General features: G+C 43.7%; 3 protein-coding genes across 10 annotated transcripts; 1 reads left to right on the forward strand and 2 right to left on the reverse strand.

Annotated features, from left to right (window-relative positions):
- The first annotated feature begins 8,663 nt into the window (after positions 1-8,663).
- LOC123492390 (piggyBac transposable element-derived protein 4-like) lies at positions 8,664-10,145 on the forward strand. Its single transcript, XM_045224916.1, has one exon. The coding sequence runs from the start codon at positions 8,664-8,666 to the stop codon at positions 10,143-10,145; it is 1,482 nt and encodes a 493-aa protein (XP_045080851.1).
- Positions 10,146-32,958: 22,813 nt separating this feature from the next.
- On the reverse strand, positions 32,959-40,716 carry LOC121580636. 6 transcript variants are annotated; one of them, XM_045224650.1, is made up of 11 exons: positions 40,507-40,716; positions 39,480-39,566; positions 38,994-39,134; positions 38,723-38,856; positions 38,167-38,303; positions 37,977-38,070; positions 37,761-37,860; positions 36,744-37,003; positions 36,413-36,599; positions 36,004-36,131; positions 32,959-35,846 (listed from the first exon to the last, which is right to left on the reverse strand). In XM_045224650.1, exons 1-11 carry the CDS (start codon positions 40,520-40,522, stop codon positions 35,529-35,531), a joined length of 1,602 nt encoding a protein of 533 aa, XP_045080585.1. In that variant the 5' UTR covers positions 40,523-40,716; the 3' UTR covers positions 32,959-35,528. The 6 variants fall into 6 exon arrangements, with proteins under 6 accessions (XP_045080585.1, XP_045080587.1, XP_045080586.1 ...); XM_045224652.1 differs by having other exon boundaries at positions 39,099-39,134; positions 40,507-40,715; XM_045224651.1 differs by lacking the exon at positions 39,480-39,566 and having other exon boundaries at positions 40,507-40,715.
- A 3,006-nt stretch (positions 40,717-43,722) lies between these two features.
- Positions 43,723-117,929, reverse strand: LOC121581419 (RNA-binding Raly-like protein). Of its 3 annotated transcripts, none has more exons than XM_041896918.2 (9): positions 117,844-117,929; positions 101,070-101,344; positions 50,915-50,993; positions 50,117-50,161; positions 49,774-49,997; positions 49,327-49,440; positions 49,102-49,238; positions 48,823-48,860; positions 43,723-44,088 (listed from the first exon to the last, which is right to left on the reverse strand). In XM_041896918.2, exons 2-8 carry the CDS (start codon positions 101,323-101,325, stop codon positions 48,828-48,830), a joined length of 888 nt encoding a protein of 295 aa, XP_041752852.2. In that variant the 5' UTR covers positions 101,326-101,344; positions 117,844-117,929; the 3' UTR covers positions 43,723-44,088; positions 48,823-48,827. The 3 variants fall into 3 exon arrangements, with proteins under 3 accessions (XP_041752852.2, XP_041752851.2, XP_041752853.2); XM_041896917.2 differs by having other exon boundaries at positions 101,070-101,341; positions 117,844-117,927; XM_041896919.2 differs by having other exon boundaries at positions 48,807-48,860; positions 101,070-101,341; positions 117,844-117,927.
- Between the last annotated feature and the right edge of the window lie 13,354 nt (positions 117,930-131,283).

The following is a 131,283-nucleotide window of genomic DNA, read 5'->3' on the forward strand; positions in this document are numbered from 1 at the left end:
GGCCACTTATTAGATATGTGGTGTATGAGGTTTGAGGCCAAACACAAGCTGTTTAAAGATTGTTTTAAACATTTCAAAAACATAACCAAATCACTTGCTAAAAAAGCATCAGATGGCCATTGCTTATCACTGGGAAACCTTCACCCTCAAACAAAATGAGTATGGGCCAATTAAAATATTTTCTCTTCAGAGATGAGAACGTCGTCAACAATGAAATGCTTGAAACGATCTTGTCAAAATATGTTTTCTCAACTAGTTGGGTTAAAGTAGATGGTGTAGATAATAAAGCTGGACTAGTTATTTGCAGTGTAATGGAAGAAGACATGCAAGTCTACTTTTGGTTGAAGATCAATTTTTTTTTTTGACAAACAAGCTATTTACAGAGAATTATGATGACCATCATCATGCATTCAGAGTATTACGAAGTGCGTAAAGACGTCTACTAAAAATGTGAGCTTAAATTTCATAAACCGTTTGATATTCAAAGCTCATACAATGTTTCAGATGAAAGTACGTACGTTATACCTTCATTCACAATGTTTTAATTCAACTGACTGCAAGGGAGAAAAGGCACAAATAAATGTTTGACAACGATTGTTTGTGATTAATTCTTATTAATATAAGTATATATTAAATTAATTAATTTTAAAATGTTTTCAGTGTTGATAACTGACACTTTAGGGAGTAAAATTTACACTACACAAATTGTTTTTAAAAATTAACTCTGAACAGTGTTAGTTGTCTAATCCCTTAGTGTTACTTTAACTATTTTGCAAGTTAAAAGAGGAACTCTGCAGTGTTAAATGTTTAACTATTTTGAAAGTGTTAATTTAACTCTGGAGAGTGTGGACCTATATAAACCCACAAAGTGTTGAAATCAACTCTGTGGGAGTTACTTCAATACTGGACTTTTTGCTGTGTAGTCTCGGTGAAGATAAATATCTCTGGAGGCAGATTGAGGGGAGGCATCCCCTCTTACAGGGACACCTGTACTCCTATTGGCTGCAGGTGTGTGCATCATTTTGTCTCAGGCTGATGCTGCCTTAGGGCAGTGGGTAAACCAATTGGAACGTAGCTCCCCTATGGGGCTCCGCTCCACTCATAGAACTGGACTTACACTCCGGTAACTATCGTTATAAGGCTTTGCCTTTTGAGTATGTTTTTGAGTTGTCATGTTTTTTTACATCACTAAGTTTGGCATTGAAATCAGCCTTACAATACAGGCAGTATGCCCGTGTATCATCTCCAATAAATGGCTTCAACCAGCCTTTGAATTCAGGTTTTGATGCCAACTTTCTGTATTTGAGTGTACAGTTTAGTCAGAGCGACTTAGTTAGTTCTATATCGTGGAGCTCCGCCCCATAGGGGAGCTATGCTCCTAGTGGTTTACCCTCTGCCCTAGGGCAGAACAGCCTGAAGCAAATTTATGCACACACCTACAGCCAATAGGAGTACAGGTGTCCCTATATAAGGAACCCCGTTCCCTCAATCTGCCTCCCATTATCTTCAGCGACTGGACTAGAGAAGAAGCCTAGAAGACTCAGGAAGATCTCGACGTTGATATCCAGCCATCAACGTCTTCCTAAATGAGCGCACCAACTTATCCACCCCCAAAGGCCCTTTTCAGGGCCCTCTGTCGATGTACTTCCATGGCCGCTGCGGACCCCCACGACCTATGTTTCGTGTGCTTGGGACCGCAGCACGCCAAGGACGGTCTCGACAACCCTCCTAATTGCGCCTCCTGCGCCCTCCTTCCTGTGAAGGAGAGGAAGCAGCGCTGGGCGTTTTTTAGAGAGGACGTCCCTCTGGATGATGCCCTGTCCACACTCGCCTCCGCTTCGGAGATATCTGAGGACAGTGCAGAATCAGAGGATGACAAGGAGGGCGCCGAGAGGGATGTTCCAGTGGGACAATCCCATACTCTGGCACCTGCCTTCAAGACCCCCTTTCTATCAGAGAGCGTGAGGTCTGAGGGATCCTTGTGCGATGATGACATGGGCTCTGTTAGGTCAGAAGCCCTGTCCTTCGCAGCAGCCTCTCTGCGTTCCGACTTTCCGGAACTCATTGAGAAGGCGACCAACCGACTGGAGATTGCGCTGCCCCCAGCTCCCCTCCCTATGGAGGTGGATCTGATGGAGGGCGGCCCTTACTCTAAACCAAGGAGAGCAGCTGAGCCAATGGCTCCAGCCTTGCCCTCCCTTGGTAAATATGTCGAGGGCTCGTGGGGGACACCCCTGGCGGCGCGTTCGCCGGCCAGGGCGTACACCCCATTCACCAGAGTGAACGGATATGAGTGGGCAGCTAGGGGAATCCCCAGGCTCGAAGGCGCCATGACGGCGTTCTTAGTGCCGGGTTCGAGTCCCTGGGCCGCCTCCAAGAAGGCCACTCTGCCGGCGCAGAAGGATAGGTTCACAGCCACTTTGGCTGAGAAATCCTTCACGCTGGGAGCCCAGAGCGTATCGGCGGCGAACAACATCGCCATCCTCGCGGCCTCCCTATCCCGTCTTACGACAGGAAGGTCTGAGCTGACCAGCGAGGAGGTGGAGGAGGCCTCCAAGATTTCTGGAGCCATCCTCCACCTGACACAGGCGGTAGCCATTTGTGCGGGCAGGACCATGGCCACTTCGGTGGTCACGGAAAGGCACCTCTGGCTGTCTATGACAGCTATGAAGGAGACTGATAGAGCTTCATTGCTCAACGCCCCCGTCTCCAGCGAAGGCCTATTTGGCCTCGCTGTGAAAGACGCCACAGAACGAATCGCCAAGCTGGACGAGGAGAGGAGGCATCTGGCTAAGCATCTGCCGCTGGCGATGAAGGCCAGCAGAGCCCCGACAGTTCCGTCCACCTCAAACGCCCCCAGCAGAGCAGGGAGGCGACGGGCCAGGCGACAGGCGCCCACCACAGGCGGCAAGAGAGCGGGTTCGGCCCCTCCAGCAGCGACGGTGGCAGCAGCGGTTCCGCCGACCAGAGAGGTTGTCACAAAGCCGGCCTGGCAGCACCGAAAGGCCTCCCAGAAGAGACGGCACTTGTGACGAGGCGAGGGGGCGAGAACGGGAGATGGCCCGGCGTACGACGCTCAAGAGCCTACTGTTCCCCCCCACCCCACTGTTCAGGGCGTGGAGGGCGTTTTATTTTATGTGAATAAAGAGCGGAGTCTCACTGACATTGTCAATGAAAGACATTTATTCCATAAAGTACAGAACACTTCACGTTCTATGGTATCCCCCCACCATCCTGAGTGTAGCTCAACCCACCTAGAGTGCGTTGCTGAGCGCGCTCAGGAGAGGAAAAGGGAAGAGGTAGCAAGGCGCAGCCTTAGCTCACCTAATAAAGATCTCTTACTACAGACTCCTAGGAGCTCTGTAGTAAAGGTCTCACATAGCAGGCAGCTGTCTATGTCCCAATGTGACATGAAGGCGCAGCCGCTAGCCGGGAAGAACGCCTTGCTGCAGGCTAATGCCTCAGCCGGCGCAGTTCAGACCCGTGCGACGTTCACGGAGAGCGGGAATACCAGAGTTACAAGTGTAACCAAGGTATGGACGCCTCCGGTCTATCATGAACGTATCAATGCCCATGGCTCTGAGCGCAGCCCACCACTCACTGAGTGTGTTGTGGAGCAGACGCATGAGACCAGTAAAGAGGTATTATGGCACCACCGTGTGGTACCAGTCAGAGATCACACCTTTCAGACTCAGATGAGTGCTGTAATGGATGGGTCTCAAGGCAAGCGGCAGTCTCAGTCAGACAATGACGTGATGATGCAATCGCTATTCGGGGAGAGCGCGCCGTCTCAGGTTAATGCCTCAGCCAGCGCAGTTCAGAACCGTGCTGCGTTCACGGAGGGCCGGATTACTGGAGTTACAGGCGTAACTAACGTATCAAGGCCTCCGACTCACACAGAACCAGCTGATGTTTCCTCTCCCTTTCGAGGGGGGCCCACCCTGGGCTATTCCACCAACTCGGTGCTGGGGAATAGCGGCGGCGAGGGCCATAGAGGAATACAGGTCCTTCCTACTGGATGTACCACAGCTTCGTGCACGCCCGCTCTCTCTGCATTGCTGGCAGTGGCGACGAAGCTGTACCCTCTCACGCTGGCTAGAACAGACGTTAGAGAAGGGTTATGCCCTCCAATTCCACCGAACCCCACCCCCGTTTTGGGGAGTGGTGGAAACGGTGATGAAAACGCCGGACAAAGTAGCCGCTCTGATGTCAGAGATCACGGAACTTTTGGCGAAGGAGGCGGTCACAGTAGTTCCCCGAGAGCAGAGGAACAAAGGGCTCTATTCGCCTTATTTCCTAGTGCCCAAAAAGACGGGGGAGTGAGGCCGATTTTGGATTTACGCATTCTAAACGAAAGCATAACCAAACGGCCCTTCCGAATGCTGACGACAAAACGTCTACTGGAATGTGTCCAGAAGGGAGACTTTTGTACAAGCATAGACCTAAAGGACGCGTACTTTCATGTGCCGATTCAATCTCGCCACAGAAAGTTTCTGCGGTTCGCCTTTCAAGGGGTGGCGTACGAGTTCACGAGGATGCCGTTTGGGTACGCCCTGGCACCTCGAACTTTTTCCAAATGTGTGGAGGCGGCATTGGAACCGCCTGCGTCGTCAAGGGATAAGGATATTAGCCTACCTAGACGACCTGCTGGTTCTCGCCCCGTCAGCAGAGCTGGCGTTCATGCACACGACACAGACAGTGATTCATCTCATGCGTCTGGGGTTCGCTGTGAATTGGAAAAAGAGCGCACCCTGGCCCAGTCATCAGATAGTCTACCTGGGACTACAGCTAGACACTGTAATGATGAGGGCGCGAATTTCGGACCCTCGAAGGGCAGCATTGGTACTAGCCCTGAGGAAGTGTCGTCCGAATCACACAGTAACGGGCGCTATCGATCATGTCACTTTTGGGTCTCATGTCGGCAGCCCACTCTGTGGTACCGCTGGGGCTTCTGCACATGCGCAGAACACAGCGGTGGTTCGCCCAACTAAGACTAGACCCAGTGCGTCAACGTCATCGGTTGGTGGTGGTTCCTCTCTCGCTAAGAGCAGACCTGGACTATTGGAGGAACCCGTGCGTTCTCACGCACGGAGTCCCGATGGGCAAGGTGTCATCCTACATTCCAGTGTATACAGATGCCTGTCTAACTGGATGGGGAGGGACATGTCAGTCTCAAGCGATAGGTGGTGCATGGCCTCAATCAGGTCGGCACATAAACCTCTTGGAGTTGGAAACGGTTCGACTGGTCCTGAACCACTTCGCGTCTACCCTTCGGGGTCGCGATGTGTTGGTTTGGTCAGACAACCGGACCACAGTAGCTCACATAAATCGCCAGGGAGGGGTCAGGTCTCCTGCCCTCCACAGGGCGGCAGAGGAATTGTGGCTGTGGGCTCACAAGCACCTTCGCTCGTTGAGAGCAGCGCACATTCCGGGCTACTTGAACGTAGGGGGCAGATCTCATGTCAAGAGGGGGTCCTCGAGACGACGAGTGGTGTCTGCACCCAGACATTGTTCTCCAAATTTGGAAACAATTCGGGAGAGCCGAGGTGGATCTGTTCGCGTCACGTGTGAACGCGCAGTGTCCCCTATGGTTCTCCCTGAGACAACAGGACGAGCCGCCATTGGGAAGAGACGCGTTCGCGCACTGCCCGTGGCCGAAAGTTCTCCTGTATGCATTCCCTCCGCTGTCTTGCATTCTCCCACTGCTAGCCAGGGTGAGATCAGAGGAGCTAACAGTGATACTGATAGCGCCCGATCGCCCGGGGGCTCCGTGGTTTGCAGAGATGAGTCAGATGTTGATTGTGCCACCTTGGACAATTCCACATCGACGAGACGCGTTGAGCCAGGCGGGAGGCTCGATAGGGCAGTGGCCCATAATCGGTCAACCACTGAAGGCTTGGCTCCTGAACGGGACAGGTTGAGGCGCCGTGGGTTATCTGATGCAGTGATCAGAACCATACAGAGCGCTAGGGCCAGTTCCACTTCCAGGATGTACACGAGCAGATGGAATGTTTTCTCACAGTGGTGTAACACACAGGACGTAGACCCCATGAGCTGTCAGGTAGAGAGTGTGCTCTCATTCCTGCAGTCTATGTTTGATAAGCAGAAATCGCCCTCCACCATTCGAGTGTTTGCAGCGGCAATTTCAGCTGGTCATGAAGGGTTTAACGGGAAAAGCGTGTTCAGTCATCCATTAGTGAAACGTTTCTTATTGGGAACGCGACGGCTTAGGCCAATGCCTAGAGCTACGCTGCCCCGATGGGATTTGACTCTGGTTCTCGAAGCGCTATGTAAGTCGCCGTTCGAGCCATTGAATCAAATACCCCTCAAAATGCTGTCTATCAAGACGGCGCTGTTGCTCGCCTTGACTACCGCTAAGCGGGTCAGTGATTTGAGTGCACTGTCGACGAGACCCGACTGCCTTGCCATTAATGGCGATCTGAGCAGAGCGGTGTTACGTCCCAACCCGGCATTTGTGCCGAAGGTTATTAACAGTGCATATAGATCACAGATCGTGGAATTGTGGGCTTTTCATCCCCCTCCCCATGGGGAGAGGAGTGAGGAAAAGCTTCATTGTCTGTGCCCAGTACGCGCTTTGGCGTGTTACGTTAGGCGCACAGCGGCGGTTAGGTCATCGCCTCAACTGTTTGTGTGTCACGGTGCGGCTGCATTAGGTAGACCACTTTCAAAACAGCGATTGTCTCATTGGCTTTGTGAAGGCATTGAGACGGCGTACGAGGCGGCGGGGCAACAACCACCTCAGGGTATTAGAGCGCACTCCACTCGTGGAGTAGCAGCTTCTACTGCCCTCTTCAGGGGAACAGAGGTAGAGGATATTTGTAGAGCGGCGTCATGGTCGACACAGTCTCCTTTTATCCGTTTCTATCTGTTGGATATGTCTTCTAACTCTTTGGCTCGGTCTGTACTCAGTGTGGCTGAAGGGAGACCTTGAGCAAGACAGAGAAGGAAAGCAGGATTGTGACCATGTTCATAAATCCACTTTTGTTAGAAGTAACATATTTGGATGGACATGTTTTCCAACTCTTTAACTCGGTCGGCTTTCAGCAGAGCTGAAAGGCGATTTTGAGATGAAGGGAGTAGACAAAGCAGGACCTTGGACAGGTTCCAATCAGGTCCGCTTTGGTGAAGAAAACTTGTTATGGCAAGAATAAGCTTTTTGAACTCTCAACTCGATTGTACTCAGCGCAGCTGAAAGAGAATCTTGAGATGGAGGGAAGCAGGACCTTGGACAGGTTCCAATCAGGTCCGCTTTGGGTGAAAGCATATTTTGCGGCATGTCTCCTGACTGGCTGTGTCAGTATGGTAGAGACATGTATTGAGGGGACAGAATGTGAGGTCATATATCTGAGGTTCAGTTTAGTATGACTGATATTTTTTGTCCCTGCCTACTATTCTATGAAATTCATTGAATTGGTAAGGCGGTCTATCAAGAATATTGAGGCACGGCTATCTGCTAGTACAGATTAGCATGGCTTCTATTCTGATGATCTGCCCAATAGCCATTGCCATTGTCATTGAGCTAGATGGGACGGGTCCATAACCGATGACGCGGTATATTGTGACGCCCTAATGGGTTTCTTAGTCGCAGTACTGCGGGAATTGGTTGCAGCCATTGCTGGGCTTGACCTTTTTTCATTTTTTAACTCTTCCGAGTCGGCGAACGCTTCGGCGCGTTCAAATCGCGGGCCGGCTTTAGGACCGCGCAGCATCCAAACCAAGTGACGCAGAGGGCTGCCGTCGATTTCATGCAGAAATGGAGACCCGAAGCTACGTTTTGAGTGTTTGTTTCATGTAAATACACCAACTAAAACCAAAGTTATGATAATTTCAATTCCATGAAAAAAGTGCGTCAAAATATGCGCTCTTTTATGAGCGCTTTGCATTTATTATAATAACTTTGTCGTCTTTTGTGATAAAAAGGAACGGAAAAAAACGTGTGCTTGTGCTAACCCGGTTCTTCAGGATGCACACGAGTATATAAACATTCATTCCCATGACAACTAGCCATTGCGAAAGAACGAACGAGAGGAATTAGTTCAGTTCATGAGTAGTTTTGGAGAGTTTTTCACGAGTTAGTATTTCAATTGTTAGTATTTCAAGAGTTTTATTGTCAGCAGTATCGTTTTTGTGAAGCAATATGAGGCGCACACTTCACGTTGAACAAGCCGTCGACTTGTTATTCCAAATGAGCGATGAAGAAACTTTGGAAAGTTCGTCGTCAGACAATGAGAGTGGCCAGGATGACTTGAGGACCCTGATTTTGTTGCTGAAAACGTGAGGTAAGAAGACAAACATTTTTCTAAAATGAATTTGTTTTACTGCTTTCGTTTATCTTACTATAGTATTCTATTCTACTTCACTGTAGTGCAAATGCCAATGAACATCTTGAACTTTGAATAATCTTGAATCCGTTTACCTGTTTTGTATAGTGACGACGACTGACGACGAGCAGCCTGGGCCATCAACAGCCCCCCACCCCCACAACAAGCCGACGGAGGCCATCACAGAGGGGGCGTGGAAGGAAGGATCAGGCCAAGACCAGGTCAAGATCTCCAGCCCAGTCAGCAGCACAGCCAGAACAGAGCTCTGAGCCATGGAAAACAGAGACTGATCCTGACACTGCCCCACAAGCCAGTAGGTTCATGCCCCGCAGACCACCAGGAGCCCAGGTGGATTTGCATTCAGGGCACACACCAAAGGACCTCTTCCTGCTCTACTTCGCCGCAGAGACAATGAGGACAATCTGCAGAAACACCAACAAACAGGCAGCAAGAAATCAGCAGAAGGGGAGCAAATATCAGTGGACTGACGTTGATGTGGAGGAACTGCACAGATTTCTGGGTCTCCTCATCTACACCTCATTGGTGACTCTGCCTAGTATCCAGGACTACTGGAAACAAAGCCACATATTGTCTGTTTCATTGCCAGCGAAGGTCATGCCAAGAGACAGATTCCGGTCCATCTCATGGAACATCCACCTAAGTGATCCAGAGGAGGATGTCATAAATGACCAGCGCAAAGGTACACCCCAGCATGACAAACTGTTCAGGGTCAAACCTCTGATGGACGACATTCGCACTGCCTGCCAGGCTCATTACCATCCTAAGAAGGAACTGTCAGTCGACGAGAGGATGGTGGCTACAAAAGCCAAAACTGGCATGACCCAGTACATGAAGGACAAGCCTAACAAATGGGGGATCAAGCTCTTTGTGTTGGCAGAGTCTAACAATGGCTACACTCTAAACTTCAACGTGTATGTTGGGAAAGCACACACACCCAGCGTGCATGGACTTTCATATGATGCTGTTATGGACCTCATTCAGCCATCACATCTTGGTACAGGATACCATATTTATATGGACAATTTCTACACCAGCCCAAAACTGTTCCTGAGTTTGGGAAGTATGAAGTTTGGAGCCTGTGGGACCTACAGAAGCAACAGAAAAGGGTGTCCTAGTGGCAGAGAAAATGCCCTCACCAGCAAATCGAAGAGGGGGTCTGTGAGATGGATCAGAGAGGATCGCCTGGTCTTTGTGAAGTGGATGGATACGCGGGAGGTGTCGGTGTGCTCCACAATCCACCCAGCGTTTTCGGGCGAGACAATCAAGAGGAAGGTGAAGGAAGGACCTGGACGCTGGGTAGCAAAAGACATTCCCTGCCCTACCCCCATCATGGCCTACAATAAGTACATGGGAGGGGTTGACCTGTCAGACCAGCTTCTCCAGTATTACTCAACCCATCGCAGAACTGCTCGCTGGTACCGTACCCTCTTCCTGCATTTTTTTTTTTTTTTTACAACAAATGCATACATCCTGCACTGTGACATCAGTGCGACCCAACAGGTCACACCCATGACGCACAAGAACTTTGTGGCAGAACTTGTGGCCCAGCTGTGCGGAGTGACCCAGACAGGGGTTCCACTTCAAAAAAGCACCAGCCATGTTTCTGTGGCCATTGCCAATGTTGCAGAGGCCAAAGACAAAGCCACAGCAGGCCGCAGGGTTTGTCAACGCTGTAAACAAGTTGACAAGAAGAGGTTTGTCACACCATGGAAGTGCAAGGCCTGTGATGTGGCTCTCTGTGTCATTGTGGACAGGAACTGTTTTGAAGAGTGGCACAAATAGGGTAAAGGCCAGTGGCTATACCTACTTTTTTTGTAAATAGTTGTGTATTGCTTGTATATATCTCAAGAATACTTTTATATGTTCATATTTGCACTTTGTGGTTCAATTTGAAGCTTTTTTTTTCATTTTGGACAGAAACTGTTTTGAGGAGTGGCACAAAAAGGTTTAGGGTTAGAATAGAAGAAAAACGCCAGTGGTTATACCTACTTTTTATTGTAAATAGTTATTTATTGCTTGTATATATCACCAAAATACTTTTATATGTTCATATTTGCACCTTGTGGTTCAATTTGAAGCTTTTTAAATGCTTGGTTCACCATGTTTGAGGGTTTTACAATAAAAAAACCATCTTTTTTCTAAACGGACTTTGTGTTTTCTGTGTGTGTTTGGGTCCAGTGTGTTGAAATAGTATGTCAAAGTGAAAAACTTACTAACAGATCATATAGGTGAGGTTGTGCTGAAAAAAAAGATACCCAACATTGGTCTGGTAAACATTTCTTTATGTAGTATATCAGGGCAAAATTGAAGGTACCCAAAAACGGCCAAAAAAGCTCCAGACTCCGAAGAGTTAATGGAAAGTGTTAGGCTCGGCAGGGAGTACATTTTGGAGCGTTTCGCTCCGCCTTAAACCACTAGGAGCATAGCTCCCCTATGGGGCGGAGCTCCACGATATAGAACGATTAGTTACCGGAGTGTAACTCCAGTTCTATGAGTGGAGCGGAGCCCCATAGGACTTAAGGCCCTACCGACCCTCTCTAGTCTCGCTGAAGATAATATCTCGGGAGGCAGATTGAGGGAACGGGGTTCCTTATATAGGGACACCTGTACTCCTATTGGCTGTAGGTGTGTGCATAAATTTGCTTCAGGCTGTTCTGCCCTAGGGCAGAGGGTAAACCACTAGGAGCATAGCTCCCCTATGGGGCTCCGCTCCACTCATAGAACTGGAGTTACACTCCGGTAACTAATCGTTTAGACTGAGACAGGATGAACTAGCCAGCTAGATGTTTAGCTTATGTCACAGAGAGGCACACACACACAGTGGACGAGGTGAGTAAGTGACTGAGGCTGTGTGAGTCAAATGCAGTGATTTATTTTAGACCACATTTTACATTTACATCCTGCTCTGAATGTAAGCCAGGGCGGGATCAGCCAGCAGCAGTTTCCCGCATGTACAATTAATTTGCAGTCTGGACGCGGAGGGGTGAACATCTCCTGCGCCGACTGCAGCGCGAGGACTGGGCCGCCTGTGAGTGCTTTGGGACGGGGGTGGGGCCCACGGCAGCACCGGCTGCTCGTTGAGAAGAGTAAGAACGATACGTGTTTTCACGTCACAGTCTCCAAAAGTCTCCTATAAACACCAGAAAAAGTTATGGTGCTAGTCGATTTTTTGAAAAATGTGTCACTAGAGGGGTCTGAATACTCGCTAAATATAGCGACAAAGTCGCTAAATTGGCAACACTGGAGGGGAATCATCCCCTCTTATAGGGACACCTGTACTCCTATTGGCTGCAGGTGTGTGCATAGTGTGGTCTCAGGCTGTTCACTGCCTAGGCAGCGGGGTAAACCAATAGGAGCAGACCTACACTCATAGAACTGGAGTTACAACTCCGGTAACTATCATTATGTTTGGTTGGGGTTTCTTTTGTGGGGTTTCTTTTGTTGTAGGTGGTCTGACTGTTGAAATGTAACTCCAGGCCTGTCAAGCCCATTTGCAGCCTAACTCTATATCTTTGTTTTCACATTTCTTAGAGAAATGCATCTGGTAGTTTAATTTATAATATGACCAATGTATTCTCATACCGTCAGTCTGTTTTTTTGTTATTTGATGAGTGACAATTGGTAGCCTACATAGCTACAGTAGGTCTTTGTTTCTGCAACTTCTACAGACAATGTTAACAATTATATTGACGACAAAGGAATTGACACAAAACGGTGTTTATCATCAGTGGCATTAAGACAAAGCCTTACTCTGCAGCTTTTCCTGATAGGAAATGGCAGTTTCAATTACCATAATGGTGTCAAGTCATTGACTCTTGATTAATCTAATGTATTGAAGACTGTGCTAAATGTCTTAGGTATGTTAGGATAACAGCTATACTATCCTGACTGTAGTAGTCTGTCATCTTACCATTTTTTATCAGTCGGACAATCCTCACACCCTGTCACGCCCTGACCTTGGAGATCCCTGTTATTCTCTAGTTGGTTAGGTCAGGGTGTGATTTGGGGTGTCCATTCTAGGTTTTGTGTTTCTATGTTGGCCGGGTGTGGTTCCCAATCAGAGGCAGCTGTCGATCATTGTCTCTGATTGGGATCATACTTAGGCAGCCATTTTCCTACCTTAGTTTGTGGGATCTTGTTTCTGGTTAGCAGCTGTGTAGCGTGCAGAACTTTACGTTCGTTTGTTTTGATCTGTATTCAGTTATATTAAAATGTTCGCATACCATGCTGCACCTTGGTCTAAAAACGAGCGTGACACACCCACAGCCCTGCATACATTTCACTGTTTACCTTTTTCCCACCCTGATGATAACTTTACTTTAATTGACGTCTAGGCTAATTGTTATTGGCTTCTGTAAATGTACTATGTAATTTGAGTTATTTTCCATTCAGTTTAGTTCAAGCATGTTCACGGTTTAAAGCCTATGGGTGAATGCCTCCTTGACACAAATTCCATGTGCTTACGCTGGTTTTTAGTATCGAATAACGTGCTAAACTTGTAAGGAAACTACAGTATTAGGCAGGCTATCAATGAGTATCGCTATGCTATTCTTCCTGGCGCCAGTGAAGTTTAACGTCGCCAAATATGTCAGTTTAATTAGCCCTAAACGTGCAAGAAAAAGTATTGTGCCCATCTATAAGCTTATTTAATAAAACCCTGGCTGGCTGTTGATGTCCTAGGTCAGGGCTCTCCAACCCTGTACTTAGTTACCTTCCTGTAGGTTCTCTCCAACCCCAGCTGTACCTAACCGGATTTGCTTATCAACCAGCTAATTATTAAAACAGATGCACTAGATTAGGGTTGGAGTGAACCTATAGGATCTAAGCAATAAATGGCAAAGCAGCATCCCCACTAAACTTTCTGGAAGTGGCAAGTTCACCTTCTCATCCATAAACAGTCAAGTGCAAATACAGTTCAGCAGATCAAAATCTGCAGGGTGGGGGGGGGGGCATTGTTATTAGGAAGGACATCTACCACGGATTGCTAAAATAATGATTATCGCACATCAATTTAAATATTATGGGGAGACCTGTACATTTGGCAGCCTAGCACGAGTTATCAGTGTAGCCTATTATCGTCTGGACATGACGTTGAAATATCTTCACGCCTAGAATAAAAACCTCCAGGCTTCCGTCATAAGGGTCAATTCAATTCGAAAAAAATGAATGACAGGGGGCAGTTTGGAAAGACAGCCTGTGTGAATCATCCTCTATAATAATTCCAGAACCAATGTCTCTAGTAATACCCGTCTGAATAGGGCTACATGGCAAAGAATAGGCTTATCAGCGTAGATTGCGCCCGCATCATGCCATGGGATCCTTTTAAGATATTGTAGTTCCTACAAATCACCTAGGATTAAATTGATGAGCAAATGGGCAGCGTCATGTTCATGTCAGTCCTCTAGAATGATGTAGTCTTCCTAGTTGTCACACCCTGGCTATGGGACTCTAGTTGTTGAGCCAGGGTGTGTTTGTTCTATGTGGTGTGTTTCTATGTTGGGGGTTCTGGTTTGTTGTTTTCTATGTTTGCCTTAGTGACTCCCAATCAGAGGCAACGAGTGTCAGCTGTTCGTTGGTTGTCTCTGATTGGGAGCCATATTTAAACTGTCTGTTTTTCATTCGGGTTTGTGGGATTTTGTTCGTGTTTGGTTTGTTTATTGACCATTGACTGTCACGTCATCGTTTTGTTGTTTTGGTCGTGTGATCATTTATTAAATAAATATGTTCACGTTCAACGCTGCGCCTTGGTCCGCTTCATCATGTGTCAACGATCGTGACAGAAAATCCCACCAAGATGTGACCAAGCAGCGTGTCCAGGAGCCATCGCCAGGGAGATCCCTAACAGATCTCATTCGCCTCCTCGACTGGGTCAAGCCGAGTGAGGAGGAGAAGGGCTTGACCTTGTGGCGGAAGGGCGAAAGGCTGGCGAGGCCGTTTCAGCGTGTTTTGGGAGTCGAGCAAGAGTAAAATTCCTTTCAACTCCAACCACGAGTCTGAGACGACTCCAAAGATCCAAGAGTCGTACACCACTACCACAAGTGTCTTTTGAGCACTCATCTGGGCACAGCAGAGCTTCAGAGTAGGTGATTAGAGCGACTAACATACTCATGTTAAACAAGCCCCCATTTTGTTACGTTCCCCAGCAAGAAACCAGAAGGGGGAACAAAGGGGTTCTAGAAGGAGTTCTGAAAGACACTCATGGGGGTGTCCACTGATAGTTGACTACCAACAACTGGGACCTGAAAGACACCCACCATGAGAGCCCACTAAATTTCCCCAAGAGGGAAATAAAATAAAAACCCACAAACTTAAAAATAGGACGCAAACCAAAAAGTTTAGTAAAACAAAGTCAAGGAAGGTCAGATAAAGGACTGTTTAAAATAGGGAGAGCCAACTAAAGGTGTTAACCCTCCACATCTCTCAAGTCAACTGGAGCACTGGGCCAGCCGCTCTTAAATATCCTCAGTGCCAGCACAGGTGAAAACACCTTCTGACTAACGAGATGACAAGGCAGCACAGGTGTAACACCAACCAAAGCCTGTAACACCTCCCATAGAATTTCCAAACCCTGGTCTGGTCTGTTGAGTCTGTTTCGCTATGCGTTCCTGGAAGTATCGGCCTGTTGGGCCTCTGGGTTTAAAAACTCTGTGCAAAAATAAATTATATCAGATAGGGATATGCAACATAACGTTCACTTCATAGGATGACACATAGTTTACACCTATTTTTCATTAGTCTATCTTTCCCACCCAAGGGAACACTTGACAGCTATTATACCCTTGGAAAATAATTCCCCTGTTCCAAATAATCCATGCAGCTATAGAAATGTGATTTATGGTCCCTATCTAATTTGTGATTGGGACACGCATAATATCCTTTCAATGTGAAATGTGTTATTCAAATTTACTAACAAGATTCCTCCAGCGAGCAAACAGGACTGTCAATGTGATAATGCAATTTCAGACAATAGAAAAGTCATGTAATATAAATTATACTTATAAAATGCGTCAGATTTTGACATTGCAAGAATGGGTGAATCGGCGTCGAAGAGCCACATGAAAGGGAAAAGACAACGCTGCATCCTGCGCTGGCGCCAGTTCTACATTGTGACCTTTTTCTCTGCAACAACCTCTAGAGCTTTTTTGCCAATCGCCTCATTCACTGGGCAGCCGTGATATTCTGCTTTATCAAGCGCCGTTCTAGTGGACGTTTTTCTCACACAGCCAACCCGCCCTTCTCCAAACCGAAAGGCGACATTAAAGCTGCTGGTCAGAAGACATTAAAGCTGCTGGTCAGAAGACATTAAAGCTGCTGGTCAGAAGACATTAAAGCTGCTGGTCAGAAGACATTAAAGCTGCTGGTCAGAAGCAAGACGCTTTTTCGTAGCTATTAAGTAGCAGATTCCCAAATGCCCTTCTAAAAACAGTAATTACATTTCACTGCTGGGTCAGGCTAGTTTGGCACATTGTCTTACTAGCCCAGTCTGAAAAGTACTAGCCTCGGGCTAGCTTCATTTCCATCCCTGCTGACATTTCTAACTTACTTTACAGGTCATTTGATGAGTCATGTACAAAAGATGCACTCGTGGAACAAAACCGTTTCTGTGTTTTGTATGAGGAAAACATTGAACTCTCAAGTCCTTTGTGAGCTAACCAGCCAACGTTAGCTCACCGTTCGTGTAATTTATACGTGGTGACATTCTAGCTAATGTTAGCCCACCAGGGCAGGGATATTTAACATTCGCTAGTTAGTGCTAATCGCTAACGTTAGGCATATTCGCTAGCATGTCACTGCCTGTTGGGAAAGTCTGACTATTACACGGTGAGCTACGGTGCAACGTTAGCTAATGTAGCCAACCAAGGGGCCTAACTAGAGCCGACCAGGTGAGATGTAGCTAGCTAATTTCCTGCCCTGGTGGGCTAACGTTAGCTAGCTAGCATGTCATCGCGTGAAAAAGTATGACTACTCAAACCATGAGCTAACGTCAACTAGGTGGCTAGCTCACGAAGGACTTGTCAATAATACAGTCACAACAGGCATAATGCTAGCCTATGCTAGTGTTCTTTTTACTTGTAACCCTAGTCATAGACTGTTCTCTCTGCTACCGCACGGTAAGCGGTACCGGAGCGCCAAGTCTAGGTCCAAAAGGCTTCTTAACAGCTTCTACCCCCAAGCCATAAGACTAAGATTTGCATTGTCACCCCACTCCCTCTTTTACGCTGCTGCTACTCTCTGTTTATTATCTATGCATACAGTGTTGCCAACTTAGCGACTTTGTCGCTATATATACAGTGGGGGGAAAAAGTATTTAGTCAGCCACCAATTGTGCAAGTTCTCCCACTTAAAAGATGAGAAAGGCCTGTAATTTTCATCATAGGTACACGTCAACTATGACAGACAAATTGAGGGGAAAAAATTCAGAAAATCACATTGTAGGATTTTTAATGAATTTATTTGCAAATTATGGTGGAAAATAAGTATTTGGTCAACTACAAACAAGCAAGATTTCTGGCTCTCACAGACCTGTAACTTCTTCTTTAAGAGGCTCTTGTGTCCTCCACTCGTTATCAGTATAAAAGACACCTGTCCACAACCTCAAACAGTCACACTCCAAACTCCACTATGGCCAAGACCAAAGAGCTGTCAATGGACACCAGAAACAAAATTGTAGACCTGCACCAGGCTGGGAAGACTGAATCTGCAATAGGTAAGCAGCTTGGTTTGAAGAAATCAACTGTGGGAGCAATTATTAGGAAATGGAAGACATACAAGACCACTGATAATCTCCCTCGATCTGGGGCTCCACGCAAGATCTCACCCCGTGCGGTCAACATGATTACAAGAACGGTGAGCAAAAATCCCAGAACCACACGTGGGGACCTAGTGAATGACCTGCAGAGAGCTGGGACCAAAGTAACAAAGCCTACCATCAGTAACACACTACGCCGCCAGGGACTCAAATCATGCAGTGCCAGACGTGTCCCCCTGTTTAAGCCAGTACATGTCCAGGCCCGTCTGAAGTTTGCTAGAGTGCATTTGGATGATCCAGAAGAGGATTGGGAGAATGTCATATGGTCAGATGAAACCAAAATAGAACTTTTTGGTTCAAACTAAACTCGTCGTGTTTGGAGGACAAAGAATGCTGAGTTGCATCCAAAGAACACCATACCTACTGTGAAGCATGGGGGTGGAAACATCATGCTTTGGGGCTGTTTTTCTGCAAAGGGACCTGGACAACTGATCCGTGTAAAGGAAAGAATGAATGGGGCCATGTATCGTGAGATTTTGAGTGAAAACCTCCTTCCATCAGCAAGGGCATTGAAGATGAAACGTGGCTGGGTCTTTCAGCATGACAATGATCCCAAACACACCGCCCGGGCAACGAAGGAGTGGCTTCGTAAGAAGCATTTCAAGGTTCTGGAGTGGCCTAGCCAGTCTCCAGATCTCAACCCCATAGAAAATCTTTGGAGGGAGTTGAAAGTCCGTGTTGCCCAGCGTCAGCCCCAAAACATCACTGCTCTAGAGGAGATCTGCATTGAGGAATGGGCCAAAATACCAGCAACAGTGTGTGAAAACCTTGTGAAGACTTACAGAAAACGTTTGACCTGTCTCATTGCCAACAAAGGGTATATAACAAAGTATTGAGAAACTTTTGTTATTGACCAAATACTTATTTTCCACCATAATTTGCAAATAAATTCATAAAAAATCCTACAATGTGATTTTCTGGATTTTTTTCTCTCATTTTGTCTGTCATAGTTGACGTGTACCTATGATGAAAATTAGAGGCCTCTCCCATCTTTTTAAGTGGGAGAACTTGCACAATTGGCGGCTGACTAAATACTTTTTTTCCCCACTGTAGCGAGTATTCAGACTCCTCTGGCAACACATTTTCAAAAAAGCGACTAGCGACAAATCTATCAACTTTTTCTGGTGTTATTGGAGACTTTTGGAGACAGACGTGTGGGGATCTATTTTCTTATAACTAGATGTGATGCCTAGCTTAGAAAGAATACATTAATGATTAAACGTTTGTGCTGTACTGATATAGATTGTTTAACATAACAAGCTGTGATTAATGTGAGGAACCGTTAGGGGGTAGGCTGAGACAGACTTGTGACTCACACACACTGCCTCTTTGTTAAACTGCTCAAGGACATGTGTACTGCTACAATGAAGAAGAACAAACTATGTCTGAGGTTGCTGACTCGAAAGACAAGTTGTAAAGATAACAACTAATGCCCGGCAACAGTGAAGCGCCAAGGGGCTGGGACCAACCTGAGCGCCAACGATAGGTTGGGTAAGTTTAAACCACACCCAATCTCTATTCTGACAGGCCCAGCAGGGAGCGGGAACTATCTCTGTCAGAGTATTTAAAGAAGAACTTATAACAATAGCTCAGTTCTCTGTCTGCCCTGCGTGGTTTTTCAGTGGGCCCGTATATACGAACATCATATTTACCATTCAAGTGTTTGCATTAATTAAAATACTAGTATATCTTAAAAGACGTGTGTTCACCTCTTTTTGTGCCTATACCAAATTTGAATTGACGCAACTTAACAGACGTGAAAGCACGTATCGTTCTTACTCTTCTCAACGAACAGGCGGCCCAGTCCTCGCACAGCAGTCCTCGCAGGAGATGTTCACCCCTCCGCGTCCAGACTGCAAATGAATCGCGCATGCGGGGGGCGGGATGTAAATGTTTTTATTTTTACTAATCGACAAAAGAAAGTTCATTTGTAGTTCTAAACATATTTAGGGTGTTTTTTACTCACTTTGTCTCTCCCACGACGTTATTCCTCTCTCCTACAGCGTCCATCACAATTACATGCACATGGCCAATTATGCAAATTCGGTGATGACGTCATTTAGCGACTTCTAGCAACTTTTAGGACAGCCAATAGCTACTTTCCTTACTGAGGAGTTGGCAACACTGTGCATAGTCACTTTAACTCTACCCACATGTACATATTACTTTGGCTAACCTGTACCCCCGCACATTGACTCTGTACTGGTACCCCCTGTATATATCCTCCCTACTGTTATTTTATTTTACTGCTGCTCTTTAATTATTTGTATTTGAGTCAATGTGCGGGGGTACAGGTTAGTCGAGGTAATTTGTACATGTATGTTGGTAGGGAAAAAGTGACTATTCATAGATAATAAACAGCAAGTAGCAGCAGTGTAAAAACAAAGGGGGGTCAATGTCAAAGGGGGTCAATGTAAATAGTCTGGGTGGCCATGTTGATTAATTGTTCAGCAGTCTTATGGCTTGGGGGTATGCGGTAGCAGAGAGAACAGTCTATGACTTGGGTGACTGAAGTCTTTGACAATTTTTGGGGCCACAGTGATGTATTCCACCATGGGCAACAAGTTATTTTTCACCAAAATGTGTTCCAACTCGTAGGTAGTTTATCCAGTGACCACCGCATTAAGAAGGATAGCTACTGAGTACAGAATTAAATGTAGCTAGCTAGCATGCTGGCTCACACTGGCCAAACTCCGGAGGTCATGTGGGCACACGGTCTACAATAGCCAACTGGTTAGACATGTTAACACCATGGGCAACAAAAACTGGTGACTAGTTTGTTTTCAGACAAATATGTTCGAATCAGTTAGTTTATCCACTGACCACTGCATTTAGGAGGATTGCTAAATGACTGAAGTGTAGCTATATAGCTCACTGGCTACATTGGGTTAACGTGCTCATATCAAGCAAGTTTTATGAATGATTAGACAGTGAAACTAAGGCTTTCAATTATTTCACAATTAATTAAGCCGAGGTGCCGTCGTTGATGACCAATCACAGTAGAAAACGTAGCCTGTGTGGTGATACGTCGGGCTAACGTGCCCACTCTATCTGGCTAACACTATCAAGTTGTATTAGTCGTATGTACATGGTATACACAAAATGCTTATTTGCAAGTAAATTCTCAACAATGCAACAACAATAAAAAATAAGAATACTAACAAAGTAGTAAGTAGGCTTTCTCTCACACAGAGGGATTACTGTTTCTGCTGTACACTATGGGTACAGATAGAACAAGGAGCTAGTTATACAAATCTTTGCTACAGTGCATCAAAAATAAACGTTACTCTCTTCGAAACTAAGCTAGAGCTGTTTTCTACATAGCCCAGCTAGCTAGCTTCAAGTGTAGGCAAATGTTTGCATAGCTAGATAGCTAAATATTACAGGAAAAAAATCTTCGCTTGCTACCAGAGAGCTTGCTAAGACCAATCAATGATATATGTTATTTCAAAAGAACAGTAAATATAATAACTTTAGATAGCTAATGAGAAGCTGATCTCTGCTGGATGCTTTCACGTTTAGCTCGTCTGGGTTTGTTGCTATTAGCTAGCACATGGACAAGCTAGACATGACACAAAGTACCAACATAGTTGAATCCTTCATTTTATTTTTGCAGAACAGAATGCTATCTAACTAACTTTCGCTTGCAAATCAGAGTTTAAACAAGCTAACTAGCTACATTCTATCAAACCTGTCATCTGGTGTGTTGGGTTAGCCTGCTAACTTGTAGCCAATGCCAGGGCAAGCAAAGTTAGGAATTAAGCTAGCTAGCCTGTCATCGGGAGTATGGGGTAACATTAGTTAAAGCGTGGTGAGGATTAATTAACTTATTTCTTCAACCTTTTGCTCGCTAACTGACTTTCTACAAATGACTTTTTACAATTTCTAGCTAGCATGCAACATTAGCGAAGCTAGCGGCAAAGTCACATTTGCTAGCTAGCAACTTGACATCATTAATATTCTGGAGGCAGTGGAAATTCAATTTGAGCTAGCCCAACCCGGGTTGAGTTCAAAAGTACGAGGCTTTAGATACGGCTGGTTTTTTCTCGAATTCGAACAGAGGTACGCTACAACAGGACTTGCTCTTGGTTTGCGCCATTTCTGTTGAGAAAAAACCTAGGACCGGATATAGCATTCCCCAGATTTTCCCAAATCGGATATCCGGAAACGAGAGAAAGACCTATGGCTCAGTAGAATAGACAGGTTAACTGACAACGATGTGTGCGCTTCAATGAGGCAGAAGGCCGTGTGTTGTTGTCATTCTGGATGGCCAGATAGTTAGAAACAATGACAGGAAGCTGTGGGGAATCGTTTGTATCAAGTTTTATCTTGGTCTTGATACCATGTGTTGTTTAGAGGTGTTTTGACTGTGTCTATGTTAATATGGCAAAAAGTCGCTAGCTAGCAAACCAACAACCGCAACGATATATTTGAGACAACAAGTGCTCATTGTGCAAATGTATGTTAATTTTGTTTTAAAAATTACCCCCTTTTTTCTCCCCTCTGAATACTTTCTGAATGCACTGTAACCAGACTACGCTTAATATAAGCCTACCAAATCGGCGTAATAATAAATACAAATGTATTTGACTGCACTCCAGTCAAATTGGGCACGCTCCTCTCTGCGCTTGCATACTCTTGATTGTGTGGCATTTTGCTAGCTATGTATGGTACCCTAAGAGTGGCATCAGTAGACCAGTAATCTATCAGAGAAGGTAAACGTTGCACGAATATTGATGCCTATGAAGCATTTAAACGACTAGTTACCGGAGTGTAACTCCAGTTCTATGAGTGGAGCGGAGCCCCATAGGGGAGCTATGCTCCTAGTGGTTTACCCTCTGCCCTAGGGCAGAACAGCCTGAAGCAAAATTATGCACACACCTGTCAGCCAATGGGAGCACAGGTGCCCCTATATAAAGGGACCCGTTCCCTCAATCTGCCTCCCGAGATATTATCTTCAGCGAGACTAGAGAGGGTCGGCAGGGCCTTAAGTCCTATGGGGCTCCGCTCCACTCATAGAACTGGAGTTACACTCCGGTAACTAGTCGTTCTATATCGTGGAGCTCCGCCCCATAGGGGAGCTATGCTCCTAGTGGTTTAAGGCGGAGCGAAACGCTCCAAAATGTACTCCCTGCCGAGCCTAACACTTCTCATTAAAAAATGAAAAAGGTCAAGCCCAGCAATGGCTGCAACCAATTCCCGCAGTACTGCGACTAAAAAACCCATCAGGGCGTCACAATATACCGCGTCATCGGTTATAGACCCGCCCCATCTAGCTCAATGACAATGTCAATGGCTATTGAGCAGATCAATAGAATAGACGCCATGCTAATCTGTACTAGCAGATAGCTGTGCCTCAATATTCTATGACAACACTATTATCCACTAATGGAATGACATAAAATGTCACTCTACATTATGTGTCCAATAGCCCGCCTTACTCACTCAATGGAACCCAGAGATTAGTAGGCAGGGACAAAATATACCAGTCATACTAAACTGAACCATCAGATAAATGACCTCACATTCTGTCCACTCAATACATGTCTCTACATGCTGACACTGTCAGCCAGAAGAGATGCCACAGAATATGCTCTTTATCCAAAGCGGACCTGATAGAGACCTGTCTATCGTCCTGCTTCTCTCTCCTCTATCTCAAGATTCTCCTTCAGCTGCGCTGAGTGCAATCGAGATTGGAGTTAAAAGGCTTATCCTTGACATAAGTCTTCCTAACCAAAGCGGACCTGATTGGAACCTGTCCAAGGTCCTGCTTTGTCCTCTCTTTCTAGCTCAAGAACGCCTTTCAGCTCTGCTGAAAGTCGACCGAACAAAAGAGTTAGAAAACATGTCCATAATATGTTACTTCTAATAAAAGCGGACTTATGAACATGGTCACAATCCTGCTTTCTTTCTCTGTCCTGCTCATGATCTCCCTTCAGCCACGCTGAGTACAGACCGAGCCAAAGAGTTAGAAGACATATCCAACAGATAGAAACGGATAAAAGGAGACGGTGTCGACCATGACGCTGCTCTACAAATATCCTCTACCTCTGTTCCTCTAAAGAGAGGGCAGTAGAAGCTGCCACTCCACGAGTGGAGTGCGCTCTAATACCCTGAGGCGGTTGTTGCCCCGCCGCCTCGTACGCCGTCTCAATGCCTTCACAAAGCCAATGAGACAATCGCTGTTTTGAAAGTGGTCTACCCAATGCAGCCGCACCGTGACACACAAACAGCTGAGGCGATGACCTAACCGCCGCTGTGCGCCTAACGTAACACGCCAAAGCGCGTACTGGGCACAGACAGTGAAGCTTTTCCTCACTCCTCTCCCCATGGGGAGGGGGATGAAAAGCCCACAATTCCACGATCTGTGATCTATATGCACTGTTAATAACCTTCGGCACAAATGCCGGGTTAGGACGTAACACCGCTCTGCTCAGATCGCCATTAATGGCAAGGCAGTCGGGTCTCGTCGACAGTGCACACAAATCACTGACTCGTTTAGCGGTAGTCAAGGCGAGCAACAGCGCCGTCTTGATAGACAGCATCTTGAGGGGTATTTGATTCAATGGCTCGAACGGCGACTTACATAGCGCTTCGAGAACCAGTGCCAAATCCCATTTGGGCAGCGTAGCTCTAGGCCTTGGCCTAAGCCGTTGCGTTCCCAATAGGAAACGTTTCACTAATGGGTGACTGAACACACCTTTTCCGTTAAACCCTTCATGACCAGCTGAAATTGCCGCTGCAAACACTCGAATGGTGGAGGGCGATTTCTGCTTATCAAACATAGACTGTAGGAATGAGAGCACACTCTCTACCTGACAGCTCATGGGGTCCACGTCCTGTGTATCACACCATCGTGAGAAAACGTTCCATCTGCTGGTACACACCCTAGAAGTGGAACCGGCTCTTGCGCCCTGTATTGTTCTGATCACTGCATCAGACAACCCACGGCGCTTCAACCTGTCCCATTCAGGAACCAAGCCTTCAGTGGTTGGCCGATTATGGGCCATTGCCCTATCGAGCCTCCCGCCTGAGTCAACGCGTCTCGTCGATGTGGAATTGGCCAGGGTGGCGCAATCAACATCTGACTCATCTCTGCAAACCACGGAGCCCCCGGGCGATCGGGCGCTATCAGTATCACTGACAGCTCCTCTGACCTCACCCTGGCTAACAGTGGGAGAATGCAAGACAGCGGAGGGAATGCGTACAGGAGAACTTTCGGCCACGGGTAGTGCGCGAATGCGTCTCTTCCCAATGGCGGTTCGTCCTGGTTTCTCAGAGAGAACCATAGGAGACACTGCACGTTCACACGTGACGCGAACAGGTCCACCTCGGCTCTCCCGAATTGTTCCCAAATTTGTAGAACAATGTCTGGGTGCAGACACCACTCGTCGTCTCGAGGACCCCCTCTTGACATGAGGTCTGCCCCTACGTTCAAGTAGCACGGAATGTGTGCTGCTCTCAACGAGCGAAGGTGCTTGTGAGCCCACAGCCACAATTCCACTGCCGCCCGATGAAGGGCAGGAGACCTGACCCCTCCCTGGCGGTTTATGTGAGCCACTGTGGTTCGGTTGTCTGACCAGACCAACACATCGCGACCCCGAAGGGTAGACGCGAAGTGGGTCATGACCAGTCGCACCGTTTCCAACTCTAGGAGGTTGATGTGACGACCTGATTGAGGCCATGCACCTCCTATCGCTTGAGACTGACATGTCCCTCCCCATCCAGTCAGAGAGGCATCTGTAAACACTGGAATGTAGGATGACACCTTGCCCATCGGGACGCACGGATTCCGCCAATAGTCCAGGTCTGCTCTTAGCGAGAGAGGAACCACCACCAACCGATGACGTTGACGCACTGGGTCTAGTCTTAGTTGGGCGAACCACCGCTGTGTTCTGCGCATATGCAGAAGCCCTAGCGGGACCACAGAGTGGGCTGCCGACATGAGACCCAAAAGTGACATGATCGATAGCGCCGTTACTGTGTGATTCGGACGACACTTCCTCAGGGCTAGTAACAATGCTGCCCTTCGAGGGTCCGAAATTCGCGCCCTCATCATTACAGTGTCTAGCTGTAGTCCCAGGTAGACAATCTGATGACTGGGCCAGGGTGCGCTCTTTTTCCAATTCACAGCGAACCCCAGACGCGTGAGATGAGTCACTGTCTGTGTCGTGTGTGTGAACGCCAGCTCTGCTGACGGGGCGAGAACCAGCAGGTCGTCTAGGTAGGCTAATATCCTTATCCCTTGACGACGCAGCGGTTCCAATGCCGGAAAATGTTCGAGGTGCCAGGGCGTACCCAAACGGCATCCTCGTGAACTCGTACGCCACCCCTTGAAAGGCGAACCGCAGAAACTTTCTGTGGCGTGATTGTATCGGCACATGAAAGTACGCGTCCTTTAGGTCTATGCTTGTACAAAAGTCTCCCTTCTGGACACATTCCAGTAGGCGTTTTGTCGTCAGCATTCGGAAGGGCCGTTTGGTTATGCTCTCGTTGAGAATGCGTAAATCCAAAATCGGCCTCACTCCCCCCGTCTTTTTGGGCACTAGGAAATAGGGCGAGTACAGCCCCTTGTTCCTTTGCTCTCGGGGAACTACTGTGACCGCCTCCTTCGCCAAAAGTTCCGTAATCTCTGACCTCAGAGCGGCTACTTTGTCTGGCGTTTTCATCACCGTTTCCACCACTCCCCTGAACGGGGGTGGGGTCCGATGGAATTGGAGGGCATAACCCTTCTCTAACGTCTGTTCTAGCCAGCGTGAGAGGGTACAGCTTCGTTGCCACTGCCAGCAATGCAGAGAAAGCGGGTGCGCACGAAGCTGTGGTGCGTCCAGTAGGAAGGACCTGTATTCCTCTATGGCCCTCGCCGCCGCTATTCCCCAGCACTGGGTTGGTGGAATAGCCCAAGGCGGGCCCCCCTCGAAAGGGAGAGGACACATCAGCTCGTTCTGGGTGAGTCGGGGGCTTTGATACGTTAGTTACGACCGTAACTCCAGTAATCTTGCCCTCCGTGAACGCAGCACGGTTCTGAACTGCACTGGCTGAGGCATTGGCCTGAGATAGAGCGCTCTCCCCGGAAAGCGATTGCGTCATCATGTCATTGTCTGACTGAGACTGCCGCTTGGAATGAGACTCATCCCTTACAGAACTCAACAGAATCTGAAAGGTGTGATCTCTGACTGATACCACACGGTGGTGCCACAATGCCTCTTCACTGGTCTTAAGCGGCTGTTCAACGACACACTCAATGTGTGGTGAGCTGCGCTCAGAGCCATGGGCATTGATACGTTCAGAATTAGCCGGAGGCGTCCGTACCTTGGTTATACCTGTAACCCTGGTATTCCCGCTCTCCGTGAACGTCGCACGGGTCTGATCTGCGCTGACTGAGGCATTAGCCTGCAGCAAGGCGTCGTTCCCGGCTAGCGGCTGCGCCTTCATGTCGCATTGGGACAGAGACGACTGCCTGCTATGTGAGACCTTTACTACAGAGCTCCTAGGAGTCTGTAGTAAGAGATCTTTATTAGGTGAGCTAAGGCTGCGCCTTGCTACCTTTACCCTTTTCCTCTCCTGAGCGCGCTCAGCTACGCACTCTTGGTGGGTTGAGCTACACTCAGGATGGTGAGGGAGAAACATAGAACGTGAAGTGTTCTGTACCTTATGGAATAAATGTCCTTCTTTGACAATGTCAGTGAGAACCAGCTCTTTATTCACATAATCAAAAACACCCTCCACGCCCTGAACAGTGGGGTGGGGGGGAACAGTAGGCTCATCTGCGTCACGCGCCGGGCCATCTTCCGTTCTCTCCCCCTCGCCTCGTCATAGGTGCCGCCTTTTGTGGGAGACCTTCTGGTGCTGCCAGGCTGGCTTGGTGACGACCTCTCTTGCCGGCGGGACCGTCGCTGCCACTGTCGCTGCTGGAGGGGCCGAGCCCGCTCTCCTGCCGCCTGTGGTGGGCGTCTGTCGCCTGGCCCGTCGCCTCCCTGTAGCCTTACTGGGGGCGTTCGAGGTGGATGGATTGGCTGGGGCTCTGCTGGCCTTCATCGCCAGAGGCAGATGTTTTGCCAGGTGCCTCCTCTCCTCGTCCAACTTGGCGATTCGCTCGGTTGCGTCCTTCACAGCGAGGCCAAATAGGCCCTCGCTGGAGACGGGGGCGTTGAGCAGTGATGCCCTATCGGTCTCCTTCATGGCTGTCATTGACAGCCAGAGGTGCCGTTCCGTGACCACCGAGGTGGCCATGGTCCTGCCCGCGCATATGGCTACCGCCTGCGTCAGGTGGAGGATGGCTCCGGAAATCCTAGAGGCCTCCTCCACTTCCTCGCTGGTCATCTCAGACCTACCCGTTGTGAGACGGGATAGGGAGGCCGCGAGGAGGGCGATGTTGTTTGCCGCTGCTACGCTCTGGGCTCCCAGCGTGAAGGATTTCTCAGCCAATTGTGCTGTGAACCTGTCCTTCTGCGCCGGCAGGGTGGCCTTCTTGGAGGCTGCCCAGGGACTCGAACCTGGCACTAAGAACGCCGTCATGGCGCCTTCGAGCCTAGTGATTCCTTTAGCTGCCCACTCGTATCCGGTCACTCTGGTGAATGGGGTGTACGCTCTGGCCGGCGAACGCGCCGCCAGAGGTGCCCCCCACGAGCCCTCGACATACTTGCCAAGAGAGGGCAAGGCTGGAGCCATTGGCTCAGCTGCTCTCCTCGGCTTGGAGTAGGGGCCGCCTTCCATCAGGTCCACCTCCATTGGGAGGGGAGCTGGGGGCAGCGCAATCTCCAGTCGGGTGGCCGCCTTCTCAATGAGTTCGGGAAAGTCCGAACGCAGAGAGGCTGCCGCGAAGGACAGGGCTTCTGACCTAACAGAGCCCATGTCGTCTTCGCACAAAGAACCCTCGGACCTCGCGCTTTCCGATGGAAAGGGGGTCTTAAAGGCTGGCGCCAGAGCTCTGGATTGTCCCACTGGGATATCCATCTCGGCGCCCTCTTTGTCACCCTCCGATTCCGCACTGTCCGACGATGCCTCTGAAGCAGAGGCGAGTGTGGACAGTACGTTGTCAAGAGGGACGTCCTCCTTAAAAAACGCCCATCGCTGCTTCCTCTCCTTCATAGGAAGGAGGGCGCAGGAGGCGCAGTTAGGAGGGTTGTCGAGACCTTCCTTGGCATGCTGCGGCCCCAAACACACGAAACAAAGGTCGTGGGGGTCCGTGGTTGCCATGGTGGTGCACCGACACAGGGCCCTTAAAAGGGCCTTTGGGGGTGGGAAATTCCCTGGTGTGCTCATTCTGGGAAGACGTTGACGGCTGGATGTCAACGACGAAATTCTTCCTGAGTCTTCGTAGGCTTCTTCACCCTAGTCCAGTCGCTGAAGATAATGGGAGGCAGATTGAGGGAACGGGTCCCTTTATATAGGGGCACCTGTGCTCCCATTGGCTGACAGGTGTGTGCATAATTTTGCTTCAGGCTGTTCTGCCCTAGGGCAGAGGGTAAACCACTAGGAGCATAGCTCCCCTATGGGGCGGAGCTCCACGATATAGAACTCTTCTTCAAATGTGCCGAACCATGATGGGGAGGCATTGGACGTGGTGGCGGAAAAGTTAGTGTTAAACACCAGATCTGGGAAAAAAAAAAAAAAAAACTTTTAAAAGCAACTCCAAATACCCTGCCACTGTTATTTTAGACCCAGGCTGTGTGGTGCATGGTGGGACTTGGGGCAGACGTAGGCTGGGCTGTTAACACCGTAGGTACCCTTCTCGGGTCTTCCTCCTCTCCTTCTGTCTCTCTTTCACACACAAAACAACAACTGTTTATCTTTAGGTTTTGTAAATATTTTCAGTGGATCACATGCCACTTCAAATCCAGCTGGCTAGCTAGTTAAAGTTATGTCGGTCTTACCTTTGGCATGCTACATCGATCTGGTATTTGGAGCACAGGTCCACTCCATTCTTCTGCTGAATCTTAATGTCATGAGGGAAAGCTGCACAGTTTCTCCCGTTTGATGAAAAGGTACACATGCGGTGGCTATTAGTTCTTCCACTTGAAAATTTGAATTAGCCCCCAGATGTTGATTGGACCAGCCGTGGGGATGTCAGCTAGTCTTTTAGACACGACACAGGCTACATGGTGCCAGGACTTAGGGTGGCTGTCCAGTGCATACTTTCTGTAGTTCTTTGTTCCTATATAGGCGGTTTTGTAAATTTTTGTCGGGAAGGTGTGACAGAGCACACAGTGCATCTGTCCTTTTGCTGGGTCATTTTCGACCCATTTGTATTGCTGACTCCAATGACCTGAAGGAACGCTCTCGTTCGCTCTGGGGTTCGCAGCCATTTCAAAAGCGTGCGCTCTACAAGGCGGCAGAATGGTGACAACACACAAATCTGCATACGCAAGTATGATTGGTCAAAATAATGACAAGCCTCTAAACACGCCTCTTGATCTTGTGACACACACATAGGCAGCGGTACAGAGGGCAGATGGTACATTTCAATATCAGATCATGAACCGAAATGCGAAAATGGAGGACTGGCCCTAGTGACTATACATTTACATTTTAGTCATTTAGCAGACGCTCTTATCCAGAGCGACTTACAGTTAGTGAATACATCTTTTTTTTTATACTGCCCCCCCGTGGGAATCAAACCCACAACCCTGGCATTGCAAACACCATGCTCTATCAACTGAGCTACATCCCTGCCGGCCATTCCCTCTCCTACCCTGGACGACGCTGGGCCAATTGTGCGCCGCCCATGAGTCTCCCGGTCGCGGCCGGCTGCGACAGAGCCTGGATTCGAACCACGATCTCTAGTGGCACAGTTAGCACTGCGATGCAGTGCCTTAGACCACTGCGCCACTCAGGAGAGTTGGCTTATTACTATCTTGGCTTATTAGCCCAGCGTTACTTTTCACTGGCCCCTGGCCAGCGGGCAATCTTTTAATGTCGGACCTTTTCTGTAAATATTCTTATGTGGCATCTGCGAGCCACCAACACAACGGATCATGTAAAAAATAAAACTAAGGTAGCAGCCAAGAGTCTGGAGCAAATAAATAATATCAAATAATATCAAGGTTTAAAAATAGTGGCATTCTCTCACCCTGCAGAGGGGTATACTATGATGCAAGCTAGATCTACTCAGGGTTTTATAACGCTAGCCAGCTTCAGTTAGCTTCACATTCCAGCTCATCCGTGTTATGAAGGTCGATGTTTATCGTGCACCCGCCGCCTACTTGAGCTGGGCTTGTAACTGCGGCCGCTCTGAGCTCTAATCCATGGGCGAATCAGTGCCATTTTTTTTATTTGTGCTGAAATCAAAATGAAAGAAAAGTTTCCTTGAAAATTCATCAGGCTATGGTGTGAAATAGGCTTTTAGAAGTGCTGTCTTTATTTTATTGCGTATCGTTAATGCCATCTTTGGTTTGCTTATCAATGCACAAGGACCTTTTTTACCACTCCTATCGATAAAATACTTGAGTATTAAGTCCTACAAAAGGTTTTACTGTGCGTGAAGTTTGAAATGCATTCTCTAATGTGATGTAGGTATTAAAAAAAAAAAATTAACACACAAAAAAACATGAACTCTGGCTTGGATTCAATCACATCGAGCGTTAACCAACATTGTCTGACATCCAAATAGCAGATGTTTTGGAGGTGTAACTGCGGTATGAGCTGACATATCAGTGAGCGGCTGCTCGTGTTTCAAAAACCACTCCCTTCCTTATTATTCCTACTGTGTTAGAAGTTCAAAATGGCGCTAGAAAGTGTAGGCTCTATCGATAATAGGAATGACTCCCAAATGTCAAACCATTGATGTTAGGCTAATGTATGTTTTCATGTTAATTTGAATTGGGGGATTTATGTCTGTCAGTCTATTTAGAGTGTTTGAACTTGTAACGAGATGCTGCATGACTTTGTAACGCGGCTGCATGGGATTTGTCGGATTATAGTCAGGTGTGGTTTCGTTGCATCGAATGGCAGTGTCTGCGATAAGGTAACGCAACGAGCCGCTTGTGGATTTGACAGCTGTAAAGAGTGGCGACCCGTCATTCAAACTGATATGTTTTTTTGGGGGGTGGTTGCCTGTTTTGCATGTTATTTTGGCATTAATATGTGTCACATATCAGTTTGCAAACAATGTAAAAAAACAAATAAGTAATAATTGAGTCAATAAAGCCTCCATACAAACATGGTCTCTTTTTTGCTTTCTTGAGTAAGGCAGCTCCAAAATGCAGATGTTTCAGCCTAGCTTAGTGCTTTGTGTGGTGGTGTTGGGGCAGCCAGCGGAAAATACAGAGTGTTGGTAATATCCTCTAGTTGCGCTGTGATTGGCTCAGTGTTCTGTCACTCATGGGGACACTACGTCACTGCCAAATCTCAGGGTAGAACTTGAATATTCAAGCCCCTTGGGTGCTGCCATAGAGTTACAGTACATTAGAAGTGCCCATCCAAGAAGGCTCAAGGTCATTGGCCACAGATAAAATGACGTCAAATCACGTTATATCTACAGTAGTTTTGATTGGACTGATCATGTCAACATCATACTTTCAAAATCTTAGCTAGCAGTCGTCATCATCATGAATCAAGTCGACAATCTACTGGCAAATCCTTTTTAATCCTTGTCATATGAAGAGAAATTATAGATAAAATGTATCGGTGCTCATCGGCTACTGGACATAAACATTACACAAAAAGTTGGAAATTGCAAATTCAACAATGAGTGGTTTGGAAGGGATCCGTGGCTAACTGCACTAGCCTGCTATTCAGTGGAGTGGGTGTGTGGTCCAAGTGTGGGTTTAAGGGTCTCTTTTCCAATCTTAAAATGATAAACATTCAACATTGGCCATGCTATCAATCCAGCATGATTTATGCCGCGCTCAAAACAACTGTTTACTCAGAACTGGGAAAATCTGACTTCAGTGAATTCAAGACAACTGGGAACTCTGGAAAAAACTAGCTCTGCCTGGGAAAATATGTTTTACACGGAATTGTAAGTCGGGAACTCTGGCCTCTTTCTAGAGCTACGACCTGAAGATCACTGACGTCATCATGATTCGACCTTGATTTTTTCAGAGTTCCCAGTTGTCTTGAAAGCACCATAAATCCAGAGAATGACAGACTTTGATGACAAAGTTTCATGACAAAATTTGCCCACGAAAGACCGCTGCGCCACCTTCCTGTTCAAGTGAGCACAACATATCAAGGTGAGTCCAAAAATTTATTGTATGCTGCTGCATAAATTATGTAATATGCCAGGAAGATATGTACACAGTAAATTTTGAAGTGTTAAAGTAACACTTAAAGAGTTAAATTTAACACTATTTCTGAGTGTATATGGTCCCACCCTGAAATAGTGTTAATTTGACTCTTTTCATAGTGTTAACATTTTAGAGTTAAATTAACTCTAAATAGAGTAAAAATTTAACACTCGCTTACACTGAATAGTGTTATTTTAATTTTACACTAAAGGTTAAATAACACTGGAGAGTGTAAATATTACCCTTGGAAGAGTTAATCATTTACTCTTCTAAAATAACAAATCAACTCTGATTGAGTTTGATTCCAGTCCAGTTTAACACTGCATGGAGTTGACACTCAAGGTTAAAATAACTCTGATAAGTGTTGATGTTACACACTATTGTGTTGATAATTGACTATCTTGCAGTGAAAAACAAGCTCAAATAGAGTCAAATTCTAACACCGTATAGTGTCACGGAAATAAATCTCAGCAGTATTCATTTTACACTTTTTTAGTGTCAAATTACACCAAATACTCCATTAAGTGAGTAAAAATCACAACTTACCACAAAATAATGCATTTCAAATTTTTATTAACAGCTCAACTATGTCAGGCTAAAATATATTAAGAATACAAATCCCTTTTTAAAACATTGACCTTAGGTTTCCATAAAATGGCAATAGGGAACAACATACAAGGAGGAATCTGTCGTTCCATACTTCATTTGAACATCAAAAGGTTTAAAGTAACACAGTTCAGTAATGTTGATCACCTTTTGAACCCTGTCTGGATGCATCCTGACCTTAAAGGCATAGTAATGGTAATCAAAACACACTGTTTCCATCAGTTTTCCACAGAGCAATACACAGTCATCTTTCACAGCAATAATTTTGATTTTACAAAATACAGGCATCTCAAATGCTACCTCAGTACAGATAATGAAGTCACGGCGGTACTCTGTACCATGATGTTTGATCCACTTGGCAGAAAACACACTGGTAGACAATACAGACCCACATTTTAAAGCAATCTCGGGACCTTCTTTGAGCTCACTAAGTGTTACCATCTTCCCCGAACCTAAAGTTAATCTTTCCTTGCTAAAGGACTCTCGATACATTGCCATACAACTTTGGTGCTTTTGGCTAATGTTTTTGTTACATTTTTAAAGCTTTTTAATTGCTTCTTAAAAAAATTATGTTTAGCTTCATAACGCATGCACCACATGTGCAGAACTGGGCCGATGTTTTTATATTACGAGGGTAATGAATCATGAAGTGATGCTTTGGTAAGAGATTGATTGCAGGAAACAACTGCTTGAAGAGCTGATGATGATCAATGATTAAATGTTTGAGGTAAATGGTCATGCCTTCTGTAAGGACTGGGGAAAATACAATGTTAACAATGTGTAGAAGCAAAAGTAGAAGATGCCAGTGCTGGTCATCTGACTGTATTAAATCACCAAATAGCAAAGGCATATTACGTAATAAGCACCAAGACTGTATAGCATTCAACCCCAAATCATTACTTCCATCAAACAACTTTACTCTAGGTGGACGGTTTCGCTGCTGATTGTATCCATAGTCAAAAGCATGTATTCTACCAGCCAGTTGTTCAGCATTTAGGAAGTTTTCCTTAATGTACTGCAGGACAAGTTTGACTTCAAACTGAGCAACTCCTTCTAAAATATCGTGCATTATATCTACAGAAAAATTGTTGGCTGTATTAAAATACTGTAGTGAATTCAGCAGACAAATGCGTTTGACACCATAGATATGAGGTAGTGTAGGATCTGTTTGTAAAGTTTGACAGTGCAGTTTGTGCATCTCGATAGTTCGTAGTACAACTTTTGGATCATCTTCACAGAACACAGTTTGAAAACAATCTTTCTCAAGGAGACAGAAACGACAACAATACCTTGCCCCAAATGACTCCACAAAGCCAAATAAACCATGCAACCCAAGATTATCACCAGTGACCTGAACTATGGTACCGTGAATCACATCTTTCAATCTGGGAACTTTAAGTCCCTCTGTCTCGAGTACTTTAAGATCACTGACAAGTGGCTCAAGTATCAAATTAAAACCATAACGCTTGATGTCCTGCGCATGGAAAAGAGCACCCAAATGAATATTTATCAATGATGAATTAAAGATTGGGGGAAAATTCCTTAATGTAAAGTATATAGCACCTAATTTGTGTATACCCTTTTTAGACCCCAAGGGGTTTGCTGTTTCAAAGTCGTCATAAAATAGCTGGATCTGTATGGCATCTTTTTCTATAGAGAATAAGGGACTTTTTTTTAAAATAGGCGGCATCTCTCAAGTCTGCATACACACCTTCCTTGGGCATGTGCCTGGGCTTGAACATGTCTGCAAGTTCTGGGTTTTGAAAAATGGCCTTTAGTGTTTCTAAAATAGGAATATATGCAAACTTGTCAGTTACAACGACCTGATCGTATGTCCCAGTTGTTTTGTTTCTTCTGCTGTCAAATCTTGTGCCAAGCACCTTTTCAACAGGTTCTACGATTCCCCATTTCTCTTTGAAGTGTTTATTTCGTTTAGCTTCTGAATTTAAGGGTGTGAAAGGGTTTTCCAACTTTTGCAAAGATTGTTCTATTCTGTTCTTATTTTCAGTTTCCTGTGGAGATAAGCACTGCAAAGCTGCATCTGTAGCTTGACTTTGAATCTCAAAAAACACTTCTTCCATGGAGGAAACAAAACTATTTACAGTAGATTGACTTAATCCAGCTGCTTTTAGTTGTGCAACAGCAGAGGCACACATATCTAGAGTGCTCCTGTTGGACTTTTTCAACAGAGTAGATGTGGCTACCTCGTGTTCATTAACTGTCCGTGACGTTGTAGCTGTCTCCTCTACATTAGTGGTCACTGCCTCTCCAATGCTGCTTAAATAAACATCAGGGTCAACCTGTTGGTCAATATACTCAGTGTGTTTTGTGTTTAAATGTTTCCTAAAACCAGAAAACGTACCAAACGCACAGCCACATCCAGTCTGAGCACATTTAAGCCGGAGATTTTTTCCAGGCAAGTAACCGTGAACTAATCGTAAATGCCTAACAAGCATATTTGAACTCGATAACTCAGCCTGACAAACAAAACACTTCATGTTCGAGGAGAAACTTCAAGCACTAATGAAGTAACCTCGCCCTGATTTCAGCAACACGAGGGCTCTCTTTGACCTTGCCAGCATCGATGCTGTACACTGTAGTTTGGATGAAAGTGTACATGTTGTGGAGCATGGTGTTGTAGGATGTGCCAAACACAAAATGTGCCTTAAATAGTTCGTCAAAAGCAACAAGAGAAGAGGTTGACCTGCAAGGTATGGCATTCTTGTCGATAATGATGAAGAACTGGTGGATTGCATTCTTCTTAACTCCAACAGCTAGGAGATAGGGCTGAGCGCTAGTAGTGATGGCATCGAGATGCTCTTGAATGTTTGTTCCGGTCTGCGAAGACAAATGAGGGAAAACTGTAGTTAATGGCCAAGTAGTTGTAGAATATGCAGAAAGAGCCAATACACTACTCTTATTGAATATGAATATTGAATGAATACTTGTAGCCTAATATTAGGTGTTCATACCACAAATTAGAAAAAATACAAACCTTCTTGAATACCACAAGATGTTTCTCTGCTTGGGATGCGGAAACCTTTCCTGGTCTCTTCCGACCCTGAGCGGAGGGTGGAATCAGGTGTATAAGCAGTAAAACCGATGACAGATCACTGTCCCAACCTGTAACAACACAAGTTCAATGTTAACACACTTCAGTTACGTTGTTTTCTTTACAAAAGACCCCCCAGACAGACAGCAGTTCTACATCACAAGAAGTTCTCTAACTAAAACATCCACAGGGCTGAGTCAAATCTCAAAAGTTTTGTTCAATATACTGCTACAGAACGTACTCGTAAATCTTTCACAGATCCAGCTTCTTAGTATTATGTTGATATTTAAATGTTTACACATAATGTTGATATTGCAATACAACACAAAAGGTAGGCTTACAAGCATCTTACCAAAGTCAACATCCAATTCAGTGCCATCCTCAGGAGGATCAGCTGCCAGCAAGAGTTCTTCAAGCTCACTTGTGGATGGAAGCTTTCTGCATTGTTTGATGATCTTTTTCTTGAACGTGACCGGCCACCTTTCCAGAAGCTTGCTTGAGGTATCCTCTCCGAACATTAGAACAAAATCCTGTTCAACCTGGAGTGGGGTGGTGTTGGTGACAATTTCAGTTATTTGACAGCCAATCAAATTGTATTGCGTGCTAGTTTAGCTAGCTAGTATCACTACAATGTCTTACAAAACAATTCACTTGTCATAGTATTTTCAAAATAACATAATTACCAAGCTTTTGACGTCTTTAAAACGTGGAAACTCAGACAGTATGTTGCTTGACTGCTGGGGGTCGAGGATCATTTTGCGGCGATACACAAACGTCAGTTCCATTTTCTTCTTGATTGTGTCTGCATCAGCAGAATGTTTCATCAGTGAGATTGCTTTGTTGCACTCATCATCAGTCAGGGCAGTCTCTGGAACAAACTGGGATTCTCGTCTGACAGTCGGTCCTCCAGACATGTCTTCACCAGTTGATCCTTTGGCTGATTCTACACAACACGTGAAAATTTCAATCATGTCAAAAGTTTTAGTAGCCTGGCTAACTTTTAAAGGAAGTACTCCACTGTAAAATATACTTTTTGAGCTGTAAACTAAATGATATGAATGATATGTTTGATGCTAGGGAGTGTGGCAAGCTGGTTTAGCCAAGGCCAAATGGGAAGAAGGCCAAATTACAGGTGTTGGCCATCTGAGGGGCAGAGGACAGCAAAGGGGGGGTGGTTACATGATATATATGAATGTATATGGAGCGTGATAAAAAGGTGACCTTGAAATTGTGGCGTTAATGGCGACGCAAGGAAAAAATTTGGGTGCACCTACATTTTGTGCTGGTGCACCTAAATAAAAAAGTTAGGCGCACAAGTGCAACCAAGACAAAAAGTTAGTGTGGAGCCCTGCATCAATGCTGGTGTTAATATTGACATTATTTCTTCACAATTTATGAAATCTGCAGTTTGTGGGTTGAAAAATGTATGAAAATGCCATCTACTGGTTTAAATCACCCTAAAGTTTGCAAGGCCAGTTTGCCAGGGGTTGCCTCGACCAGTCAGTGTCGAGGCAACCCCCCCTTATGTCACAGTCCTTTGTAGGTCTCTGATGCATATTTTCTTTAAATTTGCTAAGAGGGAGGGAGCTAGCAGAATTGAAGGATGTAGTTACACATTATACTATATGTCTGAGAAATAGTGCAACAAATGCAATTATTGATCTAGCAACTGTTTTGTTCCATACATTTTCCAGTATTACCTCCGAATGATGATCGCCTGTCTTTGGCGGTGCCTCTCTGAATAGTTTTAATCCTCCAGGCCAAGTACCCAGTTCCACTCTCGCCATCATAATAATGCTCCTTGAAGGATGAAAGGATAACAAAAATGGATACTTCATTGAAAACAACATGGTCTGGTAGGATTCAAAAACTTCCAATAATATTTAACATTACAACTATTACTGTGTGCAACTCACATAGCCATTCTTAGAGAATGGGTCACTGAGGTACGGGAATAAGGTCACTATTCCTTTGGCATACATTTCTTTCACCTGTCTGGGTGGAGATGTACTGCAAAATTGAAGAAGAAAGGATTGTGCAGTCATATTCACTTAGATTCAGATTTAGATTTACAGATTGAGAACACAAGGACTATTAACAAATTACCCATTCATTTCTGTCATGTCAGCTGCCAGCATGTTCACCATTTTGCGTCTTGTTTCATCCGTCAAGGACTTGGTTCGGTTGTATTCATTTATTATACGTTCCCCACCGGTTTTGTTGGTAAGAGCTGATTCCACCAACTTAAAACAAAATGCATAACAATTCTGCATGTTATGTCCACTGCAAATAAACTGGAAATAAACTAATATGATGTCAGAGGATGTCCCGATCCAATCTCAAAGATTGCAAGTGCTACAAAAAATCCAATGAAAAAGCCAATAATGGTAAGAAACTCCCTCCAGACAGCGACAATAACTTGAATGTACTCGAAGTGTGCACTGTATTATCAATAAATAAATAAAAGTATCTGATCAGGACTCAATATCAGCAGATACTTTTTTTAATCGGATAGGGCGCTTAAAAAAACTTGATCGGGACATCCCTAATCAGGACTTCAAAAATGTTTTGAAACCATGTAATTTACAATGTATATTAATGTAATTTTAATTCTCTGAGAACAGATTCAAGAACAGAATTTAAAATGTCAGAATTGTCTTACTTGCTTGGCTTCTGTATCCAGCCTCTGGCGTTTTCTGGAGGGGCTATCTGAAATAATGACTGTATCCTCAGAGTCCAAGGTATCAAGGGATGATGGTTGGGATTGCTCAGAAGAGGCCACCATGGAGACAGATTCTAACCATGATTTTTAGAAGAAAAAGAATTATATATAGTTCCCTCATAATCTAAGACACTTATTTAATAGACACCATGAACTTCATAAAACAAAGAAATAACGTATTCATTAATTAGTCTAATTAACTGAAACAAACCTGAGTCATATTTGATGGTTAGCACCCCAGTTGAGGGATCCTTTATAATATCCTCAAAAACATCATCATCCAATTCAGTCCCTGAACTGTCAACAATTTTCACACCTTCTGTTACAGCTGGGACACCAAACTTTGCAAATGCTAGAAAAAACAGGGATAAAAGCTTGTGTAAACAAAAGTAAATCATTATTTATATAATAATTTCACTGTGTACACCTACCTTACCCTATAAAATAGGTTTTAAACAAACACTATTAAGTGATTAAAATGTTTTTTTTTGTAGCATCATAACTATACCTTAAGCAATGCATCCACAATTAAAGTGTAGTTACCAAGGGCAAAACAGAAGAAATTTAGACGTACAAAAATGGACCAGTTCCAAAAACCTGAGAACTTAACATGTCCCATCATTTTAGGAATATTCCAGTATATCAATTTTAAACAGCTAAATTCAGACAGTTATTACTAACATTGTCAAATTCTTACCTGCAATCAAAAAGTCTTTCAGATTTGGCTCAGTTATTCTGACAAATTTTTGGACATCTCCAAGTTTAGCTTTAAGCAGCATGCTCCCTGCAAATAGTATCAGTACAATTTCTCACAGTTAAAAAGTTGATGGTCTTATTTTAGCAGTATTTCCTCAAATATAAGAAAAAATATTGTTTCAAGCCACCAAAGTGCTGAGAAATGATCAGCACTTTTGCAGAAATGGCCAGTTAAATTGAAGTTACTGTCAAACACATTAAAAAGGATAACGTCTGATTTTCATCCTTGTAACATTAATGTTACCGCCTTGCCCGCACAATTACTGCAATTGTTGGGTCTTGGTATATTATAGAGTGTGGTCTAGACCTACTCTGTCTGTAAAGTGTCTTGAGATAACTCTTGTTATGATTTGACAATATAAATAACATTGAATTGAATAATGTTAGCTAAACGTTACACCATAAGTGTGTGCTAAGATAGTGCTTAAGTATTTTAACAGTACTGCTGCTGCTTTGAAACCCGAAAGTCATTTTGTATAATATCCAGGAAAAAATAAAGGCACACCGCTTAAGCAGTGTCCAAGGTTAATGTCTACCCGCCGTTAACATAATAAATCCATGCCACCCGCACATAGTTAGCCAGTCAAGCTAACGTAGCTAACTGTAGCTAGTTTAGCCAACTCCCCTTAGTCTTTGCTATGTTCCTGTAATATCTGAACGTTAACAAGAAGTACACAATCCCCCCTCCACGTTGTATTAACATAACTTACAATAAATCGGGCTGACATTGTCTAGTTTGAACGTTATGTTCGTCAGTTAATGTTAATTAACGTTAGCTTAATACTGCTGGCACATGGACTGGACAGAAGTCAGTCACAACATGTTAACGTTAGCCTTTTTAAAATTCGACATTTTAAGACCTAAAACCAACTAGAGTGCACTGTTAGCAACGATATAAAGTAATTCTTAAATGCTGCTTCTGTTAAAATGACAAATAATGTGTGTATAGTCGCTTAGGAGAAACTTACCGCAGTCATTCCACATGAAGAAAATGGCGCCGTGAAAATGTGTGGTCCGTTTGAGACGAGTCGTAGGTGGGCGGAGCTTTCCAGAGTACGTCTGACACTGCGTCTTTTAACAACGTACTTTTTCACCAACACTGGGCGGTATCTTACTCCAACTGTTGTAGTAATAACTCTGTAAGAGTCAATGTACTTTGACACTGCATATTTAACACTATGGAATTTACTGTGTATATTGTAGCTAAGAAAGTAATACTAAGTGTATGTTGTGTAGTAAGCTGTTAGTAGCCCATGTGCCTCACCCTAATAATTTTGTCTATTTTCCCCTCTTCATTTCTCCTACTGTTCTGACTTGGTGGTGCACATGTTGTCCATAACCTGTTTTAGAGAAATGTAATCATCGAATATTGTAAGAGCTTTCATTGTCTGCTTATATGCCCCCTTTATTTATCCTACGGTTCTGACTTGGTGTACAGGGAGAACTCTGTAAGAACGGCCCATGTTCTGAATTTTGTTGCTGTACATTTCAAAAGTGCTGAACAAATAGTTATATTCACTACGTCCGTCCTGGCTCGCTCATAATGTCTTCATCGAAATTACGGATTGCCTCTTATCCGCTTCTCGTCCCCTTATGCCATATTTTGTACATTGTCAGTAGAAACCACATTTGTGTAAATAAAGCTGAATGAACTGTTTCGCTGCCAGACAAGGCTCCGCTGATAGCCAGGTGTAGCAGTGGTAATGTGTTGGGGCTGCTGTTGGGACTGTGCTGTTGGGACAGCTTTATGTAGTCCCTAACAGTTTGTGGGCACCGTTTGTCACCGTTATAGTGCAATTAATGTATTGTTTAGTTTTGTGTTGTGTAGTGGCTTTGCTAGCATGCATCCCCAATTTTTGTTTTTTTATGTGCCCCACGAAGATTTACATGCTAAAATCACCACTGGCTGTAAAGCAGTACCACCGCCAAAACAAGGCTATGCGGATGTCAATCTGATTTTAATATAGCCCTCAGTCGTCTTCCTCAAATTAAGGGGATGATGACGCAATCTTTGCGAGAGGAAGGGAATCTGATTACATTGGTCCTCAAATCGCGGCTCAGACTCTTCATTCAGAATAAACGGAGCCCCAGAGCAGGTTATTTGTGAAGGATTCATTACCATAGAATTTTACCAGGCTAAAAAGGTGAGCCACTTTTGTGTCACTGGTTATCCCGAGTTGAACTCAGTTGACCAAAGTTGCCTCGCTAACTCCTCAAATCTGATCCGTAGTGTAGGGCTTTGGCCTGCTCCTGCCAAGCCTTTTAGCTCTCAGTGGTCTCCACAGGTCATCTTGTTATGAGCTTGGGCTCTGGCCACTGTAGAGGCCCACTGCTGTGGTGCTGAACTGTCCTTCAGAGCGCTGGCTAGCTGTCCCGAAATCAAACCTCGGTGCACTATTCCATAGGCAATATATTGTGGCTCACAGGTTAACATAGAGTTCTTCATATAGTTACAACTTATGAGATGATGGTTATTTTGCTGAATAAAATGTTAATATTAGTGTTAAATAACTTGATTACAGTGTATTTCGTTAGGTCATGGCCACTCTGTATCCTACATAGGGCTTCCAATTTCCTATCATTGATAGCAATCTCTCAATGACTTCATTTGTCCAGAATGAAATACAGTAGGTCAGGTTAGCCCAACCTTGTTTTTGGAGATCTTCCAGTTAGCCCTAAACAAAGAGGTCTTTCATCAGAACTTTGATTAATTAATTCAACTTTGTGCAATAATAGTTTGATATCCATTAATTAGGATAATATGTAAATTAACAGAACTCTTAACCATTTAAGCTATAACATCAAACCAACTTTAAACTTTAAAATGTTCAGGCTAGCCTAACAGAAGATTAGGCCTACATGAACATCATAGTGACCTGTAACATTTTACATTTGTATAACAAATGGAAAGCATTTTACAATGTAGGCCTAAAGATTACAGATATAATGATACTGAAGATTGGTGGTGTAAGATAGAAACATCAATCCAATTTGACAGTATAGGTTATTCCAATTTGCAATAGCCTAGACTTTATTAGATTTATTAAATTAGCCTAAATGAAAATGATGGGGAATGTGAGCATGTTTTTGTTTTAAAATGGCCAAATCACCTTTTAAGTAACATCAAACCAAATATGGAGTTGATTTCAGGTGATTTAGAAGAAAAATAAATTAAACATGCTCACATGCCCAATCACTTCCATAGATTTTTAGCTAGCGGTGGGTGGCTCAAGTTAGCAGAAGTTTGTAATGACTGTTTAAAGAAACTGAACCATGGATTACAGTTTCTCCTGGCCCATAGACTACTTTCAGGGTGAGAAACCATCTAACATCAAGTTGTAAAATAGTGAACTACTCTTTTAAAGGTATACACAATTTAATAATTCCATTCATATCCATGGCATGTAATGCTATTAAAATTCCATTCACGTCCATGGCATGTAATGCTTTTATGTCAATATTTTTATCAAATCAAATGGAATATATCCTTTATTAAATAACACACATTTTAGTGCCAATATTAAGCCTTTGTCTTGTCCCCTAACCCATTTCGTAGATGGCCATACAACAGTTGCAACAAATACATTAAAACGCTAAGTAGTCACAATTCCAACATAAAAGATTTCTTCTGAGTTTTGCCATTCACATTTTAGACGGTAATACCTTGAAACCAGAACTATCAGTCTGAGAACAATGAGTATGTTTACATGCACACAAATAATTCAATATTAAACTGATTATGGCAGTAGACAGATTATGTATTAATCATGTAACTGCCTTCCTCTGCTTATCTTAAATTGGTGTAAGGTCAAAATCAAAGTAAGCATACGCCGATTAAAACACCTGGTTTTCTGAGCAATCTTTCAAATTATTAGGACATGTAAACGCCTTATTAATTGGCGTTCCAGCGGAGTATTTGATCTGTGCATTTTCAAGCACCAGCCGAGCGAGCCTCCCTCTTAAACACAAGTGAAGTGAGTTCGGAAACAACAATCTATGTGTAATAGAAGTCGTTTTCAAATACAAACTTTATATGTCTGAACTCGGAATCAAAAAGACTAGAACGTTTATTTTGATTGCCGATTTTCGGCATTTATCAGAGTGCCATCAGGTAGCCTGATTTCAGATGTGTCCACCATGTAAACAGGATTATAAGAGAAATCGTTCCGCTTGCAAAGCATGTAAACGTTTTAATCGAACTATTATATTAATCTGACTATCCACAATAGTCGCATTATTGTGTGCATGTAACCGCACTCAATGAGAGTGACTCCTTTTCACCCTGCGTCAACTCATTTCTGAGATTACTAGAATAAAACACAGTAGTCGGCGTACAGGATCTGGTACATGTATTGTATGAAATGAAAGTACAACATTGTAGTGCCGCAGCAATATGCACAGTGTTGTGTCTTGATGGGCAATCAAGCACACTGGAGTCCATGAGAGTCTTTCCCTTGACCGTCTTTTCCTTTATTCCATTGATTGGTCTTTCAGGTCCTGACCTTCACTATTTGTTCTTCAAACCACCAATAAGGCTTAATTTTACCACCCTGTGAACAAGAAGCATAACACACAATAAGATTAATTATATTAATTTTGAACCTTATTGTCGTCATCGTCATGATCCGTAAAAGACAAAATAATATTCATTATTATTGTCATCGTCAACATCCTAATCAACAGTACTGAAAGCAATGGTTGAAACTAGGTTCTTCAGAAGAGGGAGAACCTTAGAATGGGAGTTTTCCCATTATGTGACACGTTTCAGGAAACTAGGAGTCACTACTTCACAGGAGAGGCATTTTTTTTTGGCAGAAATGCCTTCTGGAACATGTGAACTTTCATGTGCCTTTAATAACAAACGTGCATGCCATCTGTAAATACAAATAAAATGGTTAAATTACGAGCCACAGAAAAAGACAGCAACCTTCCCACTAGCCATGGTTGGCTGAGATAATGAGTGGGCTGGACAAGCCAAGAGAGGAGTTTGGATTGGTCTGCCATATAGAACGCTTCTGTCTATTTGAGCTGGTCAGTAGGTGTAGGTAATCCTGTCTAACGCAGCTTTTTTTAAATGTATCGTGTAGTGTTTGAGTTTGAGTTTGAGTTTGAGTTTATTTTTACAGGGACAGTGCACATTAATCAACGTTTCAGTAAAAGTGCCGGTTTTAGCCAGCCGGCTAATTTTCAACCGCAGTCCCTGGGCAGGTTATTAAAAACAATTACAATATAGACAATAACAACATAGAACAAGACATAGCATACAGACATAGCAACATAGGACAAGCAAGACGTAGCATACAGACAGAGCAACATAGAACAAAAAGCAGCAAGACAAAATTCATAAAAGCAACAAAGTGTTTCCACACCTCACAAGTTACAGACAACAGACATGGAAAGCGGCAACACACAGCTAGGGACCATGTTCACAAATCTGATTGACCTTTAGCCATGTCTTCAAGCATTTTGTGAAAGTGTGATATGTGGTTCCACTAGTGGAGCTACATAAGTGTTGCTCTCCACTTTTTGGAGGATCTAGTTTTGAAATTACATTTTAGTCATTTAGCAGACACTCTTATCCAGAGCGACTTACAGTTAGTGAGTGCATACATTTTTTATAAAAAAAATTCATACTGGCCACCCGTGGGAATCGAACCCACAACCCTGGCGTTGCAAACGCCATGCTCTACCAACTGACCTACATCCCTGCCAGACATTCCCTCCCCTACCCTGGACGACGCTGGGCCAATTGTGCGCCACCCCATGGGTCTCCCGGCAACGGCCGGCTACGACAGAGCCTGGATTTGAACCAGGATCTCTAGTGGCACAGCTAGCACTGCGATGCAGTGCCTTAGACCACTGCGCCACTCGGGAGATACAATCAGCAAATCAACAAATAAATCAGTGGAATTAGAGTATGATAGCTAAAGAGATCGAGAAAACCCCTGTCTCCAGATTACATCTTCAAACTAAGGGCAACCATGGCATCCGTGACAGGGAGACTCGTCCATCATGCATGATGTATACAAGTAAGATAGTCTAGCTAGATACATGTTGAAATAATACACATTTCTAATTTTGACATAAAGTGGTTTCATTTCAAATTAAAGTGTACTGTTAGCTAGCTAACGTTAGCTGGCTGGCTCGCTAGCTAACGTTACGTGTATGATGTTATTATTCGTATATTAGAGCCGTTTGCTTGGCTAATTAGAGCCTAATGTTAGCTAGCTAACATTGAACCTGGTTGGTTAGTGACCAGCAGATTCATGCAGGGTAGTAACATAATGAGCTGGCACTATGGTTAATTGTTTAACTAGCTAACGTTTGCTGGCTGGCTGGCTAGTTAACGTTACGTGTATGATGTTATTATTCGTATCTCAGAGCCATTTGCTTTGCTAGTTAGAGCCTAATGCCATTGAACCTGGTTGGTTAGCTACCAGCAGATTCATGCAGGGTAGTAACGACATGAGTTGGCACTATGGTTCATTGTTTAAATAGTTAACGTTAGCTGGCTGGCTCGCTAGCTAACGTTACGTAACGTGTACGATCTTACACGTTGTTTACCTAGCTAGGTTCATTGTTAACCTAGCTAGGTGCATTGTTTACCTAGCTAGCTACAGTTGAAGTCGGAAGTTTACATACACTTAGGTTGGAGTCTTTAAAACTCATTTTTCAACCACTCCACAAATTTCTTGTTAACAAACTACAGTTTTGGCAAGTCGGTTAGGACATCTACTTTGCATGACACAAGTAATTTTGCCAACAATTGTTTACAGACAGATTATTTCACTTATAATTCACTGTATCACAAATTCCAGTGGGTCAGAAATGTACATACACTAAGTTGACTGTACCTTTAAACAGCTTGGAAAATTCCAGAAAATGATGTCATGGCTTTAGAAGCTTCTGATAGGCTAATTTACATCATTTCAGTCAATTGGAGGTGTACCTGTGGATGTATTTCAAGGCCTACCTTCAAACTCAGTGCCTCTTTGCTTGGCATCATGGGAAAATCAAAATAAATCAGCCAAGACCTCAGAAAAAAATGGTAGACCTCCACAAGTCTGGTTCATCCTTGGGAGCAATTTCCAAACGCCTTAAGGTACCACGTTCATCTGTACAAACAATAGTACACAAGTATAAACACCACAGGACCACGCAGCTGTCATACCGCTCAGGAAGGAGACGCGTTCTGTCTCCTAGAGATGAACGTACTTTGGTGCGAAAAGTGCAAATCAATCCCAGAACAACAGCAAAGGACGTGAAGATGCTGGAGGAAACAGGTACAAAAGGATCTATATCCACAGTAAAACGAGTCTTATATCGACATAACCTGAAAGGCCGCTCAGCAAGGAAGAAGCCACTGCTCCAAAACTGCCATAAAAAATCCAGACTACGGTTTGCAACTGCACATGGGGACAAAGATTGCACTTTTTGGAGAAATGTCCTCTGGTCTGATGAAACAAAAATAGAACTGTTTGGCCATAATGACCATCGTTATGTTTGGAGAAAAAAGGGGGAACCTTGCAAGCCGAAGAACACCATCCCAACCGTGAAGCACGGGGGTGGCAGCATCATGCTGTGGGGGTGCTTTGCTGCAGGAGGGACTGGTGCACTTCACAAAATAGATGGAATCATGAAGAAGGAAAACAAGTGGATATATTGAAGCAACATCTCGACATCAGTCAGGAAGTTAAAGCTTGGTCGCAAATGGGTCTTCCAAATGGACAACGACCCCAAGCATACTTCCAAAGTTGTGGCAAAATGGCTTAAGGACAACAAAGTCAAGGTATTGGAGTGGCCATCACAAAGCCCTGACCTCAATCCTATAGAACATTTGTGGACAGAATTAAAAAAGCGCGTGCGAGCAAGGAGGCCTACAAACCTGACTCAGTTACACCAGCTCTGTCAGGAGGAATGGGCCAAAATTCACCCAACTTATTGTGGGAAGCTTGTGGAAGGCTACCCGAAATGTTTGATCAAAGTTAAACAATTTAAAGGCAATGCTACCAAATACTAATTGAGTGTATGTAAACTTCTGACCCACTGGGAATGTGATGAAAGAAAAAAAAGCTGAAATAAATCAATATCTCTACTATTATTCTGACATTTGACATTCTTAAAATAAAGTGGTGATCCTAACTGACCTAAAACAGGGAATTTTTACTAGGATTAAATGTCAGGAATTGTAAAAAACTGATTTTAAATGTATTTGGCTAAGGTGTATGTAAACTTCCGACTTCAACTGCACGTCTTAACAAAAGACGCCACTATGCAAGTAACCATTTCGAGTGCGTTCGTAAATTCAGTGTTGAGTATGCCAGAGCGCAGAATAACTGATTAATTTACAAACGCGCAACACCCGTTGAATATGGCCGGTGTCAGTTAATGTCGGCAAAAAAGTGTAATTAAATTGTTGCCAGCAGAGCTGGTTAGGCTGTTTTCATGTTATCCAGAGGTAAACAATTAACCATAATCCCAATTTTGTGTCTGAAAGTAAATAGCAAGCTAAAATAAATAGTTATCATATTGTAAAAGCAGGTGAGCTGGTTCTACTCTTTTTGGCAATTTTTCTGGTGTTTTGTGGTGGAAAACTGAGCGGGTCGAGCATAACACGTCAACCCTGTTAACCTTGTTAACCCTGTTAAACTGCATTAAATTGCCCCTCCCTGTTTCACACAATAAGCTTCCATTTCCCCTATCACAAGGGGATTTATGGCTGATTTAAAATGAAATCGTGAACCCTGCAGTAAATGTTTTTATTTAACCTCTTGAGATGGGCCAAAACATTTTTTATTAAGTCGAACATGTGCTCTTTATGACAGAATGTAAAAATTAGGTGAAATTAATAAGTATTTAAATTTACACCAAGTTACACTTCTCAAAAGGCACCGAATTGGTGGAACGATCCTGCTATTGCTTTATGAGCTCCAGACAATGATTATCTGTAGATAAATTGTAAAAGCATTCTCTGAAGATGGTGATTCCTGAGTCACTGCTGGAACAATAGGTAGTCGGAAGAGAGCCTCATTCTGGTCCACCCTCAATTTTTGCTATGTACAGTATTTGTTTTTGCTATGAAATGTGCTATTTTTCATGTTTTTTCATCCAAATGGACAGCTCATTTAGGTGAGCGGAGCCAAAAGATTTGGAATGCCCGTCGCTACTGCTTGGTTGGAACAAAAGCCTCCACCCACACTGGTCCTTACACGGACACTTATAATAAACACTTCTAATTAACTCATTTAAATTGAACCAAACATGTCACCTGAGGGATAACTGACCTCTCTCAGTTGTCAATGTCTGATAAGTGGTTTTCTATCTGAAAAGAAGAAAACAACATAGTAAGCAGTGATACCGTTTAACACCACTGACGTTTTAACTAATCAACTTTCAGGATTAGACCCACCCCATTGTATATTGTTTAACAACACACAGTGGCTTACTCATAATGCTGCTTAGGTATCATCCACATGGGCAAAAGTAGTGCACTACATAGGGAATAGGGTGACATTTGACCCCATTCAGCCTTCAGATGTACGATGACCGCTTGGCCTCCTCACCATATCGTTAGTGCCTTCATCATCAAAGACATCCTCGTGGCCTTCGTCTGTCATCTCTCCCGCCTCCACGTCTCCGGAGAGGTCCGCTGTCTCGGCATGGAGACACTTATACACACCTCTCTGTTTCCTCTGGACTGCTGGGGTAAGAGGGGATGAGAGAGAGAGAGAAGACGAGGTCAGGTTAGAGGTCACACAACAGGACACACACAGCCTTCCCACTCTTACCTGCCTCTGTGCGATGCTGTCTCTCAATCCTCTCCAGACGCCCCAGTAGAGAGTCGATCTTGGTCTTGATCTGGGACAGCTCCCGTTTGATGGTTACCAACTGGTCGGTCTTCACTGGGAATATACAAAACGGATAAGAAAAACAACAGAGACACATGATGTTTCTTGAAAAGAATATGCTTCATAACTGTGACTTCACCAAAACAGTTCTGTCAGAGAGTAGGAGACAGAGCGGTGCAGAAGGGGAGAGAGGGGAGGACAGAGATAGGACAGGGGGAGGAGAGAGGAGTGGAGGATTGGACAGAGGCAGAGAGATTAGAGATGGGACAGGGGGAGGAGAGAGGAGTGGAGGATTGGACAGAGGCAGAGAGATTAGAGATGGGACAGGGGGAGGAGAGAGGAGTGGAGGATTGGACAGAGGCAGAGAGAATAGAGTACTAGACATACACTGAGGTCCTGCAGCCGAAGACACAGAAGTGAGCGGAAGAGGTAGATGCGAGGACGGAGGAAGAGGTCTGGATGAAGAAAAGGAGGAGGAAGAGTCAGAGCAGGTCCTGACAGGGAACGAAGATTTGATTCGCCGCAGGGACGGAACCACAACACGAGAGCGTTTGGCGGGTATTGGCGCCCGAATGGGGGGTGCCACCATGCGCCCATGGTACTCAAATAATCTGAGGAGAGGAGAGAAGGGCAGAAGTTTCAGGAAGTAGCAGAGTTAAATAGGTAAAGCAGAATACATTGTTTTCCAAAGGAAATACTAGAATAGAACCGAGCAGAATGATTTCCATACCTGCTGTAGAAATCCTCTCTGTAGTCGTAGTCAAACTCATAGCCACTGTAAAGACAGAAATAGAGATGTACCTACAATAAGCCACTGATACGGTGCCAAAACAATAAAAAGGATGTTGATCAGTCCCTGGGATGGTTGGATGACACTGATTTTGTCCCTACTCAAGGGATAGTTTTAGTGTAAGTGGTTTTATTAATGTAAGTGGGTTTTAGTGTAAGTGGTTTTGATTAATGTAAGTGGTTTTATTAATGTAAGTGGTTTTAAAGAAAGTGCTCTTCCAAGAAGGAAGTGGCCATAGCTGGCACAAAAAACGGTTGAGAAATGCTCTTTTAGCCAACTCTATTTATAGAGTAGTACAAAGTGTTTCTATGATTTTCATGCTCTATTTTGGTACTTTCTACCCCTTTTTCTCCCCAATTGGTAGTTACAGTCTTGTCCCATCGCTGCAACTCTCGTACAGACTCGGGAGAGGCGAAGGTCGAGAGCCATGCGTCCTCCGAAACACGACCCTGTGGCTGGCTTCCGGGTTAAGCGAGCAGTGCCAATGTGTCGAAGGAAACACCATACAACTGACGACTGAAATCAGCGTGCATGCGCCCGGCCCGTCACAAGGAGTCGCTAGAGCACGATGGGACAAGGACATCTCGGCCGGCCAAACCCTCCCCTAACCCGGATGACGCTGGGCCAATTGTGCGCCGCCTCATGGGTCTCCCAGTCGCGGCCAGCTGCGACACAGCCTGGGATCGAATCCGGGTCTGTTGTGACATTCTATTTCTATGGTCATGCTATGACCCTGACCTGTAGAGAGAGGAGAGGGGCCTCTTGGAGCCCACCAACTTTGGCCTGTAGGGTCTGGGCTCTCCCGCCATGTTGATGTCTGGAATACAAACACAGCAGCTTCAGGATCACTGTCTGAACACTTCACACAGACCACACACAGTTTTAGAATCCCTGGCCAACTGTCAGCTAAGAACCTTTTTAAATTCTCACTCTATTCTTAATGTGCACCAAATCCAGTTTTAGACCTGAACATAACACAGTTTCAGCAGCTACGCTTGTTTTAGATAATGTGTTAAATTGCTTAGATGATAAAAATAATTGTGCTGCCCTGTTTATAAACCTTTCCAAGGCCTTTGACACTTTTGACAATCACACTCTCATTCAAAGGTTGACTGAAATAGGCCTGGATCAGGCTTCTTGCAAGTGGTCAGACAGGACACAATGTGTGATTTCTGATGTTGTCAAGGTGTTGGTAGAGCTGCAATCTGACTTTGTTGCCTTACAAAGAGCCCTACTTGGTTTAAAACTTGTACGTAATGTGGGCACAAAAAATGTGTTGTTCTCTAATTCTTGCACAAAAAAAATCTGACGTACTACATATTTATTCATTGAATGATTCTCCCTTCGATCGGGTTCCCGCCTATAAAAATATCTGGCCTTTTGGATTGACAAGGATTTAATGTTTAAAAACACTGATGAACTAGTTAAAAAGCTAAGATTTAAAGTGGGCTTCTTTTTTAGAAATATATATTGCCTGTCCCTGAACAGCAGGAAGCAGATTGTACAGTCAACTTTCCTGCCAGTTCTTGACTATGGTGACTCCATTTACCAGAATGCAACAGCCACTACTCTTAAACCTGTGGATGCTGTCTACCGTAACGCCCTTCGCTTTATCACAGGTGACAGTTTTAATACTCACCACTGCTTCAGAAGGTTGGCTGGTCCTCATTAAAATCCCCTTTTTGGTTTACAAAGCTCTACTACACAAGCTTCCGACTTACATAACTTCGTTATTGAAGTATAAAGACATGAGTTACCAAACCCGTTACAGGGTTGGTTAACTTCCTCAGGTCTCCACCATATTAGGTAAATCCGCTTTTAGTTTTAATGCGCCTCACTGCTGGAAGAATTTGCATTTTACTCATTACAATTGGATGTTCTGGTGTTCGGGCAGTTTAGGGTGTTGATTGAGGGCCTAGTAGCTTAGGAATGGAACTGTTTTGTATTGATTGCTGTTCTGTTTTACATTGTATTGGTTGTCTTATTGTTGTGATCAGGGCACACTTGGGAATGAGACCCTGGTCTCAATGGGTTTTCCCTGAATAAATACAGAATAATACAACCGATAAGGAAACATCTGCACACACACTGACACCACTGACTCGCACCTCATCCCTGTCCCATTCAGAGTGGCAGCTGCCCAGAACACTGGTCGGGGGAGTGAGATGATATCAGTGTTGAAGCGTCTGTCTGTCTGTCTGTCTGTCTGTCTGTCTGTCTGTCTGTCTGCTCAACCCTATGAGCCCTGAGCTCTCAAGGTAATAGGACACACACACAGCAAACACACACACACACACAGCAAACACACACACATATAGCAAACACACACACATACAGCAAACATACAGCAAACACACACACACACACACACATACAGCAAACACACACACACATACAGCAAACACACACACATACAGCAAACACACACACATACAGCAAACACACACACACACATACAGCAAACACACACACACATACAACACACACACACACACACACATACAGCAAACACATACACATACAGCAAACACACACACATACAGCAAACACACACATACACAACAAACACACACACACACACACACAGCTCCCATTAACTTAGGAGGGCATTGTTTCTGGATAATGTAGTCCATCACAGATACAATAGATCACACAGTGCCTTTCTTACATTCATAGTCTGTGAAGGACTTGATGACCAACTCATCCATTCTACAAAAGACACTCTCCCCTGGACTCCTGCTGAGGTCACTAATGACAAGAGTGGGACTCTTAAGTGAACACTGTGCCGTTCAGCCAGGGAACACAGTACTGTGATTAATGTCAGTCATTATACTAATCATATAATTGTGTGCTTTGGGGTTGAGAGAGAGAGAGAGAGAGAGAGAGAGAGAGAGAGAGAGAGAGCATATGGTGAGAGACAGAGTGTGTGTGTGCAAGACAGGGTACACACACATGAATAATGTGTTGCTAAGCAATGACCACGACTTAAGAACATGCACATAAATATGATTTGAACTCTGAACTTTTACAATGTTCTATTTTGGCTAAAAGGATATCAAAGGACATATGAAGTGCTAGCCAACCCCATTTAGCAGAGTGTACAGCATTAGCATTTCTCCTCTCTTTAAACCGTTCTCATCCCTGTCCACAGGCTTTGATGGAGGAACAGCCTGTGTTTCAGAGACTACAAAGCTGCAGCTGAGAGCTCTCACAGTCACTTGGTCTATGCCTCCCTTTTAAGAAACGACAGTCCTCTATTGGACTAGCTATGTCCTCTTGTCTACGTACAATAAAGTATGGTTGAGCGAGTGAACAGCAGGTTGTGTGCATGATTTGAGAGTTTCGGTGTGTCTTGAATTTTAAATGTGAGAGACCTCTCGTCGTTGGTAACAGATACCATCAGATAATAACTGTGCTTTTAATGTCTGGGAGAGACAGGTATGAGTTCTCTTATCTTTGTTTAAGGGCATGGCTAATATCTACGGTTCGGTATATGGCTTTCTCAGGCAGGAGACTGGCAGAATGGAGCATTTTTTGTTTTTTTAATCAAATGTTTTTATTGTTTTTGGTAAACATAAATGTATACTTTTTTAAACTATTTTATATTCTATGTGTATCCATCAGCACTCCCTACACGTCTTTTCTCCAAATAGCTAATGGCGATGAGCAAACTTGTGTTTTTTTGGCACAGAGGTTTGGCACCTCATACCTGCCAGAAAGAGCCTCTCCTACATTAAAAACTAAACCCAAAAAAAAGGGTTCCAAAAGGGTTCTTTGACAGTCCCCATAGGAGAACCCTTTTTGGTTCCAGGTAAAAAAAACTTTTCGGTTCCATGTAGAACCATTTTGGGTTCCATGTAGAACCCTCTGTGGAAAGGGTTCTACATTGAACCAAAAACGGTTCTACTTGGAACCAAATGGGTTCCACCTGGAACCAACAAGGGTTCTTCAAAGGGTTCTCCTATGGGGACCGCCGAATAACCATTTTAGGTTCTAGATAGCACCTTTTTTTCTAAGTGTGTATAGCCCCCCCTGCTGCTGAGCCAAGACAGCCCGGGATTCAATCCAAGGTGCGTTATAGAGCAGTGCACTAGATAGCCAACAATGCGCCTTTTAAAGGCATTTTACCCAACGTTTGCGGAGATTGCATTCCCGATTAAACGGCTGAAGTGTAAATCACCTTTAAAAGTCAAGTGAAATGTGTTTGTCGATAATGCGCCTTGGATTTAATAGATAAAATAACTTCTAGCTAAGGCTTCTTTGCCTAGTATCCATACTAAATGCATTGTTTTAGCGACCTATAGATACCAGGCAAAAGGCTGCTGGCTTCGCACAATATGACTCTATAGTCAACACTGTAACTGCAATCCGATCGCCCTTTATTCGACAATGCACCATTTAAAGGTCATTTCCGATTGAGCTGACATATACACCGTTTACCATGAATGCGGTCTTCACGAACGCAGGAATATTGCCTTTTAAAGCCCCATTGTCGACATCGCTATACAGATTGAATCCCTGCCTTAGGCTGCCCACTACCTAGGCATTTTAAAGCATATTATGGCATTTCAACTCCAAAACACAGTCTATATACTATAACTGCAATTAGGCTTCCAAGGCATTATCAAAGGCATATGATGTCATTCCAACACACTCCTTACATCACCCATGTGGTGCAGGGTTTGCGACCCCACGTGGGGAAAAAGGGAAATAGAACCGAACCCTAATGTCGGTAACCTCCGGGAGACGCTAGATGCGTTTGTAATAAACAGAGCAGTTTCTGTTTTCTTCCTACAAATGTGGCTCTATCTTTCTAACGGTTTAAGCTACAAAATATTATGACCCATCACTGAAATATAAGACTCAGTTTCCCTTTACAATGCCCACAAGGATTCATTAGAACGGAGTGGACAAGACCAGGCATTAAATCAGACTGGGGGGAAAAGAACGTCGTCAATGATCTTCTGAACTTCCCAATACCATTCTGATACATTTCAGTCACTTCAAACCATACTTCCTTCAGATTGAAATACTGTCAAGAAATACTGGCAGACTGATTTGTAACAGACTGTCATAGCCCCAATTAAAAAAGTAAACATTGGCCGCTGATTACATCACTTTCTTTACATGGATATGAAAATGGGATCGCGGGCCAACAACGTTTGTGAACCCCTGCCTTACGTACATACACAATCCTTGTTATTGTCTAGTTTGCTATTACTGTTGACTTGCTGTTGTCTCCATTTCAGTTTTATTTGAAATCAACTGCCTGAGGTACAGACAGAGGACATATAACCTCCTTTTATAATCTTTCACCCAACATTTTATGACGTCGTCCTTTTCATTTTTCTTATCCTCACTTTAATGATGTAACTGAGGGACTGCGGCATGCAACCATCTGCGATACTCTGTCTGTCCCTTTGGAGGAGGTCCATCCCGTTCATGCTAGCCTCTAACGTGTTATTCTGAGCTGTTGTCACACATCTGTCTATGAAACACATCACTGTGGACCTTTCAACTGTGCCTCTTTAAATATTTTCTTCTTAGATTGTCTTTTTCAGTTCCAGCAACTATGGTGGATGCGTAACCTGGCCAGCTCAGTACGGCTTGGCTCGGTTCGGCTCAGTAGTGTGAAAAGCCCTTGTCATTCATACAGGAGTGTGTTGGTCTGTCTGTGGGCTGGAGTGGACAGTTATCAGGACAGGTCAGCCGTGGTATGCATATTTGGTTGATTTGTTTGTTCATTTTATTAGTATTAGCCTGTTATTTATTATCAACAACTAATCTACCCTCTCTAATAATGAAAAGAGGACTAGACAGGGTTTCTCATTTCTCATGGAGGAAGCAGGGAGATAATCAATAAGTAATTTGGTGAAGATTTATTGTAGAGAGAGAGAGAGAGAGATCATAGAAGTCTGGGGTTTAATGTGTTTCTCCTCCTCTTTTCTTCCACCTGTCTCCTCCTCTTCCTCCTCCTCCTCCTCCTCATACACAACACATCTTCATAGTGATTTGCTGTTGGTTGGTTGGTAAAAAAATGAATATATAAGCCGAATGTGAGAAGCACAAATTGTGCAAAATCACAACATCAATTTCATTTTTGTTTTGTTTTATGTGTGGGGAACTTTCATAACAACCACAAAAGTGGAACACAGATCTGTTACAGTAATGACTAACCTACACATGATTGACTAGTGTAGACAGACTTTTATAGCTAACCCTATCCATCTGTGGTGTAGCTCTACAAGTGTGCTCCAGGTAGTAATACTATTTTACATTTACATTTTTGTCATTTTGCAGACGCTCTTATCCAGAGCAATTAGGGTTAAGTGCCTTGCTCAAGGGCACATCGACAGATTTTTCACCTAGTTGGCTCAGGGATTAGAACCAGCGACCTTTCGGTTACTGGCACAACGCTCTTAACCACTAAGCTACCTGCCGCCCATACACTAATAAGATGTTGTTTCCATATGATCAGATATACTCAGCAGCTCATTGACACTTTCGTCCAGAATGATTCAGCTGAAATTCAACAACATCAACTAAAAAAAACATGAGCTTTCATAACAAGATCTGCTGCGAAGACTCAAGGATCTGTTAAATCCATTGACTGATTGATCGCTGACACAATTCTACTATAGATAATGTAATACTGTAAATACAATAATGATGTAATACATCTTTACATAGAAACATGATTAACTACTCACATCATTACATAGAAACATGACTAACTACTCACATCTTTACATAGAAACATGACTAACTACTCACATCATTACATAGAAACATGACTAACTACTCACATCATTACATAGAAACATGACTAACTACTCACATCTTTACATAGAAACATGACTAACTACTCACATCTTTGATTGCGGCGTCTGCCCTTATTATACATTGCCATGACGAACTGGAAACGGTTTCACGCAAGTAGAGATGCTCTGTTCTAGTCGGAGTCCCAAAAATAGACTGCCCCGTACATCGACAGTACTAGGCAGGACTCACAGAGCCTCCCTGGACCGTACCATGGCACAGCCGATCCAGGGGGAGGCTGCCGCTTCAGCTATTCCAAATGTAATGGATCTAAATCTGACAAAACAATATATAATAAAAGGACTACAGCATCACTCACACAAAGTCTGAGTGCTTTTGTGGGGAGTAGAGTAGAGTAGAGTGTTATTGTCCCCGGGGGGAATTCATTTTGCAGCACATAGTAAAAACACAATGGGCACATGATAATCAATATACACAAATGCATAGAAACATAGAAATGCTACCAAAAAGAACTTACTGAAACTTGTTACAAATTACAGAATCAGCCATGATTCACCAAACTATATTTTTGAAAGAGGAAGCAAAGTACTTGCATATGTTTTCATTTCAGTCTCCTTAATCTCCACTAACCGAAGTTAATTGTAAGGATTTTTTTTCTATGAATAATGTAAAATTAACAGCTGTACAGAAAGACTCATGTGAAGGTGAAATTACAGAGGAGGAACTTCTGGATGCAATTAAAGACTAAAGTCCGGGAAAACTCCAGAGCTGGGTGGCATACCAGTTGAGGTATACCAAACCTTTTTTGATGTACTCAGAGGACCATTATTAGCATGTCTTAACCACTCCTATATAAATGGTAGATTATCAGATACTCAACAAGAAGATCTGATTTAATTATTACTGAAACAGGATCCAAGTGGTAAATATAAAGATCCAGTCCATTTAAAAAATGGACGATACATTGGATATAATATAAGACAAGTACTGGAAACAATAGAACACTATGAAAAATCTGGGAAACCAAGCCTGTTATTCATAGCTGACTTTGAAAAGGCTTTTGATAAACTATGACAGGAACGTATATATAAATACCTGGAATATTTAAATTTTTGAGAATCTCTTTTACAATGGGTTAAAGTTATGTATAGTAACCCTACATGTAAAATAGTAAATAATGGCTACTTCTCAGAAAATGTTTAACTGTCAAGAGGAGTAAAACAAGGTTTTCCACTATCAGCATATCTTTTTATTATGGCTATCGAAATGTTAGCTATTAAAATCAGATCCAACAATAATATTAAGGGGCTAGAAATCCAGGGCTTAAAAACAAAGGTGTCATTGTACACTGATGATTCATGTTTTCTTTTAAATCCACAATTTGGATCACTCCACAGCCTCATAGAGGATCTAGATCATGTTCAAGAATGGCCTTTTCCCCTGTTTTCAGATTACAACCTCTCACTTTCGGTTATTTGAAAATGAAATAATCTCCTAAATGTAGCTTTTTTTTAAACAAGCCATAGAAAGTTGGTTGCAATTTCTGTTTAATCCACCAGAAAAGACAGAACAAATATTACAACAAATATTATGGTTAGACTCAAATATACTCATTGATTTTTAAAATCGGTATAATATTTGTAAATGATAACATAAATAGGACGAGTGGAGTTATGTCACATCTGCAGCTAACAAAAATATATGGAAATGTCTGCTCTACCCAAAATTACAACCAACTAATTGCAGAATTACCGCAAAAATGGAAGAGGCAAGTGGAAGGGGGAGAAAGTAAGGAACTTGTCTGTCGGCCCTGAATTAAAGACCAAAATTGGTTAAAGAAAACTGTGATAAATAAAAAAGTATACCAGTTTCATTTAAGGACCAAAACATTGACAGCTGTGCCATATAGATTTCAAAATGGTTGGGAAGAGATTTTCGATGTACCGATTCTATGACACATGGTTTATGAACTGATACACAAAACGACGCCGGATACAAAACTTAGTTTTTCATTTTAAATTATTATAGAAAATTCTTGCAACCAATAGAATGTTATATATATGGGGATACAACCATCCCAGCTCTGCAGATTTTGCTGCGAAGAGACAGAATCATTAGATCATTTGCTTTGGTACCGTCCATATGTAGCTTGTTTTTGGTCACAGGTCCAGGAATGGCTGAAGAATTGCAATATTTACCTGGAGCTAACCCTGCACATAGCACTACTGGGTGATCTGAAAAGTCATAGTCAATCGATCAATAATATAATAATACTTTTAGTATTATTAAAATATTTTCAATTTCCAATCTGTAGAAACAATGTGAATAGCAAGGTTCAGAACTTTTGTGAAAAATCACAGCACAGTTGAAAAATATATGGCAAATAGAAATCAAAACGGAATGGTGTTCAGAGAAAGAAAATGTAGACCTCTAAACCAGACATGAAAAGGGTCAGTCTGTACCTAAACAGTACTACTGCTGATAGCAGCAGGAGAGTTGTGACCTAGTTTTAAACCTACGGAGCCTGTATCTGCGCTCTGAGGGAAAATAAATGAATCAAACAGGGGATTCTGGGAGTCCCTCAGAATGGATCGTGTCTGATACTGCTACCTGTTACCTGTTCTTACTCTTTAGGTCTATATTAACGAACCAGCAGATCATGTTGGATGTTAAAATGGATTCAATGAACAATCTGTAGAAAATGGTCGTCAGCGTCTTATCCACTCTGAAACTGCAGAGATTCCTCAGGAAGAACAAGCGCCGATTTTCCTTTGCACAGAGAGCATCCACATCGGCCTAAAAAACGTAGTTGTGCTGTCAAGGAAAGTGGCAAGATATTTGTACTGATCAACGGTCTCCACTGGCTCACCATTGATAAGATTCTTCATTGGTGGCAGTGAGCTCCTCCAGAAGTCAATAGCCATATGCTTGGTAGAAGTCAATAGCCATATGCTTGGTAGAAGTCAATAGCCATATGCTTGGTAGAAGTCAATAGCCATATGCTTGGTAGAAGTCAATAGCCATATGCTTGGTAGAAGTCAATAGCCATATGCTTGGTCGACGTCAATAGCCATATGCTTGGTTTTCTTAACAGTCAGTTCCAAGTAGGAGCGGTCACACCATCCAACAAAGGTCTTCAATAGAAGGTGGTCACATGTCTGTAGTTGTCTAGAGCTCTCAAGACCCAGTTTCAGACCACGATCAGACCCCTTGAAACCGACTATACCCAAACCACACCTTTGGAGACTCAGTGTACCCAGTGTATCGAGACCATCTCTACCTACTAATAACTGTCACATTTTCCAAATTGCAATTGATTCACATCCAGGCTCATTTCAGCATCACACAGAAAGAACATTGAATCCTGCTGCAGATAGAACCTCTCTCTCTCTCTCTCTCTCTCTCTCTCTCTCTCTCTCTCTCTCTCTCTCTCTGTCTCTCTGTCTCTCTCTCTCTCTCTCTCTCTCTCTCTCTCTCTCTCTCTCTCTCTCTCTCTCTCTCTCTCAAATTCAAGCTGCTTTATTGGCATGAAAAACATTGTGTCAATATTGCCAAAGCAACAATGTATACAATAATACAATTATAAACAATAACAAATAATAAAATAAGATGGTAGTAAATAATAATCAAAATTAAATACAAAAATAATAACAATAAAATGGTAACAGTCAATAGTAGAAATGTAATAAATATAAAAATATAAATATGGAAAATGAAACTATAACTAACTTATAACTAAATAATGGTCATCTTCACCATTACATCAGTACTACAACTACCATCATCATTACTACCACTACTACAACCACCATCATTAAACTGCCATCATTACCACCCATACCACTACTATTTGGAATGATAAACAATAATAATGGTAATAACAATAATAGCAATAACAATAATAATAAGTAAGTTAATATTTACTATGCAGATGTTATTATTCAGTGTCACTCAGGCTATGGCAGGCAAATACATATTTGGCTGCAAGAGGAGCCATTGCTCCTTCGCCCGTTTTTCCTCTGGGTTTAATAAGTTACAATTTGGAATAAATGTAGTCATTTCTGTGAATAATGAATCTCTTTGTGAGGAATATTTATCACAGTAAAGGAGAAAGTGCCTCTCTGTTTCTACCTCCCCTGTCGTGCAGTGACCACATATACGCTCCTCTTTGGGTAGCCATGTCTTTTTATGTCTGCCGGTTTCTATTGCCAATTGATGGTCTCTCAGCCTGTACTTGGTAAGGATCTGTCTCTGCTTCGTATCTCTGACAGAGTAGAGATAATCAGTCAATTCATATTCTCTGTTTAGGGTCAGATAGCAATTTAGTCGGCTTTGGGATTTTGTTTTGTTTTTCCAATGTTGTAAATATGAGTCCTTTGATTGGTTCATGATTTTGTTCATTGGAATTCCTTATTTTGAAGCAGTGCTGGTGTCAGCTTGGTTGGTTAGGTCCAACACCAGCTGACTGAGAGGGCTCGTTTCTGGGCTCAGCTCTTAAGTTTGAAGTGCTTTAAATTGCAGACTTGAATTTGGATTTGAATTTAGATGTAGCCAAAATTTGGAAAGCGGCCCAATTCTGCCCTACATGCATTAGTTGGTGTATTTCTCTGGACTTGTAGAATTTTCCAACAGAATTCTGCATGTAGGGCTTCAATTGGATGTTTGTCCCACATTTTAATGTCACGTTCGTCAGGGAGAGACCAAGGCGCAGCGTTGAATGCGAACATTATATTTATTAGAATGATCACACGATCAAAATAACAGACGAAAACGTAATGTCTCTGGTTACATAAACAAACCAAACAAGAACAAGAAACCACAAACACAAAGTGAAAGACAGACAGTTAAATATGGCTCCCAATCAGAGACAACCAGCTGACACTCGTTGCCTCTGATTGGGAGTCACTCAGGCCAACATAGAAATACCAACATAGAATTACACACCCTGGCTCAACATAACAGTGTCCCCAGAGCCAGGGCGTGACATTTAAAGTCCAGTTTATTGAGTGGCCCCCAAACCTCACTTCCGTAAAGAGCTATTGGTAGGATTACACTGTCAAATATTTTGGTCCAAATTCAAATTTTTATTGCATACAATGCTCTGCAGGCTTTTTCTTTGAGTGCATTCACTGCCATACTAAAGTTTCCCGATGCAGATATGGTCAGACCAAGGTATGTGTAATTTTTTGTGTGTTCAATTATGGTGTTGTTCAGGGTGAATTTATATTTGTGTTTCTGACATGTAATTTTTTTGGAGAATCATGATTGCTCGCAATATTGCTCTAGAATGTTAAGGTTCTGTTGAAGACCTTCTTTGGTTGGTGATAGAAGTACCAAGTCATCAGCATATAGCAGGTATTTTACCTCTGTGTCAAATAGTGTAGTCCTGGGGCTGGAGAATGGTCCAACATGTCTGCTAATTCATTTATATAAATGTTAAAAAGATTTCGCCTTGTCTCACATCTCGACGTTGTGAAAATAATTATGTTCTTTTGTTTTTGAGAATTTTGTAGAATAGCCCTTCGTGCCAAATAGAATCAAATGCTTTTTTAAAGTCAATAAAGCAAGCAAAGATTTTGCCCTCTTTTTTTTTGGTGGACGTGTTTATTAATTAGTGTGTGTAAAGTGTATATATGGTCAGTAGTGTGATGGTTAGGGAGAAAACCAATTTGACATTTACTTATTACATTTTTTTCTTGAAGAAAGGTTTGAATTCTTGAATTCAAAATGCTACAAACCTTTCCCAAGTTGCTGTTTACGCAAATTCCCCTGTAATTATTGGGGTCTGATTTGTCTCCACTTTTGTGGACAGGGGAGATGAGCCCCTGGTTCCAGACATCAGGAAGCAGCCAGAAGATAAAACTATGTTGAACAATTTAAGCACAGCATTTTGCAACTCAGGTGTGCTGTTTTTCAGCATTTCATTTCTGATGTTATCTAGACCACAAGCCTTCTTTGATTTTATAGATTTGAGCTTTTCATTTAGTTCTTGTTGGGTTATTGGGTAATCTAATGGATTTTGGTTGTTTTTAATGACTGATTCAAGGATGTTCAATTTTTCTTGAATTTCTAATTGGTTCTGTTGTAAATCTTTTTGTGGGATTTTTTTGTATAGATTATCAAAATAAGTTTTCCAAATTCCTTCATCTTGTATGGCTAATTCTTGTGGCTTTGTCGTGCTTAAATTGTTCCACATGTCCCAGAACTGATTTTGGTCAATTGCACTTTCAATTTCATCAAGTGTCTTGTTGGTATAATTCAATTTCTTGCATTTCAGTGTATGTTTATACTGTTTCAGAGTTTCAAAGTATTCAAAGCGTAGATCTGGGTTGTTTTGCTGCTTATATTTTTCATTTGACATTTGTCTTAGGTGTTTTCTAATTGTTTTACATTCGTTATCAAACAATTTTTCAGAAACATTTTGTTTTTTGTTTCTGATGTTGCATTTCTTTGGTTTTCTGAAATTTGCTTTCGATGCTGCTTTTTGGAAAATGCAATTGATGTTTTGAGTAGCCGAATTGACACCTTCTTTATTGTTTTGGTATTGTGAGTTATTGAAAAACTGTATAGAGTTCATCATTTCATTTGAGTTCAATGTTTCTATGAATCTCTCTGCACTGTTTTGAGCCCATCTGTACGATTGGTTCATGCTGTAGAGTTTATTGGGCTGGTTTTTTGAATGAATATTGCCGGTTAATTTCTTCAGAAACACGTTGATCTGACTGTGATCTGACAATGGTGTCTGTAGTCTGACAGTGAATGCACTAATGGAGGAGGGTCCATGTCAGTGATGGCATAATCGACTACACTTGTCCCAAGAGCTGAGCAGTAAGTAAACTTACCTAAAGAGTCCCCTCTGATTCTACCATTAACATGTATAGGCCTAAGGCTCGGCAGAGATGCACTAACTCCTTCCCATTTTTGTTCAGTATTTGGTCAGGACTGTTTCTATTATTTATAATTGGGCTACTGTACAAGGAGGGGTGTCCAAATACAGTGCCCTCCACTATTATTGGCACCCCTGTTTAAGATGTGGTCGAGGACTTCCAAAAATTAAAAAAAAAAATTAAACAACATAGAACCCAAATGCAAAAAAATAGAAAAATCCAACCTTTTATTTAAGTACATTACTTTGGTGGTAAAAAAAAAATCACACATTTAGAAAAAAAAAACTTGAAATCATGTGTCCCACAATTATTGGCACCCCTAACAATTACGATGAAAAATGTAATTGATTTTTTTTAAAATATATTTTTCTGTAGTTGCTAAAGTTGGTCAGGGTATCTAGGAACTTTTAGTTAGTAATTCATGACTTCCTGTTTCCCTGGGGTATAAATATGACGTGACACAGAGGCCTAATTCTCTTACCCATTTGTCAACATGGCAAAGACAAGAGAACACACCATTCAAGTAAGGCAGATTTGTGTCGACCTTCATAAGTCAGGCAATGGCTACAAGAAAATAGCCACTCGCCTTAACTTGCCCGTATCTACAGTCAGAGGAATCATTAAGAAGTTTAAAACAACTGGAACAGTGACAAACAAGGCTGGAAGAGGTCCCAAGTTTATCTTGCCACAATGCACAGTGAGGAGGATGGTAAGAGAAGTAAAAAAAAGTCCTAAGCTCACTGTCACAGAATTGCATCAAAGAGTGGCATCTTGGGGTCACAAAGTCTCCAAAACAACCATCAGTACCTCTCTACATGCCAACAAGCTGTTTGGGAGGCATGCAAGGAAAAAGCCTTTTCTCACTAACACTCACAAACGTAAACGTCTGGAGTTTGCTAAGCGGCACTGGGACTTCAACTGGGATTGTGTGCTTTCGTCAGATGAGACTAAGATTGAGCTTTTTGGCAACAAACACTCTAAGTGGGTCTGGCGTAAAACAAAAGATGAGTATGCCGAAAAAGCACCTCATGCCCACCGTGAAGTATGGTGGAGGATCTGTGATGCTGTGAGCCTGTTTCTCTTCCAAAGGCCCTGGGAACCTTGTTAGGGTGCATGGCATTATGAACGCTTTGAACTACCAGGACATTTTAAATAAAAACCTGATGGCCTCTGCCAGAAAGCTGAAGATGGGTCGTCATTGGGTCTTTCAGCAGGATAATGATCCAAAACATGTGGCAAAATCTACACAAAAATGGTTCAGCAGTCACAAACTCAAGGTCCTCCCATGGCCATCTCAGTCCCCAGACCTCAACCCAATCGAAAACCTGTGGGGCGAGCTAAAGAGGAGAGTGCATAAGAGAGGACCCAGGACACTGGATGATCTAGAAAGATTGTGCAAAGAAGAATGGTCAAAGATCCCTCTCTCTGTGTTCTCCAATCTTGTGAAATGTTATAGGAGGAGATTAAGTGCTGTCTTGTTGGCAAAAGGGGGTTGTACAAAGTATTAACATCAGGGGTGCCAATAATTGTGGGACACATGATTTCAAGTTTTTTAATTGTGGAGGGCACTGTATGTGGTGGTTACCTCCCGCATCAGTGTAGACGGGCTCAGAACCTGTTCTTGCATTGAAATCTCCACAAAGAAGCACTTTACCCTCTGCCTGAAATTGAATGATTTCTGTATGGAGATTGTCTAACAACGGATAATCATAATATGATGAATCTGAAGGAGGAGCATAAGCTGCACATATGTATACATCAATGTCACAATAGATTGTACCTTTGTTCAGTTTTAGCCAAATGTGACTAGTACCTTTTTTCATTTCATTCAGTGCTAAGTCCTGCTTATGCCAAATGATGACACGTATAGACACATGCATACAGTGGGGGAAAAGTATTTAGTTAGCCACCAATTGTGCAAGTTCTCCCACTTAAAAAGATGAGAGAGGCCTGTAATTTTCATCATAGGTACACGTCAACTATGACAGACAAAATGAGAAAATAAATCCAGAAAATCACATTGTAGGATTTTTAATGTATTTATTTGCAAATTATGGTGGAAAATAAGTATTGTGTCTGGCTCTGTGTCTGGCTCTTCGGTCTGGAGCCGTGTCTGGCTCTTCTCTCCTGGGGATGGTGGGGGTACTGTTGTTTCAGAAGGTGGGACGGGGGGGCTCTGTTGCTGGGGTGATGGGTGTGTGGGTCCCTGCCAAGTGTTGCATCCTTTAGGTCCTTGGCAAAGGTTCTGATACTGTCCTGATCAAGATGTACATTATCGTATAAATGTTCACATGTCAGAGTGGGGTGGTGAGCCGTTCTGACGTTGAGCAGTGAGGCACAGTCCACAGTGATCTGTTGATTTTTCCGATCAACTTTCCTGGGAAGTATTTTCTTGGTAGGAGGGTGGACACAACTATATTGGTTGTTGGGAACATAGCCTGTGCCCGTTCTGCCACTACATTTTCACCTTTGGCATGAAGGTCGTTTGTGCCAGTGTGGATGATGATGTTGGCGGGGGTGTCAATCCTGGTCTGACTGAGTAGCTGCATTGCACTGTCAGTTGTAGGACACCAGAACTTATACACCTGGTGTCTAGGGAATAATCTTTCCTGGACTAAGAACTTCCCATTTGAATCAATAAGGATTGCAGTTGTGGGTGACTGTCTGGGTGGAGCAGACTGGGAGACTGGTTGGCTGACCTGGGCTGGAGCAGACTGGGTGGCTGGTTGGCTGACCTGGGCTGGAGCAGACTGGGAGGCTGGTTGGCTGACCTGGGCTGGAGCAGACTGGGTGGCTGGTTGGCTGACCTGGCCTGGAGCAGACTGGGTGGCTGGTTGGCTGACCTGGGCTGGAGCAGACTGGGAGGCTGGTTGGCTGACCTGGGCTGGAGCAGACTGGGAGGCTAGTTGGCTGACCTGGGCTAGAGCAGACTGGGAGGCTGGTTGGCTGACCTGGGCTGGAGCAGACTTAGAGGCTGGTAGGTTGACCTGGGCTGGAGCACACTGTGCTGGAGCAGACTGGGAAGCAGGTAGGCTGACCTGGGCTAGAGCAGACTGGGACGCTGGTTGGCTGATCTGGGCTGGAGCAGACTGGTAGGCGGGTGCAGTGTCATCAGGCTGTGTGGTGGAGGCCATGCTGGTCTCAGGTTCTGCTTGTGTTGTACCAGGCTGGTGGACATGTTCTCTACATGCAGAGGACATATTGACTAGCTGCTGGTTGAGGGGGTCAATGTACCTCTCTCTTTGTTCTAGCTCCTTTCTTGTTGTGCTCAGATGGTCTCTGAGGTCATAATTTGTCTGACTCAGTTTGTCCGTTCTGCTTTATAATTTAGCAATAGATGCTCTGCTCTCCTCCCTGAACTGTTTAATCTCTTCTTTTAGTTTCTGGACAGTGTCCTCCTCTTGAAGCTTGTTCTCTCTGAGTTCTGTGACCTCTGCTTCGACGAGAGAGGCTGTTGTGGAAACGTTGCATAGCAGGTGTGGAAGGGGGAGAAAGTAAGGAACTTGTCTGTCGGCCCTGAATTAAAGACCGAAATTGTTTAAAGAAAACTGTGATAAATAAAAAAGTATACCAGTTTAATTTAAGGACCAAAACATTGACAGCTGTGCCATATAGATTTCAAAATAGTTGGGAAGAGATTTTCGATGTACCGATTCTATGACACATGGTTTATGAACTGATACACAAAACGACGCCGGATACAAAACTTAGTTTTTCATTTTAAATTATTATAGAAAATTCTTGCAACCAATAGAATGTTATATATATGGGGGATACAACCATCCCAGCTCTGCAGATTTTGCTGCGAAGAGACAGAATCATTAGATCATTTGTTTTGGTACTGTCCATATGTAGCTTGTTTTTGGTCACAGGTCCAGGAATGGCTGAAGAATTGCAATATTTACCTGGAGCTAACCCTGCACATAGCACTACTGGGTGATCTGAAAAGTCATAGTCAATCGATCAATAATATAATAATACTTTTAGCCAAAAAAAATATTTTCAATTTCCAATCTGTAGAAACAATGTGAATAGCAAGGTTCAGAACTTTTGTGAAAAATCACAGCACAGTTGAAAAATATATGGCAAATAGAAATCAAAACTGAATAGTGTTCAGAGAAAGAAAATGTAGACCTCTAAACCAGACATGAAAAGGGTCAGTCTGTACCTAAACAGTACTACTACAGCTTATTGAGAAAGCTGATAGCAGCAGGAGAGTTGTGACCTAGTTTTAAACCTACGGAGCCTGTATCTGCGCTCTGAGGGAAAATAAATGAATCAAACAGGGGATTCTGGGAGTCCCTCAGAATGGATCGTGTCTGATACTGCTACCTGTTACCTGTTCTTACTCTTTAGGTCTATATTAACGAACCAGCAGATCATGTTGGATGTTAAAATGGATTCAATGAAGAATCTGTAGAAAATGGTCGTCAGCGTCTTATCCACTCTGAAACTGCAGAGATTCCTCAGGAAGAACAAGCGCCGATTTTCCTTTGCACAGAGAGCATCCACATCGGCCTAAAAACGTAGTTGTGCTGTCAAGGAAAGTGCCAAGATATTTGTACTGATCAACGGTCTCCACTGGCTCACCATTGATAAGATTCTTCATTGGTGGCAGTGAGCTCCTCCAGAAGTCAATAGCCATATGCTTGGTAGAAGTCAATAGCCATATGCTTGGTCGACGTCAATAGCCATATGCTTGGTTTTCTTAACAGTCAGTTCCAAGTAGGAGCAGTCACACCATCCAACAAAGGTCTTCAATAGAAGGTGGTCACATGTCTGTAGTTGTCTAGAGCTCTCAAGACCCAGTTTCAGACCACAATCAGACCCCTTGAAACCGACTATACCCAAACCACACCTTTGGAGACTCAGTGTACCCAGTGTATCGAGACCATCTCTACCTACTAATAACTGTCACATTTTCCAAATTGCAATTGATTCAAATCCAGGCTCATTTCAGCATCACACAGAAAGAACATTGAATCCTGCTGCAGATAGAACCTCTGTCTCTCTCTCTCTCTCTCTCTCTCTCTCTCTCTCTCTCTCTCTCTCTCTCTCTCTCTCTCTCTCTCTCTCTCTCTCTCTCTCCTCTCTCTGTCTCTCTCTCTCTCTCTCTCTCTCTCTCAAATTCAAGCTGCTTTATTGGCATGAAAAACATTGTGTCAATATTGCCAAAGCAACAATGTATACAATAATAAAATTATAAACAATAACAAATAATAAAATAAGATGGTAGTAAATAATAATACAAATTAAATACAAAAATAATAACAATAAAATGGTAATTGTCAATAGTAGAAATGTAATAAATATAAATATGGAAAATGAAACTATAACTAACTTATAACTAAATAATGGTCATCTTCACCATTACATCAGTACTACAACTACCATCATCATTACTACCACTACTACAACCACCATCATTAAACTGCCATCATTACCACCCATACCACTACTATTTGGAATGATAAACAATAATAATGGTAATAACAATAATAGCAATAACAATAATAATAAGTAAGTTACTATTTACTATGCAGATGTTATTATTCAGTGTCCCTCAGGCTATGGCAGGCAAATACATATTTGGCTGCAAGAGGAGCCATTGCTCCTTCGCCCGTTTTTTCCAACATGTCTGCTAATTCATTTATATAAATGTTGAAAAGATTTGGACTCAAACTGCAGCCTTGTCTCACATCTCGAAGCGTTGTGAAAATAATTATGTTCTTTGGTTTTTGATTTTTATTGCACACTTGTTTTCTGTGTACATACATTTTATTACGTTATACACCTTACCACCAAGCCCACTTTGGAGAATTTTGTAGAATAGCCCTTCGTGCCAAATAGAATCAAATGCTTTTTCAATAAAGCAAGCGAAGATTTTGCCCTCTTTTTTTTTGGTGGACGTGTTTATTAATTAGTGTGTGTAAGGTGTATATATGGTCAGTAGTGTGATGGTTAGGGAAAGCCAATTTGACATTTACTTATTACATTTTTTTCTTGAAGAAAGGTTTGAATTCTTGAATTCAAAATGCTACAAACCTTTTCCAAGTTGCTGTTTATGCAAATTCCCTGTAATTATTGGGGTCTGATTTGTCTCCACTTTTGTGGACAGGGAGATGAGCCCCTGGTTCCAGACATCAGGAAGCAGCCAGAAGTTAAAACTATGTTGAACAATTTAAGCACAGCATTTTGCAACTCAGGTGTGCTGTTTTTCAGCATTTTATTTCTGATGTTATCTAGACCACAAGCCTTCTTTGATTTTATAGATTTGAGCTTTTCATTTAGTTCTTGTTGGGTTATTGGGTAATCTAATTGATTTAGGTTGTTTTTAATGACTGATTCAAGGATGTTAAATTTTTCTTGAATTTCTAATTGGTTCTGTTGTAAGTCTATTTGTGGGATGTTTTTGTATAGATTATCAAAATAAGTTTTCCAAATTCCTTCATCTTGTATGGCTAATTCTTGTGGCTTTGTCGTGCTTAAATTGTTCCACATGTCCCAGAACTGATTTTGGTCAATTGCACTTTCAATTTCATCAAGTGTCTTGTTGGTATAATTCAATTTCTTGCGTTTTTAGTGTATGTTTATACTGTTTCAGAGTTTCAAAGTATTCATAGCGTAGATCTGGGTTGTTTTTGCTGCTTATGTTTTTCATTTTACATTTGTCTTAGGTGTTTTATAATTGTTTTACATTCGTTATCAAACCATTTTTCAGAAACATTTAGTTTTTTGTTTCTGATGTTGCATTTCTTTGGTTTTCTCAAATTTGCTTTCGATGCTGCTTTTTTGGAAAATGCAATTGATTTGAGTAGCCGAATTGACACCTTCTTTATTGGTGTTGTGAGTAATTGAAAAACTGTATAGAGTTCATCATTTCATTTGAGTTCAATGTTTCAATGAATCTCTCTGCACTGTTTTGAGCCCATCTGTACGATTGGTTCATGCTGTAGAGTTTATTGGGCTGGTTTTTTGAATGAATATTGCCGGTTAATTTCTTCAGAAACACGTTGATCTGACTGTGATCTGACAATGGTGTCTGTAGTCTGACAGTGAATGCACTAATGGAGGAGGGGTCAATGTCAGTGATGGCATAATCGACTACACTTGTCCCAAGAGCTGAGCAGTAAGTAAACTGACCTAAAGAGTCCCCTCTGATTCTACCATTAAGCATGTATAGGCCTAAGGCTCGGCAGAGATGCACTTACTCCTTCCCATTTTTGTTCAGTATTTGGTCAGGACTGTTTCTATTATTTATAATTGGGCTACTGTTCAAGGAGGGGTCGTCCAAATATGTGGTGGTTACCTCCCGCATCTGTGTAGTCAGGCTCAGAACCTGTTCTTGCATTGAAATCTCCACAAAGAAGCACTTTACCCTCTGCCTGAAATTGAATGATTTCTGTATGGAGATTGTCTAAAAACGGATAATCATAATATGATAAATCTGAAGGAGGAGCATAAGCTGCACATATGTATACATCAATGTCACAATAGATTGTACCTTTGTTCAGTTTTAGCCAAATGTGATTAGTAAATTTTTTCATTTCATTCAGTGCTAAGTCCTGCTTATGCCAAATGATGATTCCTCCTGAGTCTCGGCCCCATTTAACATTTGATTGATGGTAGTAAACTTTCTCTATAGCCTGAGGGACACTGAGTATCTATGTCTCCACGACACCATGTTTCCAGTAGGATTATGATGTCCTGTCCCTTGATGTTTTTAATCAATTCTGGATTTGTTGTTTTATAAACAAAATGTGAAGAGTACAGGCCCTGAATATTCTGCATATTAGATGCAGTAGTTGGCGCACCTCTCCTCTCTCTGATTGTTCTAGGTGTTGTGATGTCACGAGAGGCTGTGTCCTGGAGGGACGTTACATCCCCTGAGATGGCTGCAAACCCAGACAGCTATGGCTCCATCTGCTGGTATGGTTGGGAACTCCACCCCTCTATGGCCAATCTTCCCACGCAGCTGAAACAAATGAGGAGCTGATGAGCTGAAGGTTTGGAAAGTGAAGAGACACAGTCTCCAACCTGGGCTCTCTGGAGGACAAGAGTGCTGCACGTCCACTTCCAGGAGGAATATAAGGATTTGGAGATACTTACCTTTGGGGAAATACTCACCTTTGGATATATGCACCGGTGGAAATACGTGTGGGACATTTGGAAGGACGTTTTGCTGGGTTGGCCACTAGCTGCAACGTGGAATACAGTAAGACTGGGGAAAAGTTATTTGAGCGAGGGAGAGTTATGATTTTGGATGTGGAAGAGACATCCCTGAACTGTTAACCCTAAAGAGCCACCAGAGAACAGAATTGTGTTATACTTTCGTTAGTTTCCCAAGACCTTTAATAAAATCCTTGTTTTGGTTGAACCTGGTCTCCTTGCACTACTTGAGCAATCCCGCTGAGAGCTGTGTAGCCTCTCGTGACATCACAGATGGTGGAGAATACAGGCACGCTCAAGCGTTAATAGTGCATGTCAGAGAGGATACCGAAGGTTTGATCACCCAGTTTTCCAAGTTGGCCGTAGGCTCCCCACGACTGAAATGGAGGACATATTGAAAGCCCTTGTTGCTGGCCAGCAAGCCCAGATGCAAGCAAACGTGGCTCTCTTGGAGGAGCAAAAGAAAGCCAACCTTCTGAAGGCAGAGGAATTGCAGTTGCAGAGACAGATGGTTGTCCAAAATACCCGCCCCCATAAAGGCAAGTGACTTTATATCTAAGATGGGAGCTACCGATGACATTGAGGCATACCTGCATGCATTTGAGGCCACGGCCACTAGGGAAGCCTGGCCCAAGCAACAGTGGGTTGGTCTGTTAGCCCCCTTTCTAACCGGGGAATCGCTGAATGCTGTCCGGGACCTGGGCCCTGACCAGGTTACGGACTATGATGCCCTGAAGGCTGAGATCCTCAGCAGATATGGACTCACTAACGTTTGGTATGGCCCAGCGCTTTCACAGCTGGACCTTCCAACCAGACCAACCTCCTCGGGCGCAGATGCATGAACTTGTCCGAATCGCAAGGAAATGGCTGGATCCGCAGAGGAATATAGCAGCGGCGGTGGTGGAGGCCGCTGTGGTGGATCGTTACCTCACGCGCCCTGCCTTATGAGGCAAAACGGTTCATCAGTCAACAGGCCTTGACCACGGCTGATCTGACCGTGAAGCTGTGGAAAAGTACCAGGCCACAGCGGAGATGCTGAATGCTTCCCGAAAAGACCCCAGGAGTGCGGCCCCACCACAAATGGGAAGAACCCGTCCAAAGGACCCCAAGGTCTCGAACCCAGCCACGTCAGGACTTATCCCGGCTCCAGGGGGAGCCAGAAACCAGGCGGGTCCAAGAAGAGTACACCAGGAGGGGGAAACTCGACAGTGTTACCGGTGTGGGGAGATGGGACATATCTCCTGGCAGTGTGGGAAACCAGCCGATGAACCTATGCCCACTGCGGAGTCCTCCAGCTCAGCACCCACACACCGTTTTGCCTTGCTCTTGGGAGTCGTGGATGGCGGCCCAGATCGACCCCCCACCTGCCCGGTAACTGTGAATCACCATGATGTGGAGGCCTTACTAGATTCTGGTAGCCGGGCCACCCTGGTGCGTAAGGATTTGGTGGGCCCAACGTGTCTGACCCCGGGAAAGTCCTCCCAGTTTCCTGTGTCCATGGAGACACCAGAGAATACCCCATTACTGAACTTACAATGACCAGCACACGGGGAACCATACACACGACGGCGGGGTGGTTGATTCCCCTCCCCGTCCCTGTCCTAATTGGACGAGACTGCCCAGCCTTTTACCCACTCTGGAGAGAGTCTCAGGAGAGGATAACCCGAGTACCTCGGAAACGGAGAGGCTCTGATAGGGATGGCAGGTGCCCAGACCGACCCAGAGACTGGTCCGGATACGGGAGAAGAGAACGCAGCCCAGGAAAGTGCTCCGGTCTCCAGGGAAGAAGACGTCCCAGGCACCCAAGAGCTTCCCCCCTCTCACAGGCCAGTATGGGCTGGCAAGCACCACGGCAATGCGGACGCCCTCTCCCGGCGTGATGCCTTCTTCGCTGCCTTTACCCACGAGGACGTCGGTCCCGAGGAGGGATGTGTGATGTCACGAGAGGCTGTGTCCTGGAGGGACGTTACATCCCCCTGAGATGGCTGCAAACCCAGACAGCTATGGCTCCATCTGCTGGTATGGTCGGGAACTCCACCCCTCTATGGCCAATCTTCCCACGCAGCTGAAACAAATGAGGAGCTGATGAGCTGAAGGTTTGGAAAGTGAAGAGACACAGTCTCCAACCTGGGCTCTCTGGAGGACAAGAGTGCTGCACGTCCACTTCCAGGAGGAATATAAGGATTTGGAGATACTTACCTTTGGGGAAATACTCACCTTTGGATATATGCACCGGTGGAAATACGTGTGGGACATTTGGAAGGACGTTTTGCTGGGTTGGCCACTAGCTGCAACGTGGAATACAGTAAGACTGGGGAAAAGTTATTTGAGCGAGGGAGAGTTATGATTTTGGATGTGGAAGAGACATCCCTGAACTGTTAACCCTTAAAGAGCCACCAGAGAACAGAATTGTGTTATACTTTCGTTAGTTTCCCAAGACCTTTAATAAAATCCTTGTTTTGGTTGAACCTGGTCTCCTTGCACTACTTGAGCAATCCCGCTGAGAGCTGTGTAGCCTCTCGTGACATCACAGTGTCTTTTGCCAGAGGTTACCTCAGCATATGTAGGCTGATGATCTGAATGATACATGGTGTGGACTGCATCATGTGGTGTACTTCTCTGAAGGACAATGTTCTGCCCGACCCTGGAGTAGTGGTCTGTGCTGTGTTGGGCCCGGTCTTGTAGAGCTGTGCTGTAATAGCCGTGTCTGGCTCTTCTCTCCTGGGGATGGTGGGGGTACTGTTGTTTCAGAAGGTGGGGCGGGGGGCTCTGTTGCTGGGGTGATGGGTGTGTGGGTCCCTGCCAAGTGTTGCATCCTTTAGGTCCTTGGCAAAGGTTCTGATACTGTCCTGATCAAGATGTACATTATCGTATAAATGTTCACATGTCAGAGTGGGGTGGTGAGCCGTTCTGACGTTGAGCAGTGAGGCACAGTCCACAGTGATCTGTTGATTTTTCCGATCAACTTTCCTGGGAAGTATTTTCTTGGTAGGAGGGTGGACACAACTATATTGGTTGTTGGGAACATAGCCTGTGCCCGTTCTGCCACTACATTTTCACCTTTGGCATGAAGGTCGTTTGTGCCAGTGTGGATGATGATGTTGGCGGGGGTGTCAATCCTGGTCTGACTGAGTAGCTGCATTGCACTGTCGGTTGTAGGACACCAGAACTTATACACCTGGTGTCTAGGGAATAATCTTTCCTGGACTAAGAACTTCCCTATTTGAATCAATAAGGATTGCAGTTGTGGGTGACTGTCTGGGTGGAGCAGACTGGGAGACTGGTTGGCTGACCTGGGCTGGAGCAGACTGGGTGGCTGGTTGGCTGACCTGGGCTGGAGCAGACTGGGTGGCTGGTTGGCTGACCTGGGCTGGAGCAGACTGGGTGGCTGGTTGGCTGACCTGGCCTGGAGCAGACTGGGTGGCTGGTTGGCTGACCTGGGCTGGAGCAGACTGGGAGGCTGGTTGGCTGACCTGGGCTGGAGCAGACTGGGAGGCTAGTTGGCTGACCTGGGCTAGAGCAGACTGGGAGGCTGGTTGGCTGACCTGGGCTGGAGCAGACTTAGAGGCTGGTAGGTTGACCTGGGCTGGAGCACACTGTGCTGGAGCAGACTGGGAAGCAGGTAGGCTGACCTGGGCTAGAGCAGACTGGGACGCTGGTTGGCTGATCTGGGCTGGAGCAGACTGGTAGGCGGGTGCAGTGTCATCAGGCTGTGTGGTGGAGGCCATGCTGGTCTCAGGTTCTGCTTGTGTTGTACCAGGCTGGTGGACATGTTCTCTAGATGCAGAGGACATATTGACTAGCTGCTGGTTGAGGGGGTCAATGTACCTCTCTCTTTGTTCTAGCTCCTTTCTTGTTGTGCTCAGATGGTCTCTGGAGGTCATAATTTGTCTGACTCAGTTTGTCCGTTCTGCTTTATAATTTAGCAATAGATGCTCTGCTCTCCTCCCTGAACTGTTTAATCTCTTCTTTTAGTTTCTGGACAGTGTCCTCCTCTTGAAGCTTGTTCTCTCTGAGTTCTGTGACCTCTGCTTCGACGAGAGAGAGGCTGTTGTGGAAACGTTGCATAGCAGGTGTGGAAGGGGGAGAAAGTAAGGAACTTGTCTGTCGGCCCTGAATTAAAGACCGAAATTGGTTAAAGAAAACTGTGATAAATAAAAAAGTATACCAGTTTAATTTAAGGACCAAAACATTGACAGCTGTGCCATATAGATTTCAAAATAGTTGGGAAGAGATTTTCGATGTACCGATTCTATGACACATGGTTTATGAACTGATACACAAAACGACGCCGGATACAAAACTTAGTTTTTCATTTTAAATTATTATAGAAAATTCTTGCAACCAATAGAATGTTATATATATGGGGGATACAACCATCCCAGCTCTGCAGATTTTGCTGCGAAGAGACAGAATCATTAGATCATTTGTTTTGGTACTGTCCATATGTAGCTTGTTTTTGGTCACAGGTCCAGGAATGGCTGAAGAATTGCAATATTTACCTGGAGCTAACCCTGCACATAGCACTACTGGGTGATCTGAAAAGTCATAGTCAATCGATCAATAATATAATAATACTTTTAGCCAAAAAAAATATTTTCAATTTCCAATCTGTAGAAACAATGTGAATAGCAAGGTTCAGAACTTTTGTGAAAAATCACAGCACAGTTGAAAAGTATATGGCAAATAGAAATCAAAACTGAATAGTGTTCAGAGAAAGAAAATGTAGACCTCTAAACCAGACATGAAAAGGGTCAGTCTGTACTTAAACAGTACTACTACAGCTTATTGAGAAAGCTGATAGCAGCAGGAGAGTTGTGACCTAGTTTTAAACCTACGGAGCCTGTATCTGCGCTCTGAGGGAAAAATAAATGAATCAAACAGGGGATTCTGGGAGTCCCTCCAGAATGGATCGTGTCTGATACTGCTACCTGTTACCTGTTCTTACTCTTTAGGTCTATATTAACGAACCAGCAGATCATGTTGGATGTTAAAATGGATTCAATGAAGAATCTGTAGAAAATGGTCGTCAGCGTCTTATCCACTCTGAAACTGCAGAGATTCCTCAGGAAGAACAAGCGCCGATTTTCCTTTGCACAGAGAGCATCCACATCGGCCTAAAAACGTAGTTGTGCTGTCAAGGAAAGTGCCAAGATATTTGTACTGATCAACGGTCTCCACTGGCTCACCATTGATAAGATTCTTCATTGGTGGCAGTGAGCTCCTCCAGAAGTCAATAGCCATATGCTTGGTAGAAGTCAATAGCCATATGCTTGGTAGAAGTCAATAGCCATATGCTTGGTTTTCTTAACAGTCAGTTCCAAGTAGGAGCGGTCGCACCATCCAACAAAGGTATTCAATAGAAGGTGGTCACATGTCTGTAGTTGTCTAGAGCTCTCAAGACCCAGTTTCAGACCACGATCAGACCCCTTGAAACCGACTATACCCAAACCACACCTTTGGAGACTCAGTGTACCCAGTGTATCGAGACCATCTCTACCTACTAATAACTGTCACATTTTCCAAATTGCAATTGATTCAAATCCAGGCTCATTTCAGCATCACACAGAAAGAACATTGAATCCTGCTGCAGATAGAACCTCTGTCTCTCTCTCTCTCTCTCTCTCTCTCTCTCTCTCTCTCTCTCTCTCTCTCTCTCTCTCTGTCTCTCTCTCTCTCTGTCTCTCTGTCTCTCTCTCTCTCTCTCTCTCTCTCTCTCTCTCTCTCTCTCTCTCTCTCTCTCTCTCTCTCTCAAATTCAAGCTGCTTTATTGGCATGAAAAACATTGTGTCAATATTGCCAAAGCAACAATGTATACAATAATAAAATTATAAACAATAACAAATAATAAAATAAGATGGTAGTAAATAATAATACAAATTAAATACAAAAATAATAACAATAAAATGGTAATTGTCAATAGTAGAAATGTAATAAATATAAAAATATAAATATGGAAAATGAAACTATAACTAACTTATAACTAAATAACGGTCATCTTCACCATTACATCAGTACTACAACTACCATCATCATTACTACCACTACTACCACCACCATTATTAAACTGCCATCATTACCATTACCACCCATACCACTACTATTTTTAATGATAAACAATAATAATGGTAATAACAATAACAGCAATAACAATAATAATAAGTAAGTTAATATTTACTATGCAGATGTTATTATTCAGTGTCCCTCAGGCTATGGCAGGCAAATACATATTTGGCTGCAAGAGGAGCCATTGCTCCTTCGCCTGTTTTTCCTCTGGGTTTAATAAGTTACAATTTGGAATAAATGTAGTCATTTCTGTGAATAATGAATCTCTTTGTGAGGAATATTTATCACAGTAAAGGAGAAAGTGCCTCTCTGTTTCTACCTCCTGTCGTGCAGTGACCACATATACGCTCCTCTTTGGGTAGCCATGTCTTTTTATGTCTGCCGGTTTCTATTGCCAATTGATGGTCACTCAGCCTGTACTTGGTAAGGATCTGTCTCTGCTTCGTATCTCTGACAGAGTAGAGATAATCAGTCAATTAATATTCTCTGTTAGGGTCAGATAGCAATTTAGTCGGCTTTGGGATTTTGTTTCGTTTTTCCATGTTGTAAATATGAGTCCTTTGATTGGTTCATGATTTTGTTCATTGGAATTCCTTCTTTTGAAGCAGTGCTGGTGTCAGCTTGGTTGGTTAGGTCCAACACCAGCTGACTGAGAGGGCTCGTTTCTGGGCTCAGCTCTTAGGTTTGAAGTGCTTTAAATTGCAGACTTGAATTTGGATTTGAATTTAGATGTAGGCAAAATTTGGAAAGCAGCCCAATTCTGCCCTACATGCATTAGTTGGTGTATTTCTCTGGACTTGTAGAATTTTCCAACAGAATTCTGCATGTAGGGCTTCAATTGAATGTTTGTCCCACATTTTAAAGTCCAGTTTATTGAGTGGCCCCCAAACCTCACTTCCGTAAAGAGCTATTGGTAGGATTACACTGTCAAATATTTTGGTCCAAATTCTAATTTTTATTGCATACAATGCTCTGCAGGCTTTTTCTTTGAGTGCAATCACTGCCATATTAATGTTTCCCGATGCAGATATGGTCAGACCAAGGTATGTGTAATTGTGTGTTTAATTATGGTGTTGTTCAGGGTGAATTTATATTTGTGTTTCTGACATGTTATGTTTTTGGAGAATCATGATTTTAGTTTTTTTTTTCAATTTACTGCCAGGGCCCAATTATGGCAATATTGCTCTAGAATGTTAAGGTTCTGTTGAAGACCTTCTTTGGTTGGGGATAAAAGTACCAAGTCATTTTACCTCTGTGTCAAATAGTGTGAGTCCTGGGGCTGGAGAATGGTCCAACATGTCTGCTAATTCATTTATATAAATGTTGAAAAGATTTGGACTCAAACTGCAGCCTTGTCTCACATCTCGACGTTGTGAAAATAATTATGTTCTTTGGTTTTTGATTTTTATTGCATACTTGTTTTCTGTGTACATACATTTTATTACGTCATACACCTTACCACCAAGCCCACTTTGGAGAATTTTGTAGAATAGCCCTTCGTGCCAAATAGAATCAAATGCTTTTTCAATAAAGCAAGCGAAGATTTTGCCCTCTTTTTTTGGTGGACGTGTTTATTAATTAGTGTGTGTAAGGTGTATATATGGTCAGTAGTGCGATGGTTAGGGAGAAAGCCAATTTGACATTTACTTATTACATTTTTTTCTTGAAGAAAGGTTTGAATTCTTGAATTCAAAATGCTACAAACCTTTCCCAAGTTGCTGTTTACGCAAATTCCCCTGTAATTATTGGGGTCTGATTTGTCTCCACTTTTGTGGATAGGGGAGATGAGCCCCTGGTTCCAGACATCAGGGAAGCAGCCAGAAGTTAAAACTATGTTGAACAATTTAAGCACAGCATTTTGCAACTCAGGTGTGCTGTTTTTCAGCATTTCATTTCTGATGTTATCTAGACCACAAGCCTTCTTTGATTTTATAGATTTGAGCTTTTCATTTAGTTCTTGTTGGGTTATTGGGTAATCTAATTGATTTAGGTTGTTTTTAATGACTGATTCAAGGATGTTAAATTTTTCTTGAATTTCTAATTGGTTCTGTTGTAAGTCTTTTTTGTGGGATGTTTTTGTATAGATTATCAAAATAAGTTTTCCAAATTCCTTCATCTTGTATGGCTAATTCTTGTGGCTTTGTCGTGCTTAAATTGTTCCACATGTCCCAGAACTGATTTTGGTCAATTGCACTTTCAATTTCATCAAGTGTCTTGTTGGTATAATTCAATTTCTTGCGTTTTTAGTGTATGTTTATACTGTTTCAGAGTTTCAAAGTATTCATAGCGTAGATCTGGGTTGTTTTGTTGCTTATGTTTTTCATTTGACATTTGTCTTAGGTGTTTTCTAATTGTTTTACATTCGTTATCAAACCATTTTTCAGAAACATTTAGTTTTTTGTTTCTGATGTTGCATTTCTTTGGTTTTCTCAAATTTGCTTTCGATGCTGCTTTTGGAAAATGCAATTGATGTTTTGAGTAGCCGAATTGACACCTTCTTTATTGTTTTGGCATTGTGAGTTATTGAAAAACTGTATAGAGTTCATGATTTCATTTGAGTTCAATGTTTCTATGAATCTCTCTGCACTGTTTTGAGCCCATCTGTACGATTGGTTCATGCTGTAGAGTTTATTGGGCTGTTTTTTTTGAATGAATATTGCCGGTTAATTTCTTCAGAAACACGTTGATCTGACTGTGATCTGACAATGGTGTCTGTAGTCTGACAGTGAATGCACTAATGGAGGAGGGGTCAATGTCAGTGATGGCATAATCGACTACACTTGTCCCAAGAGCTGAGCAGTAAGTAAACTGACCTAAAGAGTCCCCTCTGATTCTACCATTAAGCATGTATAGGCCTAAGGCTCGGCAGAGATGCACTAACTCCTTCCCATTTTTGTTCAGTATTTGGTCAGGACTGTTTCTATTATTTAGAATTGGGCTACTGTACAAGGAGGGGTGTCCAAATATGTGGTGGTTACCTCCCGCATCTGTGTAGTCAGGCTCAGAACCTGTTCTTGCATTGAAATCTCCACAAAGAAGCATTTTACCCTCTGCCTGAAATTGAATGATTTCTGTATGGAGATTGTCTAAAAACTGATAATCATAATATGATAAATCTGAAGGAGGAGCATAAGCTGCACATATGTATACATCAATGTCACAATAGATTGTAACTTTGTTCAGTTTTAGCCAAATGTGATTAGTACCTTTTTTCATTTCATTCAGTGCTAAGTCCTGCTTATGCCAAATGATGATTCCTCCTGAGTCTCGGCCCCATTTAACATTTGATTGATGGTAGTAAACTTTCTCTATAGCCTGAGGGACACTGAGTATCTATGTCTCCACGACACCATGTTTCCAGTAGGATTATGATGTCCTGTCCCTTGATGTTTTTAATCAATTCTGGATTTGTTGTTTTATAAACAAAATGTGAAGAGTACAGGCCCTGAATATTCTGCATATTAGATGCAGTAGTTGGCGCACCTCTTCTCTCTCTGATTGTTCTAGGTGTCTTTTGCCAGAGGTTACCTCAGCATATGTAGGCTGATGATCTGAATGATACATGGTGTGGACTGCATCATGTGGTGTACTTCTCTGAAGGACAATGTTCTGCCCGACCCTGGAGTAGTGGTCTGTGCTGTGTTGGGCCCGGTCTTGTAGAGCTGTGCTGTAATAAGCCGTGTCTGGCTCTTCTCTCCTGGGGATGGTGGGGTACTGTTGTTTCAGAAGGTGGGGCGGGGGGCTCTGTTGCTGGGGTGATGGGTGTGTGGGTCCCTGCCAAGTGTTGCATCCTTTAGGTCCTTGGCAAAGGTTCTGATACTGTCCTGATCAAGATGTACATTATCGTATAAATGTTCACATGTCAGAGTGGGGTGGTGAGCCGTTCTGACGTTGAGCAGTGAGGCACAGTCCACAGTGATCTGTTGATTTTTCAGATCAACTTTCCTGGGAAGTATTTTCTTGGTAGGAGGGTGGACACAACTATATTGGTTGTTGGGAACATAGCCTGTGCCCGTTCTGCCACTCTTCTCACTGCCCCAGCTACATTTTCACCTTTGGCATGAAGGTTGTTTGTGCCAGTGTGGATGATGATGTTGGCGGGGGTGTCAATCCTGGTCTGACTGAGTAGCTGCATTGCACTGTCGGTTGTAGGACACCAGAATTTATACACCTGGTGTCTAGGGAATAATCTTTCCTGGACTAAGAACTTCCTATTTGAATCAATAAGGATTGCAGTTGTGGGTGACTGTCTGGGTGGAGCAGACTGGGAGACTGGTATTCTGACCTGGGCTGGAGCAGACTGGGAGGCTGGTTGGCTGACCTGGGCTGGAGCAGACTGGGAGGCTGGTTGGCTGACCTGGGCTGGAGCAGACTGGGAGGCTGGTTGGCTGACCTGGCCTGGAGCAGACTGGGAGGCTGGTTGGCTGACCTGGGCTGGAGCAGACTGGGAGGCTGGTTGGCTGACCTGGGCTGGAGCACACTGGGAGGCTGGTAGGTTGACCTGGGCTGGAGCACACTGTGCTGGAGCAGACTGGGAAGCAGGTAGGCTGACCTGGGCTAGAGCAGACTGGGACGCTGGTTGGCTGATCTGGGCTGGAGCAGACTGGTAGGCGGGTGCAGTGTCATCAGGCTGTGTGGTGGAGGCCATGCTGGTCTCAGGTTCTGCTTGTGTTGTACCAGGCTGGTGGACATGTTCTCTACATGCAGAGAACATATTGACTAGCTGCTGGTTGATGGGGTCAATGTACCTCTCTCTTTGTTCTAGCTCCTTTCTTGTTGTGCTCAGATGGTCTCTGAGGTCATCATTTGTCTGACTCAGTTTGTCCGTTCTGCTTTATAATTTAGCAATAGATGCTCTGCTCTCCTCCCTGAACTGTTTAATCTCTTCTTTTAGTTTCTGGACAGTGTCCTCCTCTTGAAGCTTGTTCTCTCTGAGTTCTGTGACCTCTGCTTCGACGAGAGAGAGGCTGTTGTGGAAAAGTTGCATAGCAGGTGTTCTTGGTGTCGTAGGCATGTCCTTGGCTTTGTCTGCTGCAGGTGAGGTAGGTAGAGGGACACTGAGGGCTTCTTGCTGGGTCACAGAGACCGTTGGGGCCTGCTTTTCTCCATCTCCCTCCTTGATCTTTTCCTCAGTTTCTTAGATGAGTTCAGCTTCTCCTTTTAGGGTAGCAAACATATTCTCAAAAGCCTGGAGGCTTGAATCATTGCCTTGTATCAATACAGTTCCATTATTATATACGTTTACTGTTTGATAAATTTAACATTTAAGTCATTTAGTGACTTACAAATTGGTGCATTCAACTTAGGATAGCCAGTGGGACAACCACCTTTTTTTTTATATAATGGAAGGTGGTCAGTGACTCTGCTGTCCTGGCGTCGTGGGGAGCTTGTTCCACCATTGGGGATACGTGTTGCTCTGGTCAGCTTCTTAAAAAATGCGGATCTGACATCCTTGGCTGATGCCTCTCTTTTTTGAGAAAGGGAAATTGTTGCAAATAACCCTTTTCCATATGTGCCCTCGTTTGGTATTAAATATAAAATTTGCTCTTGTTTTGCAACTGGTAAGATCTGCAAACAGGCATTCATGGTTCTGTCCCATCATCAAACCTTTGAAACTTTTCTTAGCTTTCTCCGTCTGGATGTCTGGTGGGTAAACAATTTCCATAGCAACGCTGTACACAATGTTAGAAGCGTTGGTTCTTGTATTATTCTCTCTTGTGTCTTTTAGAGGACTGTTTTACTTTGATGTCCTTTGTCTTCTGTCCTTATTTTGTGCATCGCAGTGCTAGCTGTGCCACTAGAGATCCTGGTTCGCGACCGGGAGACCCATGGGGTGGCGCACAATTGGCCCAGCGTCGTCCAGGGTAGGGGAGGGAATGGCCGGTAGGGATGTAGCTCAGTTGGTAGAGCATGGCGTTTGCCATGCCAGGGTTGTGGGTTCGATTCCCACGGGGGGCCAGTATGAAAAATTAAAAAATAATGTATGCACTCACTAACTGTAAGTCGCTCTGGATAAGAGCGTCTGCTAAATGACTAAAATGTAAATGTAGATATTCTTTGTTAGCTAGCTAGCTTCTTCCAGGAGAGTCCCTAGCAACTGCTTAGCAACTGGTAAACAATTCAGCTAGCTAAGAGAACTGTACAATTTTATAAAAAATAGTTACTTTTTCAAAAGCCTTTCTTTTGTTTGTTGCTTGTTTTGTCTCTTATTCAGTCTTGCAGTTTTCTATTGTTTTTCATTCCGATGTACTTCACTCTAAAAACCATGTAAATGTCAATATTTGTAGGAGCTCATTTTCAGCAGCTGCTGTTTTATCTATTCTCTCTGTCTCTCTCTCTCTCTCTCTCTCTCTCTCTCTGTCTCTCTCTCGCTCTCTCTCTCTCTCTCTCTCTCTCTCTCTCTCTCTCTCTCCTGAATGAAAGGAAAGGAAATACTTCTTCATTGTCTGACCCTTTTTTCCACACAAGAAAAGAGGCTCACCTTCTCTTTCAATAGCCCACTGACTTTACCCCTGTCAATGTGTATTCTCTTGAAGTAGCATCACTTTTCAGTTAGACTATCCTGACATTCATGCATCATTGCACAAAAGTTTTTCCCCCCTAGACCGATACATTTCTAATCTTTCTATACATTTTAAGAGAGGATACCTTAAATATTATCAGATGCATTATAACACTAATACTGCAGACTGGCGAATCCACCTCATTCACAACAACATGAGATTCAGTTGAGTTACAGTTAAAGATGGAGTCTGCTGTGTTTTGTTGACAAAGCGGAGGTGAGGAGCGTCGCACAACGCAGTGAAAGAAATTGCAGTACATCTTCTGCTGTACTACCGCGGGTGTAATGATGTCAGAGGTAGAAAAATAAAAAAACCTTGTTGTTTGCAGTAACTTCTTTGTTGTTGTAATATCTCAAACAGACGTGGCAGTTTCACAATGAAGGATTCCAGCTATAAAGTAAGAATACAAGATATCACGATTCCTTCTCAGGAACATAACATGAAGCTGTTGAATCTTAATAAGATGTGCTTCACAACTGGTGCTGTTGTAGCCTCCATAACTACTCCGTTAGCACCACCTAGTGTTCACATTAGGAAAGTGCAGTCCACTTATGTAAGTATAACTGTAGTCTGGTTCCAGATCTGTTTGTGCTGTATAATTTATATGGCAAGACAGCACAAACAGATCTGGGACCAGGCGAGTATATAACTGTAAAATCAGTAATAATAAAAATCATTCACCATGTCAGAGTGGACTGACTTGTAGAGATAGATACTATATTATCTTCCTATTGATTTTAAACGACGTATTTAAATTACAATTAATTAAAATGTATGTTATCCAGAATAATAACTATCATCTTGATCTTACGGATGCAGAGAACTATTTAAGTAACATTTTCATGATTACATATGCAAGGGTTGAAAGAATATGCATACAATTATTATACTTTCTCTGGTCTGGTTCAAGATTCAAAGTGCTATAAATTACTGCCAAACCAGCATAATTTGCTGGAAATGTGTTTGTTAAAAACATACATATACAAACCTCAATCAGGACAATACACTTGAAATGCATTCTAACCTACATCCAAACCATACAGAAGAATCAATGCACAATCCTGTACTGTAGTTCTAATATCAGACACAGGGAGGCGCTCAAGCACCACTAGAGAGAGCTCTCCTCTCCTGTCTCAGAATGGCACAAGGCAAGCTGAAAACCTCTGGGTTTCAGAAATAAATGACCAAAACCAACGACCATCTTACCTCATACTCCAATCAGACCTGGGTTCAAAGAGCAGTTTATTTTTTTAAAGTGAGTCGTTTAGACTCAATATTAATTTAGAATTCAAGTATTTCTGCCATTTTAAAGTCATGCCCTCCTCCGTCCTTGACTTTTCCTAAATAAGTATATTTAACATACAGTACCAGTCAAAGGTTTGGACACACGTACTCATTCCAGGGTTTTTCTTTATTTTTACTATTTTCTACATTGTAGAATAATAGTGAAGACATCAAAACTATGAAATAACACATATGGAATCATGTAGTATCCAAAAAAGAGTTTAAAAAATCTTCAAATAGCCACCCTTTGCCTTGATGACAGCTTTGCACACTCTTGGAATTCTCTCAACCAGCTTCATGGAATGGAATGCATTTAACAATTAACAGGTGTGCCTTGTTAAAAGTTAATTTGTGGAATTGATTTCCTTCTTAATGCATTTGGTAAAAGACCAGCTCAAATAAGCAAAGAGAAACGACAGTCCATCATTACTTTAAGACATGAAGGTCAGTCAATTCGGAACATTTCAAGAACTTTGAAAGTTTCTTCAAGTGCAGTCGCAAAAACCCTCAAGCGCTATGATGAAACTGGCTCTCATGAGGACCGTGACAGGAATGGAAGACCCAGAGTTACCTCTTCAAAGGGGGTGACACTCTAGATCCAAACTGCTACAGACCTATATCCATCCTGCCCTGCCTTTCGAAAGTATTTGAAAGCCAAGTTAACAAACAGATCACCGACCATTTCGAATACCACCGTACCTTCTCCGCTATGCAATCCGGTTTCCGAGCTGGTCATGGGTGCACTTCAGCCACGCTCAAGGTCCTAAACGATATTATAACCGTGATTGATAATAGACAGTACTGTGCAGCCGTCTTCATCGACCTGGCCAAGGCTTTCGACTCTGTCAACCACCGCATTCTTATTGGCAGACTAAATAGCCTTGGTTTCTCAAATGACTGCCTCGCCTGGTTCACCAACTACTTCTCAGATAGAGTTCAGTGTGTCAAATCGGAGGGCCTGTTGTCTGGACCTATGGCAGTCTCTATGGGGGTGCCACAGGGTTCAATTCTTGGGCCGACACTTTTCTCCGTGTATATCAATGATGTCGCTCTTGCTGCTGGTGACTCTCAGATCCACCTCTACGCAGACGACACCATTTTGTATACATCTGGCCCTTCATTGGACACTGTGTTAACAAACCTCCAAACGAGCTTCAATGCCATACAACACTCCTTCAGTAGCCTCCAACTGCTCTTAAACACTAGTAAAACTAAATGCATGCTTTTCAATCGAACGCTGCTGGCACCAGCCCACCCGACTAGAATCACCACTCTCGACGGGTCTGACCTAGAGTATGTGGACAACTACAAATACCTAGGTGTCTGGTTAGACTGTAAACTCTCCTTCCAGACTCACATAAAGAATCTCCAATCCAAAGTTAAATCTAGAATCGGCTTCCTATTTCGCAACAAAGCCTCCCTTCACTCATGCTGCCAAACATGCCCTCGTAAAACTGACTATCCTACCGATCCTTGACTTCGGCGATGTCATTTACAAAATAGCCTCCAACACTCTACTCAGCAAACTGGATGTAGTCTATCACAGTGCCATCCGTTTTGTCTCCAAAGCCCCATACACTACCCACCACTGTGACCTGTACGCTCTGTTGGCTGGTCCTCACTACATGTTCGTCGTCAAACCCACTGGCTCCAGGCCATCTATAAATCACTGCTAGGCAAATCCCCGCCTTATCTTAGCTCATTGGTCACCATAGCAGCACCCACCCGTAGTCTGCGCTCCAGCAGGTATATCTCACTGGTCATTCCCAAAGCCAACACCTCCTTTGGACGCCATTCCTTCCAGTTCTCTGCTGCCAATGACTGGAACGAATTGCAAAAATCTCTGAAGCTGGAGACTCTTATCTCCCTCACTAACTTTAAGCATCAGTTGTCAGAGCACCTTACCAATCACTGCACCTGTACACAGCCCATCTGAAATTAGCCCACCCAACTACCTCATCCCTATATTGTTATTTATTTTGCTATTTTGCACCCCAGTATCTCTATTTGCACATAATCTCTTAAACATCTACCATTCCAGTGTTAATACTATTGTAATTATTTTGCACTATAGCCTATTTATTGCCTTACCTCCATAACTTGCTACATTTGCACACACTGTATATATCTTTTCTGTTGTATTTTGACTTTATGTTTTTTTACCCCATATGTAACTCTGTGTTGTTTTTTATCGCACTGCTTTGCTTTATCTTGGCCAGGTCGCAGTTGTAAATGAGAACTTGTTCTCAACTGGCTTACCTGGTTAAATAAAGGTGAAATAAAAAATAAATAAATAAAAATTAGAGTTACCAGCCTCAGAAATTGCAGGCCAAATACATTTTCAGAGTTCAAGTAACAGACACATCTCAACATTAACTGTTCAGAGGGGACTGTGCGAATCAGGCCTTCATTGTCGAATTGCTGCAAAGAAACCACTAGTAAAGGACACCAATAAGAACAAGAGACCTGCAAGAAACACGAGCAATGGACATTACACCGCTGGAAATGTGTCCCTTGGTCTGGAGTCCAAATTGGAGATTTTTGGTTCCAACCGCCATGTCTTTATGAGACGCGGTGTGGGTGAATGGATGATCTCGCATGTGTATTTCCCACCGTAAAGCATGGAGGAGGAGGTGTTATGGTGTGGGGGTGCTTTGCTGGTGACACTGTCTGTGTTTTATTTAGAATTCAAGGCACACTTAACCAGCATGGCTACCACAGCATTCTACAGTGAAACACCATCCCATCTGGTTTGGGCTTAGTGGAACTATAATTTGTTTTTCAACAGGACAATGACCCAACACACGTCCAGGCTGTGTAAGGGCTGTTTTACCAAGAAGGAGAGTGATGGAGTGCTGCATCAATGACCTGGCTTCCACAATCCCCGACCTCAACCCAATTGAGATGGTTTGGGATGAGTCGGACCGCAGATTGAAGGAAAAGCAGCTAACAAGTGCTCAGCATATGTGGGAACTCCTTCAATACTGTTGGAAAAGCATTCCAGGTGAAGCTGGTTGAGAGAATGCCAAGAGTGTGCAAAGCTGTCATCAAGGCAAAGGGTGGCTATTTGAAGATTCTCAAATATAAAATATATTTTCATTTGTTTATTTTAGCTCATGAAACATGGGACCAGCACTTTACTTGTTGCGTTTATATATTTGTTCAGTATACTAACCCACCTGGCTAAATCAAACGCACAAATCATTTAAAAAGAAAACAAGTACTATTTGAACCCAAGTCAATACATTAACATCCCCAGAGCATTTACTATTTCTTTGTTCAGGATGATCCACTACGTATTTAGGACAGAAATCCAGACAGACATTTTGTCAACAAATCAACTCAAGTCAAGGAAATGTTATCAACAGAACTCAGTCCCACAGCCAAACTCCCATCGGGAGTTGGTAGATATCTTTATCTGGATCAAAATATTATCCTTTCCTGTTAGCTCCCCCAGCATGATTGAGTGTGTATTTTATTTGCATATGCCACTTATAGTCATTGTGATGGAAACGGAGCCGGTGAAATTAACCTGAGTGAATGAATAGAAAGCCTGAGCTCCGTCTCTCATATGGCTATTAAATTCACTCAAGCATTCAAGCCTCTCCTTACCTGCTGGCCCACAGCAGTATCACACACATAAGCACTTGCACACACACACACACACACACACACACACACACACACACACACACACACACACATCCTTTGTGATATGGGAAAATGTCGTGCTCTGCATCTGCTATTTATTCTTGCAGCTTTGCTCTTTTTTTTAACCCTTTCAAACTTCTACAATCTGTGTGTTGTGGATGAGGAGATGACAGATGCGAGAAGTGGAAGTATAGAGGATTAGTGTAAAACCCTCTCTGGCCCTGGGAGTTAGAGACAAACTTTAGGACTCAGTCCCCAGCAGAGGCTACCATCCCCTGGTTTCACATCTCTGTCCTTGGCTACTCCATTGCTAGGGGGTTGCCAAGGGCCCTTCCGGAACACGCTCCCCTGGAGTCATGTGACCTGGTCCCCCCCCCCCCCAACACAGTCTGTTCTTTAGTTGGAGGTAGAGGTCCAGAGAGACAACAGGTCAGAAGAACCCTGCACCACCTCAACACAACTCACCACTGGACCCTTCCTCCAAGGCCAAGCCTCCACCCTGGACTTCCTAACCGTGTGTTAGTGGGTCACTAATCCACTATTACTACCACTAGTCTCCTCTTCCTGTTTGTCGTGTGTCTGTTTGGATTTTCCCTGCCTCCTATTGGTCATTTCTGTCCTCTAACGGTCGCTGAGACAGTTTTACCTGTAATCTAAAGCGGCGCCTCTATCAGAGACCATCTTATGGTTAAATTAAACGAGGGGTGTGAAAGTTAAAACGTTTAAACAGAATGTTAACCTTAACAGTAAGAAAATATCCCTGTGTTTTTTTTTGCTCCAAAAAAATTCACATCAAAGTGCAGTTATCACAAAACGACCACTAACAGGTCGCGATCATCATCATCATAAAGGGATTTTTTTAAACAAATAGGCCTACCTAACTCAACAATGCTGTAACATTAGTAAGAGGGGATATGCAGCATCTTTCAAATGATTTGCCAGATATAAAGCGCTCTGCACGTCATCATCGCTAACAGTTGGAAAGTTGCGTCTCTCTCATCAATATCACTGTTCACCGTTCACTCCCGTTTTAACAGGGTGTTATTCCCTTTATGAATGAATAGATTACATTTTATTTTTGTGTCAAATCGCCAGTTGGCAACCCATCCCTTACGGGATTAATTGACACATAAACAAACATTACAGTGATTCACAGTGATAATTCTGTGATAATTCAGTGATTATTCTTCCGGTGTTCTGAGCAGGGAGTTGAGACATACAGTTGAACAGCACTAGAAAGCAAAAATTATTTCCTTTCTAACCAGTAGATAACGCACACAAAATGTAAGTATCTTTTGCCCTGTGTTTGATTTGTGAGCTTAAACTTGGTGTGCAGGCTTTTGATAAACATGAAAGAAAGTAGGCCCCTTTAGACTAATGAACACGCAATCTGACTTCATCAAAACAATGTTTTTGTTGCATATTTCAGTCTGGAACCTGCCTAGGTTTAGGGGGGGTTGTAACCTATTCTAAATGGCACACTACAGCTGCGCAGTTCGCAAAAAAGCCTAAAACAGACGAGACACATTTATTATTCCAAACTGCAGCTCGTGGTTGGAACACACTGTACAACCCTACTTCAATCAACCAGTCCCATTTAGAATTTGTGAGAAACGTGTCGTGATTTGGCAAGGAATGTAGCTTGTCTACAGTTTTGTTAGTGCACCCATCAGTTAGATACGTCTTTATAGGCAGTCATTTCTGTCTAATGGGAGGTGCGCAGCACGCATGTGTGTAGAGGGAGAAGAACAGAGATCACCTGGCTACGTTACTTTTTAGTTGTGAGCCGCTAATGCACATAACAAATGGAAGGGACACAAGAGTTAACGTAAATTAACGGTTGTCTTCAACGGTTGTCTTCGGGACATAAATTCACCTGCCAGAAACAGATTCCAGATTATGCCTATTGTCTGACTGCGGTAGAACATCACTGCCCTCTAGTGGTCATACCACGCAATAGGATTTTATGTGGAATTTTATGAAATGTTATTTTCTGCAAACAAAATGGCTGTTTAATTTGTAACTATTTGTTTTCCATTTGTCACATCCCTGCATTAAACCATATACTTCTGGGCTCTCTCTCTACAATAAATCTTCACCATATTACTTATTGATTAGCTCCCAGCTTCCTCCATGAACATTTTGAAAACCTGTCTAGTCCTCTTCTCTTATTAAATATGAAGTAGAGTCCAGAAGGTCGCAGCTGATATCCTGCTTACCATCTATCTGAAGCCATAGTGTTATGTTAGTGGTAGGGTGCAGCTGATATCCTGCTTACCATCTATCTGAAGCCATAGTGTTATGTTAGTGGTAGGGTGCAGCTGATATCCTGCTTACCATCTATCTGAAGCCATAGTGTTATGTTAGTGGTAGGGTGCAGCTGATATCCTGCTTACCATCTATCTGAAGCCATAGTGTTATGTTAGTGGTAGGGGTGCAGCTGATATCCTGCTTACCATCTATCTGAAGCCATAGTGTTATGTTAGTGGTAGGGTGCAGCTGATATCCTGCTTACCATCTATCTGAAGCCATAGTGTTATGTTAGTGGTAGGGTGCAGCTGATATCCTGCTTACCATCTATCTGAAGCCATAGTGTTATGTTAGTGGTAGGGTGCAGCTGATATCCTGCTTACCATCTATCTGAAGCCATAGTGTTATGTTAGTGGTAGGGTGCAGCTGATATCCTGCTTACCATCTATCTGAAGCCATAGTGTTATGTTAGTGGTAGGGTGCAGCTGATATCCTGCTTACCATCTATCTGAAGCCATAGTGTTATGTTAGTGGTAGGGTGCAGCTGATATCCTGCTTACCATCTATCTGAAGCCATAGTGTTATGTTAGTGGTAGGGTGCAGCTGATATCCTGCTTACCATCTATCTGAAGCCATAGTGTTATGTTAGTGGTAGGGTGCAGCTGATATCCTGCTTACCATCTATCTGAAGCCATAGTGTTATGTTAGTGGTAGGGTGCAGCTGATATCCTGCTTACCATCTATCTGAAGCCATAGTGTTATGTTAGTGGTAGGGTGCAGCTGATATCCTGCTTACCATCTATCTGAAGCCATAGTGTTATGTTATTGGTAGGTCGCAGCTGATATCCTGCTTACCATCTATCTGAAGCCATAGTGTTATGTTAGTGGTAGGGTGCAGCTGATATCCTGCTTACCATCTATCTGAAGCCATAGTGTTATGTTATTGGTAGGGTGCAGCTGATATCCTGCTTACCATCTATCTGAAGCCATAGTGTTATGTTATTGGTAGGGTGCAGCTGATATCCTGCTTACCATCTATCTGAAGCCATAGTGTTATGTTAGTGGTAGGGTGCAGCTGATATCCTGCTTACCATCTATCTGAAGCCATAGTGTTATGTTATTGGTAGGGTGCAGTGTGTCTGCAAGTTTAAAGATGGAATCCCCAGCAGGAGGAGACAGCGCCACTGGCCGCCCCACCACTGTTGTTATTGTTTAGTTGCCGAGCTGAGGAGCGTCGTGCAGCATGGTAATACAACAATCTGTACATATTGGGCTCTTCTATCACACATGCGATGATGTTAGAGGGGGGAAACACTGTGTTTGTTGTTTGCAGTAGCTTCTTTGTTGTTTTAATCTCACAAACGGACATGGCTGCTTCACCATGAAGGATTCCAGATTTAAAGTTCAGTGATGGGCCATAGTGCTCTCCTCATTCAGAGATGTATTAAATACACAATCTGGGATATTTTCTGCTGTTAATTTCAAATTATATACTGTACCATATCTCCATATGTAAAAGTGTGGTTGCATACATTTCCCCAGCCCCATCCCTCAGCTTAACCAAACAATGGAGCAGGGGTCAGGCTGTTGAAACGAGAGATTGTGCTTTTAAATGACTACAAGGCTAATAATGCTGTAGCTCAAATGGCCCTTTATGATAAATGTTTGGAGTTTGGACACAACTACTCATTCAAGGGTTTTTCTTTATTTGTAATATTTTCTACATTGTAGAATAATAGTGAAGACATCAAAACTATGAAATAACACATATGGAATCATGTAGTAATCAAAAAGTGTTAAACAAATCAAAATATATTTTAGATTTTAGATTCTTCAAAGTAGCCACCCTTTGCCTTGATGACAGCTTTGCACACTCTTGGCAGATCATCCGTTCACCTACTCTGCGTCTCACAAACACACGGCGGGTTGGAACCAAAAATCTCAAATTTGGACTCATCAGACCAAAGGACAGATTTCCACCGGTCTAATGTCCATTGCTCGTGTTTCTTGGCCCAAGCAAGTTTCTTCTTCTTATTGGTGGCCTGTAGTAGTGGTTTCTTTGCAGCAATTCGACCATGAAGGCCTGATTCACAGTCTCCTCTGAACAGTTGATGTTGAGATGTGTCTGTTACTTGAACTCTGTGAAGCATTTATTTGGGCTGCAATTTCTGAGGCTGGTAACTCTAATGAACTTATCCTCTGCAGCAGAGGTAACTTTGGGTTTTCCTTTCCTGTGGCGGTCCTCATGAGAGCCAGTTTCATCATAGCGCTTGATGGTTTTTGCGACTGCACTTGAAGAAACGTTCAAAGTACTTTACATTTTCCGTATTGACTGACCTTCATACCTTAAAGTAATGATGGACTGTCGTTTCTCTTTGCTTATTTGAGCTGTTCTTGCCATAATATGGACTTGGTCTTTTACCAAATATGGGTATCTTCTGTATACCACCCCTACCTTGTCACAACACAACTGATTGGCTCAAATGCATTAAGAAGGAAATAAATTCCACAAATTAACTTTTAACAAGGCACACGTGTTAATTGAAATGCATTCCAGGTGACTACCTCATGAAGCTGGTTAAGAGAATGCCAAGGGTGTGCAAAGCTGTCTTCAAGGCAAAGGGTGGCTATTTGAAGAATCTCAAATATAAAATCTATTTTGATTTGCTTAACACTTTTTTGGTTACTACATGATTCCATATGTGTTATTTCATAGTTTTGATGTCTTCACTATTATTCTACAATGCAGAAAACAGTAAAAAATTAAGAAAAACCCTGGAATGAGTAGGTGTGTCCAAAACTTTTGACTGGTACTGTATACAGTGGGGAGAACAAGTTTTTGATACACTGCCGATTTTGCAGGTTTTCCTACTTACAAAGCATGTAGAGGTCTGTAATTTCTATCATAGGTACACTTCAACTGTGAGAGACGGAATCTAAAACAAAAATCCAGAAAATCACATTGTATGATTTTTAAGTAATTAATTTGCATTTTATTGCATGACATACAGTGGGGAAAAAAAGTATTTAGTCAGCCACCAATTGTGCAAGTTCTCCCACTTAAAAATATGAGAGAGGCCTGTAATTTTCATCATAGGTACACGTCAACTATGACAGACAAATGGAGGAAAAAAAATCCAGAAAATCACATTGTAGGATTTTTAATGAATTTATTTGCAAATTATGGTGGAAAATAAGTATTTGGTCAATAACAAAAGTTTCTCAATACTTTGTTATATACCCTTTGTTGGCAATGACACAGGTCAACCGTTTTCTCTAAGTCTTCACAAGGTTTTCACACACTGTTGCTGGTATTTTGACCCATTCCTCCATGCAGATCTCCTCTAGAGCAGTGATGTTTTGGGGCTGTCGCTGGGCAACACGGACTTTCAACTCCCTCCAAAGATTTTCTATGGGGTTGAGATCTGGAGACTGGCTAGGCCACTCCAGGACCTTGAAATGCTTCTTACGAAGCCACTCCTTCGTTGCCCGGGCGGTGTGTTTGGGATCATTGTCATGCTGAAAGACCCAGCCACGTTTCATCTTCAATGCCCTTGCTGATGGAAGGAGGTTTTCACTCAAAATCTCACGATACATGGCCCCATTCATTCTTTCCTTTACACGGATCAGTCGTCCTGGTCCCTTTGCAGAAAAAACAGCCCCAAAGCATGATGTTTACACCCCCATGATTCACAGTAGGTATGGTGTTCTTTGGATGCAACTCAGCATTCTTTGTCCTCCAAACACGACGAGTTGAGTTTTTACCAAAAAGTTCTATTTTGGTTTCATCTGACCATATGACATTCTCCCAATCCTCTTCTGGATCATCCAAATGCACTCTAGCAAACTTCAGACGGGCCTGGACATGTACTGGCTTAAGCAGGGGGACACGTCTCGCACTGCAGGATTTGAGTCCCTGGCGGCGTAGTGTGTTACTGATGGTAGGCTTTGTTACTTTGGTCCCAGCTCTCTGCAGGTCATTCACTAGGTCCCCCCATGTGGTTCTGGGATTTTTGCTCACCGTTCTTGTGATAATTTTGACCCCACTGGGTGAGATCTTGCGTGGAGCCCTAGATCGAGGGAGATTATCAGTGGTCGTGTATGTCTTCCATTTCCTAATAATTGCTCCCACGGTTGATTTCTTCAAACCAAGCTGCTTACCTATTGCAGATTCAGTCTTCCCAGCCTGGTGCAGGTCTACAATTTTGTTTCTGGTGTCCTTTGACAGCTCTTTGGTCTTGGCCATAGTGGAGTTTGGAGTGTGACTGTTTGAGGTTGTGGACAGGTGTCTTTTATACTGATAACAAGTTCAAACAGGTGCCATTAATACAGGTAACGAGTGGAGGACAGAGGAGCCTCTTAAAGAAGAAGTTACAGGTCTGTGAGAGCCAGAAATCTTGCTTGTTTGTAGGTGACCAAATACTTATTTTCCACCATAATTTGCAAATAAATTCATTAAAAATCCTACAATGTGATTTTCTGGATTTTTTTTCCTCCATTTGTCTGTCATAGTTGACGTGTACCTATGATGAAAATTACAGGCCTCTCTCATATTTTTAAGTGGGAGAACTTGCACAATTGGTGGCTGACTAAATACTTTTTTTCCCCACTGTAAGTATTTGATCACCTACCTACCAGTAAGAATTCCGTCTCTCACAGACCTGTTAGTTTTTCTTTAAGAAGCCCTCCTGTTCTGAACTCGTTACCTGTATAAAAGACACCTGTCCACACACTCAATCAAACAGACTCCAACCTCTCCACAATGGCCAAGACCAGAGAGCTGTGTAAGGACATCAGGGATAAAATTGTAGACCTGCACAAGGCTGGGATGGGCTACAGGACAATAGGCAAGCAGCTTGGTGAGAAGGCAACAACTGTTGGCGCAATTATTAGAAAATGGAAGATGTTCAAGATGACGGTCAATCACCCTCGGTCTGGGGCTCCATGCAAGATCTCACCTCCTGGGGCATCAATGATCATGAGGATGGTGAGGGATCAGCCCAGAACTACACGGCAGGACCTGGTCAATGACCTGAAGAGAGCTGGGACCACAGTCTCAAAGAAAACCATTAGTAACACACTACGCCGTCATGGATTAAAATCCTGCAGCGCACGCAAGGTCCCCCTGCTCAAGCCAGCGCATGTCCAGGCCCGTCTGAAGTTTGCCAATGACCATCTGGATAATCCAGAGGAGGAATGGGAGAAGGTCATGTGGTCTGATGAGACAAAAATAGAGCTTTTTGGTCTAAACTCCACACGCCGTGTTTGGAGAAGAAGAAGGATGAGTACAACCCCAAGAACACCATCCAAACCATGAAGCATGGAGGTGGAAACATCATTCTTTGGGGATGCTTTTCTGCAAAGGGGACAGGACGACTGCACCGTATTGAGGGGAGGATGGATGGGGCCATGTATCGCGAGATCTTGGCCAACAACCTCCTTCCCTCAGTAAGAGCATTGAAGATGAGTCGTGGCTGGGTCTTCCAGCATGACAACGACCCGAAACACACAGCCAGGGCAACTAAGGAGTGGCTCCGTAAGAAGCATCTCAAGGTCCTGGAGTGGCCTAGCCAGTCTCCAGACCTGAACCCAATAGAAAATCTTTGGAGGGAGCTGAAAGTCCATATTGCCCAGCGACAGCCCCGAAACCTGAAGGATCTGGAGAAGGTCTGTATGGAGGAGTGGGCCAAAAAATCCTGCTGCAGTGTGTGCAAACCTGGTCAAGACCTACAGGAAACGTATGATCTCTGTAATTGCAAACAAAGGTTTCTGTACCAAATATTAAGTTCTGCTTTTCTGATGTATCAAATACTTATGTCATGCAATAAATTGCAAATGAATTACTTAAAAATCATACAATGTGATTTTCTGGATTTTTGTTTTAGATTCCGTCTCTCACAGTTGAAGTGTACCTATGATAAAAATTACAGACCTCTACATGCTTTGTAAGTAGGAAAACCTGCAAAATCGGCAGTGTATCAAATACTTGTTCTCCCCACTGTATATGACTACGTAAAGAGACAGTCCCATGTAATTGTGGCATTAATAGGTGTCACATATCAGTTTGCAAACAAGGTAAAAAATTAAATCATTGTGTTAATAAAGCTGCATAGAAACATGGTATCTTATTTGCTTTCTTGAGTAAGGCAGCTCCAAAATAAAGGTGTTTTAGCCTAGCTCAGTGCTTTCTGTGGTGGTGGGGCAGCCAGCGGAAAATACAGGGCGTAGGGGTTGGTAATGTTCTCTAGTTGCAAAGCAATCACTACCCTGCTATTCTGTGGAGTGGGTGTGTGGTCCAAATGTGGGTTTAAGGGTCTATTTTCTAAGCTTAAAAGGATAAACATTCACATGCCATGGGCCAGAAAAGGTTGAATACATTGGCCATGCTGTCAATCCAGCATGACTTCTGCTGCATTCAAAACAACTGGAAACTCGGAACTGGAAGATCTCAGAATAAAACGAGCTCCGACTGGGGAAATAAGTTTTGAACAGTCATCCAACTCGGAATTCCAAGTCGGGAACTCAGGCCTCTTTCTAGAGCTCCCACCTGAAGATCACTGACATCATGATTCAACCTTTTCTCAGAGTTCCCAGTTGTCTTGAAAGCACCATAAATCCAGAGAATGCCAGACTTTGATGACAAAGTTTCATGACAAACTCTGCCCACCAAGGACCGCCGCTCCACCTTCCTGTTCAAGTGAGCACAGCACAACAAGGTGAGTCCAAAAATGTCTTGTATGCTGCTGCATTAATGATGTAATATGTCAGGGAGATACATTGAGGGAAAAAAGTATTTGATCCCCTGCTTATTTTGTACGTTTACCCACTGACAAAGAAATGATCAGTCTATAGTTTTTATGGTAGGTTTATTTGAACAGTGAGAGACAGAATAACAACAAAAAAATCTTGAAAAACGCATGTCAAAAATGTTATAAATTTATTTGCATTTTAATGAGGGAAATAAGTATTTGACCCCCTCTCAATCAGAAAGATTTCTGGCTCCCAGGTGTCTTTTATACAGGTAACGAGCTGAGATTAGGAGCACACTCTTAAAGGGAGTGCTCCTAATCTCAGTTTGTTACCTGTATAAAAGACACCTGTCCACAGAAGCAATCAATCAATCAGATTCCAAACTCTCCACCATGGCCAAGACCAAAGAGCTCTCCAAGGATGTCAGGGACAAGATTGTAGACCTACACAAGGCTGGAATGGGCTACAAGACCATCGCCAAGCAGCTTGGTGAGAAGGTGACAACAGTTGGTGCGATTATTCGCAAATGAAAGAAACACAAAATAACTGTCAATCTCCCTCGGCCTGGGGCTCCATGCAAGATCTCACCTCGTGGAGTTGCAATGATCATGAGAACGGTGAGGAATCAGCCCAGAACTACACGGGAGGATCTTGTCAATGATCTCAAGGCAGCTGGGACCATGTTCACCAAGAAACAATTGGTAACGCACTACACCGTGAAGGACTGAAATTCTGCAGCGCCCGCAAGGTCCCCCTGCTCAAGAAAGCACATATACAGGCCCGTCTGAAGTTTGCCAATGAACATCTGAATGATTCAGAGGAGAACTGGGTGAAAGTGTTGTGGTCAGATGAGACCAAAATGGAGCTCTTTGGCATCAACTCAACTTGCCGTGTTTGGAGGAGGAGGAATGCTGCCTATGACCCCAAGAACACCATCCCCAACGTCAAACATGGAGGTGGAAACATTATGCTTTGGGGGTGTTTTTCTGCTAAGGGGACAGGACAACTTCACCGCATCAAAGGGACGATGGACGGGGCCATGTACCGTCAAATCTTGGGTGAGAACCTCCTTCCCTCAGCCAGGGCATTGAAAATGGGTCGTGGATGGGTATTCCAGCATGACAATGACCCAAAACACATGGCCAAAGCAACAAAGGAGCCTCAAGAAGAAGCACATTAAGGTCCTGGTGTGGCCTAGCCAGTCTCCAGACCTTAATCCCATCGGAAATCTGTGGAGGGAGCTGAAGGTTCGAGTTGCCAAACGTCAGCCTCGAAACCTTAATGACTTGGAGAAGATCTGCAAAGAGGAGTGGGACAAAATCCCTCCTGAGATGTGTGAAAACCTGGTGGCCAACTACAAGAAACGTCTGACCTCTGTGATTGCCAACAAGGGTTTTGCCACCAAGTACTAAGTCATGTTTTGCAGAGGGGTCATATACTTATTTCCCTCATTAAAATGCAAATCAATGTATAACATTTTTGACATGCGTTTTTCTGGATTTTTTTGTTGTTATTCTGTCTCTCACTGTTCAAATAAACCTACCATTAAAATTATAGACTGATCATTTCTTTGTCAGTGGGCAAACGTACAAAATCAGCAGGGGATCAAATACTTTTTTCCCTCACTGTATATAGATACTGTAGCTAAGAAAGTAATACTAAGTGTATGTTGTGTAGTAAGCTGTTAGTAGCTGATGTGCCTCACCCTAATAATTTGGTCCCTTTCCTCCTCATAATTTAGCCTACTGTTCTGACTTGGTGGTGCACATGTAGCCTATAGCCTGTTTAGAGAAATGTAATAATCGAATATTGTAAGAGCTTTCATTGTCTGCTTATATGCCCCCTTTATTTATCCTATGGTTCTGACTTGGTGTACAGGGAGAATACTGTAAGAACGGTCTATGTTCTGAATTCTGTCTCTGAACATTTCAAAAGTGCTGAACAAATAGTTACATTGACTCTGTCCGTCTTAGCTCGCTCATTAATGTCTTAATCGAAATTACGGATTGCCTCTTATCCGCTCGTCGTCCCCTTTTGCCATAGTTTGTACATCTCAATTGTCAGTAGAAACCAACATTTGTTTAAGCAAGTCAGCCATATGAGCTATGTTTTTTAAAAAGGCAGTAAATGAGGCTGAATTAACTGTTTCGCTGCCAGACAAGGCTCTGCTGATAGCCAGGTGTAGTAGTGGTAAGGATTCACTCCATGGTAAAGAAAATAAAGCTTTATGTAGGCCCTAACAGTTTGTGGGCACCATTTGTCACCATTATAGTGCAATTCATGTATTGTTTAGTGTTGTGTTGTGTTGTGTAGTGGCTTTGCTGGCAAGGATCTAAAAAAAAAATGTGGGGAGTTTGCCTCACCAAGATTTAAATGATTTCAACAACAGCTTAATAGTTGTCTTCTTACCACAATATAGACCTAACATGTTCCTTGCCTGCAATCCATGAGCACACACCCCTATCTGCCCTCCCCCCCAAAAAAAGAAGTTACCCAAGGGCTGTCCAGCGACGACCCTGGCGTTCTCCCTTGCTACAGCCACTCGTGCGTTCCTCTCGCTGCCGTACTGGACGAAGGCGAAGCCCTTGTGGACGGAGCAGCCCACGATCCTGCCGTACTTGGCGAAGAGGGCTTCGATGTCGGCCTTGGTGACCGCCGCCGTGTTGAGGTTGCCGATGAAGACTCTGGAGTTGAGGGAACGCGGGTCATTCTTGTTGGTCACGTTGCTGGTGGGAGTCTTACCAGTCATCCTACTGTACCCTGACCTACTGACCGAGGAGGAGAGAAGAGACGTCAGAGTGTGGGGGGGGGGGGAGAGAGAGTCTTTCCAGTCATCCTACCACACCGTGCTGAAATAAGAGAAAAGAGAAGCCAGGGCCAGATACTGTCAAATTAAAGTGTTTCAAATTTATTTGCCATGATGAATACATTGGAAATCTGAGCTCACCCAAGCAAGCTCTCACAAAACACCATACTTTCAAGTATTTGAGGGTGTTTTCACACTTGGTCCCTTTCAGCCAATTTTTGTAAACTCAGTGTGGTTCGCTTAATTGTTTGTGCAGTGTGAACACTCCAAAGGAACTCAGACCCCTCAAAAGAGGCCCCTGAAGTGAACCGAACCGAGACCATCTCGAGAGGTGGTCTGAGTTCGGTTCGCTTGAATTATGTGGTCCGGTTCCCTATTTTGGGGCAATGTGAACACAAAGCTCCCCAGGTTCGCTTGTCATTATTCCTGCACCACACACTAGACTACTACAACACTGTTTCCCCTGACATAACCCCTCAGACAGAAGATGATGATGTGCAGGTTCGTGGATAAAAACGTGTGCTGTTTTTTAGATATTGATTAGCGATTATCAAGGATGCACAGAAATTCCCAAATATGTGTGGAGTTTTGTACGTTCAGATTATTTGTTTGCAATACGTGATCTACAGTGGGGAAAAAAAGTATTTAGTCAGCCACCAATTGTGCAAGTTCTCCCACTTAAAAAGATGAGAGAGGCCTGTAATTTTCATCATAGGTACACGTAAACTATGACAGACAAATTGGGGGGGAAAAATCCAGAAAATCACATTGTAGGATTTTTTTATGAATTATTTGCAAATTATGGTGGAAAATAAGTATTTGGTCACCTACAAACAAGCAAGATTTCTGGCTCTCACAGACCTGTAACTTCTTCTTTAAGAGGCTCCTCTGTCCTCCACTCGTTACCTGTATTAATGGCACCTGTTTGAACTTGTTATCAGTATAAAGACACCTGTCCACAACCTCAAACAGTCACACTCCAAACTCCACTATGGCCAAGACCAAAGAGCTGTCAAAGGACACCGGAAACAAAATTGTAGACCTGCACCAGGCTGGGAAGACTGAATCTGCAATAGGTAAGCAGCTTGGTTTGAAGAAATCAACTGTGGGAGCAATTATTAGGAAATGGAAGACATACAAGACCACTGATAATCTCCCTCGATCTGGGGCTCCACGCAAGATCTCACCCCGTGGGGTCAAAATGATCACAAGAACGGTGAGCAAAAATCCCAGAACCACACGCGGGGGACCTAGTGAATGACCTGCAGAGAGCTGGGACCAAAGTAACAAAGCCTACCATCAGTAACACACTAAGCCGCCAGGGACTCAAATCCTGCAGTGCCAGACGTGTCCCCCCTGCTTAAGCCAGTACATGTCCAGGCCCGTCTGAAGTTTGCTAGAGTGCATTTGGATGATCCAGAAGAGAAATTGGGAGAATGTCATATGGTCAGATGAAACCAAAATATAACATTTTGGTAAAAACTCAACTCGTCGTTTTTGGAGGACAAAGAATGCCATACCTACTGTGAAGCATGGGGGTGGAAACATCATGCTTTGGGGCTGTTTTTCTGCAAAGGGACCAGGACGACTGATCCGTGTAAAGGAAAGAATGAATGGGGCCATGTATCGTGAGATTTTGAGTGAAAACCTCCTTCCATCAGCAAGGGCATTGAAGATGAAACGTGGCTGGGTCTTTCAGCATGACAATGATCCCAAACACACCGCCCCGGGCAACAAAGGAGTGGCTTCGTAAGAAGCTATTTCAAGGTCCTGGAGTGGCCTAGCCAGTCTCCAGATCTCAACCCCATAGAAAATCTTTGGAGGGAGTTGAAAGTTCGTGTTGCCCAGCGACAGCCCCAAAACATCACTGCTCTAGAGGAGATCTGCATGGAGGAATGGGCCAAAATACCAGCAACAGTGTGTGAAAGCCTTGTGAAGACTTACAGAAAATGATTGACCTGTGTCATTGCCAACAAAGGGTATATAACAAAGTATTGAGAAACTTTTGTTATTGACCAAATACTTATTTTCCATCATAATTTGCAAATAAATTCATAAAAAAATCCTACAATGTGATTTACGTGTACCTATGATGAAAATTACAGGCCTCTCTCATCTTTTTAAGTGGGAGAACTTGCACAATTGGTGGCTGACGAAATACTTTTTTCCCCACTGTATAGGCTGAGAGCTTCATAAGCAGTTTTTTTCGATTGTTGTGGGGAATAGTGTGAGAAGACAACTACATATTTGAATAGAATCACAACCTGGGCACAAAATCAAGGTCTTTGCTATCTGGGATCGTTGGGACCTCCCAAATCTAGCGTTACCCCATTTGAAGTTGATATTTAAAATGGTTAATGTATGGGTTAAGGTTAAAGTTAGGGTAAGGGTTAGGGTGAGAATTTAGGGTAGGGACGTCTTAAGGATCCCCGGATAGCATTTCCCACAAAATCTATTCAAATCTTAAAGGGGCAGTAGCCTACATTCAGTGTACGATTTTCAATGACAGCATTATTTAATCTGCAGTATTCTTCTGCTATTTATTCTCTTACTTATTTACATGTAAATATTATGTTCTGATTATAATTATTATGTCTTATCTTTTAACTAAATTAAATCTATTAGCTTCCAAAATTATATGAAATCAAATCAAATGTTATTTTGTCACATGCGCCGAATACAACAGGTGTAGTCCTTACCGTGAAATGCTTACTTACAATCCCTTAACAAACAATGCAGTCTTAAGAAAAATAAGAGTTAAGACAATATTTACTAAATAAAATAAAATAAAAAAGCAACAATAAGATGGAGCATCTTTGGGACTCCTCCACAGGACAGTGGAAGCCAAATCAAGCACAGCTCAAGTATTTGTGCCTAGTTCTGATTTGAACGTAGTCTCTCAGCAGACACATGACAACCTTTTACAGCACTGTAATTGATAACTGTTGGTAACAACAGCTGATTCCACTGGAGTGGCAGGCAGAACATGATGGACATACAGCTGTGAGTATGGGGCAAATCCAGCTCTCTCTCTCTCTCTCTCTCTCTCTCTCTCACACACACACACACACACAAAGAACAGTCTCCCTGAGAACATATCAATGATTCATCTCCTCTCTCTAAGACACTATCTCACCATTCCCTCCTCCCTTTTCACTCCATTTCTCCATTTCTCTCACCAGCCACGTATCACACGTGTCAACGTTATCAAGACAGAAAAACAGACAAACTGATCTGGGACCACCAACGTTATCCTGCTTTTCACAGCCACAGAATATAAAGAATGGCAAGACAAAAAAAAACAGACAAACTGATCTGGAACCAGGCTAATGAACCTAATCTGAAAGTTAAGGTTGGAGATCCCTGCTCTATATAACATTGCAGATGATGAGTAGGTGTGAATTGTAGAGTGCATTAGATGTGCTCTGCTCTCTAATCTAAGCCTACTCACTCTGTTGGCCATGTCACAGATCCAGTGTGGGGTTTATAGTGGTGAGTCCATTAGCTGACTAATCAAGCATCCAGGGCTCCTGTCATAAGTGGTTTTAATGGGAGGAGATGGGAGCTGTCTCAGAGCTGAATGTCTGTCCACTGAACTGGGCTAGCTACTGTATGAGACAGCTAATCTCTCCAGGGACTCTTCATTACAGTCATTAGGGGTCCTGAGGTCATTAACCATAATTAATGCGGCAATCAGCAGCTGAAACAATAACTCCCCGTCCCTGTTTCGCTAGTTGACGTGTTAGCAGCGATGGTCAGGTGGTTAGGAATACTAAGTGCCCTAGTCAGGAGAAGTTTCCTGATATGTCACAGGATAATATTTTCCACTCACATTGGCCTATCAGTAAATGCACACAGCTTGTTTGTGACTGGGAGAGAGAGAGAGAGAGAGAGAGAGAGAGAGAGAGAGAGAGAGAGAGAGAGAGAGAGAGAGAGAGAGAGAGAGAGAGAGAGAGAGTCAGTGTGTTTGTGACTGGGAGAGAGAGAGAGAGAGAGAGAGAGAGAGAGAGAGAGAGAGAGAGTGTCAGTGTGTTTGTGACTGGGAGAGAGAGAGAGAGATAGAGAGATAGTGTCAGTGTGTTTGTGTAAGGCTGTGATGACTGTACGCCTGAAAGAGAGAAGCCTTCCTTCACACATCTTTCTACTTAAAACTGCAACTCAGCTGAGCTCAGACAAAGTTACTCAACATTATTTCCCACCATAATTACTCACCATTAACGGAACATATCCGAGTGAAAGGGCATTATGTTATTGCTAAAGCTCAGTGTGGGTAAAGGGGATTATGTTATTGCTAAAGCTCAGTATGGGTAAAGGGGATTATGTTATTGCTAAAGCTCAGTGTGGGTAAAGGGGATTATGTTATTGCTAAAGCTCAGTATACAAGTTTAACTCTACCCACATGTACATATTACCTCAACTACCTCAACTAGCCGGTGCCCCCGCACATTGACTCTGCAACGGTACCCCCCTGTATATATAGCCTCCCTACTGTCACTTTATTTTACTTCTGCTCTTTTTTTTCTCAACACTTTTTTTGTTGTTGTTTTATTTTTAAAATAAATGCACTGTTGGTTAAGGGCTGTAAGTAAGCATTTCACTGTAATGTCTGCACCTGTTGTATTCGGCGCATGTGACCAATACAATTTGATTTGATTTGATTTGTATGAGTAAAGATATTATGTTATTGATAAAGCTCAGTATGGGTAAAGGGGATTATGTTATTGCTAAAGCTCAGTATGGGTAAAGGGGATTATGTTATTGCTTTTAAAGCTCAGTATAGGTAAAGGGGATTATGTTATTGTTAAAGCTCAGTGTGGGTAAAGGGGATTATGTTATTGCTAAAGCTCAGTAGGGGTAAAGGGGATTATGTTATTGCTAAAGCTCAGTAGGGGTAAAGGGGATTATGTTATTGCTAAAGCTCAGTAGGGGTAAAGGGGATTATGTTATTGCTAAAGCTCAGTAGGGGTAAAGGGGATTATGTTATTGCTAAAGCTCAGTATGAGTAAAGATATTATGTTATTGATAAAGCTCAGTATGGGTAAAGGGGATTATGTTATTGCTAAAGCTCAGTGTGGGTAAAGGGGATTATGTTATTGCTAAAGCTCAGTGTGGGTAAAGGGGATTATGTTATTGTTAAAGCTCAGTGTGGGTAAAGGGGATTATGTTATTGTTAAAGCTCAGTGTGGGTAAAGGGGATTATGTTATTGCTAAAGCTCAGTATGGGTAAAGGGGATTATGTTATTGCTAAAGCTCAGTGTGGGTAAAGGGGATTATGTTATTGTTAAAGCTCAGTGTGGGTAAAGGGGATTATGTTATTGCTAAAGCTCAGTGTGGGTAAAGGGGATTATGTTATTGCTAAAACTCAGTGTGGGTAAAGGGGATTATGTTATTGATAAAGCTCAGTGTGGGTAAAGGGGATTATGTTATTGCTAAAGCTCAGTATGGGTAAAGGGGATTATGTTATTGTTAAAGCTCAGTGTGGGTAAAGGGGATTATGTTATTGCTAAAGCTCAGTATGGGTAAAGGGGATTATGTTATTGCTAAAGCTCAGTATGGGTAAAGGGGGATTCATGTTATTGCTAAAGCTCAGTGTGGGTAAAGGGGATTATGTTATTGTTAAAGCTCAGTGTGGGTAAAGGGGATTATGTTATTGTTAAAGCTCAGTGTGGGTAAAGGGGATTATGTTATTGTTAAAGCTCAGTGTGGGTAAAGGGGATTATGTTATTGTTAAAGCTCAGTGTGGGTAAAGGGGATTATGTTACTGCTAAAGCTCAGTATGGGTAAGAAGTATAATTGAAAGAACACTTCAAAGGGGTTCATTCTTTACAATATTCATGAGTCTGCAAATTCTTAGAGCCTCTTTCAGTAAGAGGCATGACATGACTATTGGCAACGCTGGGAGAGTGTGTTGAAGCACTCAGTCTGTGCCAATACCAACCCATATAGTATACCAGTCCAGGGGACTCTTCAAATGTCCGGTGGACGTGGTCAGATAACTTTTGTTAAGTAATTATGAAGTGTTAAGATCCCACCATATTAAAACTGCAATATGTGACTTTTTTGGGCGACCTGAACACATTCAAATATACATTTTTGTTATAGATCTGTCATTCTAATTTAAAGCAAGTCTAAGAAGCGGTAGATCTGTTCTATGTGCGCTATTTCTATGCTTCCCCGTTAAGTTTAGGTTTTGCATTCTTGCTTGTTTTGTCACATATAAACTGAAATTAGGCGAACTATTAGCATTTAACAACCAGGAAATGGCGGACCGATTTCTGCATAGTGCATCTTTAACAGTCAGTTACAGTCAGTATAAAAAGCGACAGAGTAACTGCAACCAGTTTTGCTTGCTTGGATATACCATAGTAGGAGAGTAAATAAACCAGGCCCGTATTCACAATTCATCTCAGAATAGGAGTGCTGATTTAGGATCAGGTTTGCCCTCTTATTCATTAGGATTTAAAAGGCAAAACTGATCCTAGATCATCACTCCTACTCTGAGACCCAGTAGTATTCCATCATATTCAGCTGTGAGAGAAGTGAGCCATCGTGTAGGTCTGAGAGGAACTGCTGAAATGATTACTTTCTATCAGCTTCAAACCTTTTTACCTCCGGAGAATTCATACATGATGGAAGCTTTTTTTTCGGAACTGAGATTGTGTGAAAAGAGCGTAACGGAGGGGATCTGATGAACCACTCTCACGTGATGTGATACTGACTTCCCTTAGCCTGGCCTGTTCTATAGAATAGAATATCTTAATTTTTTCCAGAATGAACTTCGGTATCATTCTGTGTGACTGTCCAATTCAGTTGAAAACCAGCCCAAATGCTTTGTGGGTGATTTATCATGGGTATTATACTAGATAATTCAGTTTTTATTGAGTTTAATGTTTCATGAGTATCCTGCAATGCAGCTAAATCTGTAATTTCTCTTTTTAGCCCTCTTTTCCCACAAGTCCTTGTAAACAATGTAATTTTCATAACTCACTTCCTCCCTCTCTTCTTTCTGTTTCTGTTCCCTTATTGTAGCCATACATTTATAAATTAGTCAGCTAATACCCCAACAGCAGCAGGCGTTGCTGAATCATTGAAATGCCCCAATTAGCCAATGGCTAATTTGTTGCTAATAGGATTTAATGAATAGGCGCATCAGATCCATTCTACACCCAGTCCAATGGAACCCGTAGAAATATAATTAGTTAATTTCATAACTAATCTATTTATATGGTGGAACCTCTCCTTCCGGACATATGGATTGTCTTGGAGTAGTGTTTCTTAACTCCGGTACACTGAAGTACCTTGAAAGGCACACTTTTTTTGTAGCCAAGCACAAGCATACCTGATTCAACTAATCAAGGGTAATGAGTTATACTGTATGGGGCGACAAATTGCCCTTACAGTGTATTAACCTCCAGCTAGCACGGTTCCAAAGCCTTTGAGGCAAACCATGTTTCTTTTGACCTCATCAAAGAATTGTTCTACCTATCCCAGCCTGTGTATGAGAGAGAGAGAGAGAGAGAGAGAGAGAGAGAGAGAGAGAGAGAGAGAGAGAGAGAGAGAGAGAGAGAGAGAGAGAGAGAGAGAGAGAGAGAGAGAGAGAGAGAGAGAGAGAGAGAGAGAGAGAGAGAGAGAGAGAGAGAGAGAGAGAGAGAGAGAGAGAGAGAGAGAGAGAGAGAGAGAGAGAGAGAGAGAGAGAGAGAGAGAGAGAGAGAGAGAGAGAAGAGAGAGAGAGAGAGAGAGAGAGAGAGAGAGAGAGAGAGAGAGAGAGAGAGAGAGAAAAAGGAGAGAAAGAGAGAGTGTGTGTGTGACAGCGAGAGAGACATTTAAAAAAAGAGAGCAAAAGGCCTTTGCAATGCCAATCATCTTCAAGGGGCTTAGCACTGGATTTAGCACTGGGTTTAGCACTGGGTTTATGGCCTGAATAGCAACGTTTTGACACAGCAGAACACACTAGTAAAGGGCACACTGAGCAGATTTCAACCTATTGCTGTGCACTACTGTCAACTGGCTGGGAGGGCCAGCTCTGCTTGAGGGCATGGGAACATATATAGCACGCACACAATGCACACACACACACACATAATTTATTCTCATTCAAAATCCTATTTTCCCTAACCCCTAAACCTAACCTTTACCCCTAAACCTTTTTCCTTGTGAGGACTTCTGGACTATAGTAAAACCAAACCTACAGCAGCCAGGGAGGCTCACATATCTCCTGGCACCAACATATTTCTCTATTTAATTTAATTCCCCTTGTGTTGATGCCAGATACAGCTTCCATACGTTCGTTCCAACACCCGGCTAAGGTAAATGAGTCATTGGAGTTGTAAGTAATTATCTGATCGTAAAACATGGATACTTCCCAGTCTGTATGGGACCAGAGGGAAGGTCATTCTACACTCTAAGAAAAAAGGGTTTCAAAAAGGGTTCTTCGGCTGTCCCCATAGGAGCACCCTTTTTGGTTCCAGGTAGAACCCTTTTTGGTTCCAGGTAGAACCCTTTTCGGTTCCATATGGAACCCTCTGTGGAAATTGTTCTACATGGAACCCAAAAAGGTTCTACCTGGGATAGCCAAAATAACCTTTTAGGTTCTAGATGGCACCTTTTTTCTAAGAGTGTATGCACTTGTGGAGATCTGAGAAGATTTGATTGGTATAAGCATCATGGCAATACCTTCACCTAGCCAATCAGAAAACAGGGTGGATGTATTACCATATTTGCTTACACCTGTCAAATCCTCTCAGATCTCCCACTGAACAGTAGGACGGCCCCTGAACAGTAGGACAGTATTACTGAACAGTAGGACAGTAGTACTGAACAGTAGGACAGTAGTACTGAACAGTAGGACAGTAGTACTGAACAGCAGGACAGTATTACTGAACAGTAGGACAGTATTACTGAACAGCAGGACAGTAGTACTGAACAGTAGGACAGTATTACTGAACAGTAGGACAGTAGTACTGAACAGTAGGACAGTATTACTGAACAGTAGGACAGTATTACTGAACAGTAGGACAGTATTACTGAACAGTAGGACAGTATTACTGAACAGTAGGACATTATTACTGAACAGTAGGACATTATTACTGAACAGTAGGACAGTATTACTGAACAGCAGGACAGTATTACTGAACAGCAGGACAGTATTACTGAACAGTAGGACAGTATTACTGAACAGTAGGACAGTAGTACTGAACAGTAGGACAGTATTACTGAACAGTAGGACAGTATTACTGAACAGTAGGACAGTAGTACTGAACAGTAGGACAGTAGTACTGAACAGTAGGACATTATTACTGAACAGTAGGACAGTATTACTGAACAGTAGGACAGTATTACTGAACAGTAGGACAGTAGTACTGAACAGTAGGACAGTATTACTGAACACTAGGACAGTATTACTGAACACTAGGACAGTATTACTGAACAGTAGGACAGTCCTACTGTTCAGTAATACTGTCCTACTGTTCAGGGACAAGCTGCTATTCAGATCTGTTTCTCACAGTAGCCATATCAGATGTAGACTCAGTCAGTCAGTCTCACTACTCCCAGGCAGTCTCCAGTGAGAGATGTAGACTCAGTCAGTCAGTCAGTCAGTCAGTAAGTCAGTCTCACTACTCCCAGACAGTCTTCCTCCAGTGAGAGATGGCTAAGTATTGTTTGCATATAAAGCATATTTCATGCTTGGTTTCCTCCACCTATTATCTGACCTTCCCAATCTGAATGGTGAAATGATTTTCAAAATGCATCTCATCTGTCCAATATCAGCCTGTCTTAAGTGGGGATCAGTCAAGCCAGAAAAAAAGGAGGGGGACCAACTCATAGCTGGTTTCAGCACCAAGGATAGTGGTTGATGCTGTCGTTATGGACGAAGCCAGAGTGATCCCGATCAGAGCCTGTTCCTGAACTGAATGACTATGAGTTACAGCCGGAATAAAGTTTGTGAGGTGCATTCATGACCATAATCCATTGGTCATTGGTTATTGCACCTCAACATCAGCAAAAGGGAGGGAGAGACTTGTGCGTAGCTAGCTAACGCTAGATTTCTTAGCATAGCTAGCTAGCTTTCTTGAGTTGTTGTAGGTCGATTGTGCCTTGGATGTTTTTGGATTACTGCCAAACTTGAACTCCACTTGGATTTACTCTTCTGTGGCCCAGTGTAGCGCTTGCCACCCTCCCAGCTTTCCACCGGCCCGTACTGAAAACGACATCCCCTCCAAGGTGCTTCTCTCCTGGCTATCATACTGGTAATACGGCCTCCGTTGCATTGCTGTTTTGATGGGCCCCAGCATTTAATCGCATTGAGTAAGTCACCGCTCTCTTCTTGCTGCAGTTATGCTGGCGAGTTTTGTGCCTTGGTTGTGTTTATTGTGGGTCCTAGTGCTGGCTGGATTCTAGTCTGTGGTTGGGTTCAGGCTTGCTGCATATAATTGTGGTGATCCTAAACACTGTTTGATTCAATCTAACTAACTATCACATTGTGTGGATTGAATTACTTTTAGCTGATTCCTTGCCAACCTATTTTATTTGCGTGGATTTTAACAGAATTTTTTCAAAATGGCGTCTACCACTTTCCGTCATATGGGGAAACTGACTTTTCCAGATTGGCAGCAACCACCTTCAGAGACTATGGGGAACGTTTCATCCCATGTAGGAGCTGCACCTATATTGCACAGTTACGGGATAATATTGTCCGGACAAATTTCCAATGTGGAAACTGTCAGCATATTGAGGAATATACACTACCAGTCAAAAGTTTGGACACACCTACTCATTCAAGGGTTTTTCTTTATTTGTACAATTTTTTTACATTGTAGAATAATAGTGAAGACATCAAAACTATGATATAACACATATGGAATCATGTAGTAACCAAAAAAGTGTTAAACAAATCAACATATATTTTATATTCTCCAAGGGGAGGGGGGGCCGGGATGGGAGGATGGGGTAGGATGGGAGGGGTGGGTGAGATGGGAGGGGAGAGGTGACTTCCCTAGGGAGGAGTCTTTGCAGGGCAGCCCTGGCCAGTCAGTTAGAGAGTGGCTACATGGTGGTGAGGCAGTGGCACGACAACCAGGCTGAGGAGTAGAGAAGGAAAAGGTCACTGCAATGTCTCAATTTGCTTACTCTGGACGTCCAGCTCAGACATACAGTACCAGTCAAAGGTTTGGACGCACCTACTCATTCAAGGGTTTTTCTTTTCGGTCTGCCGAACACCTTACTGGGGGCAAACTACCTGCCCTCCAGGACACCTACAGCACTCGATGTCACAGGAAGGCCAAAAAGATCATCAAGGACATCAACCACCCGAGCCACTGCCTGTTCACCCCACTATCATCCAGAAGGCGAGGTCAGTACAGGTGCATCAAAGCTGGGGCCGAGAGACTGAAAAACAGCTTCTATCTCAAGGCCATCAGACTGTTAAAAAGCCATCACTAGCACATTAGAGGCTGCTGCTGCCTATTGAAATCACTGGCCACTTTAAGAAATGGAACACTAGTCACTTTAATAGTGTTTCCATATCTTGCACTACTCATCTCATATGTATATACTGTATTCTATAATATTCTACTGTATCTTAGTCCATGCCGCTCTGTCATTGCTTGTCCATATATGTACAGTGAGGGAAAAAAGTATTTGATCCTCTGCTGATTTTGTACATTTGCCCACTGACAAAGAAATGATCAGTCTATAATTGTAATGGTACATTTATCTGAACAGTGAGAGACAGAATAACAACAACAAAAATCCAGAAAAACACATGTCAAAAATGTTATAAATTGATTTGCATTTTAATGAGGGGAAATAAGTATTTGACCCCTCTCAATCAGAAAGATTTCTGGCTCCCAGGTGTCTTTTATACAGGTAACGAGCTGAGATTAGGAGCACACTCTTAAAGGGAGTGCTCCTAATCTCAGCTTGTTACCTGTATAAAAGACACCTGTCCACAGAAGCAATCAATCAATCAGATTCCAAACTCTCCACCATAGCCAAGACCAAAGAGCTCTCCAAGGATGTCAGGGACAAGATTGTAGACCTACACAAGGCTGGAATGGGCTACACGACCATCGCCAAGCAGCTTGGTGAGAAGGTGACAACAGTTTGTGCGATTATTCGCAAATGGAAGAAACACAAAATAACTGTCAATCTCCCTCGGCCTGGGGCTCCATGCAAGATCTCACCTCGTGGAGTTGCAATGATCATGAGAACGGTGAGGAATCAGCCCAGAACTACACGGGAGGATCTTGTCAATGATCTCAAGGCAGCTGGGACCATAGTCACCAAGAAAACAATTGGTAACACACTACACCGTGAAGGACTGAAATCCTGCAGCGCCCGCAAGGTCCCCCTGCTCAAGAAAGCACATATACAGGCCCGTCTGAAGTTTGCCAATGAACATCTGAATGATTCGGAGGAGAACTGGGTGAAAGTGTTGTGGTCAGATGAGACCAAAATCGAGCTCTTTGGCATCAACTCAACTCGCCGTGTTTGGAGGAGGAGGAATGCTGCATATGACCCCAAGAACACCATCCCCACCATCAAATATGGAGGTGGAAACATTATGCTTTGGGGGTGTTTTTCTGCTAAGGGGACAGGACAACTTCACCGCATCAAAGGGACGATGGACGGGGCCATGTACCATCAAATCTTGGGTGAGAATCTCCTTCCCTCAGCCAGGGCATGAAAATGGGTCGTGGATGGGTATTCCAGCATGACAATGACCCAAAACACACGGCCAAGGCAACAAAGGAGTGGCTCAAGAAGAAGCACATTAAGGTCCTGGAGTGGCCTAGCCAGTCTCCAGACCTTAATCCCATAGAAAATCTGTGGAGGGAGCTGAAGGTTCGAGTTGCCAAACGTCAGCCTCGAAACCTTAATGACTTGGAGAATATCTGCAAAGAAGAGTGGGACAAAATCCCTCCTGAGATGTGTGCAAACCTGGTGGCCAACTACAAGAAACGTCTGACCTCTGTGATTGCCAACAAGGGTTTTGCCACCAAGTACTAAGTCATGTTTTGCCGAAGGGTCAAATACTTATTTCCCTCATTAAAATGCAAATCAATTTATAACATTTTTGACATGCGTTTTTCTGGATTTTTTTGTTGTTATTCGGTCTCTCACTGTTCAAATAAACCTACCATTAAAATTATAGACTGATCATTTCTTTGTCAGTGGGCAAACGTACAAAATCAGCAGGGGATCAAATACTTTTTTCCCTCACTGTATATATTCTTAAATTCCATTCCTTACTAGTTTTGTGTGTATTGGGTATATGTTGTGAAATTGTTAGATATTACTTGTTAGATATTACTGCACTGTCGGAGCTAGAAGCACAAGCATTTCACTACACCCGCAATAACATCTGCTAAACACGTGTATGTGACAAATTAAATTTGATTTGATTTGATCTGTTGGGTCATTGTCCTGCTGAAAAACAAATGATAGTCCCACTAAGCCCAAACCAGATGGGATGGCGTATCACTGCAGAATGCTGTGGTAGCCATGCTGGTTAAGTGTAAGTGTGTCTTGAATTCTAAATAAATCACTGACAGTGTCACCAGCAAAGCACCCCCACACCATAACACCTCCTCCTCCATGCTTTACGGTGGGAAATACACATGCGGAGATCATCCGTTCACCCACACCCCGTCTCACAAAGCCACGGTGGTTGGAACCAAAAATCTCCAATTTGAAGACCAGACCAAAGGACACATTTCCACCGGTCTAATGTCCATTGCTCGTGTTTCTTGGCCCAAGCAGGTCTCTTCTTCTTATTGGTATCCTTTAGTAGTGGTTTCTTTGCAGCAATTCGACCATGAAGGCCTGATTCTCACAGTCTCCTCTGAACAGTTGATGTTGAGATGTGTCTGTTACTTGAACTCTGTGAAGCATTCATTTGGGCTGCAATTTCTGAGGCTGGTAACTCTAATGAACTTATCCTCTGCAGCAGAGGTAACTCTGGGTCTTCCATTCCTGTGGCAGTCCTCATGAGAGCCAGTTTCATCATAGCGCTTGATGGTTTTTGCGACTGCACTTGAAGAAACGTTCAAAGTTCTTGAAATGTTCCGTATTGACTGACCTTCATGTCTTACAGTAATGATGGACTGTTGTTTCTCTTTGCTTATTTGAGCTGTTCTTGCCATAATATGGACTTGGTCTTTTACCAAATAGGGCTATCTTCTGTATACCCCCCATACCTTGTCACAACACAACTGATTGGCTCAAACGCATTAAGAAGGAAAGAAATTCCACAAATTAACTTTTAAGAAGGCACACCTGTTAATTGAAATGCATTCCAGGTGAATACCTCATGAAGCTGGTTGAGAGAATGCCAATAGTGTGCAAAGCTGTCATCAAGGCAAAGGGTGGCTATTTGAAGAATCTCAAATATAAAATATATTTTGATTTGTTTACCACTTTTGTTGGTTACTATATGATTCCATATGTGTTATTTCATAGTTTTGATGTCTTCACTATTATTCTACAATGTAAAAATAAAGAACAACCCTTGAATGAGTAGGTGTGTCCAAACTTTTGACTGGTATTGTATATATATATATACAGTTGAAGTCGGAAGTTTACATACACTTAGGTTGGAGTCATTAAAACTTGTTTTTCAACCACTCCACAAATTTCTTGTCAGCAAACTATAGTTTTGGCAAGTCGGTTAGGACATCTACGTTGTGCATGACACAAGTAATTTTTCAAACAATTGTTTACAGACAGATTATTTCACTTAATTCACTGTATCACAATTCCAGTGGGTCAGAAGTTTACATACACTAAGTTGACTTTGCCTTTAAACAGCTTGGAAAATTCCAGAAAATGATGTCATGGCTTTAGAAGCTTCTGATAGGCTAATTGACATCATTTGAGTCAATTGGAGGTGTACCTGTGGATGTATTTCAAGGCCTACCTTCAAACTCAGCGTTTCTTTGCTTGACATCATGGAAAAATCAAAAGAAATCAGTCAAGACCTCAGAAAAAAATGGTAGACCTCCACAAGTCTGGTTCATCCTTGGGTGCAATTTCCAAATGCCTGAAGGTACCACGTTCATCTGTACAAACAATAGTATGCAAGTATAAACACCATGGGACCACGCAGCCATCATACCGCTCAGGAAGGGGACGCGTTCTGTCTCCTAGAGATGAACGTACTTTGGTGCGAAAAGTGCAAATAAATCCCAGAACAACAGCAAAGGACCTTGTGAAGATGCTGGAGCTGCTGCCTTCGCAGGAACTAATGGGGATCCATAATAAATACAAATAGAACAATTCACCCACCTATTAAACCCAGATGGAGGCTGGTTTCTGGACCAAGGACAGCATCCAATGTTGTCAGTATAGATGAGTCTGAATAGATTAGGCCCTTGTTTGGTTATTTTAGAACTGAGTGGGTATTCAGCCCAGGTTGCCCCTATGCCTCTAAACCACGTTAGCCCACCGAGCTAAAGGCCTTGTAAATTAGATGAGGAATTTGTAAAGCGATCCTGTGAGTCACGCTTAAATCAACAATGGTTTGACAGCTGTAAATGTTTTTAACTTGTAAGTATCAATACAGATAGACAGATATAAATGTTGTTTTGTAATGGTTATGGTCTATAGTTGGGTCGTATCAGCTATCAGCCTGCAGAGAGGTCGTGTGTTGAAGCTTCCAGTTTGTATGTCAAGGTCACATCATTAATCAAATGTATCATTAGGGGACCTGCAGAAACCTTCAGCATACATTTGCATATTGAATGACTGCAGAAAGGCCTCACACGCAAACACACACACAGACACGATTTTAACTGATTCTCTGCTTTAACTCCCTGAGATATCATGATTGGATTCCACAAAATACCAGTGCAGTGAGTGATTTATTTCAGGAATGCCAAACAGTGAATAACAACGTCAACAGTGTGAAATGTGTGCCTGCTTCCACTCAGTAGCAATTAGCTGGAACATTTAATGAGTCGAAATATTACTTGGATTCATTCAATCTGTCCAGCATCCTGTTATAGCCTATCGTAAACAGGTGGGAAAAAAGTGACAGGACGTGTAAACAAAAATAACGTTAAGTACATGAAAAAATGACTCCAAGCAAAGTTAAATTCTCACGTAGTTGAAAAGCAAAATCCTGAAGACCACAGCAAGATCAAAGAACAGAAACAAACAAAACCACACAAAAATAAGAAGAGAGAAAGAAAGAAAGAAAGAAAGAAAGAAAGAAAGAAAGAAAGAAAGAACGGGGGATAAGAGTGTGTCGGAATACAACTGCTTCAGGGATGAAAAATATCAAGAGCTCCGCAAGCACGTATATTCCAGTGGTTGAATTCTGTGCATCCAACATTAGAATCATTGCATTCAGAAAATTAGAACACACCAGTAAAACCAACATTTCTCATCTCTGAACACCAAGACAAGGAGGAAAAGAGGATTAGATTATGCTTAGGAAAATACCATGAAGAAGGTACTCACCGAGTGGGAGAAATTGTTGTCAATTAAAAAAGAAATTGGGCGTAAAGCAGAGGGGGGATGGCGGTGTGTAGGTTTGTGTACCGGAGAACTCTGCCTCCCTCGCGCGCGCTCTAGTTCACTCTGCCGCTAGCTGGTCATGTGATAAGGATCGGCCCCGTTTTTTTATTCATCCACTGCACTGGTAGCCTGTAGTTCTCAACTTTATTGTGTTGTTCATTGTAGTTATTTATTCCTGAATCTGGAGCTGTACTAGACTCAAGCCAAATGTATACATATACGTGCCAAATAGGGTGGTTTGTGTTAGCCAACTCCATTGTTTGGAACCAATGTCTTTGGAGGCTAAACAAACAGTGTATAGCTTCGAAATATGATTAAAACTATCACACTGACCTTCGGACTGTCCTTGTTTCCATAGCTCCATCTATGAATATGAGAGTGGTTACATACCTCTTGCCCCATTCGTCAACTTTATAACAAACCAAGAGCTGGAGGCTGATTTCAGCACCAGGGACAGCAGCCAACACTGTCATTATGAAGGGAGCATGATAGAAATGTCCTCTGTCATTGATAGTCGCTTTCTGTTCAGCGCACATGGTCATTCTCTGGTACTGCTTGGCAGGGCTCCTAGGAAATAGACAGATAGATAAACAGTAGCACATCTGCCAAGCAGGGCTCATAAGCTGTCTGACACCACATCAATGGCCATGTATCTATGGAAGAGGGAGGCACATCTGGTCTTATAGGGAGCCACAATGTCTGCCATTTTGTTTTGGTTTTGGTTTTTGAGATATCATGCCCTCTTTTTCTCCATCACTTTTCCTCCTTTCTCCGTCCTCCTTTCTCCGTCCTCCTTTCTCCGTCCTCCTTTCTCCGTCCTCCTTTCTCCCTTTCTCCGTCCCCCTTTCTCCGTCCCCCTTTCTCCGTCCTCCTTTCTCCGTCCTCCTTTCTCCGTCCTCCTTTCTCCGTCCTCCTTTCTCCAGTGTTGTCCACAGAACCAGACACCGCTAAGGCAATAATACGTTTAGGATCAAAGGATCCATCGTTGCCATATACAGTAATTTCCTAGTAAATACCAGGCAATAACCAGTGGATACAGGACCGTAAAATGAAGTGTTGCCGAAATGTCTTTGCTTTTTATTGATACAATACCAAGAGCCTTACATTCTATGCATTATATACAGTAATATGACAATAGGACACTTGGGCACCACTCTATCCTCCTTGTTCAGTCGGTATGGGCCCCGATTCGGACTTGAGAGAAGTTGACTTAACATGGACTTAAGTCCATGTTAAGTCTACTTACCTCAAGTCTGAATCAGGCCCTATGTGAGGAGAATGGTTGATTCAGAGAGGGTTCAGATAGGTGTCCGGACTGTATCCATCTGTTTCATTACTCTGTCGATATGGCCGCCCATCTGGTCAGAGCTTTTAGTCTGCTCTCACATTAACCTGGTTCGAAACCCCGGGTCTCCTGTGCAGCGCCACAAGAATGTGTTAGCCCTCTGAGCTAAAGACTAGGCATTCACAAGGGTGTCTCTGAGAGATTTGACCTTGTGTTTGTGTTGTGATTAGAGTGACAGTGTGTCTCACCAGCATGTTGACATTGCAGCACTCAAAATGATACTGAACTAAGTAAACAATTAAGTTGCCAACATTCTGAAATAACACTTACACAAAGCCATGAATTTGTATGAGTATACAAAATATAAATATCTCAATGTTCTTTTCTCTATTGTTGAGAAAAGTGTCCCCTGGTTTTTCATTTGGAAAAACGTGTTCATTCCAACCCAGAGAGATTGCTATTTTCAATGTAAATCAGGTAGGAGTAGACAGTCTGTGAATCAATACAGTATCAGAGTGAGTGGAATTAGCTGTCATGCCTTAGGGACTCTTAAATTACACTAGTTTATTACACAAGAGAGAAGGACAGCGGTGTGGATTTCCTAGTGTCAAAAATATTGGCTTTGGTAAATTAGTATGCAAAGGCCTTGAGATATAATTTGGCCACCTAGCCTTATGTTGCCCATAGTAATAGAATTTATAGAACGGATGTCCCCATTTTATTTTTATGGTTTTGCCATCCATACCTTTTAAATGTGTACAAAGCAAGGTCTTTATGTACAAACATGCATATATATTTATGTTATGGGACATTTTCATCAGGGAAGGGAAAGATATCACTTAACTGCGATTCTTTCACCATTATGCAGAAGTTAATGGGGAAAGAGTGTTTAAAGTTCTATAAGAAACACATTGTGCCCCAGGACACGTTAGTAGAGATGCACAGAGCTCTGCTCAACCCTGAAGAGCACTTAAGAGTTCTTAAGATCTTGATTAATTTAAGTTCTGTAGAAGTTGGATGAAACTTTCTTTGCATTGGCCTAGATACGAGGTGATTAAACAAAGTACACCCACACTGAAAAGAGAGAATGTTTTCAATGTTGTTCACTGTGTTAAAGTAGCAACTGCAAGCTGAGTAGTGAGTACAACTAGAATGATTATTTTAATATTAAAATGTTGCAAATGTACTAAAACACTAACAGACACAACCTATTGTCACGTTTCGTTTGATGAACGGGAAGGACCAAAACGCAGCGTGAAATGCCTCCATGTTTATTGAACTTAATAAACATACAAAAACAACGAAACGTGACGTCGGAAGGCTAACACCAACAAGCCACACTAACCGAACACAAACAAAAACCCACAACACAGGCAGGAAAACTGGCTGCCTAAGTATGATCCCCAATCAGAGACAACGAGCGACAGCTGCCTCTGATTGGGAACCACACCCGCCAAACATAGACAACAAACATAGATATTCACACCTGACTAGCTAGAGTTCTATAGGCCAGGGCGTGACAGTACCCCCAAAGGTGCGGACTCTGGCCACACAAACTTGACTGAATAGGGAGGGTCCGGGTGGCCTCCAGCCTCGGTGGCGGCCCGGCTCGGGAGTGGAGCCGCTGACCAGAGCTGGATCAGGCACCGGTGGAGCGGACTGCTCTGGCCCGGAATGGAGTCCGCTGACCGGTGCCGAACCAGGCACCCGTGGAACGGGCACGGGCCGTGCGGACTGGCGACGCGCCCCACTGGCTTGCGCGACGAGCAGGAACGGGCCGACTGGCGCACCGCACCACTGGCTTGGTACGAGGAGCAGGAACAGGCCGGGCCGACTGGCGACGCGCACCACTGGCCTTGGTGCGAGGAGCAGGAACAGACCGGGCCGGACTGGCGACGCGCACCACTGGCTTGGTGCGGGGAGCAGGAACAGGCCGGGCCAGACTGGGAACACGCAACACTGGCTTGGTGCGGGGAGCAGGAACAGGCCGGGCCACACTGGGAACACGCACCACTGGCTTGGTGCAGGGAGCAGGAACATGGCCGGGCCAGACTGGGAACACGCACCACTGGCTTGGTGCGGAGAGCAGGTACGGGGTGTACCGGACTGGGAACCGGCGCTGGAGGTCTATGACTGTCTCCGTCCTTTACACTCCGCGTCCCGTCCTCCTCCAGTGAGGACTCCTCTTTGAGCCCCCACGAGTGCAGTGGTCGGGGCTCCTCTCTGTCGCTCCCCGACCACCCTTTTAGCCCCCCAAAAAAAATTATTGGGGCTGTCTCTCCTTCTCCACCCTGATCCCTTTCAGGGCCTCCATCTTCCTTGCCAGATCATCTCTCATCTCCCGCCAGGTCCATCCTCTCTGCTCCTCCTGGGCACGCTGCTTGGTCCATTGGTGGTGGGTTTTTCTGTCACGTTTGTTGAGGACCAAAACGCAGCGTGAAATGCCTCCATGTTTATTGAACTTAATAAACATACAAAAACAACAAAACGTGACGTCGGAAGGCTAACACTAACAAGCCACACTAACCGAACACAAACAAAAACCCACAACACAGGCAGGAAAACTGGCTGCTCAGGCATGATCCCCAATCAGAGACAACGAGCGACAGCTGCCTCCTGATTGGGAATCACACCCGGCCAAACATAGAAATACAAACATAGATATTCACACCCTGACCAAACTAGCTAGAGTTATATAGGCCAGGGCGTGACACCTATACAATTAATATACAATAAAAATGATCAGAGAGAGGTGAAATACAGTGCATTCGGAAAGTATTCAGACCCCTTGACCTTTTCCAAAGTTCGTTAAATAACAGCCTTATTCTAAAATGGATTAAATAGTTTTTTGTCTCATCAATCTACACAAAATACCTCATAATGACAAAGTGAAAACAAGTTTTTTGACATTTTAGCAAACAGAAATACCTCTTTTACATAGGTATTCAGACCCTTTGCTATGAGACTCGAAATTGAGCTCAGGTGCATCCTGTTTCCATTGATCATCCTTGAAATGTTTGTACAACTTCATTGGAGTCCACCTGTGGTACATTCAATTGATTGGACATGATTTGGAAAGGCACACACCTGTCTATATAAGGTCCCACAGTTGACAGTGCATGTCAGAGCAAAAACCAAGCCATGAGGTCGAAGGAATTGTCCGTAGAGCTCAGAGACAGGATTGTGTCGAGGCACAGATCTGGGGAAGGGTACCAAAAAATGTCTGCAGCATTGAATGTCCCCAAGAACACTGTGGCCTCCATCATTCTTTAATGGAATAAGTTTGGAACCACCAAGACTCTTCCTAGAGCTGGCCGCCCGGCCAAACTGAGCAATCGGGGGAGAAGGGCCTAGGTCAGGGATGTGACCAAGAACCCAATGGTCACTCTGCCTGCCAGAGCTCCAGAGTTCCTGTGTGGAGATGGGAGAACCTTCCAGAAGGACAACCATCTCTGCAGCACTCCACCAATCAGGCCTTTATGGTAGAGTGGCCAGACGGAAGCCACTCCTCAGTAAAAGGCATATGACAGCCCGCTTGGAGTTTGCCAAAAAGGCACCTAAAGGACTCTCAGACCATGAGAAACAAGATTCTCTGGTCTGATGAAACCAAGATTGAACTCTTTGGCCTGAATGCCAAGCGTCATGATTGAAGGAAACCTGGCACCATCCCTACGGTGAAGTATGGTGGTGGCAGCATCATGCTGTAGGGGTGTTTTTCAGTGGCATGGGCTGGGAGACTAGTCAGGATCGAGGGAAAGATGAACGGAGCAAAGTACAGAGAGATCCTTGATGAAAACCTGCTCCAGAGCTTTCAGGACCTCAGACTGGGGCGAAGGTTCACCTTCCAACAGTACAATGAACCTAAGCACACAGCCAAGACGACGCAGGAGTGGCTTCGGGACAAGTCTCTGAATGTCCTTGAGAGGCCCAGCCAGAGCCGGACTTGAACCCGATCTAACATCTCTGGAGAGACCTGATAATAGCTGTGCAGTGACACTCCCCATCCAACCTGACAGAGCTTGAGAGGATCTGCAGAGAAGAATGGGAGAAACTCCCCAAATACAGGTGTGCCAAGCTTGTAGCGTCATACCCAAGAAGACTCGAGGCTGTAATCGCTGCCAAAGGTGCTTCAACAAAGTACTGAGTAAAGGGTCTGAATACTTATATAAATGTGATATTTCCGTTATGTATTTTTAATACATTTGCAAACATTTCTAAAAACCTGTTTTTGCTAAGTCATTATGGGGTATTGTGTGTAGATTGAAGAGGGAAAAAAAACATTTAAATCAATTTTAGAATAAGGCTGTAATGTAACAAAATGTGGAAAAAGTCAAGGGTTCTGAATACTTTCCGAATAACAAAAACTAGTAGCTTTGAAAATCTGGTACATTCAGTAATGCAGTAATTCAGTAATGCAGTAATTCAGTAATGCAGTAATTCAGTCATTCTCTTCACAACAAGCCCATAAAGTACCAGTGTGTCATGTTACCAGAACAGAGAGAGACAATGAGTTCAGTGTAAAAGGTGATAAGGGGACAATGAGTTCCGTGTATGTCACGGGGTGCTGAAGGTGGGTGTGGTGCAGGAATCAAGCGCAGGACGCAGAAGCTCAGTCCAAAAGACTTTAGTGAAGTATTCACGTAGAAAATAAGCACAATAAGCCCGGAGGCGAAATAACGGCACACACAGGCGTCAAACAAACGGCGCACTAACATGTGCGAAAACCTCTCCAAACACTGGAGGGAGGTACGCAGGAGAGATGGGTCTAGGATGTCCCTCCGCGGCACCCAGCACCGCTCCTCCGGGCCGTACCCCTCCCACTCCACGAGATACTGGAGACCCCCCATCCGGCGTCTTGAGTCCAAGATGGATCGAACGGTGTCGCCTGGAGCCCCTCGATGTCCAGTGGGGGCGGAGGAGTCTCTCCTATCTCACCTTCCTGGAGTGGACCAGCTACCACCGGCCTGAGAAGAGACACATGGAACGCAGGGGTTAATATTCTTATATTCAACAGGTAGATTTAACCTATAACACACCTCGTTCAATCTTCTCAGGACTTTAAAAAAGGCCCCACAAACCGCCGACCCAGCTTCCGGCAGGGCAGGCGGAGGGGTAGGTTTCTGGTAGAGAGCCAGACTCGATCTCCGGGTGCGTACACCGGCCCCTCACTGCGGTGGAGATCGGCGCTCGCCTGCGACGACGGAGGGCCCGCTGCAGGTGGACGTGGGCAGCGTTCCCACGTCTCCTCCGAGCGCCTCATCCAATCATCCACCGCAGGGGCCTCGATCTGGCTCTGCTGCCAAGGTGCCAGAACCGGCTGGTATCCTAACACACATTGGAAGGGGGTTAGGTTGGTAGAGGAGTGGCGGAGAGAGTTCTGGGCCATCTCGGCCCAGGGAATGTACCGAGCCCACTCCTCAGGCCGGTCCTGGCAATACGACCTCAGAAACCTACCCACATCCTGGTTGACACGTTCTACCTGCCCGTTACATTCTCCGGGTGGTACCCTGAGGTAGGCTAACCGAGACCCCCAAACGCTCCATGAACGCTCTCCATACTCGGGAGGTAAACTGGGGGCCTCGATCAGACACTATATCCTCGGGTACCCCGTAATGCCGGAAGACGTGGGTAAATAGGGCCTCTGCGGTTTGTAGGGCAGTAGGCAGACCCGACATAGGGAGAAGACGACAGGCCTTAGAGAACCGGTCCACAACGCACCAGGATGGTGGTATTCCCTGAGAGAGGGGAAGGTCTGTCACAAAATCCACCGAGAGGTGGGACCATGGTCGTTGTGGAACGGGCAGGGGTTGTAACTTACCCCTGGGCAGGTGTCTGGGCGCCTTACACTGGGCGCACACCGAGCAGGAGGAGACATAAACCCTCACATCCCTGGCCAACGTGGGCCACCAGTATTTAGTGCTAAGACAATGCACTGTCCGGCCAATACCCGGATGTCCAGAGGAGGGTGACGTGGTGAGCCCAGTAAATGAGTCGATCCCGAACTCGAGCGGAACGCATCTTCCGACCCTCAGGACACTGTGGAGGGCTGGGGTCGGTACGCAACGCTCGCTCGATTTCGGCATCGACCTCCCACACCACTGGTGCCACAAGGCAAGACTCCTGGTATGGGAGTAGGCTCAACGGACCTCTCCTCCGTGTCATACCACCGGGACAGCGATCTGCCTTACCATTCTGGGACCCAGGGATGTACGTGATTTTAAATACGAACCTGGTGAGAAACACTCCATCGAGCCTGGCGAGGGTCCAGTCTCCTCGCTGCCCGGATGCACTCCAGGTTCCGATGGTCAGTCAAAATGAGGAAAGGGTGTTGAGCCCCTCAAGCCAATACCTCCACACCTTAAGGGCCTGAACTACAGCTAACGGCTCCCTGTCCCCAACGTCATAGTTACGCTCCGCCGGGCTGAGCTTTTTTGAGTAAAAAAGCACAGGGGCGGAGTTTAGGTGGCGTGCCGGACCGCTGAGAGAGAACGGCCCCCTATACCAGCCTCAGACGCGTCCACCTCAACCTGAAAGGGTAATGCGGGATCCGGATGCGCCAGCACCGGAGCCGACGTAAACAGGTCCTTCAGTCTCCTAAAGGCCCTGTCCGCATCCGCTGACCACTGCAGGCGCACCGAATGTATCCCTGTCTCAAAGATTCGGCTATGTAAGTCTCCATAGCTTTTCTCTCCTCTTGAGACAAAGGATACACGTGGCTCCGTGGGAGCGCTGCTCCTGCCTGGAGATCAATCGCACAATCCCCCTGTCTATGAGGAGGCAACTGCGCGCCCTAGTTTTACTAAACACGAGAGCTAAATCCCCATATTCAGGCGGGAATGTGCAGTGCGGGCACTTGGTTTGGACTTTCCACCGAAGTCGCCCCCACGGAAACACCCAGACATCGCCCCTCGCACTGAGCAGACCACCCATCGAGAGCCCTCTGTTGCCACGAAATAGCAGGGTTATGGGTGCTTAACCAGGGGAATTCCCAGCACCACTGGGTACGCAGGAGAGTCGATCAGATACAGCTGTATAGTCTCTTCATGACCCCCTGCGCACACATCCTAAGTGGTGCTGTGATCTCCCTAATCAACCCCCGACCCCAACGGGCGGCTATCTAAGGCATGAACGGGAAAAGGTTTGTCAACAGGTAGGAGAGGGATCCTAAATCTAAACAAAACTCGATCAACAAAATTCCCAGCTGCGCCTGAATCTACTAGCGCCTTATGCTGGGAATGAGGTGCAACCTGTGGAAAACAAACAGGTATACAAAAGTGCGCAACAGAGACCTCTGGGAAGTGGGGCGTCTACTCACCTGGGAGGGCTCCCCAGTGCGTGGCCTGTTGTCTTCTCCCCGAGAACCCTCCCCCAGCACCTGGCCGCAGTGTGCCCTCCACGACCGCACTTGGTGCAGGAGACAGGCCCCCTCGGGCTCCTCCTCCTCCTTTCTCTAGCGCCGGCACCCCCAAGCTCCATAGGGCTCGGCTCGGAGGTGCCGGAGGGCGGAATGGACGGACCCCCCGGGACGTCCCACGGGTGGCCAGCAGGGTGTCCAGACGGATGGACATATCGACCAACTGGTCGAAGGTGAGATGGGTATCCCTGCAGGCCAACTCACGTTGAACGTCCTCCCGTAGGCTACATCGAAAATGGTCGATGAGGGCCCGCTCATTCCACCCTCGTCCGCCACTAGAGTCCGGGAACTCCAGCGCAAACGCCTGTGCGCTCCTCCTCCCCCTGTCTCAGGTGGGACTAGACGCTCCCCGCCGCTTTGCCCTCAGGTGGATGGTCGAACACGGCCTGAAGCGACGGGAGAACTCGGCGTAGGAGATGGTGGGTGGCGTCCATCTTCCTCTCACTCGGCGTTGGCCCATTCCAACGCCTTGTCCGTGAGACAGGAGATGAGAGCGAAACGCCCGTGTCCCGAGGGCACCGGGTGTACAGTGGCCAGGTAGAGCTCCACCTGCAGGAGGAACCCCTGACACCCGGCAGCTGTTCCGTCATACGCCCTCGGGAGCGAGAGCCGAATCCCCCTGGGTTCCGGACCTGGGACTGGTGGACCGACCGATGGGGTTGGCAGGGTAGGTGGAGGTGTGGGTACCCCTCTGGCCTCCCATCGGTGCAGGGTGTTGATGACGTCCTGTAGAGCGGTCCCTAGTTGTCGTATCTGGTCATCCTGGCCGCGGACATGCTCCTCGAGCGACTCAGGCGCGACTGTAGATCCTGCTGATTCCATTCTGGTGTGTGATTCTGTCACGGGGTGCTGAAGGTGGGTGTGGTGCAGGAATCAAGCGCAGGACGCAGAAGCTCAGTCCAAAAGACTTTAGTGAAATATTCACGTAGAAAATAAGCACAATAAGCCCGGAGGCGAAATAACGGCGCACACAGGCGTCAAACAAACGGCGCACTAACATGTGCGAAAACCTCTCCAAACACTGGAGGGAAGTACAGTGGGGAAAAAAAGTATTTAGTCAGCCACCAATTGTGCAAGTTCTCCCACTTAAAAAGATGAGAGAGGACTGTAATTTTCATCATAGGTACACGTCAACTATGACAGACAAATTGAGAAAAGAAATTCCAGAAAATCACATTGTAGGATTTTTTATGAATTTATTTGCAAATTATGGTGGAAAATAAGTATTTGGTCACCTACAAACAAGCAAGATTTCTGGCTCTCACAGACCTGTAACTTCTTCTTTAAGAGGCTCCCTCTGTCCTCCACTCGTTACCTGTATTAATGGCACCTGTTTGAACTTGTTATCCAGTATAAAGACACCTGTCCACAACCTCACAGTCTCCACTCCAAACTCCACTATGGCCAAGACCAAAGAGCTATCAAAGGACACCAGAAACAAAATTGTAGACCTGCACCAGGCTGGGAAGACTGAATCTGCAATAGGTAAGCAGCTTGGTTTGAAGAAATCAACTGTGGGAGCAATTATTAGGAAATGGAAGACATATAAGACCACTGATAATCTCCCTCGATCTGGGGCTCCACGCAAGAGCTCACCCCGTGGGGTCAAAAAATACCTATGATGAAAATTACAGGCCTCTCTCATCTTTTTAAGTGGGAGAACTTGCACAATTGGTGGCTGACTAAATACTTTTTTTCCCCACTGTACGTAGCTCCAACACCAAAACAGAAGAACAATCACACACAAACACAGGCACACACAACGAGAACTAAATAGGACACTAACGAGGACTAACTAGACACAGGTGTACAACATCAAGACAAAACCAAACGAACATGAAACATAGATCGGTGGCAGCTAGTACTCCGGGGACGACGACCGCCGAAGCCTGCCCCAACCAGGAGGAGGAGCAGCCTCGGCCGAAACCGTGACAGTGTAAAAGGTGATAAGGGGACAATGAGTTCCGTGTAAAAGGTGATAAGGGGACAATGAGTTCTGTGTAAAAGGTGATAAGGGGACAATGAGTTCTGTGTAAAAGGTGATAAGGGGACAATGAGTTCTGTGTAAAAGGTGATAAGGGGACAATGAGTTCTGTGTAAAAGGTGATAAGGGGACAATGAGTTCTGTGTAAAAGGTGATAAGGGGACAATGAGTTCTGCAGAGAAAATGTTTATGATAAAAATGACAAAGTTATCCTGCATCCACTTGACTGCACTATGTATCTAAATACCATACGACATACCATCCTTAGCATACTCTTTCAAAGAGTTTGGCGTGCGTACAGCAAACCATGGTTTCAAATAGTATTAGATTTTTGTTTTTAATATTTTGAGCATTTGATTGAGCCTGCCTGGAGTGCCAGCAGATGGGTTTGCAGTTTTTGGAACTATTCTACTGGATTCCATTAAGCCAGGCTAAAGTATTTTTAAGTATTTAAAAAAAGAATCACATACTATTTGAACCCGGTACTTTAAAGTTACCTTACATGTCATCCTGTAAGGGTTAGTATGGGAATTTCAGAACCAAAATCTATTATTATTTTCTGTGCCTCTCTCTCCCTCTTTCTTTCCCTCTTGTCTCTCACTCCTCCTCTCCCACATGTCACAGATGAAAAGAACTGAGTTCATCTTTTATAGATTTCAAAAGGCAGCGAGCTGGAGCTCCATCTTAAATCGAATCTTGAAAATAATCATCTTCTTGGCAGCTGCCTCAATGGAAGTTGAGACGTTGATAGTTTCAGAGTGCTCCTCCATTCAGGGCAGGCTGATTCATGTTCTGTCATTCTCTTGGGACCTGTCACACCGTGTGATATTTTATCAGACCTCAAACCCCACGCTGTTCAGAACTGCTATTCAGTATAACATTGAATATAACTTTCTTACCCATTGTTGAATGGAAATGTATTTTTGCTGCCACGTTGCAGGCTACATGGGGGGGCAGGGGCCACAGTTGCACGACTGTTTAGGACACACCTGTTAAAAAGAAAGTTAAATCCTCTGACAGTTGGTCAACGTCAAGAATGTTGTTAGCGGGACATCTGGCAAGAATCTGGTAGTTGATCATGACATCTGGTGCTGAGCTTTGTGCATGGGTAACATGTATCTGAACAGACTATAAAAACACAGAAACGAACAAAATAACTGTTCTGAATACTTTTGAATGCGTGTACAGTACAGATCAGTTTGCCTCCCTCCATCGGTGCATTCCTGTTTCACGGTTTACAACCGTGATTGCTCACATTGCTCTGCATTTCTTCATATTTTTTGTGAGTCGCTAAATGCACATGAACAAATGGAACACGAGAGTCAACACGAATGAATGGTAGTCTTCAGAGCAGAGTCCGCCTACCCGACTGTTCAGTTTACCTGCCTCGGGCAATTGGGCAACGTTAATGTCTATCCCCCGTGTTGACACTTCTGTTACTTTTGATGGAGCATTGGGAGACAGATAGTTCAGCAGTCTAACATCTGCTGTCAGACTATAGCTGTGTTGTTGACAGGCTGAGACAGCTACTGTAAAGCACAGAGAAAACTCTACTCTCTGTCCACATTGACATTCTCATTCTGTATCTGTTGGGATCCTTCACCCAAAAATTTTTAACATTTGAGATTGAATCAGCATCTTGACAAGTGAACCAAGAAACGTTGTTCACATCCTCTTGTTGAGGCAATGGGATTCTATCTTGTATTAAACTTTGATGAACAGATTCCCTCGATCCGCTACTCTCAACTCATTCGTGTACTGAATGTAAATGTACAGTACTGCATATTAAACTGCAGAAACATTCAGACACACACTGTTCAGCTCAGGTTTAAGTTAATATTGCCTTTTGATGAACGTGGTACGAGGCTATTTTCAGTTGGTTAATGTGACCGACCAGGGTTTGAAAACCCAGGTATCCTGCGGTTAAAAACACTGTGTTATCTCTGAGCTAAAGCCTTTCAGTTCATTCACTGCCTCATTACCAAACCTAGCTAGCCCTGTTTGAGCTAATTATATTCCTATAGGGTCTCCTGGAGTGCTGAGGACTCGCAGAAGTAAAGTCAGCACAAACGCAGCCCCAATGCTGACTCAGCACCCCGGGCTAACGCTAGGTCTTCTCAAGCCTCCAAGGCCATGCCTTAGGGAGGAACGACCACGGCAAGTCAGCTAGAATCTGCACCACAACACTTGAGTGGGGTTGCCCAGTGAATAACAACCAGCTAAATTATTGGTTACACATGCACACACGCACACACACACACACATACACACACACACACACACACACACACACCGCACTGCACGCACACACGCACACACGCACACACACTTTCTTCCCTCTCTCTCTTCTTCTCTCTACACTATCTGATAGCAGTGTGTTACTGTTACCCTGAGTTGGCCATCGTTGGCAGGCAGGCATACTGAAGTGGGATAGATCGATGACAAGGGCTGTCACAGCGCCTCAATGTTACTCACAGCTTGATTGTGTTTGAAAGACTGTGTGCCACGCAGCTAATGAATGAAAGAAGTGCACAGTCAAGTCTGATCAGTTCTCCTGACAGCCCTCATCAGAACTGTCTGTTAGAACAGCAGCGCTCCCATTGGACAATGTGACGGTTGAGTCATGACACACACCGTCTTCAGAACTGGTTGGATCCTCCGCCAATCCACACGGTGGACATGGTTGATGTTACTAGAGGT

This window comes from Coregonus clupeaformis, chromosome 14 (genome assembly GCF_020615455.1).
Source record: "Coregonus clupeaformis isolate EN_2021a chromosome 14, ASM2061545v1, whole genome shotgun sequence".
Classification (NCBI taxonomy): domain Eukaryota; kingdom Metazoa; phylum Chordata; class Actinopteri; order Salmoniformes; family Salmonidae; genus Coregonus; species Coregonus clupeaformis.

Coding starts and splice junctions, on each gene's coding strand:
- LOC123492390 (XM_045224916.1), top strand. CDS start 8,664: ATGCCCCGCAGACCACCAGGAGCCCAGGTGGATTTGCATTCAGGGCAC.
- LOC121580636 (XM_045224650.1), bottom strand. Junction 39,135..39,479: donor GAAAGACTTTTTGATTGCAG/GTAAGAATTTGA, acceptor TGTTTTTTCTAG/CATTTGCAAAGTTTGGTGTC. Junction 35,847..36,003: donor ATCTTGTGGTATTCAAGAAG/GTTTGTATTTTT, acceptor TTGTCTTCGCAG/ACCGGAACAAACATTCAAGA.
- LOC121581419 (XM_041896918.2), bottom strand. CDS start 101,325: ATGACTGGTAAGACTCCCACCAGCAACGTGACCAACAAGAATGACCCG. Junction 50,994..101,069: donor CGTCGCTGGACAGCCCTTGG/GTAACTTCTTTT, acceptor TTTGTATTCCAG/ACATCAACATGGCGGGAGAG. Junction 49,239..49,326: donor ACAGCATCGCACAGAGGCAG/GTAAGAGTGGGA, acceptor CTCTTACCCCAG/CAGTCCAGAGGAAACAGAGA.